This window comes from Strix uralensis, chromosome Z (genome assembly GCF_047716275.1).
Source record: "Strix uralensis isolate ZFMK-TIS-50842 chromosome Z, bStrUra1, whole genome shotgun sequence".
NCBI classification, from domain to species: domain Eukaryota; kingdom Metazoa; phylum Chordata; class Aves; order Strigiformes; family Strigidae; genus Strix; species Strix uralensis.
The window spans coordinates 52,270,875-52,415,053 of NC_134012.1; the positions used below are offsets into that span (position 1 = coordinate 52,270,875).

General features: G+C 39.6%; 1 protein-coding gene across 4 annotated transcripts; it reads left to right on the top strand.

Moving 5' to 3' along the window:
• Positions 1-9,223: 9,223 nt before the first annotated feature.
• Positions 9,224-99,796, top strand: SNCAIP (synuclein alpha interacting protein). Of its 4 annotated transcripts, none has more exons than XM_074856173.1 (12): positions 9,224-9,408; positions 44,682-44,784; positions 55,381-55,453; positions 68,300-69,150; positions 69,968-70,147; positions 73,191-73,304; positions 78,573-78,698; positions 82,674-82,843; positions 89,861-89,953; positions 92,464-93,526; positions 95,271-95,341; positions 99,232-99,796. In XM_074856173.1, the coding sequence occupies exons 2-12, from the start codon at positions 44,728-44,730 to the stop codon at positions 99,314-99,316; spliced, it is 2,883 nt and encodes a 960-aa protein (XP_074712274.1). In that variant the 5' UTR covers positions 9,224-9,408; positions 44,682-44,727; the 3' UTR covers positions 99,317-99,796. The 4 variants fall into 4 exon arrangements, with proteins under 4 accessions (XP_074712274.1, XP_074712276.1, XP_074712275.1 ...); XM_074856174.1 differs by lacking the exon at positions 9,224-9,408 and adding an exon at positions 9,926-9,935; XM_074856175.1 differs by lacking the exon at positions 95,271-95,341.
• Positions 99,797-144,179: the final 44,383 nt, after the last annotated feature.

The following is a 144,179-nucleotide window of genomic DNA, read 5'->3' on the forward strand; positions in this document are numbered from 1 at the left end:
TTATTGTGCCTTTCTTTTCTGCTTTCAGGATTCTCTTCACTTTCATGTTCCAATCTATGTTTGGAAAACTTTTGTGAAGTCAGTGTTTAATCTTGACAGGTGTTGAGACTGAAAACTCCCCTGCTTTCCTTAAATGGGGTGGCTTCAAAGGGAAATGCGGGGTTCTGGCAACTATCAATGTCAGATCACAATCACTCTTGTTTTGTCTATTTCATCCTTAAAATTCACAAATCCTTCTTAGTTAATTCACAATTACCTCCATGATCTCCAATGCTTGAACTTTCACTTATATTTTACTTTTCTTGATATCATCCTTAAGTGAAAGAAATGACTTCAGACTCTTAGGTCTGGTTCTCAACTTGGCCTTTTCATGCTTCAGCATTACTAGTTACCCCAAAAGCAATAGCTGGCAAAAGTACCTTTGTTTTTGTGGCTGGCCAGGAGACAGCCTGTTTTGGCAGATGGAGATTTGGCTAGGATGACCAATGAGCTTGTGAGCCTCCAGGCTTCATTGTTGCAATGTACCATATCTGGCCCAAAATAATTCCCACAGGCTGAAGGATGTGACAGACTATTGCTGTACAAATTCTGGTAGTACAGATACAGCATCTGATTCAGTAGGTTTCTGGGTTAAAGTCAAAATTCTGATGCAGATTCTCTGAGGAATTCAATTTGGACTTGGCAATCATATAAAGGGGTGGGTGGGGAGGAGGGCTGAATAGCTTGATCCTCGTGTTAGTCCAATGCCAGCTCCCAAACAGTTTAAAGTGACCAAAAGGCATTTCTAAACCTCACCACCTGCTAGCAGCTCCAGAGGAACCATCTGCCAGGTTAGCACATCCGAGTGCAGTCATGCCTCGATTATGCAACTTCCAGTTCTTGCACTAGGAGGACAAATTGTATGTAAGAAACCAGCTAAATGTTAACACAGGCCTCCTTGGAAATCAGGAGATCCTGTTCTGGTAGCTGACAAGTTTCAAGCCCCTTTGTAATCTTCTTGTATGGCAAAGAGACTACAAGAAGGAGAGAAGATACAATTTCACATCATCCTTTTCCAACCTCTGAACAGGCTAAGTATTCTGGAGTTGTCCTCATTATGCAGGCATACCACAATAACAACAAATATCTAGAACAATGGAGTTGTCACTAAGTTCAGAGGCTGGTACTTCCATGGTGGCCCATGGGTGGGGAACATGCTGCCAAGAGAGATTCAAATAAATCTGTTTTCTTCTTCAGAAAAAAGTTGGAACCTGTTGCTTTGCCAGTTCAAATAATAATAATATCTCAAAGGAAAAGACACAAAGAAAGAGGAGGATGCATCTGGAGAAAAGAGAAAAATAACTCTAGTGTAGTACACAATGTTAAGAGGACAAACACAAAATATGGATACTATGTAAGACCCATTATCACTGGCTACTATTATGATCCTTACTGACATATTGGAAGGAAGAAAATGAAAGATCAGAGCTGGAATCTCAATGGGTGTAAATCAGCATCGTTCTTCCTTGACTGCAAAAAGCTATGACAACTTAGAACAGCTGTTATTTGGCCCATATTGGGTTTTAGGTTTTTTATTTCTGGTTTCATTTTTGTAAATCACAGTGATGATCACGGGACAGAGGATGGATTGACAATATGAGCTGTGAATCCCATGGGACATGTCTGCTGTTTTGAGTTTTCAAAGTCCTTTAAATGTTTAATGCAATGCTATTTGAGTAACTAACAAAGTTTTCTTTGGCAGAAACCCTATTTAGTATCAGAACAACAAAATGATGACTTCAAATAACAATTACCAAGTTGTGTTACTGCTGGTTCATAATTGCATGTTTGAGTGTTGGGAAAGGGAGAAATTAAATTCCATATCATTGACCATGTCTGATATTCTGGTATTCTGAGTTCAGAGGGAATGAGTTTAGACTTCATTTCAGCTTTTGCTTTGAAAATATGCTTTCTTCCTTAGGGACAACTTTGTTACATGTTGTTTCTTAATTAAGTTTTGGTCTATTTTGCCCACAGTCCTTATCTGCTTGTCAAGGATATTTACAAAGAGTACCACAATCCAATAAGCCCTTATAATTGTGATTCTTTTACAAATGACTGATTGCAGGCACATAGGAGTACATATTACTTAGTAGCAATGGCAGAGTTGTAGAAAAAAGAACATAAATTGTTTCTTCTTTAGTTCACAGTACTTTAAATAGCTATGCGCTAGACATCAGAGATGGCAAACAGATAAATAATTACAACAGTGAAAGAAAACAACAGTGAAATACAACATAGCAGAGCCAAAGGAAAATGCTGTCTGAAATAAGCTTGTTTGTAACTGCTTTTGTACAAGGGAAGGAAAAAAGAGTCTTTCCCTATACAGTCATCAAGCAGTCAGGTTAAGTCAGTTTGAAGATTCACAAAACAATTCACTTTATCCACTACGAATGTATATCGTGTAAAAATCTTTAATTTGAAATGTTAATTATGGTAAATGAAAGCACTATTCCCCTGTGCTTTTCTTTGTTCACAATACTATTTCAGATCTTACACACAGAAGTTCAGGCAGGGAGGTGGATTTAGTAAGCTCTGGTGAACACAGATTTGCTAAATATGAAGTCATGTGAATGGAAATTTTTTTTCTTAATGTGAACGCTAATGTTCAGAAGCATCTTGTCAGCCACTGAGGAGGTGAAAACCCTCACCACCTGATCACAAAAAGAAGAGTACTTTTTCTCTGATGCTACAGGTGAACTGGCTGTTTTCCAGGACAAAGCAGCACCTTTAGTGAACGTGGCCATAGCCTCCTGTCAATTCTCATCCACAAAATGCTTGTACTCAACTTCTATGCAACTGCCATGTTCGTTTGCTATCATCCGTCTCAACATATTGAAACTCTGTTATTATTTTTACCCAAAGTAGTGGGTCGATCTTGACAGGAGTATTCTGAGAGGTTGTATAAGAAGGCATCACAATGAGAATGTTCTGTAACTGTGTGGTGTGGCCACTGTCAACACCCTTTCTTTTGTTAGAAGCAAAACATACCACTGTATACTTTCATTTATTGAGCCAACCTAACAGACGAATCTCTTCTAAGTGATTCACAGAGAACTGAGGGATAAAGAATTGGTGTTTACTTCTGAAAACTGGTTTTTAGGGCTACTTTTAGCTATCACTGTGACAAGTTTCTTTCATATAGATAGATATGCAGATAGATTTGTGTCTGTGTGCATCTGTGTGTCTGCATGTGTTGTCTGAGATCCAACAGGACAAGAAAACAGAAAACAGCCACCTTTCTAACTGCCTAGCAACTCCTTGTCTCATCTCTGCAGCCCCCAAGTTGCCTCCACTAAGAATTATTGCAGAACTCTTCATTTCAGCAGAGAAGTACCAGGCCTCAATATAGGCATTTGGTCAACTCCCGAAGTCTTCCACCCTAAATTTTAAATGAGAAATAGTCCTCCTCTCTCATGTAGAGATTTATTACAAGTAGTCTAGAAGTCTTACTTTGCCTTCCTTTCATGCCTTCATTACAAAGTCAGCTGGTTTCCAGAGTTTTCTCCAGTCTGTTTTTTTCCATATCATTATTTTAGCAATTTTTTAAAGATTGTTTGAAATGCCTTGCTTTGACCTCATTCAGGAGATGGAGCGTTCTGCCAAAAGATTGACAGGAAACATGGATATAAAATTTCTTAGAATAATGTTATTAATGGGGCCATCTTCAAAACAGTTGAATTAGTAGTGATGTATTGGTTATAGCTGTAAAGTTTTCACTAATTCATAGGGTTGCTGTGATTCGAATTCACTTCCAGCTCTCACAATAAGTTTATGATGGTAGAGATTTTGCTTAAGGCTCAAGTGAGACATAATATTTGGTCTTCATCCAATCTAATATGTTGCCCAGTCAGGATTTCCTCTAATGACTCATTCATACCCTTACTGAATTGAAAAGGATATGTGTAAATCGACATTGAACTTACTTAAACTCCAAGACTTTTGACTTTTTGCCTTATCTCTAAATTGGCGCCATGCAACATCTTTATATTCTAATCATATAAAAAAATAACTGTTCCCTTTTTCATTGTTTTTCTTGTCTAATGAGGTCACATCAAAGAAAGCAGGTCACACATAAAGGATGGGACAAAAGCGGAGTGTAATTCTGGACAGCCAACTACACATGTATTCCCAGTATGAAACAGTAGCCGAGTAATCCCACAAGCAAGCTATAATGCTGTAAACTAATGACGGAACCAGTGGGGTTCAGCTACCTTGTGGGATCTGCTTCACTGCATGCTCTCACCTTCTGATGCATGCAAGCTCACTTGCCCCTTGAGAAGAGCACATTCCCTTAGCAAGTGTTCTGTCTTCAGCACAGGAAGGAGAAGGAGCTACACCAGGGCAGTTATGGAGCAGAGGATGTAATCCACTACTTCAAAGTCCATCTCACCTTGTGGCAGCATGTTTATGTGGCCATATCCAAAGGTGGTCTTTGTACACAGAGCAGAGGAATAACAGAAAAAGAAGATGTATTACCATCTGTAATTTGTTTTGAGGACTGCACTTAAAAGCTTTCCAATTTGACAACATTAATTTTCAGAATGTAAATCTGTGATGTCAAATATTCATTAATTCAAAGTTGTAAGCTTGTATTATTATGAAAAACTCAGGGAACTCAAATAAATCCTTTATAATCTATCCAAAAAACTTTTGAGAGGCAGCTTGAAAATATACTGGAAATACATGGATGGTAAGAAAATCTATGAAAATGGAGAGCTTCTTATTTACAGCAGGCAAAGGCAAAACTAAAGCCAGTGTCACAGTTTCAAAATTCAAATGGCCAAATGTGAAGCTGGACCAAGCATACATAATTTAACAGTGAAGATAATTATCTATTACAAACATGTTGTTAGGAGCGTAGTGATCAGGATTGGATCATTTTCTGAAAGATATTATCTCGTTCAACCAGGAATTATGGGGCTTTATGCCAGAAGCTAGAGTAGCTGATTGTGGTAATTGTCCCTGACCTTTTGATCCAGTAATGCCATGTACTAGCTTTCCAAGCGTAGGTATTATGCTCAGTTCTTCTGCACAGTTGTGCTGAATGTGTGAGCAGGATCGTGGATGCCACATTGTGAAGTTATCAGTGTGATTCACCCAACAGAATAAATCAAATCAATAAGCGTTTAATAAAGGCCAGGTTTGAGACTCTTCTCCCCTCAGTAAATCGCCTCTTGAGACTGCAGAACATAACTTCCTGTACAATCCCAGAAACAAAGCTGTATGCACGGAAAGATGTTTTTGAACTAATTATGCAAGTTTTCATAATCCTGTCTCTTCTTATGGATGAGGATCCAGTCTGCATTCTTTTCAAGGCAACCTCTTGCTTTCTGACGTTTATTGGCAGCAGATTCCCCCATTGTGGGCTAACGAATCAGGTTCAGACATTACAAACACTGAAAACAATATAAAAACACAGCAGAAAAACAATTCATTTTTACTGCAGTTCCAGTCTCATGATTCCTTCAGATGTAGCAATTTTGTAAATCTAAGATGGTAGACTTATTCATCAGCATGTGTGGTACTGTTTGTCACAAAGGAAAACAGTAAATCAGTACTTCTAACAGCCTATGCAATGTTGTCATCGTTCTCTCAGTCTAACAAAATTATGCTATATTTTTACTATATTTGCTATATTTTTACATGCTTTTCAGAATTAAAATATTTTTCCAAATTGAGTAAAATATTTGATATATTGTTGGGCAAACTAAAGGTGGCATAAACTAAGAACGATGGTTTTTGAAAGTTAGATGCAAGGTTGACTTGATCTGTGTTCCATTTATCTCCACTCAGAATCTGAAGGTGAAACAATGCACCGGGTTTGGGCTCACTCTTGAAATAAGAACATAAATTCTGTCATGCTCTAAAATCGTAGTTATTCCTACTGGTCCTCAAAGCTGAATGGGATTTTTTTTTTTTTTTTTTTAAAGAGAACATCTAAGTGCCCTGATGACTACTTTGAATGACTGTGACTCACCATGAATTATCATATGACTAAGTTAAAGCTTGCTCTTTGTTATTTCAGGAGATACACATTCTCTGTAATTGCTAGGTTTTGCATAATATGATACTGTTGGTGATGTTCTCGGCTGCCTTTATATACGAAGTACTTTTAAAACCCTACGGTGTTATCAACTGTTTAAGTTACCTGTACAGCAAAACACTGATTCCCAACCTTGATGCTCTGAAAAAAAGTGGCAACATACTGCACCTTACTGCATTCATCTCTTCCGGGCTCCTACTGCCTCTTTTCTGTTCCCGCCCACCTTTTCCATTCCAGGACTGCTGCACACTTCGAGGAACAGGTATAGAGGCACCAGAGTTGGTCCTGCACAGGAACAGAAAAGCTCCTGCGGGACAGATCTCCATGGGCTTTGTGCCTTAACTAAGATGTGGTCATGTCTTCATAAGCAGTATCATCAAGCACCACAGTTTTAAACCTGTCTCAGGGTCATCTCTTAGAGGAGTTTCAAAAGTAATGGAGGGTTTTCTCTCGTATTCATTAACATCAATGGATGTGATCACTGATGGATGCTGTGATTGCTGCTGACTGCCATGGGCCCTTGATGGGGGCCACAGAATTCAGCTTTGCAACTGCTGCTAGCCCACAGAAGATATGTCTTTTCTCATCTGCATCCAACCATACACTGTGCCATTCTGGTGCAAATACCAGCCAGCCTCAGCTTCATCAAGTAGGAACACTAAGGTTCAACAAAACATTAAATGATCCTGGAGAAATGTACTAGGAAAACAATGTGCAAACACATTTTTGAACCACTTTATTGGGAATAGGATTACCAATGAGAAGTTGTTTCTATTTCAGCAGAATTTTGTATCTGTGCACACAGCAAGAAGAGAGCTAGTGTTCTGTGATTTTATTTTAGAAAAAAGAAAAAAATAGTTCCATGTAACTGTCAGTAAAAATTCATCCTGAAATTCTTACAAGACCTGAAGTTGTATATTAGAATTTAGTTTTTGTACAGCCATATAGCCTAATCATCACTTCTTATTCAAACAGTATTTTCAGCAGTGGATTCAGAAGTAGATATATAAACAGGGTTATCAGCTCTAATTGAGATACTATCATATATAACACATACAAAGACACTTGGCAAGCTTTTATCTTACAAGCTGTATTTGCATATGGATGGTATTTATAGCCTCTAAATTAAAATAAGATTTGTTTTGTTTTTTCATCAACGTTGCTCATCAAGCAGGCCATACTCCTATCTGACATTGTGTTCTGGAGCTGACCTGCATTCCTTTCAAACCATTTAATCACACACAGCTGACCAACATTCCTGTACAAAACCACCTAATCAAATGCATTACAAATACCCCAAATGGTTACTTAATTTCCATATATGTACAAGTGTGAAATGTGCAGTGTCCAAATACGCCCTTTCATAAAAGCAAATGACATAAAAGCAAAAGACGTTTCCAAAGTAAACCTTCCCCCCCCCTCCCCCCAATCAGCACAAACATTTTTAAGGTGGTTAAGACAGTATTTCCCCACGTAGCTGGCCTTGCACATGAAGATCAGAATTCACAGTAATTCATATTTAAGCTTGTTTTCAACACACCTTAAAAATACAATTTAAGAAGAAAGAAATATAACAGCTTTCCACTTTTGGGCAAGTATGTTAAATGAACTGCAAAATATTTGCAAATGCATGACACTGCAGCACCTAGCTAGCCATGCCATGGACGACTGTATTTCCTTTCATCTCCAGGTTGCTGGGTTCAGATGAAAAGCTTCTCAAGGTTGTTACCCTCTGGTGATTGTGTCTCAGGATTAAGCAGAATGAGATTTTTTTTTCCATGTCACTTTGATTAGCACTTTCAGTAGAAATCCCTGTAGGAAGGACAGAGACCCACTGAGCTGGAGACTGAACTGTTTTCCCCATTTCCAGAGATACTTGTCCAGCGCAGAGCTGCTACGTGCTGACTGATGTGGGCATACTTGCGGTACTGCTGAGTGTGCTCTATGTGTTCTGCTGGCAGTAGTTTTCCAAAATGCCAAACTAGCATAAATTCACTTTAATTTCCTACATGCATCTTTTGGGGTTTTGCACCATTTACTCATCAGAGAAAATGAAATGTAAGAAGCTCTGTGTTTGAAATGTAAAAATACGCAAAAGCAGGGGCAGATGGAAAGGTATGTAGAGGGATACATAGAGAGGATGAAAATTTGCCTACAAACAGCAAGGGGAAAAAAAAATCCCTGTTAATGCTGTGAAAGCATGGCACAGAACAGGCTAAATCACAAAGAAGAAAACCAGCCAAATGTTCCCTTTCCTGCTCTTCCGTTGCTATCAGGTGTCCCGGTGGCAGAGTGTTACACGGGCCCAGCTGTGAGAAGGACTGACCCTTTTCTCTGCGCAGCCCCCGCAGTGGCCGGTGGCGGTGGCAGGATTACGGAGCACTGGGGGCGGCTGGGTGCAAGCGCACCCTTCCCAGCTCCGCTGACCCTCAGCACTGGGAAACGAGAATTTTCGCCAAGGCAGGTGAGACCCACTCAATGGAAAGGTCTTTGAGGGTAACACCGGCTCCACCCGCGTGAACAACAGGGAAGCAGCGACGCTTTCCAGGTTTTACAAGAGACCAGAAAAAAAACAAAAACAAAAAAACCCAAACCCCCAAACCCCAACCCACCAAGTTTTTATTTTAAACAGATGTGAGCGGACTGAAGTCGCTATTTTCAGGTATTTTTAGTGCAGCACAGTGCCACGCGCTCAGCATTTGACACGACGGCGCAGCGTTTCCAGACGCCGAGGGCATTCATTGCCTTACACGTGCGTAAGACCCCGGCGGGTGCTGCCAGCAAGCCGCGGGGCGGGAGGAGGCGGCCGCTCGCCCGGGGCTCCCGGCGGGGCAGCGTTGCCTCCGCTCCGCGGCGCGGTGCCCCGGCTACGCCGCCGCCGCCCCCGCCCCCGCCGCTCGCAGAGCCTCGGCGGGGGCCTCTCCCCCCGCCCTCCCCACGCCGCCGGTCACGTGGCAGCGCCCCCCGCGCCCCGAGACCGCGGTGCGCGGCGGCATTGTGACGCAGCAGGCCTCCGCCGCGGCGGCGGGAGGAGGCGCGGCGCGGCGTGGCGGGCGAGTGCCGCCCCCGGGAGCGCGCCGCCGGGGGAGACGGGCGTGCGGCGGGGCCGCCCCCCTCCCTCCTCCCGGCCGCTGGCCGGTGGAAGGGCAGGGGCGGAGGGCGGGGCGGAGGGAGCCGGGCCACCGCCGGAGCCCTGCCTGCACCGGCGGGGAGTGGCGGGGGGCGGCAGCCGAGAGGCGGCACCTGGGTCCTTCCCCCGTCTCCATCACCCTGCGACTGCCGCGAAACGGCCGCGGACGAGCGGAGCGGAGCGGAGCGGAGGGGTGAGGCGAGGGGAGCGGGGCGGGCGGGGGGCTTTGTTGCCGCCGACAACGCTGTCCCCCCGGGGCGGCGGGAGGGGGGCACGGAGCCGGGCCCGGGGTCCCCCGCGGGGCTTGCGGGAGGTGCGGGTAGCGCTGGAGGCGCCCGGCGCGGCTGCGGGCTGCCCCCCCCGCCCCCCCCCCACGCCGGGCCGTCCCTGGGGGGCGCGGAGAGGGGGTGTCCGGGCGGCGGGTGAGGCGGCTGGGGGGTGGGGGCGAGCCCCGGTCCCCGCCAGCCCGCCCCGGGGAAGTGCTTTCCGCATGAAATCAAGGCTGAACGCGGGGGTTTTTATTGGGGCTGAGCACATACGTGATGTCAGCTCTGCGAAGTGCGGCTGCAACACCCCTTGTAGCGCAGCGAAACCCGCCGACACCCGAAGCCGACGCAAATCTGCTTCAGCTCTCCTCGGAGCCAGGCATCGCTAGCGGGGACGCAGCCTTCCACACCCTCTTGACCCACCGGGGCATGCCGAAATCTGGAGGAAAATCAAGTAGGAGATGCATGTTTGTAACAGTGGGGAAGCAAATGCAAAGTTGTCCAGTAGAAAAACTGCGCCTTGGTCAGTCCAAGATCGTGTTTTTGCAGCACCAGGGAGGGATCAAACCTTTTTCATACCCATATCAGTGAGCGTTTTTATGAGAGCAAATGCAGTTTATATGAAGAAGAGCTTGAGGATCAGGTCCTGATGGTACTGGATACAAACCAACCCATAAATAGTCTCAGTCCTCACTGTCAGTGTTATCACCTCATGGCACTTTCAATGGTTGGCTTAAAGCCACAGCTCTTAGAGAAATATTAATCAGCCGCAACTGCTTCTCAAAAAGCCCCCTCCCCCCAAAACTCACCAAAAAACCTCGTAGTGCCTATGGTTCCATAGAAAATCTTGGAAGCGTAGCCTTGTTCTACACCTCAGCGATCCAACCACAAAAAGTAACCAAAAAAGTTTTAAAAAAACTATTCTGAAGCAAATTGCTTGGTTGTTGGACCCGTTTAAGGTATTTAAACATTAGCTGAAGAAAGGGATACAATCATAGCATAGAAAAATCAAAATTGCAAATAGCTCTGATCCTGCTGCCAGGAATTATGTTGAATGATGTGCACATATTAAGCCTTGCACAGCGTGTTGTAGTGGACTTTCTTAGGGTCCTGCCCTTACTGAATTTAGTAGGTGTATGTACTTCATGTACTCCCGACAAGCCATAAATAATATCACCTCTTCCCTTACTACCACCCATAAACATGAGCTTTCTGACCCAAACATCCACTGCAACTAGCTGATGGGCTGCCCAGTGAACATCATAGGGCACTTCTCTCTTCATACTGCTAAGCCTACGAGTATGTCTGGAGCCATATTTTGAAGATTTTGCACCTAAGCTGGAAACCTGGTTTTGAGAGCAGGCTTGAGGGGTTGCTCAAGAGAGAGATCAAACACAGGAAGAAGGGGTTTGCATCTCAATAAAACAATTCAGATTTGACCTGCCCAGCTGTCAAGAAGAAACTTGCCTCAGCACTATAGTTATAGTTCCAAAACTGTATAGTAGCTTTTCCTCTGGGTATTCCTTCAGTTAACACAGAGGCATAATGCCCATGGCTGGTGTGAAAAGGGTTCCTTTGTAAGGTGTGGTATATTTCATTTCTGCATGTTTTTGTGTGTCAAAGACGGACTTAAGCAAAGTGACTGTTCCACTTCACCCAGTAACTAACAGTATCTTAAACCAGCAGTTCAGTTACATTTCAGATCTTTGTGATTTCTGGTCTGTGTCGAACTCAGTGTGCTGAAGAAAGCAAATGTGGCTTGTAGCTTGTTTAAAAAGTGGGTAAAATACAATCATATCAGAGGAAGGGGCCAGTGAAGTGTTATCTGCAAAGCCAAGGAGCCTGTAAGAGACCAGCCTTTAAAAAAAACTCCTTGTTTGAGTGAGTAGTCCAGTGTGAGCTACTCAAAATAACAGACAAGGAGGTGGGCAGTCTTTCAGGTAAGGAATTCCTGTAGAAGATAGTCAATGATATTGGATAGAAAGTGCTTCTCTTCTTAATGTTTCTTTTTTTCTAATGACAACGACGTGGTAAGCAAGTATGACGTGATTTCTTCGGGACCAGTTTCTGAGTTTACAAAGAGCTGCATGTAAGAGGTAGACGGTTTGGACAAGGTGACTGACTGGTACCTTTGGAGATGCAGTCCCTCCCCTGGCTACTGTGAATAAGTGATAGGTCACTTTGCATTTATTTTTTTCATGATTAGAAAACCATAATCCCAAATACCTACATATTTTGTAACATTTTTTAACAAGGCATCAGCAGAGCTTCAAGAAACTAGGAAGTGCCTCTTACTGTCCCTCTGCTTCTCATTTGTCCGGTCTTGCTGGGAGCCGAAACCTGTCCCCATGCGAACTCCAAAGGGGAAAGAAGTCTTCTTCTGAGGTGGAATACCACCTGCACTGATGCAGCTCTTCTTCTCACACAGTCCTCTTCCAGGACATCTCAGGCCCCTGTTGTCTCTACACCAACAGCAGCTCTGTCTTGCTTGGACACTTGCCTAATTAGAACCAGGAAGGGGAAGGTGTGGCAGCCTTGCTGTGGGGCTTTAGCTTCTGTCCTCTGAAATGGAGATATGCATGTAGTGCTGCTTCCACGCTGTGTTGAGATGCCAGCAAGAAAGGGGAGCACACAGCCAGATGCAGCCCAATGTAGGGGACTTGACCGTCATTGACAGCAGCACAAAATCACGTTGGCAATAGTGCAGGGATGCTGGTACTCACAGTTGTGGCATTGTTTGGTGTCATGTATGCATGGAGTGGTGATGCTGCACCTCACAAGCACAAAGACCAGTAGTTCCAGCAGCCTTTGTGGGATGCAGCATGTTACCTCCACTCACATGGTTTTTAAACATTACAGCTGACTAGATAGGATGTGCAGCAAAACTTTATTTCGAGCCCTGTCTGTCTCAGATTACCTTCGTGAAGCTCCAGAAGCAACCCATGAATCGCAAGCATGGTTATGGGAGCAAGAAAGGGAAGAAAAGGGAACAATTACCATTTTTATTCCAGTTTTATTGCATCTATTTCAGGTTACAGTTGAAGGTAAAATGCCAGAAGGTGAATATTCTCATCCTTTATGCAGCCATGTTAATCAATACTAAGTAAAATAAAGAAAAATTCCTGTTTTTCAGGTGAAAGTCTTTGTAAGGAGCCCGTTTGCCAATGCTTTACTGTGTATTGCTTAGAAAATACAGTGATTTTGTACGGTTGAAATGTATATGTTCATTGTCAAGATGAAAAATATGTTAAAAAATGTTGAGAAGTGTTGGATTTTGGAAGGGCAAGTAGTTGTTCTTTTCAACTGTTGTCAGAATAAGACCGTAACTAAACTAAAGGAAATAATGGTTAGAGAACTGGCAAGAGGACTTGGAGGAGTGTTGTGTCTGTGCTCTCTCTTTTTCTGGAAGATCTGTCTGTTTCTCAAAGGAGGCAGAGAAGAGAGGCTTACATGGAGCAGGTGCATAGAAAACACAAGGGTTTTTCCCTTTAAATGCAAATGTGGTTGTAGGATGGATTTATATGCACAGCGGAACCATTGGAAACAAGAAGATAAAACATGCGTCAGATACCTTATTGATTTAAGGTCCTAAGAGAGTTTTTAACCAAGGGGAAAAAAGTAACTGATTAATTATTGTGGTAGAAATACCACCTGATGTTTACCTGTCTAAGGTGGAACTGTAATTTCATCTTTTAAGATAAAGCTCTAAGTGATTCAGAGGTCTGAAGATCTTGGAGGTATCAAAGAGAAGTACAATTCAGCTATCATAGTTTGACAGTTATGCATATCATTCATTAGGTATATTTTCTTGTGTGTTAAGGAGCATTTACAAAAGCTTATTTTGAATATGAATGTGGTTGATTTGCACTTTATAAGGAGTTATTGAGTAACCCTTGAAAATGTATTTTTCTGCTTAAAACACAGCATTAGGTTTGCAAGGTTTGCTGTAAGCATTTCTTTTTCTGTTTCCTGCCCAGTTCTTGTTTGTAGTCAGACTACTGGCATTATTTTTCTTTGTTTATACTGGAGAAAAAGGCATTGTTTCACTTTTAAACTCAACACAGTGTATTACCATGACCCCTCCTTGTATATAAATCCTCCTTCCCTCCCCCCCACCCCCCATCTGCTTTATTGTTGCTGTATCAATCTAGGACTTATCATTTAAAATTAAATTCTAATCAGGAACTTAACATTCCCTTCAGACCCCCCCATTTTAGCAAACTTGTTTACATCTGTGAGTAAAAATAAGGCTGTGCTGCACAGCTTTCTCACACATGCATGACAGGGGTATGCACGGGAATATGATTTGAAGCTATACTGTTCCACTGGTTATTCATTCATGTAGTTCTTTTACAGGATCTAGTCATACTGACTGTCATTTTTCTTAAGAAATAGGAAATACTTTTAAATGTCCAGACTAACAACATATAACTGCTGGCATGTTTATACATGCATGTACATATCTCATGTTCTCTTTTACTAAAATACAACTGTAAATACTCTGCATTTTGAATGCTGTGCTGTCAGTTCCAGTTGAATCTCCGTAATAAATTTATGAAGAGCCCAAAATTGCTTTTGCATTGGCTCAAGATTTTAAATATTAAAGTTGTCAGCATGATGAGAGATTTATTTAAATGTTTGTAAATGCTGTGTCCAAGATGTTTTTAAAAGCAAAACCCAAGCAAACAAAATACAGCAAAATAAAATGGAAATATGCACCGAATGCACACCAAAGCAGAAGACTGCTAGTAAGGTCAATAAGCTACATGTCACATTTCCTGACCCGCACTTCTATTGTGCTCAGTCTAAGTATACTCATTTTTCCTCTTGTGCATTCAGAGTCTTAAGGTACGTATCCTAATTATGTTAAATATTTGGATATTATCATTTTGCAAGGTCATATGTTGAGCACTGGATAAAACACAATATTTGTGCTTGTTGCTAGAACATGGGAAAAAACTTACCTTGAGTTACCGAATAGAATCACCAGGAAAATGAGTTATACTTACATCATCAATTATTTGGTTTTCATTGACCTAAACCAGATTTTAAATTAGAGGTAAAGGAATTTATGGTGACTAAATGTAAGCAACTTTGAATAAATACTGTAATCTTGAACTCCGTCAATGCTTTTTACTTCATATCTGCAGAATTGTAGTTACCTGGGCCCCTTGACTAAGATTGTTCATGTTTAAGTTAGTGGTCATCCTTGCGGTAGATGTGAATGAAGTGAGACAATGAACCCATGCAACAAGCAACAGGTTAGAAAAAGGAGGATTCAGCTTTTCACTCTCCTTTTGAATATGATACATTCTACATCTTGATGCAATATTTGCTTAAAGCAATTTGATAGCATAATTTTCGGGAGGCTGAGTTTATTTGTATTCTTCTGTATACATCTTTGTATTAGTTATTTGCATATGGCATTTTAAGTTTTCCATAGGAAAAGGAAAACTACCTTTTAAAATGTAATTATGATAAGAGTAGTTGCTATGATTGAACAGGCTAGATCTTGGAAAAAATGCTGTAAAAACAATTCATTGCAAGTTAAGAGAACCAAATTTGTTATATACTGTTACAGAGCACATGGTGCAGTTCCAAAAATTAATGGATAGAGGTTTTGCATTTAGTTAAATATGTTTCCGTTAATGTTTGTTTGTGTCAGTGTACATGTAGCTTTTATAAATGCTAATGATGCTGCTTTTGGTGATAAGTTGACTCTTAATTCTAGATTCAGGAAATCTCTGTTTACAAACAGCTCAATACAACATTTCTTGGAACAGAGTTTCGGGAGCACCAATATCTGAGAGATTAATATAAAATCATTACTTATTGTTCAGCATTATGGATCTGCTACTGGTGACACAAATATGACCCAATTTAGCAATTATCTCAGCTGCTTGCTAGTGCTTTCAAAACCATAGATAGTGTCAGTCTAATGGGTAGGTTTTTCACACCATAACTGGCAACTTTAGCTGTTGTTCTCTAAGACTGATCAGAGAGCAATTAAACTCTCACCCACCTCCTTACAGTTGTTCGTGAGGGTCATAGATGAAGCACATTAGCAAACAGTGTAACGGAAACTGTATTTCTGCTCTTTGCTGTGATGTCCCCTATGGGGAGGAGTTAACCATTGCCTCTCTGCACTGCCTAGGAGAGCACTTCATGAATCGGGTCTGAGATGAAATGCCTGGAACAGCACTGCCTGATGTCTGGAGGTTTAGCTCTGATGAAGTGCTGAGGTGCCCAGGTCTGGACAGCTAAGTGGAGCATGACTGTGCACGTGCTCAGGGTTTCCCACAGAGAGAGTAAGCAGCATTGGATTTCTATCCCTGCTTCCCAAACTTTCAGTATTTCAATAGCTCGCTTCTGCCTATGGTAAACTGGCCCGTATGTAATCCCTGCTGCTGTGATCTGATTCCTACCAGAACTTTAATTGTCTGAGTCAACACTAGCTTGTGTGTCTTTATACTCTCCTCATAAGGCAGCTAAGCGTGCTGAAGAACTGCATTCCTTCTTAACTTGTCTTCTGGTTGTGATTTAGCAAAATGCACACAAAATCTCCCTGGAGTGAATCATTCATTACGCAGACAGTTTAAGAACATGCGTAAATCCCTTTGGTCACTTGTTGGACAAATGGTAGTAAGCTATCCTTGAGAGGATGTAGTGTCTGTAGTAGTTTGTAACTAACAGAGTATGTAGTGTTTCAGCTGTACAGCAAACCACTGTTAAAGAGAGGGAGGTCCTGAATTTGAAGGACTTTATTAGCTCCAGGGTTTCTGCATCACAGTAAGTTCTGCCCCTGGTAGCAGCAGCAGTGGATGAAGGCGTTGTTGGTATCTTGATGTTCTGCTGAAATAACTGTCCTTGAAACAGTAGATAACTAATGCACATGCTTGGGTTAGGGCTTCAGCATTCAGTGTTAGTACTTATGAAGAGGAACAAGTGCCATTCACATGTAACATGGTTGCCTCCAGCTCCCTGTAGAGTGTAACAGTGTCTCTGCATTAGATGGTAAAGCTGGGTGAGTCGCTCTACCTGAAGGATCAGGTTAATCTGGCCTGACTGTGTGAATCCACACAGGAAAGGCCAACCAGCACAGGTTACGGTGTCCTCCAGGAGTGCAATGGAAGCAGGTTGTGTAGGGGGAGGAATTATCCCATCTAATACAATTTAGCAAAATGGACGCTCTCTCCAGCATGTGTTCCTCGTCAGGTCCCATCTGCTTTACAGTATGTTCCCAGGCTTTACTCTCTGCAAATGCAGTTTTTAGATGAACATATCTACAGTAGCGCTATTTCTGGATGTGTCTACACTGCAGCTGAGTACTGTGATTGCAGAACATGCCAACAGATCTGTACTAGCTATGGTCTATATATGATGTGAAGACATGCCAGCCTAGACTTAAGATAGGGCTGTCCAAGCCTTCTGGACAGATTGTTAAGCCATGCTGAAGCCTGCTTTCATCTGTGTTTGCTGCTATTTTTAACTGTGCTATCTAGATTAGCACTACCATGGATACTCCTACACATGCTGACATAAATTCATGACTGCATGCCCACTGCACCCCTACAGTGTTGTTGGTGGATGCTCTGCATCTGGGCGTACGTCCCTTATCCTGAGACAGTCTAGTTTCTTTTCCACTGAGTTTAGTTGGTTATTTCACTATTTAATTCCCCTCTGTAAGGAATTATAGAAAGGGCAACAGAATGTAGGAGAGACTTCTGGCAATTTGCCACTACAAAAATTCATGTTATAGTCTCTATTCCAAGTTTAAGTTCAGCCTTAAAGAACCTCCAGATCCAGGCCACACATTTTTGCAAGTGTTAAAATCCAGATGAAAGACCACGTTGATGAAACAATATTAGAAAGTTAGCATTTTAAAATGTTCTTTATGAAATCATTGAATCTAGAGCACAATTATGTAAAAAAAAAATGTGGAATTATATGGAAAATATCAGCAATGACGGTAAGGTGGTTATCATGTATAAAACGCAGTCCAACTTTATTAAAAGGATTTGAATGTATTTTTAAGAGAAGTAATGTGTATGTATGTTTTTTGAATGTTTCAAGGAAGAGCCCTGCACTACTAAGAGTTTCATGTTGGTTTTGTCTGGTTTTTGTTTTTTGTTTTTTAATGGATGTCATAAAGGTTATTTCTGTTCTGTCGGTCAGATTAATTGTTAAGTTATTCCACAGGCTTGTAAATGAAATGTGCTTCTAATTAAGGTACTATGTTGTAAGAGTAAAGTTTGACAACAACAAGTATACTTGCACATCAGATTTTCATATTTTTTATTCAAAAATAGACTTTCCCTTCCTCATTAAAAAACAACCAATCAACAAAAATTGCAGAAAACAGCAAAACTTATCTTTATCTAAGGATGTAGTCTGAAAAGATCTGTCAAGTATCCCAATTCTTTTACTATGCAATTTTCATGCTATATAACAAAGACGGGGAGAAAACATGGCCTGAAAATTGAATTTAGGACATAAAAAGATAAATTCATGCAATTTTTTTCATGCCCCAAAAATATTTCACATAAAAGGGAGTACTGTCAAACAAAGAGGAATACAAAATAAACTCTAACAAGGCGTATGTTTTTGTGACATGAGACACGCTGTGGAGGAGTAAGGTGAAGTTGAGCTTTTCAGCCTGGTGCAATGTTGCAGCTTACTTATCTGCCAAGAAAATATCTTGTTTCTAGATAAATGATTGAACTGAAATAAATGAAATATTCCCTCAACTTTCCTTAAACAGTTCTTTTAAAAAAAAAGTGTTTCTTATGAGCGTCGTTGCCACCTTTCTGAGGAAAAAGAACAGCCTTGGCTCACCAAGTGGAGCACAAGAACGCAAGCACATACCAGCGAAGCCTGGTTCTAGCACCATGTGGTCTTGAGTAAATTATCTAACTCTTTTCACTTATCCACATGAAAAATGAGAATAAAATATTTTAGGGAACTGCAATAGCAGAATTGTCAATAGCAACATCTTTTTGTAATATGGAGATCTAACAGTGCTTAAGATTTTTCATTATGAAAAAGATTCATCCTTTTCCTGAACAGCTCCACCACCTTCACAGTTTGAAGGTGCTAGAGGCTGAGTGTATCTCCTGTGGTGTACCTAGTCTTCCTCAGTCCCCTCAGTGGTCCTACATAATGCTAGGGGAGCCCTCCCACAGGACTGTGCTCTACACAGATAGCTGGTCGTGTGCTGGAAACGGAGTACTTGACGTCTTATTTTGGTTGAAGCTCCTTGAAAAACAAAGCCATCGTTGGAAATTACATCAATAGTTAAAAGATTTGTCATGGTTACAAAGTCAGGTGATTTAAATTAAAAAATGGGAGAGCCACTTCATGCTGTCCTCACTCTTCCCTTTTTGGCAGGTTTCATGATGGTCAGGGATACTTAGCAGATATCCTTGGCTTATTTGCTAATGGAGCTGGGAGGCCCATAGGTAACTGGTTAAAGAAATGTCCTGTGTAACCAGGTCCCGGAAAAGCTGGAAGTACTGAATGCCTTCTTTGCCTCAGTCTTTACTAACAACGCTGACCTTAGAGGGGGGAAGGTTGGAGCAAGGAAGATGTACCCTTGGTGGAAGAGGATCAGGACAGGGAATACTTCAGCAAACTGAACATACATAAATCCATGGGCCCTGATGGGATACACCCATGAGTGCTGAGGGAGCTGGCAGATGTCACTGTGAGGCCACTCTCAACTTTCTTTTATCAATCTGGGTGGTGACTGGGAGAATTACCTGAAGACTGGAGGAAATCAAATGTCACCCCCATCTTCAAGAAGGGCAAGAAGGACCCAGGGAACTACAGGCCAGTCAGCTTCACCTCAATTCCTGGGAAGATGCTGGAGCAGCTAAACCTGGAAACTATTTCCAGGCACATGAAGGAAAAGAAAATCATCAGTAGTAGTCAGCATGGAGGGGAGATCATGCTTTACCAAATTGATAAACTTCTGTGATGAAATGTCTAGCCTAATAGATGGTGGGGAGAGCAGTGGATGGTGTCTACCTAGGTGCTCACGTAAGATGCTCATAAGAAGCTGTTTATGTATGGGCTGGATCAGCAGACAGTGAGGTGGATTGAAAATTGGCTGTATGGCCAGCTCCAGAGGGTTGTGACCAGTGGAACAAAGTCTACTTGGAGACCACTGACTAGCAGCGTACCCCAGGGGTCAAATCTGGGTCCAGTCCTGTTTAACATCATCATTAATCTGGATGATGGGGCAGAATGCACCCTCAGCAAGTTTGCAGGTGACACAAAACTGGGAGGAGCAGCTGATATGACAGAGGGTCATGCTGCCAACCAGAGGGACCTCAGCAGGCTGGAGAAGTGGGCTAGGAGTAACCTCAAGTTAGTGCACTGAAGTGCAGAGCCCTGCACCTGGGGAGGGACAACCCTACACACCAGTATATGCTGGGCGTCACCCAGCTGGAAAGAGACTTGGCAGAAAAGGATGCAGAGTTCTGAAGGACACCAGGTTGAATGTGAAGTGGCAATGTGCCCTTTTGGCAAAGATGGTAAATGGTATCCTGAACGGCATTGGACAGAGTATGTCCAGCATAATCTCAAGGTATGTCCAGATACACCTCAAGGGAGTTGATCCTTCCCCTCTACTCAGTGCTGGGTTGCCTGGTACAAGAGGGACATGGACATAATGGAGAGAGTCCAACAAAGGGCCACAAAAATGACTAAGAGATTGGAGCATTTTATACGAGAAAAGGCTGAGGTCTGTGGCTGTTCAGCCTGGAGAAGGAAGGCTCAGGCAGAGATCTCATCAATATGTATAAATAACTTCAGGGAGGGTGCAAGGGAGATGGAGCCAGGCTCTTTCCATTGGTGCCCAGGGACAGCAAAAGAGGCAACAGGCACAAACTGAGATACAGGAGGTTCCTTCTGAACATCAGGAAACACTTTTTGACTGTGAGGGTGACCAAGCATTGGCACATGTTGCCCAGAGAGGTGGAGGAGTCTTCATCCTTGGTGATATTCAAAAGCCACCTGGACACAGTCCTGGGCAACTGGCTCTAGCTGGTGCTGCTTGAGCATGGGGGTTGGGCCAGATGACCTTCAGAAGTCCTTTCCAACCTCAACTCTTCTGTGATTCTATGAAACACTGCAAAAAGAGACATTGTTATAATTAATATGGACAAGGCAACATTGACTAGCCTGTGTCTCTGCCTCTGTGATGGTGGCCTTGTATGGTGCTAAGCATGAAATACAAATCATTATATAGCAGGTAGCTACGAAAACTCTGTGCTTTAACGTTTAGGCTGTCTACATTGAGCCTTTTCATGTCTGGTGTGTAGGAGAAATGAACTGCAGTGAGAGCTGTCTCCCACTTCTGGTAGCAATCGATACAGTCTGGAGATATGGATAGATGTGCAGGTACTCCCATGTGCTGTTTCTGACCCTGGCCCTTCTACTCTGTTTTTCTGTGGTTTCCCGTAAGTCCCTTTGTCTCTGTTTCCAGTTTATGGATGGGGATAATAATGCTTTCTCATCTTGTAATGCAGATTGTGAATGAATTAATTAATGTTTGTGAAACACGTGGACAATACCAGTGAGCATCCTTAAAAAAGCAGTAAAGATATAAATGTTCTTTCATTCACTATAGGGCTTAGACAGACTAAAATAAATAAGATTTAGACTAGCTAAATGCTGAATAGGGGAAAACAAGAAATGGAAGTAGCCACCTGATATTTCTGGGTAGGTTTGGTTGTGCCCTGAATGAAGTAGGTATGCTTTTGTAAAACATTAAAGTGTGATACTTCAGTTAGACTCTATCAAAATCAGTACAAGCAAATGAATGTCCCATGCATAAATTTTGTAACATTGTAGTTTTTGATGTAGTGATGTACATTTCTTTAAAATATTTTCAAAAATGTAATTCAATTTTTGTGAAGGGCTTTAGTTAGGAATCTCTGGCAGAAGACACTACAAAATTACGGTTTAAAACAATATTACTACTTCTATAGGTATTTCTGCCATTATCTCATCCCACACTTTTGTTAAGAGCACTGATATCTGTACAACTGAGCACTAATATTGGGTTGTATCTGCTGGCCATATTAAACAAATAGTATTGAATAGCAGTACTCTATGTAGGATAACATTGTATAGTTGCAGAAGTGTACTTGCAGCCTATTTCTGATTTTGCAAATGAAAAAATACTGGCGGTTTCAGAAGACTGCATTCTGATCTCAGGGGCATAGATGTCTCTCAAGAATAATTTAGCTGTTCTTCACTGAATTTTCCAGTTTCCACCAAACTTTAACTGAAATAAAAAGTTCTTGTTTGACAGTGCCTAAATTTGCAGTAGTTTACACTGTTTAGCTTCTAAGAATTTTTGCAAAAAACATCATAGGCTATATCTAGGGAATAAGGTATGAAAAATTGTCAAGTTTTTGTCCTTCAATTTAATTTTTTCAAAATAAAGATATTTGAATAGTTGTTAATGGTCAATCATGCCAAATATGCTATTGATATTTATGAAAAAATATTTGCAGTAAAATTGTTCAATGCTTTTTAATAGTATTTGTTTGCTTTAAAAGTAAGTACCTGTGATATATGCATACAGTCAGATTTGTGTGATTCATCAAGTAGTCTCAAATGAAAGTGGTCTGGTCTGAGTGATAACGAGAGTGAACTCTTGTGAATGAGTTTCTGGTCAAGCTTTGTTTTTTTGGTCCATGGTCACAGTATGCTCAGATATATGCTCTGATGTGCCTTGCCTAAGGCTGAGTCACATACCAGTGGAAGTACAATGCTGGGTACCCACTGGTGCCCCAGATCCTGACCATGAGTAAAACCCACTTTGCATCAATGGGAAGTTTTACTTTGAAATTTGAAGTATTGCAGTTTGTTAAGATTTTAGCCATTGAATGTCCTAGTGAATTTCAGTGTGGAAAGGGTGGTACAGTAGAGTTGATTGTCCAAAAATTAAAAAAGAGAAAAAAAAGAGTGCAGATGGAGGACAGAATAGTCCCTTGTTGCGGAGAAGAGAGACTTCCCACACGTGAGCAGGGCAATGCATAGACTTCACACGAATGGTGGATACACTTGACATATTGTGACCCTTGAAGGGAATGTTACTTATATAGGAGTTTTCCCTTGAATTTATAATTAAAGCTCACATGAAGCAAAAAATCATCATGGGACTAAATGCAGTATATATATTTTGGCAGGCAAATGTAAATGAGGCAAGTTCTAAATTTCTGACTTCAAATACATCATTTAAATTTTACGAACTTAAGAGAGTACTGTTTGGCATTAGTTCTTTCCCAGGATATTTCTGAAAGTATTTGAACAGACCTCTATGGGACTACAAGGTGTTGAAATTCTAATGTATGATTATTGAATTTGGGTTGCGGAATTTAAATGAGAGAAGGAAAGATGCAGGGAAGTGTTTGAACAATGCCTTTTTCTCATCCTAAAAATAATAATTAAAAAACCAAAACCCAACATGACCTAACAGATGCTTTCAGCATTCGAAATATATTGAGCAAAGATATCTCAGATTACTTGGTTTATTGAAACAACAGTTATAAATGAAATGTGTTCTTCAATGAAAAAAGCAGCTTAGGAAGATTTATGGGAATGGTATACTGATTAGATTAAGTCTGCATTTTTCTATGATCAGTGCCACCACAGAAGATAAGGTGTTGCATGGCGTTAAGGAGACAGACAAAAGCCAGGATTTGAGCACTGCGTCACAAAACTGCAGTATCAGATACCATGGTTTAATTGAACTGATTGTACTGAGGGCAGAACCTTGTGAAGGATTGTTGCCTCAGCGCTACTGCCCTCAGTGCTGGTGCCACTGATTCAGTGGAAAAAGGAGAGACCTCAGTTGCTGACTTTAAATGAGAGTGCAGTGAGTCATATCTGCTTTATTAAAGACATTGACACAGAATTCCCCACCTCACCCCAAACGAACGCGTGGTTTGGAAAGGCTGAGCTCAGCTATGCTTGATTTCATTCTAACATAAGTGCTGGAGCCTACATTAGCAGTTGTAGTTGCCATAAGCCCTTTGCTTCTCTGACTGACTTTGGGGCCAGGTATCTAGTTCCTCATGGAGGTTGTTACTAGGGTGTGTTATTTTTGGATTTTTACACAAGAACTAGGCTACCAAAAGAAGGCATCTTTTTTATTTCTGTAGTTCATGAACTTGCAACAGCCCTGCAGATGTTGAATATTCATTACCTTTGCCAAAAGTCTTGAGAAGTTGTGAACACTTTTATGGCACAGTACTTTTCAAATTGTACCTGGAGTAAACTGTCGTTAAAGGAAAATATGCATATTTGTATGTATCACTTTCCTCTCAAGTTGATTTGGAATCATATGTAACCGTTAATTTCCTGAATGTTATGTTTAAGTCTCCTAAAAATGCATGTCTCTGAAGTCTTGCCTAAGTAAATGCAAGGACAGTGTGTACACACACACGTTTTCTCACGTGGTGTTTCTTTACTTTGGTAAAGGTTACGTTAATATGGAGTGGTTTTAGGCAACATGCGGGCTTTGTACTTTCAGCCACCATTTAAGATATAACAGTTGAATTTTCATTTTTTTTCGTGTTTTCCGTACAGAACAGGTTGTGGTGGTTGTCTTGACTAATGGCTTATGGTATGTAATAAGGCACGATAGAGAATGTAAAAATGGAAAGCAAGATGTTGTTAGTATTCAAATAGTTAATTCCTTCTTATTTGACAATGTTACTGAATAGCTGCACAAGGCTCTGCTCTTTCTTTGCTTACATTAGCGTTGTACTGCTTGTGTGAAATAAGGACTTCTGATCTCCCAATTGTCATTTAGTAGTTGCTTCCTGAATTAAAGAAAAGGAATAAGCACTGGCTTTGATGTGGAGTGCACTGTATTTCAGTTGCTAGTATTCTTTGAAATAATTAAGTAAACTGCAAGTAATCTTGACATGAAATAGCACAGCATTTTATGTCTCTCTTTCAATGTTCCAAGCAACCATGACTTGATCCATGTAAGTCTTTGGTTCAGTCTCAAATTGAAGTTTAATGGAGGATTTACAGAAATGTTAAACAGCACTAGTACTCGTACATGATTGATGCAGTGTTCTGTATATGTTTTACAGTTCTGCATTATACATTATTTGGTGTTTTAGTATTAAAAACAGATGACAATCTATAGCTTTAGTATGATGTAGGCATAGGAGATGGATATATACCCATATACTCTCTGTATTTGTGATTGTTGAATCTCTATACTATATTAAAATGTATTATTCATTTCTGCCAACAGTTATGAGTCAGTGGAAAATAATGGGCACAATCATTTGAAAAATGCGCATTCACAATTTCCTTGTATTCATCTCAAAGTTCAGACTGCAGATGTTTAACCATTCATTTTACTGTTCTCGGTGATGCGTGTAAGCCTCCTGAGGATTCACATTTATGAACTTCCTCCATTGCCATTGGTATTTAAAGTAGAACAGCTAGGTAACACGAAATAAAATCTATTTCTGCCATACAATTTACTGATAGGAGGTAGTTATTTAAAAAAATCAACACTCAACCTGACTGTGTTAGTTCAGCTGCTGTATTTTCACTTGTAAAGTCATAAATTCAATTTGCAGTGGGCTTTTCCTAGTAATTGCAAATATTGTATGTGCATTTTCTCCAAGGAGTCAAACTTTGGAGTAGAAGTGGATTTTTTTTCCTTTTTGCAGGAAGTAGAGAAAAAAGATGAGTGTCTTTTAAGCTTACTTTGTTAAGCAAGCTTTTCTGGTCAGATTTCACGTTTCTAAAATTACTGAAGAACAGAATTGTTAATTCCTGATCTTTCTGCTCAATCATAATTTTTCATGGAAAGTTATGTCATACACAATCTCCTGATCTATATGTGAATGTATTATTTTAACCTGGGTTTGGTGTTAGCATTAAATTACTGATACTCAAAACAAATGGATTTGAAGACTTCTTTGAGTAGCTCTGCTTAAGAAAATATTTTCAAAGCACAGAGGAGGTACAATGAAGTAGTTATTAGCTGTGCAATTTAAAGTTGAGCCTTTGTACATTCAGTGCTCCAAAATATATCAATGGCAGTTTTCCCACTATTGTGCATGTTCTGTTTTATTACTGATTGTTCCACATTGTGCTTCTGGTCTAATTTAATATTATTCATAGCTTGATAGGATATGTAATTTTTTTTTCCTTTGGTTCAGTTCTTTTTATTTTGTTTTAGTCCATTCATTGGTACTATATCCTTTATGTTTCTTCACCGTTTCGATAAGCAAAGGAAAAAGCCCTTTCATAGACTTTCTTAACAGAGCTGCTTTTTACATATTGCTGAGATCCTGCAATTCCAGAGGTTGTTTTAATTATGGGGATAGTGCAGTGTGATTAATCATAAATTTAATGTTGTTAGAACCTCCATAAGAAAATATTGCAGTATCAATCCATTGCTGTAATTTTGGCTCTTGAAACAGTTTGTAATCCAAATTAAGAAAAGCACTTTTTCTAATTTGAAAAAAAAATGTTAAGATTGATTTCTGTAATGGGGGAGGAAGTGAAAACGATGTTTTAACTACAAGTATAGTGTAATATAATGTTTCCTAAGCATATTTTAGATCTCCAACTGCAGTGTGAAAAATGCGAGTTTCACCATGACTGACACAAAGATTCTTTTCCCGTAAATGGAGTGGTTTAAACCAAACAGGATGCTTGAAAAAGTACAGCACTTACAGAATCTTTTAAAAATATTTGCGGATTACAGTTTTTCTAGACATGGGCCTCCAGGATGGCAACATAATAAATAATCTGCTTTAAGGGAAATTGCTTCCTTAAAACTGAGAAAGTAAAAAAATCACGAATGCGGTATTTACATCACCATAATTCCACATAGTGAAGGACGTCATTCTCTTTCTCACTTTGAAAACTAAATTTAGTGTGTATTTAGAAAGAGATAGTAATTTCTTTGCATCACTCACTCACACCCTATGGAGTACTCTATGGTGCCCTGTCCTGGCTGAGAGAGGTGGTGATTTGGAGCCAGTGCAGCTGATGCCAGAACTGTTATGTCATTCATTGGTGAAAACAGGAGGATAATCAGTGCTTGCTTTTTTCTGGACTCGAAGCTTTTCAGATTTCTGAACTGAAAAGTGCACATATGTCACAACTTCTGGGGGCTAAAGTACCTTCCTCTGAGTTCAGTTTTGGAGACTGGCCAATTTAACAGCTGTGGTTTTCAGGTGGGTAGGTGAATCTCAGTTACATTAGCAGCAAATCCTGTTTGTTGTTTAGCGTAAATCTGAATTTTAGGTTCTGTAGTAGAGCATGATATTCTGTAGAATTGCCTGTTATAGGAATTCTTGGTTTCCATTTATACACAAGTATACAACAGTATTTTCTGTCCTACTGAGACTGCCAACTGATCCTGAAAGATCTTACTTAGATGTGACTTAGATCCACTTTCCTTAGCATGGAAGTAACTGCTTAAAAGGTCTTGCTACATTTTTAGATAATTTGTACAAGCCTTAACTAACTTGCAGGCAAATGGAAAGTTGACTCATCTTTCAGGGAAGAATGTGGCTTCATAAGTATTTTAGTGATGGGCTCTTTGAATCTATAAATTAGAGATTATTGTCTTTACCACTTTTGATTCTACAGTTGTGCCTAATCTCTTGTCAAAACTTTTTAGGGCTCCGCTTAGTAGTTTCTTTGTATGACTGTCCAGCACTTCTTAGGGCTTTGCATGTGTTTCTGCAAATCCACAAAGAACAGTACTGCTACAAAACTCAGTTGCTCATCTGCACTTGTGACTGTATTGGATCTTCAGGTGTTTGAATAGCCAAAGTGGGTGAAATTCTTCATAAACTGTCAGAACTTCAAGAACTCAACTATGAGGATTCAAGACGCTGTCAGATCCAGGATTTCAGGCAGATTCAGAATTCACTTGCCCCTCTTACTCTTCCTTCTCTGAACTCAATATTGTTTTTAAGGTGGTAAAGTTGGAAAATTTATATGTCTGAATAACTGCCTGTCCAGCGCAGGCAGTATCTGCACTGTAGTTCACATAAGGTTTTACTATGATATTGCAGCTATTCACAAGAAAGAACTGCTGATGATGACATAGGGGATGTTTTCATATTTTACATGAACCTGAATCACCAGTTCGCAGAGGACTCTGACAGCTGCAGCCAATGCATTCTTTTCTTTGCCCAACCGGGATTCTTCTGGAATTGTGAGACATCATCTCATCTCCTGAGAGCATTTGTGAGAGTTACAAGTGACTTTTGAGGAACAAGAATATACTTCTTGGAAGATAGATTTGCTAGATAACGAGCAACCTAAGGTCATATTCGTCAGTACCAGCTAAGTGCTGAATTGACATTGCAATCCAGAGATCCTTTTCAGACTATACGGCTATGATAAAGATCAGTGAATCATCTGTATAATTGAAACACCATATGAGCATCCTGGACCACATTTTGACAGTATTCCACAATGCAAATTCTGGGATTGGCAGCACTTTCTTCTGTGTAGTAGGATATATGAACCAGGAAATCCTTGTTCCTCCCTGTTCACCAGATGTAATGCCCTTTTACCTTGAACAAGTGAATGGAAAAGATTGGAGCTGGTTTAAAAGGAATAATCTCCTTAAACAGTTGCAAACGGTGCTGATTTGTTCTGAACAATATTAATGCTGTCTTCTCTTCCTGGAACTGGGACAGATCCTACCTGGAGTGTTGTTGCTTGTGGCGGGGGTGGGCGTGGGGGTGGGGGGAAGAGGTTGTAGAAGAAATATTCCTTTGTTGAAAAAATGGAATAACAGTCTTACAACACTGCCTAGCTAAGTACATTTATTCCCAGTAAAGTGACTACACTTGTACCTTGGTCACATGCCAAGACTGATGATGTGCTTTATAGATGCAGAAAATTATGTTAATAAAACTACAAATTATAGTGCTACTATCCACAAGCACAAGCTTTTCTATTACAATATTGTTTACTTAAAAACTAAGCATTATAACATTGATGCTAACTTGTGCAGATTTTAAACCAAATCTAGCCAATCAGTGTTTCTGCTTACTTGTCAGTTGCAGATAACTAAATATTGGCTTGTGAAGCTAAACTGCTGCCAAATGTTCTCATTTTTTGTTTTGGTTTGGTTTTTTTTTCTCAGTATATAGATGTATTCCCAGTTTCTACTTTTATTCTTTTACACCCTCTTAGCACTAGGAATAGAAATGTTGGTTGTTACAATTTTTAGTGAAAAAACAAGAGATGGTGGTATTCGGCCATACATTCTTTCAATAATTCCTGTCAACAGACTGTACTATATGTAACAGCTGTTCCTGGTGGGCCCAATAGTCATTACTACAGGAGAGTTCAAGAGTGCAGTACATGCTGTCAGTGGAGGTGGAGGGGTTGGGGAAACTGAAAATGAAGATTATAGTTTAATGGTGAGAGCTCAGTCCTTCTCTTTGTATGATAGGCATCTTGGACATACAGTTTCTGTATCTTAAATTACAGTCCCTTTCAGAGGTCATCTAAGTGATATGGTTGCATAATTTCAGTTGTGAAGACTAGTGGCTAGGAATCAGAATTGGATATTCATTAATAGTTACCAGAGATTGGAACCATCTGGTTTTGGCTTTTGTCACCTTGAACAGAAATGTAGTTGGTGTGGAGCAAAAATTAAGCTACTGCTGAGTAAAAAGACTTACGTTACAAATCAGTCAAGATCTAAGTCCATCTCTTATCTCATTCACATCACCAGGCCCTATCTGATTGTCCTTAGCTATTAAACTTCATAGTTGTCACTGTCTAGCTCACTACACCGTTTGATAGCTTTATGAATGACTTCTTGTTCAGTGAAGTTTGAGTAGAATATATAAAAATATGTTTTTAAGAGTTTCAGTAGGCACATCATTTTTATCTTTTTGGTTTTCCATTACCTTTGAAACCTTGAGGTCATTGCCACAATTTTTCATTTGAGGCTGATTTTTGAATCATTCAGCTTCTTCATATGCTTGAACAAGAGGCGCTAGATTGTTTCTCTCAGCTGCAAACATTTCCTGTTATCCAGCTCCAAATTTTCCTACTGTTGTCACCCATGTCCATGTATTCTGGTGTTTTTCCAGACAACAAGGCTGCTTTTTGGCTCCCTCATTTCCTCTCCATGTGTCCTTAATTAACAGTGACACCCACAGAAGTAGCTGGAGTCCTTTAGGCAGAGCACTGAAAATCTTGGGCTTTAAGAAAGTCACATGTAATGGAGCAGGGGAGTCTGAATAGTTGTCTGGAGAGTAGAGTCCTGGATGGAAAGTAACAGAAATGCAAATGAAAAGTTTTTATGTTTGTTTTAGTAATTTATAGTGTGGAGTCAAACCCAAGAGATAGATTTAAACTTTAGCGGTAGGAGGTAGGACATCTGTGGTCTGGTTTCCAACTGTAGTAGCAAGTCATTGTGGCCAGCTGACATCCAAAAAGTTAAAAATATTATTACAATATTTTTGCATGTGGTGAAGGAAAGCACACTGGTTTAAAAACTAACCTTACCATCTGTAATACTTCAACTTGGAGGGCATTGGTTATAAATTTGTGTATGTTCACTAAAGGTCTGATTTTTTCTTTCTCCCTCCTGCTTTTTGTGCAGCTATTTTTACCAATACAGAGTAAGTGACAGTAAAATACTGGTAAATCAAAATGGAGGAGTTCTAAATCCACTTTTTACAATGTAGTAAATTACACGGGGCAGAAGTTCACCCACCCCTGTCCTCATCTGTGCTATCTTTTAAACATACAATTTAAACTTGCACAAATCATAAAGGTCAGTATTGCTCCAGTGAGTGGAAGACAATGAGGCATGCCTGTTCATCTGTCTGGTAAACAATTCTGGAAAAAATAGCAGTTGAGAGAGGAGATGATGCATGCTTTCAGAGACAACATACACAGTAGTCCTGGCAGAGTTCTGACTGCTACTGGTTCTGGTTTTGGTAAAAATAGATAATTACAGTAGGTGATACTGGATCACAGAGCTCTTCAGGAAGACTAATGGCTAGGTGTCTGATTTGGAATATGAAAGAACTATGTTTAGAATAAAAAGTTCAAGATATTTCTTGCATTTTTCTTTGGTTGCATTCTGTATATTTCCATGACTAGTGTGATCTTGTTTTCTGAATTGCCTCATTTGATGCAGGAGGATGAAAACTCAGAAAAGAACTAGTGAAGAAAAAATAGCTGAGGAAATCATGCTGTCCATTTTAGATTGTAAAGAGTGATCAACATTTTTCAAGTGGTGAAGTTTTTTAAAATTTTCATCAATGTTAGTGTTCCCCATCCAGAAATTTGTGACTTTTATATGTCCCTAATGGCTTATAGATATTTAGCTGAATGACAATTAGTAAGGGAGCTGTGTTGATCTGTTTGTGTTCTTTTTGACATATCAGTCAATAGTAATAAAAAAACTGTAAGATCAATTTCTAAACCTCTTAGCAACCACATAAAAAATAACAACTGTATTGATTTCGCTGATAATTGTCCTGGAAGAATGGTAGGAGCTTAATGGTATGAATGTAATGAAATGCATTTATCAATAGACGATGTGTTGGATATACTGTGTTAGAAGCCCACAGTAAGATGCTGTCAGTGGGGCATCTAGGTATAAACTTTCACGGGCTCTTTCACAGATTGATGAAAATGCAGAAATAATGAAAATAGGAGAGAAAACAAGAATTGCAGAATACCTGTAGCAAAATGCAGACATTTGAAAGGAAATGCAAGAGTAATGTCCTCTTCATTAATCTAGCAAGTTCCTTAACAGGACATGAAATGTAGTCTGTCATACATATGTTCTAGATTTTATAGAAGAGACTTTGTGAGAAATATTTTCAGAGCCTGCTGAGATATAGTCAGGATTATGGCAATTTCCCATAAGAACATGTGTTTACCAGCTCCAGCTTCCTTTTGAAACACTGTAAAGAATTGCTTTCATGAATAGTGTTTTGTTTTGTTTTTTCTTCTGTTTGAACAGGCAGAACAAACAGGATATCTTGGACGTAATGAGTGGCATAATGAAATGATAAGTACATCCTAATTGCAGCTTGTTTATATCATGTTTACAGAAACAATTATTTTGATAGGTATTTCTGTTTCTACACACCCTAAAAAGTCTTTAAATAGTATTGTCTCTTGTTTGTTCTTTTCTCTGTTAAATACTTCAATATATAAGAAGGTCACTAAAATGAAAAAATATTGAAACCATGCCAACCTGTAAAAACATATATAAAATGCAAAATTAGTCTTCATCTCTGCCTTGGATTTAGTTCTCAGTGTTGGATATCCTACATTGCTAGTATTATGACAACCAGTGTTTGAAATGTAAACTTCCTTTTATTTAATTTCACAGAAATTTATAGGCTAGCATAATAGAAAATAAATGCTTAGAGAAAGAAGTCATTGTTAACATAACAGCCCCTAGTACTAACTAGTCCATACATCTCTTCAGAGATCTGCTTGGAAGAATCCCATGGGTTACAGGAATTAAGGGACAGGAGCCTCTTTGCTATGAACAGAAGCTGAGAGAGCTAGGAATGTTGAACCTGGAGAAGAGAAGTCTCAGGAGAAACTTACCCATGTGTATAAATGCCTGATGGGATAGAGTGAAGTAGAGGGAGCAAGACTTTTCTCTGTGGTGCCCACTGACAGGACAAGAGGCAATGGGCACAAAGTGAAAGATGTGAAATTCCATCTGAACACAAGAAAACACTTTTTTTACTGGGAGGCTGGCCAAACACTGGCACAGGTTGCCCAGAGACATTGTGGAGGCTCCATCTGTGGAGATACTCAGGATTTGACTGGACACAGTCCTGGTCTTAACCTGTTCTAGCTGACCCTGCATGAGTAGAGAGGTTGGACTAAATGATCCTGGAAGAGATAGACCCAGCCTAAGATTCTGTGCTTTAACCTCAAGAACTCTGTGCTATTTTGGGGGATAATGTGATCTATCTGTGAGTTATTTTTGAGGATATATAAAGCTGTTAAAAAATGTCTTTGCTCATTTTTTCACTTTTTGCTTTGAGAAAATGGATTTTCCATTGAGAACATGAATTTTCCTTTTCTGAAAATTGTTTTTTGTTAATGGAAAATATTTTTTAATTTCAGTCTTTGCTGTTAAAATTTCTGCTTGTAGGTGCACTGTTTGCCTCAAGCGTCCATTTTTTTGAAACCATTGGAGCATTTAATATGAGAAAATCAAGTATATTTCATGAGGAAGATGCTGATCTTTATTGTGAGTGGAAAAAGTGGCCCTTTCATGCTGGAATGATAAGAACATCATACTTTAAGTAGCTTGGCAACTATTTCATATACCTCTAGATGACTGGTTTTTAAATTTACAAGTAGATAATTTCGAAGGGACATTAGTATTTCTCCTGTAACAGATTTGAGTATCATTATTCCCTACATTAAGCAGAAACACTTCATCATTTTAGAGTCAGGCTGTCACAAAATGTTTAGTGGGAAAACTAAACAAATTTGTTTTGAGAACTAGCGGTAACTGAAGATAATGTGAGGTTAAATACATAGTCATAGAACAGTTTAAAGGAAGAAGCAGAAGTTTTTTACCATTTAAAGACCCTTTTTAAACAAATGAAGGGAGCAGCCATCATACCCAAATAGGGTCAGCAGCTGTCAGGAAGTAGTACTCCACAGTTTAGGTAAGTGGATGAAAGTAACAGTAGAAGTAAGTAGAGCTACAGGATGTTTTCCACACTTGACTAGTTTAATGCCCTTTAACAAAAAATGGCTGAGAAGAATGAACAGTGCATTGTTTCATTTTATCTTCCCTCACAGGTAAAATCTCTTTTTATATGGAAAATTACTAAATAAGAAATGAGCTTATAGAAATTAATGGTTAAAGTCTGTGGTCCCTGTGTGCAAGAAGTATAACAGGATGTCACAGTGGAGAGGAAATGATGCTGCTGCAGTGCACTCAGTCAGTAGAAACTGTTCCTCTGTGCATGGTACTTGAGTTAAAGCATTGCTTTTCTTACTGGCATTAGTTGTCAAGTGGGTAAGTGACAGACCCAGACCAGGTTCCACTTCTAATGCAAAAGTTAAGATGTTAGAAGTTGGAGTAAATGCCACCACCTGCTTTTCTTACATGCGGATTGCATCCAAGATGGCAACTGTATGTTCCACTCCAAATACACACAGGGCGTCCAGTACAGCAACTATCCTCTGGCCTCTGTTGTCACTAGCTCACTAAAAATTGTGGCATTATAGAAATAAGTTATGGTAATGGAACAGCATGGATTCTTACTGTGTGTTCTGGTGAGGTTTCTGTCCAGTCCGTCCCTCCATTTATGTACATATGTCATTTGCAGGTGAGACTTGTTTGATCTGGTTTTGATCTGTGTGTTGGTGAGTCTTAAAGCCCATAGGAAGTGTTAGCTGGTGTGAAATAACTGAAACAGTTGCCATATAAGCTGGAGTACAATGAAGTAAGCATATTAATTTTGCATGAATGAAGGGTATTTCATATTAAGAGCAAATAGCCTTGTAGTAGTTCAAAAGGAATAAAAACATAAATAATAAATACAGCCAATGAAATATCTCTTTTACAACAGATCGGTTGACCTCTTACTTGTTTTGATCCTGTCATTAAAGTTAAGTCGACAGTTCATTAGCTTGTATACAGTGCTTGAATCATGTATGCTGTTTCAGTTTTAAAATAACAGCTATTAATTTCCAACTCCAAAGGTTTCTCCTTCAAGGCTAATTGAAACAAACAAGTTTATTTTTCTAGGCCTCACTCCAGAATGCTTAAGTACATATATTCTGGCTGAATGCTTGGAGTCCAGTTTTCTTTATGCTTGAATCTTGAATGACATATAAAACCGTGGGTTGGAAAGGATGGTTTTATTATGAGAAATCTGGGGTAGTTTGTAGTGAGCTGATGACTTTCAAGTTGTGTTACGGTAAAAACAACTCTTCAGTTATTCAGATCACCCAGTAGCCTGAATATTGATTTCTTTTTTGTTAGGTTGCTTTTGTTTTCTTTTGGGAATGAATAAGTAGAATCACTCTCTTTTGGTATTAAATGTAATAGTTATTCATGAGAGCATTAAATGGAGTAGTGTTTAGAAAAGCAAGAAGGAAGTACTTCCTAACAGCCAAAGAGACACTCCTTGCCTTAAGGTGGGTGACGTCTTTGTCACACAGATATTAATGGCAAAGCTTGTACTTTACTGAAGCTCAGTGTCATCCTTGGAGTAACAATTTCCTTTTGCAGTAAGTTATGTGGGGTACTATTCAGTGTGCTAAAAAAAACCCAACAGACATGAGGAACTGTGTCTTAAAAAATATATTTTATCTCCACTCTGCGCATCCTGACATATATATTACTTACAGACTACATAGCATCAGTCATTGTAATTGTTAAAAATACTTCATGTTAAAATGCCTCAAGTTGTGATGAATTTTCCATGCAATTCATGGGGGTAGAGATAGACTAGGTGAACCATACACTGTTACGTATCTCCACATGACTTCTTTGAAATCATAGAATCATAGTTTGAGTTGGAAGGGACCTTTAAAGGTTATCTAGTCCAAACCCCTTCACTGAACAGGGACATCTTCAACTACATCAGGTTGCTCAGAGTCCCATTCAGCCTGACCTTGAATGTTTCAGGGGATGGGCATCTATCACCTCTCTGGGCAAACTGTTGCAGTGTTTAACCACCCTCATTGTAAAAAATTTCTTCCTTATATCTCATCTAAATCAACCCTCTTTTAGTTTGAAGTGGTTACCCCTTGTCCTATTGCAACAGGCCCTACTAAAAAGTCTGTCCCCATCTTTATTGTAAGCCCTCTTTAAGTATTGAAGGGCTGCAATAACATCTCCCCAGAGCCTCCTCTTCTTCTCCAGACTGAAGAAGCCCAACTCTCTCAGTCATTCTTCATGGAAGAGGTGTTCTAGCCCTCTGATCATTTTTGTGGTCCTTCTCTGGACCTGCTCTAAAAGGTCCATGTCTTTCTCACAGAATCACACAGAATCATCTAGGTTGGAAGGGACCTTGAAGATCATCTAGTCCAACCATTAACCTAGCACTGACAAATCCCAACTACACCATATCCCTAAGTGCTATGTCAACCCACCTCTTGAACACCTCCAGGGATGGGGACTCCACTACCTCCCTGGGCAGCCCATTCCAACGCCGAACAACCCATTCTGTAAAGAAATACTTCCTAATATCTAGTCTAAACTTTCCCTGGCACAACTTGAGGCCATTACCTCTTGTTCTGTCACTTATTGTTTGGTTAAAGAGGCTCATCCCCAGCTCTCTGCAACCTCCTTTCAGGTAGTTGTAGAGGGCGATGAGTTCTTCCCTCAGCCTCCTCTTCTCCAGACTAAACAACCCCAGTTCCCTCAGCCACTCCTCGTACGACCTGTGCTCCAGACCGTTCACCAGCTTCGTTGCCCTTCTCTGGACACGCTCGAGTAATTCAATGTCCTTTTTGTAGTGAGGGGCCCAAAACTGATCACAGTAATCGAGGTGCGGCCTCACCAGTGCCAAGTACAGGGGCAAGATCCCTTCCCTGTCCCTGTTGGCCACGCTATTGCTGATCCAAGCCAGGATGCCATTGGCCTTCTTGGCCACCTGGGCACACTGCTGGCTCCTGTTCAGCTGGCTGTCAATCAACACCCCCAGGTCCCTCTCTGACTGGCAGCTCTCCAGCCACTCCTCCCCAAGCCTGTAGCGCTGCTGGGGGTTGTTGTGGCCCAAGTGCAGCACCCGGCATTTGGCCTTATTGAAACTCCTACAGTTGGCCTTAGCCCATCGCTCCAGCCTGTCCAGATCTCTCTGCAGAGCCTCCCTACCCTCGAGCAGATCAACACTCCCACCCAACTTGGTGTCATCTGCAAACTTACTGAGGGTGCACTCGATCCCCTCGTCTAGATCATCAATAAAGATGTTAAACAGGAGTGGCCCCAAAACCGAGCCCTGGGGGACACCACTCGTGACCGGCCGCCAACCGTATTTAACTCCATTCACCACAACTCTCTGGGCCCGGCCATCCAGCCAGCTTTTTACCCAGTAAAGCGTGCGATCATCCAAGCCACGAGCAGCCAGTTTTGCCAGGAGAATGCTGTGGGAAACGGTGTCAAATGCCTTCCTAAAGTCAAGGTAAACTACATCCACAGCCTTTCTTTCCCTCATCCAATAAGCAGGTTGCCACGTGGTAGAAGGAGATTAGGTTTGTCAACCTTTCATAAACCCATGCTGACTGGGCCTGATCATCTGGTTGTCCCACATGTGTTGTGTGATGGTACTCAGGATGAGCTGCTCCATCAGCTTCCTGGGCACTGAAGTCAAGCTGACAGGCCTGTAATTTCCCGGATCATCCTTCCAACCCTTCTTATGGATGGGCGTCACGTTGGCCAATTTCTAATCTGTTGGGACCTCCCCGGTGAGCCAGGACTGCTGGTAAATGATGGAAAGCGGCTTGGCGAGCACCCCAGCCAGCTCCTTCAGCACCCTTGGGTATATCCCATCTGGTCCCATAGACTTGTGTATGTCTATGTGATGCAGTAGGTCACTGACTGTCTCCTGTACTTCCTGACTTCTCATACTGAGGACCCCAGAGCTGGACACAGGACCGCAGGTGGGTTCTCACCAGAGCAGAGTAGAGGGGCAGAATCACCTCCCTCCACTTTCTGACCATGCTTTTCTTGATGCAGCCCAGGCTACTGTTGGCCTTTTGAGCTGCGGGCACCCATTGCTGTCTCACCACCCTTAAGACTCCATAGGATTGCTTTATTCCAAGCAATCATCCAGGCAATGTGGATGAATATGTTATCTTGAGTTCTAGGTAGATGTCTAGGAGGAGTTCAATTATGTTTGGCCAGAGAGAAATAAATTTGTTCTTATCTAAATTCAGTGCTGAATATGCATTGACTTCATTGGAAACAGAACTGGGCTCAGTATTTTGCCTGTTCAGGGCTGCAGGTGGATTGTTTCTGCATGTTTGGAATGCAGTTTTTCTGAAGTTAAATTTTAAAAATAGCACCTTTTGGTCTTGGAAAATTGTTGTGCTTTGCTGCATTCCTTCTTCCTGTCCTGTCAGTGTAACTTGTGCACTGATCGTACTTGCATGGTGATTAAAAGCAGTGCTTTTATTTTGACTTGCTTTAGAAGTATCATACTATTATGAATTGCTGCTGTGAACTTTTAAACTCAAGAAAACTTCTGAATAAATGCGATAAGGAATAAGGTAGTCCTGGTTTTAGAATTCATTTCTTCACTCAAAAAATCACATAATTTTGAAGACTCACTATTAACTTTTCTGGTTTTTTTTTTACAATAAATTATTTAAAATTCATCTTTACTCTTTAAAATCTCCCTCTGCTCCTATTGAGCCTTCCCTTTATATTTTTATATTTTAAATTTGACTGGACAGATAATTTCTTTTGCATGATAGATTTTTCTTGGCTTACACAAAAGGAAGAAAAGTAAAACAAACTAGTACAAGAGAGGTGCTCAGTCAGTAATAGACAATCCAGACACTGAGCATGACAAGTAATTGAAAAAATGTTATTTCATGTAATTAGAAAAAAATACTTTGAAAGCCCTAAAAGGTAGTAAAAATTGGTTGCACAATGCACTTCAAGATGGCATTGTAATATCACAAACCCTTATATGACTTAGAAGTGTCAATATAGTCTAACCATATGTCAGGTTGTCATTTTATTTGAATGCATGAAGCTATGCTCTTGAAAAGCTCTATTTGAGCTGCAGTGTTGCTCTTTACATTCTCAAAGTCATGCACTTGAATATTTATTGGTTATATCCACATAATTTTCCCCTTAGAAATAATGAAGAGAATGTAAATATGAATGAGAAGCTATGTTGTTAGCCCAGACTAGGTTTGCTAGGACACAGTGACCAAGCTTTCTTGCCTTCATTCAATAGTCCAGCTCTCATATTCCCTAATTATGGTAGCGCTCCTGAATATACTATAGTGCTTTCCTTATACTGTGTAGTAAATAGGGTTACAAGGCCAAATTAATTTTTGGTAGAACTTCACTGTTACAGTGGAATACAAGGATGGAAGAATTGAATTCAAAGTTCTAGATATTTCTTACTGCTGACAGATGATGTGCCTTCCTGAACTGTAGATTTTAATCGGGTGCTGGGCTTTTCACTGCATGCTAAATAGGTTTAACATAATGTAACATTACACTGTTCTGTTTGTTTGAAAGTGAAGAAAGTCGGTTTTATGCTTTTGCTATTTCTTAGTGTTAGGGAGTAAAATTCAGACGCTTACCAGATTTCAAGCATTACTTGAAACACATACTGTGTACTTAAATTAAAGATACAAAGTCTTTCCTTTCTGTCCATGAATCTTGTTCATCTTGAGCTACTAGAGCCTCTGATGCTTAGGAAAGGGCAATATGTTTATTTTGTTATATTAGACCTATAATTGTAAAATGTAACCTTATCCCCTAATTAAAAAGCAACTATCATAGCATTCTGGCATTTAAAACCTAAATCTTTAATATTAACTGTGCTTAAGGAAGCAGCCTTTTGCCAACCACTACAGAAGTATTTACATCTGATTTACTTTATATTTGATTGAAAGTTTAAGTAAATCCCCAAATATTTTGGTATAGTAGTTCTGAGATGTGGAAAATAAAATCCCATGTGACATTTAGCAGTATTTCTTAGAGTTACCACTTAAGTAGACATTTAATTGACAGCAGATCTTTTTATTGTTATTTGTTCTTATTTATGTATCCATAAATAATTAAAGTGATGCATTCTCAATTAGTTGTTTTGCTTTGGCTCAATAAAAAACATTTTCCCTATGCTCCCTCTTGGATTTGTTCTTTCACATACAGCAGTGAGACTGTTTTTTTGCTGAGATACTGGATCAGATTCCTTTCAAAGCTACTGATTTCACTACAACCTTGTTGCAAAGGGGTCGCTACAAATCAGTTATGCATTTTTAGTCCACAGTTTTGAGCAAACAGAACAAAGAAACTGAACCTGATGCTTTCTTACTTTCTGCCTGCCGTACCAGTCTCTTCATTCACTCAGTTAATTGACAGAGAGCAAATGCTCACCTGTATGGCCTTGTTCTTGCCTGATATGCATTAGTATGGATAAGGCAATGGCCACTGGTTTCACCATACAAAGTCGGTGGCAGGACTGGCTTTTAAAACATTCCTGCCCTTCCCACTTTGAGTCCATCTTCATCCTCAAAAGCCCCTAGGGATTGTTGTTGGTGTGACTTTTTTGAGACTTTTGTGGTGAGGCAAATCCAAGGCTTGATCTACCTTAAAAAAGAAATCTGTGAACAATGTAAGCATTTCACCTGTAGGTAAGCATGCCATCAGTCTAAAGTAGAGTTTTAGTGTTTGCAGAAATTGATGGATTTGTTCCTTGTACCTAACACTTCGTTGCTTTTTTTTTTTTTTTAATTGGGAATTGCTTTCTTTGCACCTTTTTTTCCTCATTCACGTAATGTTATTGAACATTTGTCAGTAACAGGATTTCAGTTCAGACAACTAGTTCTAGCTGAGGACAGCAGCAGAGAAAATCTGTTTTGGAAAAACAATAGGGATTGTTGATGTTGTTTGAAAAGGATGATTTTTTTTTTTCTCTATTTTACAACCTAATCATTGTTTAGTATCTGTTCTAGTGCAACATATGAAGCATGTTATTATACTGGTATTACTATTACCATATTTCTGTGTGATAATTTTTAGTGGGGTGATTTCTCCTGGTGGAACTGTTTCATGAAACTAAAAAACACTCTTGAGTACATGTGGGTGATGCTTATGCTTTTTTCTTTTAGCTGTGAGTTCGGAGAGGAGACAGGATTTCTTTTACCTGTATAAAATGTGTATGTGTGTGTATGTCTCTCTGCCAGGCAAATTGTCAGACAAGAAATGCCCTTTTTTGGGTTAAAATTTTGTGGAATATTTAATGACTAGCTTCCAAAATACAGTTGGGAAAATTGATCAGTTAAATGTCAGACATTTCTGCTGGCAAGCTAGAGACAGTCATCTGTATTGCTTTGGTGTTGATGCTGAGAATATATTATTCATCTCGTCACCATTGCTGGCAGTTGCAATTTTGTTTGCAATTATTTTTACCTTGGATTTGACCAGTTGTGCTTATGATCTGCTTGTGAATGCTATTCAGATTATTTATACTTCTGATGTGCTGGATTCAACCTTTGCAAGTCTCAAAATAGTCACAACTCTGAGTACTGTCCTTACCGTATGGTTTGCATTATACATGATGTAGTCCTACTATGTTAAATTGTATCAAAAAAGTGCACTTCTTGAATAAGACTCCAAGTATAGTCATGGGAAGTCTTACTTGGTCATAGTATTTGTCCTGAGTTGCTGTCCAGTTTTACCTCATTGAGAAAAAAATTAAAATCTTAGAGCGAATAGAATTCATGAGTCTCTTGCCCTAGTGTTCTAGCTGAACACTATCTTCAGAAAGATAAGTTCTCCATAGAGAAAGTGTGTTTGGTTTGGTTACCAACTTTCTCATCAGCCTTTGTATATTTCATACTCTTTGTTTCTTGAGAAGACAGAAAGTAGTATTTTGGGGAAGTAATATTGCAAGACTGTGGACTGACATGATGAGTTTTGTATATTGCTAGGTGAAATGCAGTCTTTTCGTCAGCCGTAGATGGATGCAGCATTTTTTTGCCTCAGTAGCTTCTTGCAATTTAGAACTAAAAAGTAAGTTTGAAATGTTGTGAACTTTTTGTTCTAAAATCTGGAGATATGTGGTAATGAGGAACAGTAGTTCTTTTATTAAATCTATGGAGTTTTTTTACCTGAATAAATCAGTTTTAATTCCAAAATAAAAATTTTCAGTCACTTCTTGATTCTGGCTTATTATGTGGCATGTTTAAAGTAGCTTTATTTATCTCTTTCATTGATTTTTAAACATACTGAGTGGGTTGTTTTTTTTAAAATCCATTTAACTGAAACTTAGTGAAGCTTTGGTTTGTTTGTAGGGTATTTGTATGTGATATGGTCCATATATGCCTTTAACCTTTAAATTTTTAATTTTAGTTCTCATTCTTACTTGACACATGTATCACCTTACAGAATGGTATTGGGTAGATTCTACAATCCTGCAATTTGTGTAGGACAGTATGTATACACTTGGCATTTATTCTGCCTCTAAAACTGACTTAATGTTTTGGTTTGAGCTGTCAGTTTATCACTGAGTCACAGTGATAAACTGACAGCTGATCTTTACCTCTGTGGAGGGACTGGAGGGATATTGTGATGGGTTGACCTTGGCTGGCTGGCAGATGCCTACCCAGCTGCTCTCTCATTCCACCTCCTGAACAGGACAAGGGAGAAAATAAGATTAAAAAGTTCAGGGTTTGAGATCAAGACAGGGAGGTTGCTCACCAGTTACCATCTCAGGCAAAACAGACTTAACTTGAGGAAAATTAATTTAATTTATTGCCAATTAAAAATAGAGTAGAATAGTGAGAAATGAACACAAAATCTAAAACACATTCCCCCAACCCCTCCTTTCGAGATTCAACTTCTTTCCTTTGTTCCTGACTCCTCTACATCCTCCTCCCCAAGCTGTGCAGGGGGACGAGGAATGCAGGTTGCATTCAGTTCATCACACGTCGTCTCTGCTGCTCCTTCCTCCTCACGCTCTTCACCTGCTCCAGCGTGGTCCCTTCCATGGGGTGCAGTCCTTCAGGAACAGACTGCTCCAACATGAATCCCCCCACAAGGTCACAAATCCTGCCAGCAAATGTGCTCCAGCATGGCCACAGGTCCTGCCAGGGGCCTGCTCCAGTGCGAGCTTCCCACAGGGTCACAACCTCCTTCAGTCGCAGCCATCTGCTCCAGCGTGAGGTCCCCCACGGGCTGCAGGTGGAGATCTGCTCCATTGGTGACCTCCATGGGCTTCAGGGGACAGCCTGCCTCACCATGGTCTTCACCACTGGCTGCAGGGGAACCTCTGCTCCAGTGTCTGGAACACCTCCTCCCTCTCCTTCTTCACTGACCTTGGTGTCTGCAGAGTTGTGTCTCTCACATTTTTTCACTGCTCTCTCACAGCTGCTGTTGCACAGCAGTCTTTTCCTCTTCTTAAATGTTAACACAGAGGCACTACCACCGTCACTGATGGGCTCAGCTTTGGCCTGCAGTGTGTCCATCTTGGAGCTGGCTGGTGTTGGCTCTATCAGACATGGGGACAGCTTCTAGCATCTTCTCACAGAAGCCATGCCTGTAAACCCCCCTGCTACAAAAACCTTGCCACCCAAACCCAATACAGTGACAATGCAGTTTGCCAGAAGTAAGCTGTAATGTCACCCAAATGCAACACATTAAAGCCTAAACCTTAAAAAAATATACTGAAATTCTCTGTTTCTGTTAAGAAAGCAAAATCTGTAATGTGGAAAAGAGTCTGTAGACTTGAATGTATCACACCTTTTCACAACAGCAAATTCCTTTCATTGCAAGGATTTGTCTGATTTTAGTGTTTCCCTCCAAGAATAAACTTAGCATTTGGGAATTGTGCAAAATGGAAAGCTTCCGGTTAGTTTCACATTATAGCCATTTCTGTTTCCTCATATCAAGTTGGACTGAAGGCTTTATACTGCTTTTACCTTTTCATAGCCATCTCCTTTCCACAGTGAGAGCCAATAATAAGGTAGCTGAGGTTATTCTTACACGCTGCCTTCCTCCCCAGTTTTTCATCCCCAGGAATTACTTCTCATATTGCAAGGAGCAGAAATATCCTAATACATTAAAGAAAACCTAGGCTTTTTTTTTTTTTGCCTTTTTTTTCCTTTTTCATTTAAAGAGAAAATGCTCCTGAATAGTCCTTTACCTTCAGTAATTTGGTGAGAAATAAAAATTTGCTTTTCCAGCTCTTTCAGTTTAAAACTGTAGATTTGCCTCTTGGTTCTTCTAATAACTTTTCAAGAACAGGTGTCTTAAGGTCAGCTTTGTGCTTGGGAGGGGTGTTGTGGAGGAGACTGAGGTTTTGTTTGCCAATAAGTGTAACACATACAGAAAAGCATTTTCTTCAAACGCCTTATCCTAGGATATTCTTAACTGCATTATGAATGTTTCACACAGTGATTTTATTTAGATCTGTACAGCTGACTTCATTATTCATAAACATATTTCTTGTCAGTTGTGATAAGAATAAACTGGGCTTGTATTATTTTTTTCCTTCAGGCTTTTCCTTTTGTTATGTACAAGTACTAGAAGGATTTGTTTCCACAATAATACTTAACACTTACATAGTGCCTCACATTATTTAAAAATGCATTATGCTTTTCTTTTTCAGCTTCCTTTAAAATAGCTTTCTTTTCCACTTTTACTTCTGATGTACTTGTCTGTAGTGGTAATGCACACCTTCATTCTAGTTAGGATTAAGAAAGGATTGAGGGTTTTGTTGTCTTTCATCTTCTGGTCAACTCCAATTTATTAAGAATTACATATTGATTTTTCCAGTCAAATTTCTTGCTTTGTAAGAGAGTTTTTTATTATTTTTCCTTTGCTGTGAGGAAATGGTTAAGGTCCCTGATAACGAGTGCACATTGATATAATTCTGGCTTTGCCTTGGTTACTGTTTTGGGGGACGGACACTTGCAGGCTGTGGGGAGATGAATCATCCATCTGTACAGCACTGACTACATTGTGTGTTAGTCTGCTTGTTAAGTGGAGATAAGGTGTGATACGATTTTGTTTTCTGTGCACAGCATGATTCTCAGATTTTTTCTGTCTTCTTGAGCAGAGAAAAACTATAGTAACAGAAGTTGCTGTGTTCAGGCCAGTAAAGTAATAGTATCCTTAAGAAGATACGTCATTAGTGCAGCTATGGTTGCAGGGTCATGAGGGTGCTCAACAGCTTAAGTCTTTACACCTGTATTGAACTTCTGGAAGGACCAAGTGATGCTGAATCAAGTATTTTTGACTTCCAGTTCAAGTACCACTTAGTTATTCTCCCTGAAAATTGGAATGGCTTCTTCATGATATGCAGAGTAGAGATGGAAAATCATATTTAACTTTTAGAATTAAGTTATGAAAGACTTTACTATACAAGTTGTTTTCAATAATCTAGCAACTATATTAAACCATTTCTGTGTGGGTTTGACTCTTCAGTAGACAATCCATTTCTTTTTTCTTAATTAGGTCTTTACTACTGTGCTGACTCACCCAAAATGTCCATAGAAGAATAATGGAAGCCCCTGAATACCTTGATTTGGATGAAATAGATTTTAGTGATGATATATCGGTAAGTACAAGTCTTATTTGTTCAAGTTGAGACAATCTTCGATATCTCAATCCTGATATAACAAACAACGCTATTGTTAGAAGCCACACTTCTTTTTACCTTATGTATAGGAATGTTTCAATAGGTTGAATCTAGAATAAAATAAGGTATTTTATAAGGGAAATCTCTAATGAGCTTGGAAGGAAATCTTGATTCCTTCAGTTAGTAAAAATGACATGTAAATCAAATTAAGAAATGAGTTTTATTTCTGGGTAGCTTATCTATTATTTTGAATGAGTTATATGCGCTCTAATGCTAGCCTCAGGCACCAAAATTATAAGTTTACCTTTTTTTTAATAGAATGTATTTCAGTTGTAAAAAAATTCCTGCCTCTCTCACCTCTGAAAGGCTCCTTTTTCATGTAAGTTGTTCCTCTGCCCTTTCCACCAGTAGCCATCTCCAAATACAGTAAGGTTTTATGAGTAGGTGTGATGTAGCTACCTGTGACATGCTAGAGTACAGAAAGAGGCTGAATGACTTCCAGGGATTCATAGACAGCACTGATCCTTAGTGTCACAACTAAAACAACTGCAGCTGTATTTGCAAGCAAAAATACTGTTAATCTACATTGTTAGTGGTTCTTATAGTTAACACTTTTACAGTATATTCTGTTATTCATAACAATACTCCTACTGCCAGTGTTTCTGCTTTTTGTGTAATAGAGTTGCTAATATGTTGAATGTCTGATTATAATGGACTTGAATACATAAATTAAATCCACTGTAATACAATTTATTAATTCAGTTTCCAGATCAAAGAAAGTGTGCCACCATCTCCTTCCATGTTTTTCATAATTTTATAGTTTTTTTTTTTTTTTTTACAAAGGGCCTGGTTTTCCCTTTAACATTTGGCACTCTTGATTCATTTTGAAACATTCCAGATGCTCTGTTCACAGAGAGATTCCTTTTGGAGAGGACTTTTTTTTAAACCTATTGTAACATTGAATTTTTATTAAAGAGGAATATGGCAAATGCCCAAAGTATTACAAGACAATGAGCCAATCTTGAGCGAATACCTTATTCTGGGCAACTTTCTTTTTATTACTGTTATATGCTAGATCATGTCCTGGTATCTGTTTCTATACTCTGTTTTGTAAAACTGTAAAACATAATAGATGTAACCTCTCCATGTCTCTCCCATTGTGGCTGTTGCTGCGTACTGGTGGGTTAGGTTACTCACTTTTCCGCTGAACAGCTCTGGCTGCCTGTTTTAATAGGCTGTTCTTTCACTGGATGCTGAACCTTGAATAAAAAATCAGCGCAAATTATAGAGGTAGCAATTTTACTCCCTGCTTTAGCAGGTAAGAGAAGGGATTTGTTGCCAGAATCTGGATTAACAAGAGAATTCATGGTTATTCTAGTCCTCTACTCATATCTCATCATACACAATTTAGAGATACCTGACCTTCACACTTTATCATTAGCCTGCTGCACAGCATCAGTGTTAGCGATTTATATTTTTTCTGTTAGCCCTCTGGTTCTAATCCACTCCAGAAGAGTACTGACTAAAAATAATGACAGCAAGAAGGCTGTTAAAATGATGCATTTATAAATGTACCTGAGTTAGAAAGCCACTGTGTATAGTCCAGACCCTTGTAGATCATTCCAGTCAGAATGACCAAAATGTGGTAGACATAAAAAAAAGACTGAAATTTGTTTTAAAAGGCAAATAGATATGTAAGTGGGTTTGGTTTCTTTTTTTTTTGGTTTGCGTTGCATTTGTATATAAGAAAGTAAAACTGTATATTTCTCCAATATCATTGAATCTTAGAATGGTTTTGGTTGGAAGGGACCTTCAAAGGTCATCTAGTTCCAACCACCCTGCCTTGGACAGGGATATCTTTCACTAGATCAAGTTGCTTAAAGCCCTGTTGTGGTGGGTTGACGTTGGCTGGCCACTAGGTGCCCACCAAGCTGCTCTATCACTCCCCCTCCATCAACAAGATGGGAAGAAAAATACAACAAAAAGCTTGTAGGTCAAGGACAGGGACATCACTCACCAATTACTGCCATTGGCAGAAAAGGCTTGACTTGGGGATATTAATTTAATTCATTGCCAATCAATCAGCATATGATAATGAGAAGCAAATCTAAAAACACCTTCCCCCCACCCCTCCCTTCTTCCCAGGCTCAACTTCACTCCTGACTTCTATACCTCCCCTCCCCCATAAGCGCAGGGGAACAGGGGAAATGGGGGTTATGTTCAGTTCATCACTTGTCTCTGCTGCTCCCTCCTCCTCACACTCTTCACCTGCTCCACCTCAGGTTCCCACCCACAGGAGACAGTCCTCTATGAACTTCTCCAATGTGGGTCCTTCCCACAGGCTGCAGTTCTTTGTGAACTGCTCCAGCATGGGTCCCTTCCCTGGTGTGCAGTCCAGGAACAGATTGCTCCAATGGGGGTCCCCCATGGTGTCACAAGTCCTGCCAGCAAACCTGCTCCACTGTGGGCTTCTCTCTGCCCAGCTCCACAGGTCCTGCCAGGAGCATCTCCTCCCCCTCCTCCTCACTGACCTTGGTGTCTGCACAGTTGTTTCTCTCACATTTTGTCACTCCTCTCTCCCAGCTGATGTTGTGTGCTGTTTTTTACCCTTTCTTAAATGTTATCTCAGAGGTGCTACCAACATCACTGATGGGCTCAGCCCAGCAGTGGATCTGTCTTGGAGCCAGCTGAAACTGGCTCTGCCCCACATGGGGGCAGCCCCTGGTGTCTTCTCACAGAAGCCACCCCTGCAGCACCCCCTGCTAGTTTGCCACATAAACTCAATACAGCCATCAATGATGGGCATCCACAACTTTTCTGGGAAACTTGTTCCAGTGTCTCATCACCCTCATTGTAAAAAATTTCTTCCTTATATTCAATCTAAATTGTCCCCCTTTCAGTTGCTCCTTGTCCTGTTACTACAGGCCCTGGTAAAAATTATCCATATTTCTTATAAGCTCCCTTTATATATTGAAAGGCCATAAGAAGGTCTCCCTGCAGTTTTCTCTTCTCCAGGCTGTACAACCCCAACTCTCTCAGCCATTCTTCACAGGAGAGGTGTTCTAGCCCTCTGACCATTTTCATGGCTGTCCTCTGGTCCCACTCAACAGGTCCATGTCTTCACAGAATCATAGAATTGTCTAGGTTGGAAAAGACCTTGAAGATCATCTAGTCCAACCATCAACCCAACATTAACAGTTCTCAACTACACCGTATCCCTCAGTGCTAAGTCGACCCTACTCTTACACCTGCAGGAATGGGGACTCCACCACCTCCCTGGGCAGCCCATTCCAACGCCGAACAACCCATTCTGTAAAGAAATGCTTCCTAATATCTAGTCTAAACCTTCCCTGGCACAACTTGAGGCCATTACCTCTTGTTCTGTCACTTATTATTTGGTTAAAGAGGCTCATCCCCAGCTCTCTGCAACCTCCTTTCAGGTAGTTGTAGAGGGCGATGAGTTCTTCCCTCAGCCTCCTCTTCTCCAGACTAAACCACCCCAGTTCCCTCAGCCGCTCCTTGTACAACATGTGCTCCAGACCCTTCACCAGCTTCATTGCCCTTCTTTGGACACGCTCGAGTAGTTTAATGTCCTTTTTGTAGTGAGGGGCCCAAAACTGATCACAGTAATCGAGGTGCGGCCTCACCAGTGCCAAGTACAGGGGCAAGATCCCTTCCCTGTCCCTGCTGGCCATGCTATTGCTGATCCAAGTCAGGATGCCATTGGCCTTCTTGGCCACCTGGGCACACTGCTGGCTCCTGTTCAGCCGGCTGTCAATCAACACCCCCAGGTCCCTCTCTGACTGGCAGCTCTTCAGCCACTCCTTCCCAAGCCTGTAGCGCTGCTGGGGGTTGTTGTGGCCCAAGTGCAGCACCCGGCATTTGGCCTTATTGAAACTCCTACAGTTGGCCTTAGCCCATCGCTCCAGCCTGTCCAGATCTCTCTGCAGAGCCTCCCTACCCTCGAGCAGATCAACACTCCCACCCAACTTGGTGTCATCTGTAAACTTACTGAGGGTGCACTCGATCCCCTCGTCTAGATCATCAATAAAGATGTTAAACAGGAGTGGCCCCAAAACCGAGCCCTGGGGGACACCACTCGTGACCAGCTGCCAACCAGATTTAACTCCGTTCACCACAACTCTTTGGGCCCGGCCATCCAGCCAGTTTTTTTACCCAGTAAAGCGTGTGCCCATCCAAGCCTCGAGCAGCCAGTTTTGCCAGGAGAATGCTGTGGGAAACGGTGTCAAATGCCTTCCTAAAGTCAAGGTAAACTACATCCACAGCCTTTCTTTCCCTCATCCAATAAGCAGGTTGCCATGTGGTAGAAGGAGATCAGGTTTGTCAAGCAGGACCTGCCTTTCATAAACCCATGCTGACTGGGCCTGATCATCTGGTTGTCCCACATGTGTTGTGTGATGGTACTCAGGATGAGCTGCTCCATCAGCTTCCTGGGCACTGAAGTCAAGCTGACAGGCCTGTAATTTCCCGGATCATCCTTCTGACCCTTCTTACATATGGGCATCACATTGGCCATTCCTTGTACTGGGGGCCCCAGAGCTGGGTGCAGTAATCCAGGTGAGGTCTCTTGAGAGTAGAATAGAAGGGGAGAATCACCTACCTCGACCCTGCCAGCCGCCCTTCGTTTTGTGCAGCCCAGGATACGGTTGGCTTTTTGGTCTGAAAGTGCACTTTGCCAGCTTATGCCCAGTTTTTTATCCACCAGTATTCCCAAGTCCTTCTCAGAAGGCCTGCACTCAATCCCCCAGTCTGTATTGATACTGGTGGTTACCCTGACCCAGATGCATGACCTTGCACTTGGCGTTGTTGAACTTCATGAGGTTTTCATGGGCCCACTCCTCAAGCCTGTTGAGGGCCCTCTGGATGGCATCCCTTTCCTCAAGCAAATCAACTGCACCACTTGGCTTGGCATCATGTGAAAACTTTCTGAGGGTGCACTCAATCCCACTTTCTATGTTATTGATGAAGATGTTAAATAGTGTTGCTTCCAGTACGCACCCTTGAAGGATGCCACTCATTACTGGTTTCCACCTGGAGACTGAGCCATTGACTGTAACTCATTGGACTTGGCCAATTCCAATTCCTTATCTATCCATCAAACCCATATCTCCAAACTAGAGGCAAGGATGTTGTATAGGACTGTTCCAAAGGCCTTATGGAGGTTGAGGTAGATGACATCCGCAGCTTTTGTCACTCCATCGTAGAAGGCCACTAGATTAGTTAGGCACAATTTGCCCTTTGTGAAGCCATGTTGGCTGTCTCTAATCATCTCTCTGTCATCCATATGTTTCAACATAACTTCCCGGAGGATCTGTTCCATAATCTTACTGGGCACTGAGGTAAGGTTGACTGGCTGGTAGTTTCCAGGGTCCTCCTTTTTACCTCTGTTAAAAATGGATGTGATATTCACTTTTTTCCAGTCACTGGAGACTTGATCTGACAGCCATGACTTTTCAAATATGATTGTGAGTGACTTAGCAACTACATCTACCAATTCCCTCAGAGCCCCAGAATGCAAATATGATGCTTATTTTACAAACCAAGATTGTACCATTCCAGATTCATCTGATATAGTATATGTGAGCATAGTTTAGACAGCAGAATAGGTTTCTGGGACTCTTGTTTACATTAAACAAAAATAATAGCTCTGTCTGTGATGATGTTAAGCAACCAAGCTGAACATTTTCATTTATTGCTTCATGAATAAGTACTCACAGAAAGGAAAAAAAAAAAAATACAGCCTTTAAGTTGCATTAAATGATAGACACACTATTAAAAATATGTTTTAAACTTCCCCCTTTTTCCCATTAGTAGTTTTGATTTTGCCCATAAATTTATTCCTTCTTATAAGTTGTATGCTATCGTTATGGTTACCTGAAGGTTTCCTAATCCTTTAATTAAAATGCAGGTTTTCGATTGCACTGGCAAATTGTGCAAATTGATACTATTTTACTTCTTGGTTTACAGAAATAATACCAAATGACCTAGTCATAACCAGAGCTCCTGATGCTCAATATTAGTAAACTGTTTGGGGTTGAATGTATCGATTATTGCTCTGATCATTCAAATAGCTCTGTATGAATAAAAGCCTGGCTCAGTGCTAGTGCAGAAATGGGCCTAATTTGAAAGTCTGTGAAATGTGAGTGCAGTAAGTGAATGCAAACATAATTAAGCAGCTGTTGAATTGTCAGGTATTTTGAAACAGCTTAAAAAACTTCTTCATGTCAATCCACACCTGGCAGAGCAGGTGTAAACTACGTATGGTCAGTAGTATGGCCAGTCTCCTGGCCTCCCATTTACTTGGCACAGGGCACCTCCTGATCCTGCTGTCACCCTTCCTTGGCCATGGAAAGAGCTGGGTCACCTCTGGCTCACACAGGTGTACGGGTGACACACAGCCAGACTTTGCCTACCCAGCAACTAGAACTTCACGACTCAGCTTGGAGGGTCCTACATAGCTATGCAGGCACAGTCACTAACTGCAGCAGGTTGATTTATTTCCCATCCGGCTGATGAACTAATTTATCTTTTTTCTATTCCTCTCTTCCTTTTCAGAATGAAACAAAATTAAGATGGCAACTAAAATGTTCATAGAAGGTGTTAGATTCAGACAGACATTTTGCACCTTTACGAGTGTTAGTGTCTATATAGGTCTCCTTTAAAGTTAAAGGGAAGAATAACATATGAAGAGTCTATATAAGATGCTATAAACAATACATAGCACGAATAACCTAACCAGTACTCCAAAGATGTTGATCACAACCATTAAGTAAGTTTATTTTTGGAAAGGTGTTATTTCTCATCTCTTTCCACCACTTTTTTGATCTGGAGCTACTTAAAATGATACTACTATTGAGAAGAATCTTTCTGCAACCTCAAGTCAAGTATTGTTGCTTTACTTGTTCTTGATGTAGCTTGCTATTCTCAAATAAATGTCTAGGAAAAAGGGAGGTGTTGCACAGTTATGAATTGTTAAGCAAATGTAATATAAAGGTATTAATTTAATGGGATTTGAATATTAATGAATCTGTTTATTTTCTACTATAACAAATAAACTGAAATGAGACTGTTAAATGGCTTACAATAATAATAGCACCTGGAAACAAATTAGCTATAATGAAGGAAGTTGTCGGTTTTCTCTATCTAAATGAAAACAAGGAGCTGTGCATTTAAGAGCAGGAGACAGTCACTGATGTCTTGATCCAGTGGAGGTGAATTTGTTGAATTCTGATACCAACTTCAGTTGGAGCAGAACATGGTCCTTAGTGTTTTGAGGGTGCCATGAGTCTGATGATGTGGTCTGAAAGTCATGCTATGTGTCCAGCTTTGCCCTTTGACTCCATTCCAGGAGACATTAAAGGTATTCTCCACAACAGAATGTTAAAAAATAACCTTTTTAATTTACATTTTTTTACCATTTTGTATATAAATTTCTATGCTACAACTCGTGATCCAGTATTTCTTCTTTCTGATACTTCACAGACACAAGTGAGTCTGCAGATGGCAGACAAGTGGCACAGCACAGAACAGCCTTACTAGATTGTTTTTCTCATGTGTTGGATTTAAAATTCATTGCATTAAAATTTGAGAAACCATGTGAAACTTAAAAGGTTAACATTTGCATTAATTCAAATTCTGTAGTGCAGTTTTACATAATGAACAAATGTTTTGTATAAGGGAGGTTCCCTTTTCCCCTGAATTAATAGTGTCTGTTGAAGAAAATTGGGAGTATGTTGCATTTGCATGGAATACTTTTTAGTGCTTCTTGTCTCTTGTTTGCTGTTGATGCTGTTCTTCCATCTTACAAAGTTCTTAAGGGGTTTATTGAAATTCACTGTTTCATGTTGCACATAGGCATGCCTTAAATGCAGAAAAATAACCCAAACCTCAAGCAGCAATCAAAAATGCCATTACATGCATTATCTTGGGAAGAAGCCCTTAGTTTGGTTACCGAATTGCACCGTCAACCACAACACACATTGATTAAATACCTAAAGAAGCAACATGACATGCTTAGCTCTCACTGTCTTTGGGCACAGCCCTCAACTCTGGTTGAATTGGTTACTCTAATGGTGAAATGTCAGAAATGGTATTTAATTTTGAACGTAAAACAATTTTGGAGTGAAAGAAATTATTTGAATGTAAAAAAACTGTTGACTGAAAAGTGAGAAATAATTATTTTTTAATGCCATTGAATAAGCATTAAGTCTAAAATTCTGTTGCAGGTAAGGGTTACAATCTAAACCTCTTTTGCTGTCCCTCTGTGAGACTGCTAGTAACCTTGAAAGTTTTGGTTGAAGAAAAGCTAACAGACATTACTGATGATCAGAGCTGGAGCTAGAGTATGAGAGAAACTAGTTCTAGAGGGAAGAGCTGGCAATGGTTTGTCCATATGGTTGGGAAAGGTCCACTTTAAAGAGTAATTTTAATTGCTTCCTGGATCAAAAGCCAGTTCTCCACATCTTGACCACAAAATACAGATGGCAAAAATGTAAATGTGCAGAAGTCTTTTTGGGGACAGAGGTGAGTGGGAGGAAATCTGTTAATGAAATCAAACCAATGTGATTAAAATGCATAATCAAATTTATAACATTTAGTATGTTTTTGGTGGTGGGAGGTGGTAACTGAATACATTTTAGTGCAATGCTGAAACAGAAAGAAAATATGTTCTTCCAGGAAAGAACAGGAAAAAAGACAAAAAGAAAAACGGCTGTCTGTTTTTGAGGTTGCTTGACAAAACACATAGCAATGGAATACAAAAGGCCTCATTCTAATTGAATTACAAACTGTGTAATAGTTTAAACTGCACCAGCTGGTCTTATGAAGCTACCATATTCCTTGGAGACATGTTCCTTGGATTGCCTTAAGAATCCTACTAGACCAACATTGCCTTCTGAGTCTTTGTGCTGAAATAGCAAGATGTATAGCTTAACGGCTCAATCTTTATTAAACAATAACTACAGTGAAGCACAGCACATGGTGTTTGTGCGTGTGTGTGTTTAAATTGTATTAATTTGTATTTAGTATCATCTTTCTCCCTGTTCTGCTCTTCTGCTCTTTGTTGCTTTAGGCTGTCACATCCTGAAGCAGTCACAGTCTTAAAGACAATCCCTTGTTTAATGGGCATTGGTGTCACTAGGTAGTTTTGTGGAGTGCTGCTACACATTTTAATTAATAGATTTGGTGTTGATCCTGGGTATACTTATGAGAAATTCTTGTTGTAGTTGAGGTTTCTCAATACATCCCTGATTCAGGTCAGCAAGGGAAAAAGTAAGGCATGGGAGGATTTTGAGGCTTAATAAAGTAATTACAATCGAGCAACAGTCTTAAACTTGCACCAGAGGAGTAAATTACTTCTGCAACTGGTCACTTGAAGTCGACTTTAGATTATTTTGAAGTAGATTGCCAGCTGTGCTTTAGAACATCAAACTGGGAATGGTGAACTGTCAGCAAAAACCAGGACAATGTATGACCATTTCTTTTTTGTGTGTGTTGAAAAAAAAAGCTCGTGGTTTTATATGTAGTTGTTTTGCTTCATTTGTCAATAGCACACAAGCTAAAAATGTCTGTTTCTTTGAAAACATATGGTGTTTATGTATTCTTTAAAAATTTTGAGTTGTTTTAATCCTAAATGCTTTTTTCTGTTTTAGTTTTCAAAATACTGTTTTTAATCATTTATTTATATGAGCAAAGCCATTGATCTTTAACAGACATGATGATTTTCATTTGTTTAAGTGAAGATTCCTGTAACATTTAAGCATTTGATTAAGGAAGGCTTGCTATTAAGTAACTTAATTTCTCTATGTCAGAATGTGTAGTTTTATAACACTGGATCATGTGTCTTACCAGGGGTATTCCACAAGTTTATAAGAAAAAGATTTCTGTTTAGTAAGATATGTATGTCATCCCTGTTTTTTTCCTTTTTAATGCTGAATTTAGAGAATAACATACTGATAATATTATCCTGTTGCATCAAAGTAATAATGCAAGTTTGCTTTAATAAAGCCTAGGTTAGAGAAATGAATCTCTAGTCTGATATGTGTATGTACATGCATCCCTCTCTGAAATCAGATCTCTGTGGTGCAAATATTCTGCATTACTTTCACATATTGGTTTGTGAAAGCTTTAATTCTAATTCTTTAAGCATGAAGTATCTTGCAGTATAATCACCATAATAGATGCCCAGATGGTCAAAGTGAGACCCTTGACGCTTACTGTGAGGGCTAAATCTATTCTCAACTTTGATCCCGTGGAAAGGATGTATATATAAAGTGTATTTGTGACTTGAATAATGGTGATCTGCAGGAAGAAGAAATCTGAGGTGCGGAGACGCTTTGCTGTAGCTTTGAAAGTCTGTTTAATATCCCTCAAGGTGAGATACACAAGCAGATGCCATATGCTTGTCTCATGCAACCTGAGAAGACCATCAGACTGACAGAAGTACCCTTGGGTTGATAGATTTAGGCTGTGTCCATGACATCAGGACTTCTTGAAAGTCTTACTTTTTATCTTTTTAAATGAATTATTTCATATAATTTTTTTCCTTTTTTACAGTATTCTGTAACTTCTCTCAAGACCATCCCAGAATTATGTAGAAGGTGTGATTCACAAAATGAAGACAGGTCAGGTATGATGCCACTTTTATCCACCCATCATTTTCTAGGCTGCTTTTTATGATGTACAACTTGGCAACAATAGCTTCTTGGCAGTGTTCTGTTGTTTTGTTTTTTCTCATTTTTGTACAGCTTTCTGGACACATGACTTCTTTTTTTTTTTCAACAGATGTTAGTTCATTAGAAGGAAAAAAAGTTCCAAAAAAGGATTTGGCTGTATACAGATAAATGTAGGGCTTCATCTCAGCAGCTCCAAACCACAGTATATGCAACAATTTAGTTGAAAACCCGAGAAACCATTGGTGACAAGACGTAATAATGTAGGCGCCAATGAAAAAATGTTGGATACATTTACTACCCATATGGCCACAACCAGTTTGAGGGATGATGTTTTGCCAGAGTCTGAAACTGTATCAAGGATGCTATATGATAGAATCTACTCTAAGGCATACTGTAATAGTTAAGATTAAAGCCGAGTTTTTTAGTTTAATAGTGTAAACTAAATGAAGAATCATGGCATATAGATGAGAACCAGCTGGAGACCTTCCCCCTGCCTCCCTGACAAAACGTGCATTCAGTGTTGTTTTTCACTCTGTAAATCAGATTAATCCGCTTTTGTTTTTCTCTTCCTGATGGAGGAGAAATTAATTGGTGAGAGGAGCATGTTTGTTGAGCTATGAAAAGTTTCTGATGTTTTAATTGAACTTTTGTTAGTGTTTCATCAAATACTTTTATAATAGAAATGGGAGACCTGGAATTTGTGGGATGATAGAAGGCTTTAAGAACTGTGCTATACTTTAGCAGCTTTTATTTCTGTTTTTCCTTTCAGAGAGTTGTAAATTTCTGAGGTGTGTAACTAAGTCAAAACTTTCTGAGAGCTACTTCTTCTACCAGAGTCATTAAAAGCCAGGTCATCACAGCCATATGCCACTGCCCTTGGCAATAAAGGAAAGCAAAGCTCTCCTTACCATACCTGCTTGCCATGTTACTGCCCGCACAGGGCACAGCAGTGATTGCACACACGGTATTACCTGCTGCAAGCAGAGACGGGGAAGAAGTGGAAAGGGAGAAGACCCCTGATTCACCCCCCTCAATTTGCCCTATCTCATTCTATCCCAGTCTTCCCCCTGCCCTCCCCCATCTTCCACCATCCTCCCCTCCATATTCCCCTCATCTTCCCCATCCTCCCCCATTACACTCTTTCATCCTCGTGCTGCCTCACCCCTATCCCTTTTCTTCTCTCTTCTTCCTACCTTTTTGCTCCTTCTTCCCCTTTCCTCATTCTTTTCTCCCCCTTTTGTCCTCTCTCCTTCCCCCTTTCCCCCTCTCCTTCCCTCCATATTACCTGTTCTTACCCCCATTCATCCCTCATTCCTCCTTCTTCTTTCCCTCCTCCTTTCCTCTTTCTTCCCCACTTCTTACCCCCTTCTACTCCTTATTCTTCCCTACCATTCTCCTTACCATTCCTCTCCTGATTCCTCCCCACATTCCTCCCACCATTCTTTCCCATGTTCCTCCTCCCATTCTTCTTTCCCCAGTATCCCCACCATTCTCCCCACTGTTTTCCCACCTGTTCTCCCTACCATTCCTCCCCAACATTCTTCATCCCCATTCTCTCCAATGTTCACTCCACCATTCTTTCTCCCCAGAGCTTACCTTTTTTTCCCCCATTGTCTCCCAGTTTTTCCCACCATTCTTCCCCATGAGTCTTTTCTGTTTTTCCCAAGTCTTCCCCAGTCTTTCCACCAAGTCTTTCCCAATATTCTTCCCACCATTCTTCTAGACCCTTCTTCTTCCTGTTCTTCTAGACCCTTCTTCCTCCTATTCTCACTATTCTCCTCCCCACCATTTACTGCCCCTCATTGTCACCCCCTTGATGCCCCACACAGTACCACCCTCATTTCATCCACATACCCCTCCCCCACGATTTTCTTCCTACTGCCATTTCCCCCCATCTGTCTGCCTATCAGTATTAGCAGCTGATCATGTGGCAGCAGGGCATTATCTTGTCGTGTCATAGAAGGAGAAAGCCACTCATTCACTCAGCTGCTCCAAGAGCAAGGTAAGCCAGAGGAAAACAAGAATAGCCCCTAAGACATATTATACTGGGTGATCTGTTCATGAGGACTGCTCAGCCACAGTAGCATCATCAGTATCTGTTTTCAGGAAGAAGAGTATTTTTAAAATTCAGATAGTAGTCTTAAAGTAAAATGTAGACCAATAGCAATGATGAAGCACTGGTTACGAGCTCTTCCTTAAGACCATAAAATATTGACAACTTATTGTGTAGCTCTGTTGTTTCATGGTCGCCTCTGCAGTCGGACATTTTTCAGTGATGATTTTAATTACATCTGCACTCATCTGTTGCCTTGAAAAGGGGTTGACAGATGCAAGTACAGGCATTGCTGGAAGACAGTAGTAGCACTGGGGAGTCTGCCAGTGGAAGTTAATTCACAGCTTTGTTTAAAAGTCTTGAGTCAAAAAGGAGGTCTTTAGCACTGTATTTAGTATTGGCAAACTGGAAACAGTACTAAAACCTATTTTTTTCTCTACTTATCACTTATGAGTTTTGGTGAATTGGAAATAGCACTAAGATCTATTTTATTTTTACTCTGCTTAATCACTGAGTAAACATAGTGCTGAACAGGAAGGTATCACTTTACATCTCTGTACATCCTTCAGTATCTGAAGTATCTTGTAATATCAACAGAGCTGTATCAGTCAACATTGTCTAAGGCCCCATCTGTAGATTTTTCATAGTTGCTTTTGAAGCAGTCTCTTGCCTTCCTCATATTGTAGACCATTAAAGAAACATTCCCCAAATTATTGTTGCTATGTGCTTTTTTTGATGAAGATAGATTATATCATAAATCTTTATTATGCATGATATTCATGCTATGTGATATCTATATTCAATTGGCAATTTAAGTAGTTACACATAGAAAAACTCAGAGGTTTTACAAAGAGCTGATCCAAGTTTCTACCTCATACTGACTTCTGCTTAGTTAGAGGTTGCATTTCTTCTTTAAAACTGGGAAAAATGTGGAAGTAGAACTATCCAAGAATTATTTTTTAAAAGAACTAGAAGTTAAGCATAAGTTAGCTGTAGGATTAGATATGTCAGGACCCTAATAATCTAAAAAAGAATTCTCTGTCAGCTTTGTCTCAGAAGAATATTTAGTTCACTGAGACAGTGAAGAGAAAATTACAGAGAAAATAAGATTCAACTGCAGGTAACCATTTTCACCAACAAGATTGTTAGAACAGATTTAAACCAGACAGTTCCTTTTTGTGAAATTAAATTTTTTAATTATATTTATATAATATGGCTGATATTATGGAAGTCTTACTGTTCGTTGTTTGCAGATAAGTTTAGTAAATAGCCCTGTAAATCCCATTTTCTTTCCCCATTTTGTGTAAACATTTAATAATATGTTAGTAACATATGAAAGTGTTTGGTTACATTGTTTTCAAATTACTCTAAGCACTTATAATCCTAGGCAAACATACCAGTGTTTACCAGTCAGTGTACTTTCTCAAACATTTCACATAGACCTTTCAACAGATTTGGGGATTTTTTTTTAACTGTTTCTGCCTGCCTGTAACTTTTGCTCAAATTACGTTCTCTTTTAGACAAGGATAGATTAGAAAGTCTGAGAAAGTATATCCCTACGTGTAGTTTTTCCTTCCTGAACTCCCAGTGTCACCTCCCTTTATTGGACAGCACTGGCCAGGGACCTGTACCAGTAAGAAGGTCCTGTGGTTCCTTCCTCCCCCTTTTGCAAGATGTGCGTGAAAGTCATGCAGTCAGTACAGTCTCAGTCTTGACTCTTCTGTGTCCTTCCCTGGATTTAGGGAATTGTGGCTCAGGAAAATTCCAAGGGATCCTTGGAGCCAAAGTCGGTGCCAGTACCCACAGATTATAAGGTAAAAGATATATGAGATTGGAGAAAAGGTGTAGGGCAAATCCTGGTATATCCACAATAAAGCATGATTAAGGGTAATTGTTTACCATCATGCTTCAAGAGTATGATCTTTATAGTTAGCATAAGAACCACTAAGATAAGCATTTTTCTTCTTCAAAGATAGAAAATTAAAGAGTGTAGTTTAAAAATGGGTCTAGCTAACTCATTTTTCTGAAATGAAGTGTTAGCCAGCCTGCCCACTGATTTTCGGCATTGTCTAATGTAGACTGATGAATTGAAACAGAAATCAGTCCTTTATGCTTTTGTTACTAAGCATGAAATTCATTGCTTTCATTCTGGGCAGATTTTGTAAGGCCATTTGAGCAAATGGTTCAAGACATCTGTGTTCAACAAGCTTCACTGAGCCATATCATTGTTGAAGTATATTCTGTCAGCTATGATGACTTTTGGTTGTCATTAAATGTATGTGTCAAATGAGGGCAATGTCCTATTCTAGATCTTTATTCACAGGTTGATAAAAGCAACTTCGTCTTTAATTTCCAGCAGTTATCCTTCTGCACTGTGTTACTCATTTTCAAAGTAACTGTCATTCACAGAATTATTCAGATTAGTTTCCTATTTGAGAAAAAGAAATAAATCAGTGAACATAAAATTGCAAACAACTTCTGTCTAAAGCTCTTGGTAGTTTTTTAGGTATAAGAGAAATTAAAGTAAAATTTTATTTGGAGGCGATGTTATATGACATTAATTTCAGAGTCTGTTGTGTTCCAAATACCTCCCAGGTAAATATGTCTGAAACAATGCAATATTGATTGGATAATTCCTTGGTACAATGCTGAAGAATTTTCTCAGGAAAACCAATAATTAGTATGCAGTGACACTTCTGATAGCTATATATATGCTCTTTTCCTACCTCATTTTCACATCCTCCCTCTTCCTGTTTTACACATTTTGTGACAGAATGACATCTTTTGATTTTTCAGTAGAACTTTACTTGCCATCTCCTTTTTACAGGATCAGTATGGACAAATGTAAACCCTATTTATTAATTTTGAAATTTTCTTTGCCTCTTCTGTATTCTTTACTTTAGAAATTACAGCTTTTTTAGTGTTCTCCCTCAAGCCAAGATAAGAAAAGTTATTCATTCGCTGAGGCTCATATTAATGTTTAAATTACCTATAAAAGATGCATTGTTATTTAAAAGGATGAATTATTATTTACTCTGTTTACCCTTTTTTTCTTCTTTAGAGTGGCTTCAAATTCCACTTAAATGGGAACAAACCCTCTCTGTTCTTAACTGTGAAGGGTTATTATTTAATTCAGGTTCTCATGCTATAGAGCTTATATTAAGGAACCCTAAAATGCACTCTTAGAAGTTATTAATATATTAAAACTGTAAAACAGTGCCATCTTCAGTTAAAATTGTTGAATATTATTTCAGTGATATTAATAAAACAGTAAATAGATATTCAGAACTGGTTTTGATTATCCATCAATATGTAAGGGACATCCCTTCCTTCTTCTCTTGAAGCCCCAATATTGCTGCCAGTGTTGGAGATAAATTGGTGTTAATAAAAATGAGGAATTTTCTAAAAGTTTCCCTAGTGTGAACAGCACCTCAGTGTCTGTATACAGAGGCAGAATCACAGTACTCTAAATAGACCTGGAATAAGTACAATAGACCTGGAATGAGTACAAGTCTTAACTGATTCAAGAGTCTCTGTTGAAGTCATATCACAAGGAAGAAGCTCAGGCATTTCTTTCAAAGGACAGTAAAGCTCCAAACGTGAAACTTTGTATATACTTACTGCAGGCCTCCAAATGATTATGTAGTACATGAGCAATATGGTGAAATACTGCATTTAAAAAAATATTTAATAGGTATTAGCAGTTATAGGTGCTAATCCCAGGCTTCCTTAATGATAATGATGGAAAGTGAAGTATATTCCACAGTAAGTGAATTTTTAAAGGAAGAAGGAAGAGTTTCAGATCAAGGAAAGTAATGCATTCATCCTTGGGTAGCAACAGAGTCAACATAACAGAGTTTGTTCTTATTTATAGAATCATAGAGTCCTAGAATGCTTTGGGTCGGAAAGGACCTTCAAAGACATCTAGTCCCCCTTTCATGGTCAGAACTATCTTTCACTAGATCAGGTTGCTCAAAGCCCCATCTAGCTTGACCTTTGAACACTTTCAGGGATGGCGCATCCTGTTACAATGTCACACCACCCTCATTGTAAGGGTGCAAGACCTTGCACTTGGTCTTGTTGAACTTCATAAGGTTCACATGGGCCCAGTCTTCAAGTCTGGTCAAGGTCCCTCTGGATAGCATCACTTTTCTCAAGCTAACCAGCTGCACCACTCAACATGGTGTCATCAACAAATTTGCTGAGGGTGCACTGAATCCCACTCTCCATGTTGTTAATAAAGATATTGAACAGTACCAGTCCCAATACAAACCTAACATGGTTTGAGCCCAGAGGGCAACTGAGCACCACACAGCCGCTCGATCACTCCTTTCCCCTCAGGGATAGGGAAGAGAAAATAAAACAAAAGGCTTGGGGATTGAGACAAAGGACAGGGAGGGATGACACACCAGTTATGGTCATGGGCAAAAGACAGATTCAGTTGAGGAAAAAAAAGAACATCAGCTCACTTTGAAGACCACCAATACTAATTTACCAATCAAACAGAGTAGGTCAGTGGAAAATACAACCACATCTTAAAGACACCTTCCTCCCACCCCTCCTTTCTTCCCAGGCTCCTGATTTCTCTACCTCCTCCCCCTAAGCAGCACAGGGGGGCAGGGGATGGGGGTTGCGGTCAGTTCATCACCCGTTGTCTCTGCTGCTCCTTCCTCCTCAGGGGGAGGACTCCTCACGCTCTTCCCCTGCTCCAGCATGGGGTCCCTCTCCCAGGAGACAGTCCTCCACAAACTTCCTCCAACACGAGTCCTTCCCATGGACTGCAGCTCTTCACAAACTGCTCCAGCGTTGGTCCCTCCCATGGGCTGCAGTTCTTCATGAACTGCTTCAGTGTGGGTCCCTTCCACGGGCTGCAGTCCTCCCAGCAACAGACTGCTCCAGCACAGGCTTCCCTCAGAGTCCTGGCCTTCTTTGGGCACAGCCACCTGCTCTGGCGTGGGGTCCTCCACAGGCTGCACGTGGGCATCTGCTCCACCAGTGACCTCCATGGGCTGCAGGGGCACAACCTGCCCTCTCACCATGGGCTGCAGGGGAGTCCCTGCTCCATTGCACCTCCCCCCCACCCTTTCCTCCTTTCTTCAAACTGACCTTGATGTTTGCATAGGTATTTCCCTCACAACTTGTCCTCCTCCTCCCAGGTTCCCCTTCTTAAATATGTTATCACACAGGCATGGCCACCATCACCTTGGCCAGAGGCAGGTCTGACTTGGAGCCAGGGGAGCTTCAAGAAGCTTCTCACAGTAGCCACCCCTGTAGCACCCTCCCCCGCTACCAAGAACCTGCAACACACAAACCCAACATAAAACCCCTGAGAAACACCACTCATTACTAATCTCCATTTGGACACTGAACTGTTGACTGCACCTCTTTGGACATGGACATCCAGCCAATTCCTTTTGCATCAAATAGTCCATCAAACCTATCTCTCTAAATTAGGAGCAGGAATGTTGTGGGGGACCATGTCAAAGGCCTTACAGAAGTCAAGGTAGATGGCATCAGTAGTTCTTCCGTTGTCCACTGATGCAGTCACTCCGTCTTAGAAAGCCACTAAGATTTGTCGGACATGATTTACCCTCTTGGTGAAGCCTTGTTGGCTGTTTCTACTCACCTCTCTGTCATCCATATGCTTTCACATAGCTTCCAGGAGGATCTCTTTCATGATTTTCAAAGGCACAGAAGTGAGGCTGACTGGTCAGTAGTTCCCAAAGTCCTGCTCTTTACCCTTTTTAGAGGGTAATAAATTGAAGCCTAAATGGTAAAGAAGCTACTTCTTGTATTGTCAGCAACGGTAGAGAGTACCTCCCGGTATTGTGTACTGGGAGTTTCCAAGTACATGCTGACAAGATCTTGAGGTAAAAGCTTCCAGTCTTCTGTCAGTTTTACACTTTGTTTCCAGTCTTGCTACTTCCTGCAGGCAAGCGGCATTCTTTCAGGGTGGTTACATCCTCATCATAGCATAACTGAAGTCAGAAAGCACCTCTGAAAGCCATCTTGTCCATCTCCCTGTGCTCAGGGCAGTTCCAATTACAACAAATTGCTCAAGGACCTATTCTCCAAATGAATGCTTCAATAAAGAACATTGCAACCAAGATACTTTGGGGAAGTGTTATTAAGGAAGCAACCATAATGCTCTCACGTCTTCGTCAGCAAGGAACAACTGATTCAACCTCAGAGGCTGATCTGTTAGACATGATAAAATCAGATGGTCTTACCATAGGCCAGGACTCAGCTCCAGGGCCCAGGTAGCATGTTGATCTCCATTATTCACAGTTTTACTGTGGTTTATGCCTACACAGATACGGAGTTCATGGAAAACAAAGGTTGAAATACAGAGGATTTAAGAGTTAGCACAGTCTGGATGCAGGTCAGGTCATTAGGAGGAAGCATTAATCCCATTGATGACTGATAACTGTTTGAATAAAGGGAAGTCATCCAGTTTTTCTCCTGGACAGTGGCTCAACACAGTTGACTATAAAATATTGCTCTCCATCATGAGAAGGAATAGAGATAGCAAACTGAAAAGGTTCAGGGATTTCATTGAGAGATGTAGCATAGTAATGGGGATCACTGGTTGCCACCTGCGGAAGAACAGAAGTGAATTGATACTCTTGTTCGTTCCTGTTAAAACCAATATGTAGGTGTCAGGTGACCTAGTAGAACAACATGGACTCAGTTGCTAACTGATCTGCAAATGACTGAGATCTTTACATCCATTTTCCTGTTTGCCTGCACCACTGCCTGTTGAACGTCCCAGCTGTTCAACAGCAGCATTCATGACTACAGAACATTGGTCAAAGCATAAAACTAAATGACTCCGTGGTGATGATGACAGAAACACACTGTTAGGAGTTTGACCGTTTCCTCAGTCAGTCAGTCCTCTTTGAATGTGAGTCATTCTGGGTTCATGAAGATCTGGCATAGCAAGATCTACAAATACCACTCTGGAGTATGTTCAGTTCATTTTGTAATGGTACTGGTGTGATACACATCCTTTTGCCCCCTCCTATTTGTGTCAGCAGTGCTGTAAACTTCATGAAGCTATCATCATTTAAAGAATGTTAATGTACCCTTATGCCAGGGAGACAGGCATACCAACAATGAATTTCGGTAGTAGTTTCTTTATAGAGGTGAAGTAAAAGCTGAGTCCTTTGTTTTTTTCATTATACTAAGGACAGTTTAAAGGTATTCTGATGTTTGGCATTAGATTGTATCACAGAAACTGCCTATCACAAGGGTAAAGTTTCATCTGTGCATGAGGTGGTCTTGATGATTGGATAAAACTCGTATAGTTACTCTATAATTCTACAGATGCACGTATGCCTGATAAAACTCCTCCTCTCACCACCCCATGCCCTAGATACAGAGATGAGTTTAAAAAATGCTCTGAAGTCAACAGGTACTTCCAATTGGAAACATAAGGATCTTTTTTAGAAAGTTCAAGATAAATTTTGATTCCTACAGTAAAATCTGATGAAGTGATTACATTGCAAGAGAAGTCCCCTTTTCTGATTATTGGCCCCCAGTAGTTCTAGGACACCTATAAATATATAAATAAATAAGTGAATAAATAAAACTATAAATAAGCCTATAGGCCTCTTTATTCACATTTTGCATTTTCTCTTCCTCAAGAAAAGCATAGAGCACAACATATGGTTAAGAACTACTTTTGCAAATTTAACCGTGTGGATTTTCATCAGATACTATTTTCTTTAGTGCCAAGAAAATACTTTGGCACCTCAGGTCTATCCAGGAGCACGACAGTTCTTTGTTGAGTTCTTTGTTGTGAATGAAGTCTCCCTAGTTCTTGTGTTCCTCTCTTTTTGCTTTAGCAACACAACAATGTTATCATCCAAATGTCTCATATTAATGAATAAAAGTTAAAGAAATAATTTTGACAATAGTTGGGAAAAAAAACCTGTTGTCACCTTTTTACATTTGAGATACTGGTGCACAGAAGAGATATGACTTATCCAAGATTATACCAGAATTATTTGTTGGATTCTGGAATCAAGCTAGCTGTTCAACATTCTAATCCCCTACCTTAAACTCAGATCATCCTTTACTGTTGTTTATAAAATAATCAAACAGTATTTATTTAACCCAGTTTTTAAATGGCCTCTGCCTGAGTTCGTAATTATGAAGAGATGAGCAAGAAGAGGCTTTTTCCCTGGAGCATCGGTTGAAGACCACTTACATAACTCCTGCTGTGCTGGTGCTTTGGAGGACAGAGGCAGCACTTGCTTTTGCTTCTTCAGGGAACAAGCATCTGAAAACAGAATGGAACAGATTCAAGCCATGCACTGGTCCACTCTGGCCTGTGGTTTCAGCGTTGTGCAGGGGGAAACCATGCTGTAACTGCCTAAGCACTGAAGCAGTCTGTAAAGCACCCAAGTATAAAATAGCACAAAGAAGGACTGTGTCTACCAGTCTGACTTGCTTTCTTCCCTACTACTATGTGGTTAAATGCTATATTCTAATCCTTTATTAAATGCAGTCTAAATTCATCATCCCAGTTCAGTCAAGAATATGTTTGTAAATCTGTAAAAATATTGCTAGCTGTTCTCAGTGTTCCAGTTTGTTTTCTGGAAAACCGGTGTTTGTAAAGAGATGCTGCGAAGAAAAACAATGAAAAAATGGAAGTACCTCACTCTGCTCTAACTATAATGAAAGAAAAGAGAAATACATGACTTCACAGTGATTCAAGACAGACTTGTAACAAAGGTCATTCCTGCTTCACAGTGTCCAATTTTACAATTTTTTCATCAGTGGTTTATGTAAATGCGTGTTATTAAGCTTAGAAAGTGGAGAAAGCCAAGCAACAAAAGAAATGTAAGTTTAAATAAAGTGACGACAAACAAAATGTTGATGCCTTTTCCTCTGTCTAGACCCCTGTGTTGAAAGCAGTGTTTTCATAAAACTCAGACAGAATTCATTTCCATACTGAGTGCTTAATAGTTCCTGTCAGAACAAAACAGCTGGGAAACATATGGTATCCATTTCCCTGTATCACTTGGAAAAAATTTCACATGTAAATAAAACCAACATAAAAGTGTAGGCCTTTGAACCTAGAATCTTACACAATACATAAATAAGTCAGTACAGTGCGTTCTTTGTATTGGCCCACTAAGTTACATGCCTTTTGATTATTATTATTTTTATTTCTTCTTCGGAAATGTATTCTTAAGCACTTCCAAAAGTATTAAGGTGATTTTCAGATGTCCGTAACTACTAAGTCATACTAACCTTTCACTTCAGACATTAACGTTGCACTGAAAGTGTATATATATGTTTCCTTAGGAAGGTGTTCATGGCAAATTGTGTGTTTTGACCACAAATTAGATCCCAGTGATACGCAGTTAGCACATGTAATAAATCTACTTGTTTAAACAGTATTCTTGACTTTCAGAATGCATTAACTCTTAGTGTACATTGAAAAGGCCATAGAAACTGCCTAAAGGCTTTAGTGGCTTTAGTGCTGTCCCTCAACTGAAAATAACAAAATAAGGAAAACTTTTTGCCAGAGTTCCACTGATTATGGAGATCATAAATACCACCAGCTAGGACTGTGTGAAAGAGTGCAAGTTCAGTAGGGTTGATTTCAATTTCAGTAGGATTAAGACTTCAGGTGCCTTGAGCTCCCTTTCTTCTCTGCAAGTCAAATTCACTGGGCAAACTCTGTATCCAGCAGTGCACTGTAACAGTCTGGAAGGTCCAGATCTATATATACACATATGTTCATGTGTGTGTGTATATACAGGTTATATATATAGGGGGCGGAAAGTTTGACAGAGCCCAACCTAGAGAGGAGAAGTGGAAAAGGAAACACCATACCTGAATTTTCAGGTCAGAGAATCACAAAATCATTTAGACTAGTGAGGACCACTTGAGATCATCTAGTCCATTGGCCCTGGTTAATCAGGGTCAACTAGGTTAAGACCAGAACTGTGTCCAGTCAGATTTTGAGTATCTCCACAGATGGAGACTTTGCAGTTTCTCTGGGCAACCTGTGGCAGTGTTTGATCAGCCTCACAGTAAAAAAGTGTTTCCTTGTGTTCAGATAGAATTTCATGTTTCACTGTGTGCCTGTTGCCTCTTGTCCTGTCAGTGGGCATCACAAAGAAGAGCCTTGCTCCCTCTTCTTCATTGCTTCCCATCATGTAATTATACATAAGGATAAGATTCCTCCTTACCCTTCTCTTCTCCAGGCTGAACAGTCTCACCTCTCGGTCACTGTTCATATGAATTTCCAGTTCTTGTATGAAAAATACATCTCCCAGAGATAACAGGCCTTAAAAATTAAATTGTTGTTACTGTTGTTAAATCCATTAAAAAGTTTTGACTAACCCTTTTGTTGACCCTCCCAGAAAATCAGCCTTGGCTTATGATGCATCTCCATACAATAAAAAAAAAAAAACTGCAAACAGCATAGTTGGACAAGACCACGGTAAATTACACTAGGGTCTTACTGATGTCCATTACTTGATTAAAACTACTTTATTTGTAATTGATTACAGTATATGTCCTGTTTGAGGAAAGCTTCTTTTCTGGAGTGTCAAATTTTTCAGCTGTCTTGATAGACATGCCATTAAATCTGCTTAAATATGTGTGTGGCATGTTGTCATGTAACTCTTGCTTCTGGTGTTTGGCCACGTATATCTTTAAAGCATGCTGTATCATGTCACATGTCTGGTAGTAGTCACTTCTACATCACAATTCTCTACGTCTCTAGTTTCCAGCAGCAGCTGGAACTGTGGAGTCTCAACTCTTATCGGAAGTGCACAGAAACCAACAGGAATTGCAGATGTGTGCAATAAATTCAGACCAGTGAAGAGGGTTTCCCCATTAAAGCACCAGCCAGAAAGTTCTGAGAACAATGAAAGTGATGACCAGAAGAATGAGAAGGGAGAATACCAGAAAGGCAGCGATTCTCAGTCTGCACCTCCAAATGATGACCAGAGTCCAGGAGAAGGAGAGAGTCTTAAAAGCAAAAACATCGAGCCTGCTGTTCTGCTTGGGGAGCTGGAGCACTATGACCTGGATATGGATGAAATTTTGGATGTGCCTTATATTAAATCAAGCCAGCAAGTTGTTCCTTTTACAAAGGTAGCTCCCGAGAAAAAATGTTCAACAGTGAATGGTCTTAGTGGCAAGGCCTGCTCTGCAGGAAACACAGAGAGCTCATCTGCCAGCAGGATGCAGTTCTGTGTGCTGTCTCCTGTAAAAGGCTCTCAGCTGAGAAAAACACAGCCCATTGTCCTTGATCAGCACAAGCATTTAACAGAAGAATTAGAGCTTTCCCAGCCTTTAGTTAAGTGTAGCTCAGTCCATGAATCTGAAGCCCAGGGCAAAGACTTCCTCAGCAGGACATTTGTTGATCCTCATGCTCACAAAACTGAGAAGACTATGCCAAACTGCCACCTGAGGACTTTCCACCTGCAGACTGTAGTGGCAGAAAGCAAGCAGCTAGAGGAACTGAGTATGAACTGGAGCAGTGCAGGGGGGCCAGAAGAGAGGAGCGAAGAGGTGAAAAAAATTAAGAGCATCTTAAACATTGTAAAGGAAGGCCAAATATCTTTACTGGTAAGTATAACCTTTTTCGTAAAACACATTGAATAAGGGCAATCTGTGAATTGGTTTATTAAGTCAGCAAAGCTGATGAAGTGTGTATTTTGAACCGCTGCCCTTTTTATTATGTATGCTCCTTAGAAATTGAGCATATCGGCTTCCAAAGGGAAAGTTTCAAGCTTTAAATCAAATAACGTAGCAAAACCAAGATACTAGTTTTATGCAAACATGGCCAAGATTGCTAGTTTATGCAGTACACTGAAATCATATAAAAGGCAGGCATTTTAACTATTGAGATCACTTAAATATCGAATTTAAATCTTAATTGAATTTTGCCTTTCACAGCATTTGTGGGTTGCTTTGTTCGGTTATTGCTGATTTACCTCAGTTAATTAGAGGCTGATGATGGGAACAGAGGGGCTTCTGTTGTATCCTGATTATTATTCAGGAGTGTTTACGCTGTCTTGTTGCAGCAGTATTCTCAGGCAGGAGCTTTGTCTAAAGCCTTGTTGGCCTCTGAGCCATATGAGGTTTTTTGGTAAATTCTAGCACTGCGATCAGGCACTATCAATGATGGTTTCCAAAGTAACTAGATGCAAGTTAACACAATGATGCAGAGCATGTGATGCCAGTGAGCATCCCACCTCTATCTATTTGGTAATAGTAGCCAGGTTCTGTATAGTGAAGTGAAAAGCTCCTGGTTTTGAGTTATAAAAGAATAGGACTATGGGGAAACATCTTTGTATTTGGCTTGTTTCTTGGGCTGTGAGGCTTAATGTTCTGTGTATTTTCTTATCCTTAGTTGTAACTAACATAATGCTTTTTTTAACAGCCACATTTGGCAGCAGATAATCTGGATAAGATCCATGATGAATGTGACAACAATCTGTTGCATGTAGCAGCATCAAAGGGACATGCAGAATGCCTGCAGCATCTCACTTCTTTGATGGGTGAAGACTGTTTGAATGAACGAAACATTGAGCAGCTAACTCCAGCTGGATTAGCAATAAAGGTAATTTAGTCTCTGTCTCTACTGTAACGTGACATAAAGGTTTCTTTTTCATTTAGTTTCTTTCTGTGATGGCAGTAATACATCCAGCAGGATGTTATTTTTTCAAGCATTTTGTTAAGTGAGAGCAAAAAGAGCTGTTGGCTGGTACCACATAAGCAAATAAAAATGGATTACTGTGCAGTCACCTGTATATATCAGTTGTATAACATTGACATTTTATATGTTGTTGTCAATGCATATACATTCATTTTTAAATTAGTTAACTGACTCTAAAAAGAATTGTTGTATTTTAAGGAACTTTCATTTAACTCAGTCTCAGTTGTTTCTTTGGAGAGCATAACAGTTTCTTGGTTTTTTACAGATACAGATCTAATCTTGTATAACAAGTGTGAGAACATGTTTACGAAGCAAAACAAACCTCTGATCTGCATCAGGAGGTGAAACTTCTTAGTTGTCTAGAACAATTGCATCAGAGTTAAAATGTACATGTTACAGAACAATCTGTTAGAAACTGCAGAAATTAATGTCAAAGCTTACAGGAAAACCTATTATGTAGGAAACTGAAAATCATTGGTGTTGCTGCACTGAAGTAAAATATCGCGGTGCGGGAAGGCTGGTAATTTAACCATACTGATTCTGGTTCTTTAGTAAGTGAGACTGAATGGTTGAATGCCATTCCTTTTAGCCACTAAGTACCTTAAGAAGAAGCAAGGAAAGGGGTGAAATATAATACAACAGTTTCTGTTTCTTTTGGGGTTTTATTGTTATTTGCTTCTTGGGAAAACTTTAGAAACTGACAGAGGGACTGGTGGATTCCAACCTGCACGTTTGCATCTTTGAGACATGATTTCAGTGACCTAGGGCCCTGGTGCACATTTCAGGGTTGTTTTTTTTTGATTTTTCTGGTACAAGCCATATGAATATAATGAAACCAATATCTAGTTGTACTAATGAAATGCTGTTGTAAAAGCAAGGTACTTACCTTCAATACCTTGACCAGTGTCCAAATTGAATAGTTAACATCTGCTAATTTAAAGTCTTATGGTTTTAGTTGGAAATAATTTTCTTTCTTGTTTTTTCAACCTAGGTATATTATATGTTTATAAGCCAATAAAACCTTTTGTCTTTTTCTCCAGAACAATTGGATTTTTTAACAATTGATTCGTCTAGTTTCTATAATACTTGAGCATGCTTTGACACTCACAGAAGAGTGTGTAAATGTAATGGAGCTCTTCATGTAAGTGAGGGTGCTGAGACGCAAGTGTTTCTAACAATGACCTGCCTGGCCAGGCTTGTCCTGGATCATTGTGAAGTTTTGTGAGATCCTTAAAGTAATCTGGCTTAACTAAACTTTGTAGACCCTTACTCCCTTGATCCTTACTCCCAAAGTATTTTTGCACACTGATAGAATGGACTTTATTCTTCTCACTTTATATCACTGTAACTCCCATAACCATGTAAGGTGTGCACCTGTGTTCCACAATATAATGCCTATCAAAACAGAAGAAAACTTGTATAGCAGGAACATTAATTTCCATGGAATTTAGTGATGATGCATAACATTTCCCAGTAACAAATTACTTAAATAAACTAATTCTTTTGATTCAAGACCTCTTTCTGACCTTGAGCTATGAACTAGAGCGTGAAAATAGAGTGGTATGTTATGGTCAGTCACACTGTCATATTGATAGTTTATTTTAACTAACTGGAGAAATCCTTTCCACATTATCAAAATTATCTTATTTAGCAGATACTTAATTTTATTAATTCTTTACCTTAATTTTAAAAATACAAAAGTATTTTACTCAGTTGTGAAAAAAGGAAAACTACATAAAAAATTATTAGTCATGCTTACTAATATCTGAACCTAAATATGATGAGGAGGATTCTTCTAGCATAATGAAAAGTAATTTCATTGTTTTACTTCATTACTGAAATTGAGACAAATAGAGGAAATTACATAAAGTAAAATGGTATACATTTTTGTGTTTATATACATACATTAAATATGGAAGGAATAAGACAAATATCAAATTAATTTTATTCCAATTTTTTTCTCTCATATAATTTTAAATGGGTTAATATTCATTATATTCTTTTCCTTGTTTTTATAAAAACAAAGCTGAAACTCAAAATGGATATTTCTGTCCTCATGATAGCTTTTTCCATTTTATGCACACAAACAGCTTTTTATGTTATGTATGTTGACCTCTGTGAGGTTTTGACTGAGTAATTGAAATACTTGCTTCAGCTATAAAGAATATAATAGCCTTTATGAACATGAGAGTTGAAAAATGAAGAGCAGGCTGAAATGTAGGTCATGCCAAACTGCATTTACCAAGCTACTATCACTGAAAAGGGACTGCAGCAAGAGAAGCTGCTAAAAACTCTTGCCTTTACACAAGCATGCTCTGAAGAAAATGTTAATCTGTTTCCACAGCATCTACATTGCACTTCATAGTAACCTGCAAACTACCAGGAATGTGCATAGCAGCTTGGGAATCTTGAGACTAGGCTGTAAAAGGTGTTCAGGGCAAGAACCATCTCCTCATTTGTGTTGGTATAATATCTATTACAGATAGGTCCTAATCCTTGAGGATTAGGTGTTCAGATACTACATACTTAATAATTTAGGAAGCATGCATTTAAGTAGTCATCAACAAACACTTGAGTTTGTAGGGAGACTGTTCACTCTGCTCCAGCAAATGATCTCATTTAGTCATTGGGCCTTGCTGTATAAGTGATGGAAACAGAACTATGGTTTTGCTCTGAACAATCTGAGAGTAGAGACCGGATTGTGTATGTAATACTGTTTGACTGCCACTTTCACATTGCCACTTTCGCTATAATCAATAGCCAAACTATAATTGATCCAGGACAGCAAGATAAACAAGTGCATTATGTGACAGCAGATAAAAGAACACATTTTCAAACAAACTGGAATTTCATAACATTTTAACAATTCTGGTAAGCTTTTCCCTGTTTAGTAGATGTGTTTAGAACTGAAACAGCTGAAATTTAACTTCTCTTTTTATTTGTTTAGAATGGTCAGCTGGAGTGCGTTCGATGGATGGTGAGCGAAACAGAAGCTATTGCAGAATTGAGTTGCTCAAAAGACCACCCAAGCCTTATTCATTATGCAGGTTGCTATGGCCAGGTATGACTTTCACTTACTTTTTCAAATAGATTATTTAGATGCTCATACGAGAATTTCAATTTAAAGCATATTTATCATTTTGTGGCTTTTAATTACAGGTGTTCTCAGTTAGTTCAAATATAGCAAAATCTTTTCCCACTTAATCTGTGTATTTTTTTCAGTATTTTCCCTCTGATTTTTTTTTTTTTAAAGCTTTAAGTAATGGCTAGGAGAAGATCAGTTCTCCCAAGAACGTCTAGGGAAATTAGCTGTTATGATCCCTAGAGAACTCTGAGGACACATCAGAAAATCATCAAACATTTTGGGATAGTTCACATTCTCTTTCTAGCAGAGACATCTCAAAAAATTTTGGCAAATTGTGACAATTTAGGAATTCAATATATTGGCAGTGAAGTGTGGTGAAATTTGAATATCTGTCTAGCTCTAGCCACTTTTATTGAGAATTACATATAAAAATATGTTGTAAATCATTCCTGTTCTACACCTAGCTTATCTATAAATTTAATTATGAGAAACCACAGAAATATAGCATTTCAGTACTTTGCTAATGTCTGGGGGAAACATATACCACTTAATTGCACCACATTCTCTTGCCACAAAGTCTGCTTTTCCTAAACAGACCTTGCAATAACCCCTCTTCTGAGGACCTTCTCGAGGATCTACTATGCAAGGAGTAGTGATTGGTTATTCTTCTCTAATCTCTTTGTCAGAGGGTCCACTTTATCATGTAGTTTCTTCAACAGACATTAAGGATAAATGCAGAAAACCCACTGTGTTTGTGCTAATACTTTTTTTCTCTTCCTTGTTAAGGGAGAACAAGCAAAATGTAACCACTAAGAAAATTATCTTTTTGTTTCCTGTACAAGTGTGGTTGGCTCATTCAATGCCATACAATTATTGTGGCGTATTTCTGCTGTTAACTGATCCTGTCCAAGCATGAATTTATCGGAGGTGGAAGAAAAGAGAGGGGGCAGGTTTGGAAGGCTATGGAGCTGGAATTCTATCCTTTCTTCTGCTGTTTCCATAGGCACAGAGACACCTACTATGCAGATGTTACTGGTGCAGGTTAGGACCCTGCTTACTGATTGACTGTGTCCTGCTTTCCGCAGCAAGTTTGGCCTGTAAACCTAGCACTGAATACAGGGAGGCTGAAAGCCAGATCAGAACTGGATGCCAGAAAGCCGTGTTTGCTACTGGGAAGAAAAAGTTCGGAAGAGAAAGTTTCATGTGAACCTACATTCCTATCTTCAATTGATTAGCCTAATTTTGTCCTCATCTGTAAAGATATTTACACAAACTAAATCCAGTGAAGCTTTGTTTTTTTTAAGTAAGTTATGCTGTCTGGTGCCAGAAACAGATCTGGCACACTTTATCTAGATTCTTTTCAGAGCAGGACGGAAGCTCTACCAGTTAAGAAACACCAGCTACAATCAGCCATCCATGAAATTTAAAAAAGTGATACATAAATTGCTGGCAAATTTTCTTAACTGAATGCCAAAGGAAGTTCACATGTAATGTCAGTTATCCTTTTTTTTATAATCCATAAACATCTTGCAAACATGAGGGAATGTTGAGACTGAAGGGATGCCAGAGTATCTTACCCAACTGTGTTAAGAAAAAAAAACCTGAGAAATTCAAATGTGTAGTTGGCACTATCCTCGAAGACTTAATTTATTTTACCATTACTTACACGGGAGATAATCCATGTAAACACTGGTTTTGGCAGAATTACAAGAGTAATATTTTTACAAGGAAGACCTGCTATTGAATCATTTTCTAAAAGAGTCAGTCCATCCCTCATTTCCTCAGGCATTAGACATGTGCACCATATTTTTCTTCAATAAATATTATTTAGAATGGGCAGCAAAAGGGAGTTCTTAACAAAGCTCCTATGTTAAAGGTCATCAAACCACAGTCATGGCCTGACTCCAAAAACATCCCGACAATATTGTATTTTTCCAATGAGAGGGGGACCACATAAGTTCATCTGATGGAAGAGGAGAAGAGGTTAAAGTCAACCTGTAGCCTGGTCAGCATACCTTCTAGCAAGGGCTTCTTTAAGCATGGCACTGTGCAAGAAACAACCATCATTATTGGCAGGCCTACCCACGTCACGCATAAGTCATGGGTATATGGCAGATTGTGTACCAGCTGTGTCTGACACAGTCACCATGTGACAGGAGGGAGATGGTGGTACAGCCCTAGGTGCACATAGTAGGTCTTGACTAAGAGCTTCACAGGGCTGTAATTTCTTTCCAACACAAACGCTGTGGTAGCATGGACTGCATAGGTGAGGGGCAGAGGATGGGGAATGCCAAGCATTTGTTGCCTCTGAGCTCCAGAGAGTCTAGGGGGACTTTGGGGAACCAGAGCTACAGCGTGACTGAGGACCTAGAAGGGGTTCTGTGCACCACATGGTGATGGTGTAGTGCTGGAGACAGCAGTGGGGAGGAGTGTGTAACATTCAGATATGCGAATGCCTAACAACTCACCTTGTTTGCACTTCAGGATGTTTGCCTTCCTGTCTAATGTAATTTCTGCAAGGATAATGTGTTGTTTTCACTCACTCCTGCTCCTCTACTGTGAAGGGATACTGGGAAGGGCAGCTTATTTAATTAATATCGAGTGATGGGGCTAGGATTAGCTGTAGAGTCAGTACTCCTCACCATGCTAATCCTTCCATTTGTAGTCCATTTAATGATTTAAATGGTCTTTGTTAGTTGTTCTTTCTGCTCCAAAAGATGGATGATGGAGCCAAAGTCTGCAGTCTGTCCCAAAACAGAAATTATGTATTATGACATTTTCCCAGAATTCTTTTTTAGAGAGGTGTGAATTATTGTAGGTTTAGAATATGCCAGAGGGATGTTAACCACTACTACAATATAAGACCATTGTAGGTCTTAAAATTATCAGATATACTGAAAATTAATCAGTATTTATCAGTTTCTGTTACATAATGAATATGTGATTGTTTTTCATTATCTTAATCTCATTAATTTTCTTATTATCCTTCATTTTGTCTGAATAAATGGGATTGATGGCTATAAACATATTCCTAAGAGCACTTTTCTTCAAATACATAATGTGAGTGTTACTAAAGTGATATATTTTGATATACGACGTTTTCATTTTCCCTAGATGTAAGAAAATAGTAATTTTCTTTGTTTTTGTCTAGGATACATTTGTTAAAAAGCATTGTCATTTGAGAGAAACACAAACTGTTTGAGCAGGCCTCTGACTTTGTGCCTGTGATCAGCTAATGTACAGACAGTCTTAAACACAGATGATAGCATTTAGCCATTCAGGCACTTGATTTCCATGTTGATAAGATAAATGACTAGAAGGCATCGTTTGCTCCATGCTGCTTGTGATCATAAAATTACAGAACATGCCTAATAGTCTTATTCCTTTTATGTTCCAAAGAAATATATAATTTCAAAGCTATAGTTGTCTTCCAATTCTACAGAGGAGTTTTGCTAAAATATTTTTCTTTTAATTATTAAAGCATAAGGGTAATTCATAGGAGTAGTGTAATGCTTCTTCACTGATGGCCAACACCACAGGCATCTCAAGAAATTGCTCAAAAGTATTTTAAAAGAGATATGTGTTCTGAAGTCATCTCTCCATGCTGGCTGTCAACTGTATTGGGCATTCAGCCAAGGAGAAGTAAAAATACCTATCCCTTCACCCTGTAATAAAAACAGAACTGCTATTAAAGTGGAAATATGAAGAAGATAAGTTCCAGACAGACTAGGCCTCTGAAGCAGTAAGCAGAGATCCAGGTGCTTGAAAGGACAGAATCATTTGGTGGAGACCTAAAAGAGTCTGATGACCCATCTCCGTTTTCTTGACATTAAAATTTCTGTGGTGCTTTTATGCAAAAAAAGAGATTTATACCCAAGGTTCCTAGCTAGAATTTCCTTTCCTCATTTTTATTCTTTCTCTTTCTTACCTGATTACTGCTCAGAATCCTAGACATGCTTTCAGTACTGCTTTATTTAGGTACACTTCACTCTTACAGACCACGTATCTAACTGTGGGCGATTATGTACTTATGTATCACTGAAGCTACTGAAGTGCTGCAAGTTAAGTCTGTGCACTGGTGTTTGCCCCACCAACACTAGAATCTACAAAGCCCTTTTGAACTAGAGCTCCTAGCCAGTATAAGACATGATAGATGCCCATAGAAGATAATAAAAAATACATGTTTAACTAAAAAAGTTTTAAGCTAGAAAGTAATTTATTCTTTTCAGTTATTCAGATGCAAAAACTGGAAGTACAGCTGTACTCAGTTATCCTTTAATGGACCTCACTTTTTAATGTAATCTGTAGATTTATTCTAGGTTTTCAATATGTATCACATTCAGCAGGGCACAATCAAATGTAATCTGGAGTGACATAGAAAGTTCCTAGAGAGAAAAAGATTTTTCCTTAAATAAACCCGATAGGGAAAATAAGAAATAAAATAAGGTTAGTGCATATATATAAACTCTCCATTGTTAGAGAAGAATACCCATATAAATGTGTATTACACCTGCGTACACACACAAAAAGCGATTTTAGAAAGAATTAAGAGGGCACCTCAGTTTTGGCTTCCAGACTTTCACTGGCAAGATTTGCGGTCCAAGTCTCCCCATCCTTCCCGACATGCAGGCACATACAAATGGTCCATTAGACAATACACTGAGAAGTCAGGATAGAGAGATTTCCTCAGTTTAGTTGTGTTGCTTCTACTCTTGCACAACAGCCCAGAGCTGGGTCTTGATGATAGATTTGAAGAATCTAATTGCTCAGCAATGTGATCTGCATGAACTCCTGTTTTAGTTTTCCAAAGAAACTTGTGAAGTTTCACCAAATTTCACAAGCTGATTTTCAGATTGACACACAGGCTGTTCTGCCTCAGGTTTCCTCTCCAACATACAGAAATGCATGCTTTTTAATGTACAATTTCTCAAAATGTGTACAGTACTCATATTTTTCCTATTCCTTTTTTTTATAAAACAAAGTATTTCAGCTTATTTCCATGGGGGAAAAAAAAGAAAAGCAAAAACAAACACCAAAAACAAAACAAAACAAAAAAAAACCCCCACAAAAAAAACCCAAAACAGAGGCAGACCCATGCTACACTAAGTCCTACAAAGTTAAGAGAGACTGAAAACAAGGAATTATTGGGCAGTATTAATACAGGTGACAGAACGAGTATTCTTCTAGTACATTTAGCTTTTCATTATTTCTTATCTTTTGTGACACCTCTTTCTCCATCCCTAGGAGAAAATCCTTCTGTGGCTTCTCCAGTTTATGCAAGAACAAGGGATTTCACTGGATGAGGTTGACCAGGATGGAAATACTGCTGTTCACATAGCTGCTCAACATGGCTATCTAGGATGCATACAGGTAGAGTGATAGCTATATCAGAAGCCTCTTTACATCAAACTTGAATGACAATAACCTTTAAAATTATTAAAGGAGATCTTACAAGTGGGAATAATTATTGATACATTAAAATATACTAGAAGGAAGAACTTTAAACTAGTAGGACTCAGACTGAAATACCAAAAAGCTCTGGTTTTTGGATCTATTCTCAATTATACTATTGTTACCCTAAAGTAACTGTTGTATTGCAAGAAGAAAGCATGATTATATTGTTTATACATAAGTAGCTAATGTGTATGTTTTTATGTTACAAAAGGGCAGCCAGTATAGATATGCATACTCTTCTTACTGTTCTGATATTTTCCTTCTGTTTCTTTTTCCAATGAATACTTGTAGCTCTCTGGCTTAGGGGAAGACTTAACAGATAAGTTTCTTCTGTATTGAAGGATTTCCACCTTGAGTAAACCATTCTTTCCAGACTTGTAATTTTTCAATGTATCTATGCTAAACAATGCAACATGATGTTGATTTCTCACTAATTCTCAATGAATCAGCTTGGCCACAGAAAGCAATATAGTTCTGTTGTACAGAGCTGCTGAAAAGGTTAATTTGTCCTGCTGAGAAGGTTTACACAGCTACAGTACTTTTGGGAGCCAGATTTGAATAAACCAGTTTGGATACCTCTGTGCAGTACCAGGGTTCAATGCAAATATACCAAAAAAGCTTTAGGATTGAACTGTATGGTTGGGTGAAGGGTCTCAACTTTGTACTGAATTGCACATGTACCCTCTGTCCATCAGAGTTACTAGAACCACCATTAGTCACATGAGTACATTTCAGTATTTGCTGTTGGCACTTTTGAGTGAAAGCTGTTTGAACAAGAGATAATAATTATTCCAGGAAATTACAGAAAGGTATTTGAGAAACAATTAGTCATTGGAGAAAAATAGATAAAAGAATAAATAACCACATGGCAGAAAGGCAAGAAATAGATGTCAAAGTGATCAAGTCAAATAGGGGAGGAAAATGTGTCTAAGAAGGAGTAGTAATTCTTGGAGTCTAAGGATTCATATATATTTAGTAGACATGTTAATCCTGTTACCACACATGAACTGATCCACAACACCTCTTAGGCCACTGCAAAGACAGAAGATTTGTATTAGTTCAGCCCTAAAAGAAATACAGCTACTCAATTATCACTAGCTAACCTCTTCAGAGAGCTAAATATATTTATGCATACTGTTATGTTGAATCTACAGATGCATAGCTGCTTCTTATTATAGCAGTTTATTTATATATCTGGACACAGAGAATACATAATTCCATAAAATCCAGTTTGAGATTCTCACACAGTAAAAAAAGAAAAACAGGTAACAGTTAAGCTGAATGAATAGACTTGAAAAGAACACATTCAAATAGATTTGGAGGACATGACCATCTCTGCATTTTCTCATTGATGGGACATGTCTTTCTTTTAAAGATGTCAGGACTGAACCCTGTACAAACTCTTAATGAGAATATAATAAACAAATCATTACATCTGTGCTAAATCTAGTGTTTTTATTATTGTATTGTAGACAATTACTATGATCAGTTGGAAAAAGTGGATAGAATAACTGTTTATGATTTACTAGCGAGGACACTGTTGTGGTAGGGTGTGTGCTTAGGATTGCTAACTCAACAGTGCCTGATCAAGATAAACAATGCATTTGAAAGAGAAATGACAGTAGATGATTTTGAACAGAGTGGTGACATCTGCAGGCTGTTTTCATGGATAAAATAAACCAAAAAGAGAAAAGCCCTGCTTTCCCTGTGAAGAATGAACCTTAATAAATGGCTTAGAATTCTCAAGATTATTTTATTGTGGATAAATATACAAATCAAGTGTTTTGTGTTGAAGTGAAGCCATGAGAAATAAATCATGAAAATATCTAATGACAGCAAAAATATACATTAGTAATATCACTTCATTAGCATCTCACAGTATTAAGTGTAGTTGATGTTTTGTTGTGCTGTGCAACAAAATAAGCCCTCTGCCCAGTAAGCTTATAGTCTGATTTAAAAGAATGTACAGTGAATGATCTGGTAAAAAGAAGTGAAAAAGGAAGCAGGGAGATTATAAATAGCAGTACAAAAGATGGAGGGTCACAGGCTGTCAGTGATTCCCCAGCCCTCTCATTCACTGTGTTTATGAGCAGGTGACACTCCTATCATGTTCCAAACTATAGGATTGCTTTCTGCAGGGTCATAACTCTCTCTTCTTTATTTTCTTTATTGGCAAATTAAACCAACTTTATTGACATGAGATGCAGTGCAAGACTGTTCTTAAGTTTCCTTTCTCTTTAGATTTAGCAGACCAGGCAGACCACCATTCCTCTTTTTTCCCAGCAGATGTAGAGGTCTCTCTGCCTGCTATTCTGAGTCAACAAGGCCACTCCAATCCTTGATGCTCAGTGTCTTACCAGCTCTGCTTGGATAAGTCAACCAAGAGCTCAGCCATGCAATTTCTCTTCTGTGTGTGTATGTGCAATGTTAATGATGCTGTAGTTTTTGGATGCATTATGATTTTGTTCAGAATTTTTTCCAAAGTGCTATGAACAATGTGTGTCTGAACATTGCTGAGAATATTTAGGTCCTATTCTAGGCTCTCCAGTAAAGTAAATAGTGTAAGACACTGTTTCTCACAAACAGATCAGAAAGAGTGAAGGTTTAGTTGCAATTCTTGCTTCAGTTATTGGATGTCTTGAGGTCAGACTGACGGAACTTCTTTTGCCCTTACAACAGTCTGGATTCAAGTCCCAGAGGTAACTCAAATGTCAGGCTCACAACCTGGACAGTTCTCCAGCAACAAGCTAGGGTTCTCCACTAGTACTGTGAGTAACACAGGGGTATACATCAGAGTATAAGCCATTATTTTTCTTAAAGACTAAAAGCTGACACATATTTGAGTATGTCTTTGAAAGAAAATAGGGGGTAACCAAGCAAGTGCAAAGCAATGAGACTTCTTTCAGCATTAAAAAAAAACCAAAACAAAAAACAAAAAAATAAAACACACACACACACCCCCAAACAGAAACAAAAAAACCCAACCGTACAGATTTCTTTCTGCAAAAAGAAATTTGTGTCTGTCTGACCTAAAGTTGTTGGAAAGTATCTGCCATACCTTTCATATATAAACATTACTTGGCTAAGGAATCGACATTGAGACTACTGTGTTGAGTGTTTTAAACTTAGGGATTCTGCTGTGGTAGGAAATTGAGAGCTAAACCACAAAAGGAGTCAGCAAATATTGTAGCAAAGACATTCCTAAAATGAGAATCTAAGAGCATGTTGCAATGCCTTGCAGTGCAGAGATCCCAAGAATAGCAGGTACCAGACCTGATAAGCCATTACAGCTCATCACCACCCTCTATAAACTGTCTAGTAATGTGTTCATGCTGCCCCGGACCCTTATGTTATCTAGCATAGATGTCCTTTGAATTGCACTTGCCTGTGTCTTCTTTTCTAGGTCTACCATGTGCAAAGTTAGCACAAGGTTCAGTAATGCATAGAGAGGTGCATCTGAAAAATTTTATTACTGTGGCTCAGGAGAGAATCAATAGGTTCCTAAATGTAAGTCTTCTGTTTTCATTTAGTGGTCCCATTCACTATATGAATGCTACAAATTGTGCTATGTTGTACAAACAAATGAACAGAAAAAAAATTAATTGAACAGAACTTCAAGAGAAGAGGAAGGAAGAATATAGTCTTTTTACAGTTCTTCTGAACCACCACTCACTCTTCTGTGTTATCCTTGCACTTGAGTGATAGATTTTAGCGTTATGAGTTCAGACTACATACAGACTTGTCAGTGACTGATTTTTAAAAATGGTTGGCTTAGACCAACATTTTCAAGCATTTTATTCAGGAGTGCTTTGCATTCAGCTGTTCTTGTGGTTGACCAGAAGTCACAGCAGAGACTTACAAGTGTCAATGTTTCCTTTTCTGTTTTTGCAGACGTTGGTTGAATATGGAGCAAATGTCACCATGCAAAACCACATGGGAGAGAAACCGTCACAAAGTGCTGAGCGACATGGGCACACCATGTGTTCCCGCTACTTAGTAGTTGTGGAGACATGTATGTCATTGGCCTCTCAGGTTGTCAAGCTAACTAAGCAGCTGAAGGAGTAAGTGTTGCATTGTTATCAGAGGCGTTATTTTTAAAACAATACCTTACTTTGTCTTCAATTTATTAGCAGTGTCTGTTTTCTGCTTCTTATATATGTTATTTTCAAGTCATATTTCTACCTTATTTCTCCACTATTTCCTGCTCTGAAGTATTTGCCCCTTCACCTTTAGCAGTTCAGTTTTTCAGCTGTTCTCTTTGTGGCAGTTTGCTGTGAATATAGATGACAGGAGTGGGAGTGGAAAAGGGTATGTATGTAGCGATCTGGTCCCATTTCCCTTTGCATACCTTGGGATCACATCATTGCTGATTGTAATTTCTCTTTGCATAGCATGCTTTTATATACAGTGAGTGGCTCTTCCCAATTACAGTGCTGGGTGTTGATGTTGGAATAATGGAAATAGTAGTTGGAGGGGGGTTTTTGGACTTGGAAGGTCACCAAAACCCACAGTCACTGCTCAGGAAATATGTTCTGTTTTTTCTTCATAGGAGCTGGTTTTAATATTTTAGTGTGGTTTTTAATAAACATCTGTAAAGAGCCTGTTATTTTGAAACATGAGTTTATGCAATTGCTGCTTTTATTGTAGGTTCAGTTATTGGGACATAGCATGTCAATAGTCTCATAAGATAAAACTTAGAAACCATCAGCACTGACCTAACATTGTTTCAACTTAGATATATGATCAAGAGCTTGGCAGCTGCCACAAGCCATGAAAATGGCTTCTGACAATCCCGTGTTTAGAGGAGACCATATCGTTTTATGCAAGCAGCATGTGGGTAATTGCACTGGGTATAGATTACAAGATTGTTAGCAGGGGAGCTGCAGAGGTGGCCTCTGAGAAAAGGTGAGGGCGTGTCCTTTGCTGGACAAAACCAGTTCCAACTGGCTCTGCAGTAGACCCACTGCAGGACACAACAACCCATCAACCAAGTTGGTGGCACGTCTATGAAAACATATCTCAGAAAGGGCAAAAAATTCCAGAGAGGAGGAGGGAACAGAAGAGCGACAGAGGGAACAGCAAGGTCAAAGAAGCAGAAGTTGCACCATGGTGGAGCAGACACACCCCCAAAGGGACTGTGGCCCATGGAGTACCCATGCTAGAACAGGTACACCCTTTGAAAAGACTGCAGCCCATGGATAAGCCCACACCAGAGCCAGTGCTTCTCTGCATGGACTACAGCCTGTAAAGGACCCACATGAGAGCACAGGAAAACATGAGAGGGAAGGAGCAGCAGAGAGGAACTGCTGCACATGAACCCTGACCTGTGCTGCTTGTTGCCTCACTGAAAAGGCTGGGTGTAACCTGTAGCAATGACAAGAGAGGAAGAGAGGTGTCTGGAGTGAAGCCTGAGAATGGGGGAGAAGAGTGGCTTGAAGTGCAGATGAATCTGGTATGGAAGTTCAAGCCTGGAAGAGGGGAGGATAGGTGTTCTAATTGTCTGTCTTTTTTTGTTTCCCAATAGCTGAATCAATAATGAAATATTTATGCTAATTGGCAATGAATTAAGTTAAATTCCCCAAGTTGAGTCTCTTTTGCCCATCACACTAATTGGTAAATGATATCCCTGTCTTTATCTTGACCAATGAGCTTTTTTGCCTCTGTTCTCCCTATTTTCTGCCCCCATCCCACTGAGGGATAGGGGCAGTGAGAGACCAGCTGTGTGGGTGCTTGGCTGCCAGCTGGGGTGAACCCATTACAGTGATACAATTTTTAGAATCAAAGTGGGTGTCTTGAAAATAAGGGTAAAAAATATCTGTATTGTTAATTCACCCTTTTGGTAATAATCAAGTATCTATTTTGTACTGTTTTTACAACAAAAGGAGTGTGTAGTAACAGTCCTCTCTGTTATTACAAAATACCTTTCTGCATTTGAAGTATGCTTATTTTTATGTTTATACCTCTGTTTTATATTATAAAGGCATTTTGTCTTCATGATATCTTAACTCTTCTTTTACATTTGTACTCTCATAAATACAGTGAACTAAGGATTATTACAATTTTCACAGTTTTCATAATTTTACAGTCTGACATTGTTCACTGGACATTTCAAAGTACCAGGTGTTTTGTAGTTGGTTCATTTGCTGAGAAATACTAAAATATACAAATCAGCTGATATAAAGGAAAAAAAAAAATGAACATAGGGTATTTTTTGAGTAGCCTGTATTAACATCTGACTCATCTCAATATATAATGAAATTTATTTTCCCCATAACTCAGCAGAAAAAAATGCACACACCAGGAAGTAGAAATGGCAACCACAGATTCTCCATGTTTCAGTTCTCTTCAGTGCTCACCCAGTACTTGATACAAATGTTGCCTCTCATATTGAAAAGAAAGACTTGTTATGTCAGTCAGCAGGCTGTTTACCCCCATAGAAATAACCTAGTTCTGACTTTCCTGACAAAAGCATTAACATTTTTCCAAGTATCCGCCCTGTCACCTCACAGACTTCATGCCTAGGGAGTCATTTAAATGATTCTTATCTGACTCCTGATGGATTCCTTTGTTTGTTTCAGCTGGAGTTAAATCTGCTTGCCTTCAGCAGTCTTTTTCCCTGCTTCAGATTTAGTTCCAGTAAGTGCAGCAGCAGCCTTTTCTTCCTCTTCTACAAAGAGATGTGAGTCTTTTGTGCAACCCTGTTGCAGTTTACTGAGGCAGTGAAATATTCTATTTTCTGCCTGAAAGAACAGCTTCTGCATGGCTATTTGGGCTTCAGGCCTTGAGGTCATGAGTGTCTCTGATAGAAGCAATGGACCATGTTCAGAGGCTCTTGCTCAGACGCCAGAGGGGATGATGGAAGAAGACTCTTGCCCTGTTTTGCAGCCTCATCCTGCATAAAAATCCAAGGATGGTACAAAGTACCTGCCTGGGACAGCTTCTCAAGGGGCCTTACCTCTAGCATAGGAAGGGAATTCATTGGCTACAGCACTTTTGAAGATCCTGATAGCATCAGATGACAACAGATGGAAGTCCAGTTTACAGTCTGTCACTTCAGACTACTGTTACATAGAAAAGCTTCAACTTCAGCAACTGAGCTGGCTTTCCTGTGTTTTCTCCACCTACTTCTGTTGGTGTTAATAGACATTGTTCTAGAGACTTAGAAGAGTTATGATTGTATCATGATGGATTACTTGAATGGTCCATATCAACACAGAAAGCCCTTAAGTGCTTCCCAGCCTCCCCTCAGCTGCTGTAAACATGATTGATCATGCAATCTTCTTTTATTCTGGGTGCCATATGAGCCAGGGAGAAGAGCCTCTATCTGATAACACTGTGTGTTCCCAACAACAGGAAGACTGGAATGGTTGATATTGTGTAACAAGAACAGCATCACAGAAACTGTCTTAGACCAGCACCTAGCAAGACCTATCTCCAGAGGTCCTAAACCAAAGAAGGAAGTACTGTCTTTCATTCTCTATGAGCTCTTCTAGTCATCAAGGCAACACAGATAAGTTCTACAGAGACGTTATCCCAATCCCACTCTTTGGAGCCATTGCTGAAAAGAGCGCACAAAACCAAAACATTAAAATCACATTTTGCCAGTCTTCATATCTTTCAGCTCTTTGATCCAAAGCGGCTCAGATGACAAATACAGGAGTATAGCAAAACCTTTTGAGTTGGGTATAAGTCTCCATTCAAGAAGAAAAGACTTTACATTTGAAAGAAGGAAATAAGTGGTAACTACAAATGTTCCATCAGATCTTCACAGGAGGATTAACTGAGACTTTTCCCCAAAAGAGGCAAGGAACCAAGCAATTCTTTCCATAAGTAAAAAGGAAAGTGGCAGACAAAAACTGCTGCTACTGGCTTCAAAATAAAAGCTTTGCTTTGCATTTCTTTCAAATTATAGAAGTTTAGTGAATCCAATAGGATTTTCTGAATTTAACAAAATGTTTAGGACAGTCACAGAAGTTTTTCACAGAGTCTGTACAAAATATTGGTTTGCATTTTACTTCCTGAGGTCTCCATGGGTCTTACAGTCTTAGTTATTCCCTCACTGATTTCATCTGCCTAAAAAAACCTTAGTTGCCAGTGTAGAAGATTCCTGCCTAGCACTGACGACATTAGCAGTAATGGCTTATATTGCTTGAGCTTTTCTGGCCTGAAGAGACCAATTCTGAACTAACAGCATAAAATTAATGCTTCAAAATTAATGCTTCCCTAGACTTCTTTTACAATGCTGCTTGATGACAGAGCATTCTACCTGCATTCCCAAAGGGTTGCACTGTCCTACATTTATGGACCTGGATGTGCAAAGCAATTAATGAATGAGATACTTGATCGTTTTGATACACTATCAAGCCAAAATCTCTAGCAAGGCAAAGATCAAAGCAAACCATGAGTCAAAAGATGAAGATGAGAAAGTGATTTATCACTTTAATGGAGAAGTAAGGCAACGTACTATGAAAGGTACTTCAGTAGAGCCCAGTGCCTCAGCCTGTTCCCTGTTCAGTTACTGAGCTCCCTGGTTTCATTAGGAGGTAGCTGAGTTCCACGATTGACTTAAGTAAACACAGAAGGGTCCTTACATATTACTTACTGGGAACATTGTCCAAACTAAGACCCTGAGAATTTGGGCATTAAATACTATAAAGTAAGTAGACCCTCTTACCCCTGAAGCTACAGTGATCTTGCATCCTAAATCAGTCTGGTTTTAATATTTAGCAATATTGCTGTTCCAAGAAATTGTGATCCCTTGTTTTCAATGTTATCTTAGGTATATATGTGTGTGTTACATATCTTTAGGGATAGTGCTGGCAAGATGTGTGGGTTTCTGTGAGCTATTTGGTAACTAGTTAAACTGTTAAAATAGGGGGAACTTTAATTCTTTTAGCACAATAAAATGTTTAAGTGGAATGAGAACATTAACTCAGCAGAAGAGGTGTCAGAGATTTCCATTAAAGCTGAAAGCATAAGAAGCTATTAGCTACATTATTTGGATATTTAGAAATGGAAATTGAAGGAAGCATAAAAGGCAAATAAAACAGATGAATTGCATCACAGTCTAATCTCAAATGAAAATTTCCCTAGCTCTTAAAAGAGAGTATCTGGGGAGTTGCAATATAAGCCAATGTTGACAGATGGTAGGAGTAATTTTAAAATAGTCTAAGGAAGTGTGTAGGCAAGAGGAAGGAAGATGGAAAATTAAGGGAAGAAAGGATCTACATAAAGCGTAGTTGTATTGTAAAATGTGATGGCAAGGCAGTATGTCAAGATCCCACCTTTATTTCTGTAGCACTGTTTAGATCCACTCTGATATGTTAAAAGTAAAATGTTTGTTTTCTACCAGCCCTGTGAGTACAACCTCTAGTCTAAAATGTCGTCTGGATTCTTTCTGGCTTTGACATTGCCAGTTATAAAGACTGCATTTGGAACTCAGCTAGTTCTTCTGCTTATGGTATGTGAGCTAGGAAAGAGTCCAGCTCACTGGTGGAGAACTGTATTAGTTCTGCAGATCCAAAAAGAATAAAAGTACTAAAAACATATTACTTCTACAGCAGCAGGAGCAGAGCCTGGGGGAAGCAGATAAAAAGTCATTTTCACATGGTCATTTGATCAGGGCCGGGGAATAAAACCAAAGGTACCAATTGTATTCCAGGTGAAAGATAGCATATGTGCAGTAACAAAAAGCTGCAAGTCTCTTGTTTGCTAGTAGTCTCCCAGTAATTCTTTCTATGCAGTGTTTAGAGGCAATGGAACTTACAGGTCACTAAACAAGATTGAATGTTATCTGTGGTGGTTGGCAAGCTAAGGAGATGTTTTGATGTTAGAATGGAAGGTTTAAATTGGATGGGAGCAGGGAGAGGGAGAAGAACTTTTTTGTGGCAAATTGATCTATTCCTTCTTTTTTGTAGAACTACTTGAAGATTTGCAGGCTATCTGGTTCAACTCAGTCCTTCCTATGGAAATAAGTATGTGGCAGGACAACAGAGATTGTAATTACAGTTCCATGGTAAATGGAGTTTCTAGTATAGATGTCATAGAATCACAGAATCATAGAATGGATTGGGTTGGAAGGGACTTTAAAGATCATCTAGTTACAACCCCCCCCTGCAGCAGAAAGTGATGAACTGCAGTAGGTATAGCACTACTGAGTATGAGGTGGGTGCAGAGCACAGGTAGGACCTTTGGTAAGGTAGGGCAGCAAGCAGATGTGTTTTTTACTTCTCCCCTGAATACACAGAGGACATGCTTAGCTCCATCCTGCAGCTGAAGAAGATTGGACCAGGCCTTACCACTGGTCAAAAGCTCCTCTTTGTGTTCATTTGCAGATAGGAAAGGAGAGAGCAGTTGTCTGAGCTATTGTTTAGCTGAGTAAAAGCCATCCACCAACTTTGGAAGTGACTTCTTAATCTGTCAGAGGGAATGGCTTTAAACTCCAACAGGGGAGGTTCAGACTGCACATTAGGAAAAAGTTTTTCAAAGAAAGAGTGGTCAGACAGTGGAATGGGCTGCCCAGGGAGGTGGTGGAGTCACCATCCCTGGATGTGTTTAAGGGTCGTTTAGATGAGATATTGGGGGATATGGTGTAGGGGAGAACTTTGTAGAGTGAGGCTGGTGGTTGGCCTCGATGATCCCAAGGATCTTTTCCAACCTGAATGATACTGTGATTCTTCCTGTACACAAACAGGAAAGAACAAAGTGGCTCTAAGTTTGCTCTGCCATATCTTTGTTTCTGGACGACTATTTAATGTGAGTCACTCAGTTCCAATGAACAGCTGCTTATGATCCCACACTTGTCCTTATATGAAGTATAATAAGTAGTCTCTGACAAGTAAACATCTCTCAGTTGGTCTTGTACAGTGATCACAGTGTCCACAGGGATTCAGAGACAAGTACAAACTCTTTGTTTATGTTATTATTTATAATTTCTCTTTTTATTTACTATGTTAAGTATAGTTGAAGAGGACTTCTTTTTTGAATAGAAAGTTGAATGGGTAGTATCAGTTACCCTGTAGCTTACTAACGCTGACAGTTTTACAATTCAAGGTAAACAGTTTTACATTTTCTTGCAGGCAGACAGTGGAACGTGTGACATTACAGAACCAACTCCAGCAGCTTTTAGAAGCCCAGCGGTCAGAGGGCAAGTCACTACCCACATCCCCAAGGTAAAGTGACTGGAATTGTGCTGCAGTCTGGATTTGCACAGTTTTGTGGTACACCGGTTATCAGGAGAAGCTGTGACCTGTCTAAATAGTAGATGTATTCTGTAAAGTAAATCTCTTTCCTTACTTCATGGACTTGAAGCTGAGCTTGCTAGAATTTGACAGTGTGTAATGTTTTATATGTACTGGAAATTTTGAGTATGAAGTGAATAGTCCCTATTTCCCAACAGAGTGAAAATCAGATTTACAGTGGAATAGAATATATTTTGTATTAGGTGAATAGCAGAGGATCCTAGAAACCCTTAGGAAAGTTGTAAAGTTTGACCTTCTGGTGGTTCACTGTACATTACTGCCAGCAGTAACTCATAAAGCCAGTAACCAACAAAACCTCCTTTCAGATTAATAAGACTCCTTACTCTCATTAAATCTTTTGCCTGCAGTAGCTTTTATAAAAAGTCAAAACTCCAGAAATTTTATGTATTGTTTACATATCCTGTCAGAAGTCCCAGAAATAGACACAAACTGAGTTACATTAAAGAGGAGGAAAGTAAAGGCAGAGGACTGGATCTGGAGTCTGCTAACATATCTCTCTGACTTCTGCCATAGACTTCCAGTGTGATGCATGGAAGTCAAACAAGCACACAATTTCTCTCTGATAACACTCTAAAGAAGACTTTGAAAGGAATTAAGTAACTCACATGCAAATAGGACTCGGTTTATCATTGCCTTCTCATTCAGTTTCCTCTCTGGAGGACACATATTCTTCTCTTTGTTTAAGGGTTCTTAGGGAGCTACCTGTATGTTAAAGTATGAAGCCAGCATAAAAGCTTCTGCAGGTGTTGATGGTCAGAGCTTTGGGTCATCAAGTTTGAACTCATAGGATCAGTAATTGCTTTTCTTCCATTCTCACAGAATCTCAAGTGCTTTTCTGGACAACAGCTCCATGTCCCTGAATTTCATGTGTCAATGTTTCAGACAAGTGCAGATAGTTACAGAAGTAGATGACAAAGACACTGGAATTGGAGATCCATTTGTGTAAAGTAACCAGCTAGGAAATGGCTGTAAACTCTGAATTCCCACTGAAGTAGAAAACCACACTGAAAAGAGCTGTTTTGTCCTTCTTTTTTGAATCATGGTCTTTGTCGTCCCTGTCTGCCAGCTCAGCAGGAACAATGGGACCAAACTCTGTCTTCTAGCTCATTTGGTTTCTTTGATTTTTGCTGACTGGTCTTTCCAAGTGGTCTCACATCTGAGTACTGGTGAGCACCAGGACTGTTTCAGTATCAGATACGATCAGGTGAGAGGAGATCTCTCATGATTCATTATTCCTGTAAAAGGAATAGTAGGAATGTAGGTTTCAACATCTTTTTAGATAAGTGAGCAAGTCTGAAAATGATACTCTATTATTTAAAATTTTATTTCATAGTTGGCTACTACTTTTCCTTCCAGCTAGAACTCACTTGTGGATGTTACCATCATCCAAGGAGCCTGCAGTGGATGTAAGAGAACCTATCCCTTTTACTGGGAATGTCTATTGTAGATACATGCATATTCTTCAGTGCTTGTTTCAGTTTGCCACAGGAAAAAAAGCAGAAAATTAATTGAAATCGAGGTGACTAGTATAGGCATGTGAATTTTGCACGCTGTGAAAACTACGGACTCATCAGAGTAGAAGCTGCTTGCAAAAAAGAAATTAAATTTGTGAATTCACTGCCTTGCACTAACTTTAATTTTGTCACCCTTGCTTAGAGGAAAAGTGGTTTAAAATAAGAACATGGAGTATTATGAGCTCTGGCATGTGTCACAGGGAAAGAAATGTTCTCTAATTTATGTCCTTTGCAAATCAGACTTACTTGTGATTGCTGGTTCCTTGCTCTGTAACATTTGGCATTTTAAATTTAATTTATTATTCTAATAGTATTGAAATCAATTCATGTTACCTTTCTCATGCTTTTCAGTATTTCATATCTGAAGAGGTTTTGAGTGCAAATGGCCCTGACGTTTTATGAGGTCTTATATGGCTATTATTAATACCAGATGAAGTTTAGATTTATGAAATCATTGCTATGCAGAGAGCTGGTACATTCACAGTATTTAGAATAAGCTACTTTTATATTATGGTATGACTTGGATAGTAGGCATTTGGCCTTGTGGGGTTTTTTTACCTTCTAGAACATGTCAACTCCCACAAACAGGAAACAGTATTTTCTCTAAAGTTTTCCTCAGAAAGTCATCTTTGGCATTGAAACAACCGTTCTAAGTTTTGATTTTAAGGAGTTTTCTTTGTAAGAGAAAGTGAAGAGACTCAAATCCTAATTAGGAGTGGAAGCAGGGTTACATCCTTCTCTGTGTAATCTTTGCTGTGGCATCGTAGTAATGAATTCCATGTGAATAGCAATGAAGAGGATAAGTAACAATAAGCTGAGACAGACACATACACTGGAAATGGCAGTTTCACATTTTATATGTGCATTAATTTGGCTGTGGTATTTCCTCCTCTTTTTTTCTTTAAGCTTGCCATCATCTCCTGCTTCTGGCAAACCCCAGTGGAAACCATCTGAAGCAGATGAATTGTCTCCACCAAAAAGTAAATTGAACACCCAAGATGGGATTCAGATTCTTGGCAGCTTGGGAACTTCTAGTCGCACTCGAGCCAAGATAAAAGATGAGGACTCAGATAAAATCTTGCGCCAGTTGCTGGGGAAGGAAATCTCTGAAAATGTCTGTATGCAGGAGAAGCTGACTTTGGAATTTCAGGATGCTCATGCATCCTCCAAGAACGTGAAGAAGATTTTGCCAGAGAAAAGGGAGCTGAAGTTAGCCAGACTGAGGCAACTGATGCAGAGGTCACTCAGCGAGTCAGACACAGACTCAGCTATTTCTGAGGACCACAAGAACACCCCTGTGAAAAGAACTGACAAACCAAGGCCTCAGCCCATAGTGGAGAATGTTGAGAGCCCAGAGAGTTTGCACCTAATGATTAAGAAACACACTTCTGCAGCAGGACGCCGCTTCCCTTTTGGTATCAGGGTCTCTAAGTCTGTGGATGGCCACAGTCCTTCCCCAACTTCAGAGAGCAGCGATCCAGATAATGAAGCCCTGTATCAGTCTGGTACTGTACCTCAGACCCAGTTTTGTGGAGACAACTCTCCATCCAGCACAGATAGTGCCACTGCTCAAAAGGTTGCCACCAGCCCTAAGAGTGCTCTCAAGTCTCCATCTTCAAAGCGCAGAACCTCCCAAAATTTGAAACTCCGAGTAACTTTTGAGGAGCCTGTGGTGCAGATGGAGCTAGCAGAGTCAGAATTAAATGAGGAAAAGGATAAAGACCGGGGCAAAGGACTCATGCGGGTTCCATCCGGTTCTGGGGAGCCAGCAGGGGACCAGCTGAAAAGGCCTTTTGGAACCTTTCGGTCCATAATGGAGACGCTGAGTGGCAACCAAAATAACAACAACAACTGTCAAACAGCAAACCTGATCAAAACCTCATCCACGCTGCCTTTTACCTCATTAGGAAGGAAGACAGCAGACAGCAAGGGAAATCCAGCAGCTCTCACAAAAGGAAGAAACAAGCCAGTGAGTGCACTAAAAGGAGGAAGGATCTTTTTTTTTCTCTTGTCTCTTTAAGTAATGAATAAGTTTGACAACTTCTTCTTCCTGCCTTTCTATAGCAAATGGATGCACACAACTACTTTACTGTATTTGTCCTGTAGAAAGCCATCCACCGTTTTAATTTTGGAAGGCTTTTCCAAGGAGTGGCAGGTATTGCTTGTGTACAGAGTCCATACTCTTAGTGCACGTGGTTCACATGTTCTGTGTTGAACACAGAGACGTGATTCACGTGGAAATGATGTTTGACGTTGCTGTGAGTGGCAGGTCATACAATGAGAATGTCATGCTTGAATCCATGGGATTTCTGAGGAGTAAATAACTGAAGGACTAGCCCTGTCGTGTCCTATAGCTGACTGATGAGGCCAACAGGATAAGAAAAAGAGATAGAATATAAAGAGGAAAAATAGCAGAAATGGTCCTTCCTGCTTCTGTGGGAGCTACAGCCATCCCCTAGGTGTTGAAGCTGTCAGTACCCAGTCTTCTTTGCCTACCCTCTCCTCATAGTACAGTCTTCTTGTGGCAGAGTATATGTATTGGATCCATATCATCCCCTCTTTGTGGTCAACAGAGTGCCCTTTCTCGGATCCCAACAGAAAGAGGGGTGTCTCCAGGTAGGAGGCTGACTCTTATGTTCAAAAGAAAGGAGAAGATACTTTGAACAAATGTATCTTCCAAGAGAAAGGAAGAGGTATTGAATAAAAGAGATAGAGGTAGGAAATACTGTGAGTGCAGTGTGTTTGTGGAGCAAAGCAGAGAAGAGTGAGCATCTAGAGATACAATAAAGAGTTGAGTGAAAGGGAATGGTAGATGATTTAATCCCCTGTGAAAGACAGGGTGGGAAGGAAGGAGTGGATGGAAAGACATGAGATGAAAGAATAATTTCAAGATGAAAAAAAGAACATAAAGCAGGCCAAGAGGAGGAATAGTGAATTATATGCTGTAAAATTATGACAAGGTAATGGGAGAGAAACTCAGGGAAATCTTGGGCATAAAGGAGGAAAAATGTGTATGGAAAAGAAACTGTGGAAAGAGAGAGCTGGGAAATAGTGAGCAATCCATATTAGTGGGTACTGCTAGAACAGCAGTGCTGTAGCAGAATGTGAAATTAAATGAAAAATTCAAAGGAGACCTAATAGGCTAAATTGAAGTGGAACTGCATTTATTAAAGTTTACTCAGAATCACAGTATGAACTACTGCTTTGAGCCTTTAAAGACATGCACCATCTAGTCAAACATCCCATTTAACATAGAATTATTTTTATAACACAATAGCAATTTTTTTCAAAAGAGTGATTGAGATTTTATAGTGACAGAAGAAAAGACAGTCTGTCTTCAAAGGTGTTCTGATAGATGACAAGGTCATGAGCAGTTTTCATAGTTCCCTAAGAAATTTGAGGAGTTGAATGAGGTAATTCTAACAGTATTGATGCTTGCACTGTAAAACGCATGTTTTCTGTGAAAAGGCCATGTTTGCATGTCATTGTTGCCAACATCAAAACTGTGGAAAGAATACATTTTCATACCAACCCAAAGGACCACAGCACACATGTCAAAGAGGTAACAGATTCAGCCTCATTTACTAACTTAAAAAGAAATCTGTTAAAATGTTATTGTTGCAATTTGACTGCATGTTTTGGGAGACTTCCATGTTATGCATGTGGTAAGCTCAGTGCATGTTTTTAACTGATATGATGTTGTACTTTCTTAGGGTCCTTACTTCAGCTACACCAGTCTTTCCTCTAGCATGCTGAATGAAGAACTTCTGTGTAACTATGCTTGGTATGTGCTTATGCATGGTGATGTTTAGCATCTCTGTTGCTTTGTTTTCTCAAGTTGCATGTGTTTGCTAACATTATTCATAACTGAAATACTGAAGTTGATTGATACACAAGAAAGGAAATAGATGAACAGGTGAACATCTAAATTCATAGAAAAGCAGAATTTTATGATGGATTTCTGCTGATGTCACCATTGAACTGACTACAGGATTTCAGTTCCAAGCAAGTATAGAAAGTATTCATACTCGTAAATCCACCAGGGAGTACAGCACACTTTGGCTGAGTATTCAGCCTTTGTTGAATGAAAGTCAAGTACCAGATGAGAATGGAAATTAAATTTCCTCTCATGAGGAGAGCAAAAAGACCACAGTTCATCTCTAAATGGAGAGTACAGAGAACATGAGGCAGAATGCTCTACTTTAAATCTAATGCTCTCCTATTTTCACATATTTTTCTTACTCTCCCTCAGACTTTGAAGTTAAATGTGTTTTTTAAAAGTCTGATAACTTTGACTGTGTTCAAACTCCTTAATTTAGGCATGTTCCATCAGGACTATTCAGGCAGATAGAGACCAGTCCCTCAAAGTCCATAAAGACATGTCGGAAAAAACATCATTTGACAAAGTGTGGTTTATTTTATAAGCAAATGCTTTGTAAAAATTGTCTGTCGTTTTTATTCAACTATTATCACTCAAATTCTTGTGATTTTTTTTTTTTTTTTCTGTTAAACTGAGATGTAAAATCCTTTCATTAGGCCTGGAAATGACTGCTGTTCACACCAAAATTATGCATTTTAGGATACTTCTGGGAAAATTATAAATTAGTCATTCTGCAGTTCGGGAGCCTAAATTACTTTCAAGTTACTCTTTTCTAAATGTTTAATAATATTTTTTGTTCACTTGTTTTTTAATGCCAGGACCTTCCTATACTCAAAAACTCAATTTCTGTAATGGAAATGGGAGTCTTGTTCTGAAGTCATTGGCACAGTATATGTGAAACTAGAAACAGAACTGTAAGGTTTCCAACAGTTTTAATTCTCTCCTGAAAACAGAGGGAAATTCCAGTGCAGAAAATTGACTGCACAGCAGCAGTTTGAAGGAGCATCAGTGGGCAGCCTCGTCAAAACACCCAGCTGCCTGTCCAGTCTGTGGAGTAATACAAAACCATTAATCTCATCCTTATGTTAGAGCTGTCTCCTGGAAGTAACCCGTTGTTGTAATTCAGTATTGCCATGTGTAAATGCTCTTGTGTGAGAAATCCCTGGCAGCACAGCATTTCCCCAGAAGCAGTGAGAGACAGGGAAGGTCTGGCTGCAGCTGCAGAGCTGCAAAGTCACCTGCTGGGAGGGTTAAAGTTGGATCTGAACTCCTGGCTATCCCTCTGGGCACTGCTGATCCAGACACCATGTCCCGAAGCTGTCCTCATGGTGGTGGGCACTGGAAAACCAGGGAGTAGGAAACAAGGAGCAGAGTGCACTAAGGGCACAGCTTGAGGAGGCTGTTATTGTACACACAGATTAGGATTTAGATCGGAAATTTCAGATGTGCAGGCTGGGTTGGGATATTTTTCACCTTTTGGAAGGATTGGCTAGTTTCTTGTGTATTATGACTCCAAGCAAATGCTTGTAGTTTTTTCTGTCTTACATGTATGCCAGTGAATGATTCTTTCCCACGCTTTAAATCATCTGAGATCTGCAGTACCTTAAAGTAAGCACTAATTCACCATTTCAATACAAATCCTGTACTAGCTGCAGCTATCAATAGCAAAAATTGCTTCATACATCAAGGCAATCAGCAGCATCTACCAACAGGTTTCTGTCAGGTAGTAAACTGGACATGCTTCTAAAATAGTAAGTGGATCTAACCTAACAGATATCTCCCTGCCAGACCTAGTGCTGGATAAATTACAACTTCAAATATATGCTCTGGAAAAGGATGCTTATCTGTATGTCTAATAAAATAGTTACAATTCAAACTAATATAGTATAAAATCAATATGAAAGTAATTTATGCGTTGTCCCAGACAATTTACAGTTGTTCTGTTGTGAACCGTTTTGATCATGCATCAGTGCCCATTGCACGAGGGGATGTTTAGTATTTCTGTGACACAGGCACCGGAAGAGATTAGAAATTTGGTTAGTAATTAGTAATATTGGTAATACGTTTCTTTCAGGTCAGCAGGCACCATTGTAAAAGACATATCTGTTCAGCATTGTCACGTAGAGACATTTGCATTAGCTAAAAATGATCCTCTTCAAGATCATAGTGCAACTGTAGAGCTGTGAAATGGAGTCTTTAGAGTGCTTAGTGAGCCACCGCATGGGGGACTTACCCACAGGGTCTTTCAGCACTGCAAGTCTAAGCCAGTGTAGTAGTAATTTGATGCAAATTGTCTTAGCCTTATAAAGCATCCATAAATAAAGCTCCGTGGTTAACACTAAACATACTGTTGATATCAGCAATGCATGTTAAGTGCCAAAAAGTAGTTATGGCAAAAAGTTAAGTGCTCCTCTTTTACCTCCTCAAACTCAGTCCTATGAATTCTACTTCCCCTATCTCAATTCTGTCTTTTGCTCTTGCTTTGGGCATGTGACAACAGTAATTTAGATGAATGAAGGGAATTTTAAAATAAAATGATTCCTCATGCCCTCTTACTAGGACCCACAACTGTGGTCCCTGAGAACATCAGCTTCTGTTAAATCCTGATGTGACCACAAGGTTATCTAAGAATCCTAAGTATCAGTCTCTCAAGGATTTTTGGCTCTTTGTGGTGATTGTAGACTGGAATAAAGCTATTCTGGTTTGTAAGAATCAGGCTCACAAATATGTGAGTTTAAGGCAAACTTTTTATACACATACTCTTGCCCTTTGCAGTGGGTTTTTAACCTCCCACTAGTATCTGTCCTTTGCAGGAACAAACCAGCTGGTCATGATTGTATTGTAGGAGTTTTACTGTTCAGAAGTAATAACTAAAAATGAACCTTTTAGCCTGTTTAAAAGCTGATGTGGGCTGGATGCTTAATCAAAAATCCTTCAGCTGGAAGGTTAATTGAGAAGAGGGGGAACATACCAGGGGTACAGAACAAGGACATATGAAAGAAGGTGAAGACACTGAGTGTTACAAATATTTAGTGTTTAATTTTTCTACTTTAATTGGCAAGCTCAAAATCATTTGAGTCTCATACACAACAGATAGATTTTTAAATTATTTTTTTAAATCTAATTTTACCTAGTATGGAAATGAAGACACACTATAGCAAAATTATCCTTATCTGTGTATCTAATAAAATCTTAATGATTTGAATTGAGATTTTACCTAAATTACAATATTAAAAGAGTTATAGGCCCTGTGTCAGAAAAAGAATTACTGCTTGCCATTTTTCCTATGGCCTTTGCCACCATCTCCTACTTAAGCAGACACATAAAGTAAGTCAAATGAATCACTTTTTGAAAGTTTATTTCTCTCTGGTGATTGTTCATGGGGACTAGATGACTCTCTTACAGGTAGAGTCAGAAACAAACAGGGTATATTTAATGTTTGTTGTAGTGCATCTTTTTATCACTATAGTACTTTTCCTTAAAGGATGAGGAGGTTTTGGACATTCTGTTGATTATTATCAGAATATTATGACAGTGTACTAATTAATGCTGTGCCTTAAAAAGCTCCTTATCATTCCATTGTTTTCCATTTTTGATTTCAGAATAGGAGCTACAAGAAAGTCAGTATTAAAAAGTATTTTGTGTAGTACATGTCCAGAGAAATAAGCCCAGAGAAAAAGATTAATTCAGAGTTCAATACTTGCAAATGGAATAAAACAGAGTAAACAAACACAGGGCAAACCCCTCTATATTGTTAGTGTTACCATGAGTAATTTTATTCTTTTTCTCTCCAGGCATGATGACATCAATAGGAAAAGCTGGAAATGTGACAGTCAAAAGAGTACTGAAGAGCCAGAGCTGCAGGAGTTCTTCCTCTAAATCACATCTCGTGATGTCTCATTTCGAAATACCTGAAATATATCCTTTTGAAACACTAATATGAGACATACCCTTCACCAGCAAAACAGCAGCTGTTAGGATGCCTTAATTTGTAGCAGTTAGACCATATACAAAACTTTTTTATGATATATGTGTATATGTAACTTGTTTGTAAGATGTGCTGTGTAAAGGCATGGGTGAGCAAAAGTAACAATTTGAAAATTGTTATGACACAGGCAACCTCCAAAATGTTTGTTGGGCCACAGAACACATTTTGTACTTTGTGTCTTGCATGGATATATTGTCATATATCTTTATTTCCTTTGTCAATGGCATATACTGTCAAAAAGTTTCAGCCAGGACTCTGCCTGCTCAGCTCCTCAGTGAGACCAAGGCAAAAGCATTGATTTTTTTGAGTATGTTTTGTCTGTTGTTATTTCTATTTTTTGTAAAAAGGAAATAAAGACAGTGTTAATAGGACACACTGAGTGCAGATACTTCTCATACTTCATTATTTCATCTTTTGAGCTTTAAGTGTTTTATTGGTCTTTTTGTTGTTCATTTGATAATGAGGTAATGTCCAATACCAGGATTTCAGTTCAGTCAGTTGGTTGAATCAAGAATTGATTTAATGTTTAGTGGTCCCTTTTCATCTTTGAAATGCGTAGAAATAAAAAGAAAGCATAAATGCAATTTTAAATTACCATTTATTGTTACGTGCCAAACACTGGCAATGTCCTTAGCTCAAGTCAAATTACCAAGTAATCTGCTAAGACCTAGTCCATATTCTCTCAAAGCTGTCATTATCCTTTTATTGTGTGTTCTTTGAACCTTTCAAGAGAAAATGCAATCTCTTACTGAATTCACTTCATTTGGGGTAAACTCTAAGTACATTCTGCAAAGTTGTCGTACAACACAACATCCAAAAGCAGACTACTAGGTAATCTTTACTTGACACATTTATTTATATCAAATATCTGGGTATATATTTGCTTTATTTTGATTATATTGATCTATTTCCATTTGAAGACTGCTACAGTTTGTTGAGAAAGATCCAAAGACATAAGGATTTGTTTTACTGACTGTTCTAATAGAACATAGGGAAGTCATAGGAAGTTTGCCAAAGAAATTTATCACAAAGTCGGTCATAGAATCATAGAATGGTTTGGGTTGGAAGGGACCTTTAAAGACCATCTAGTTTCAACCTTACTGCAGTGGGCAGGGACATAAAAAAATTATGAGATTATGCAAATTAAATTCCTGCAACTGCAGAACTAATTAATTAATGTGGACACTCAAGAGGATTTTTATTAAGTACAATGGAGTTTCTTTCTATGCAGTTTCTCTTGCCTATTTTTTGCTGTGTTCATCTTGACTATTGGGCTTCCTTTCTGGTCAGTGAGAAGAGAGAGTAACTTCCTGCATGAGATTCATCCTACCTATTACAGGTTTCTCATTTACAGAAGTACCAGTCCCTTCCTGCTTACTACAGGGGAAGCTGAGGTAGTAGAGGTCTTGGAAGAGTTATTTAGTATTTGAATGCCTTTAATTAAGTGAGATAAATGTCTTTCTCTGGGTCACTCTTCAGAATGATGTCATGTTTGGCCATACAGCCACCATGGACCAAGATGACTGAATGCCCCAGACACTCTGCTTATAGGCTTTGGATAAGCACAGAGTACTACTGGATAAAGTGGAGCCAACTGAGAGATCAGCAAAAAACCCCACAAATAAAAATAATAAAAGTGTTCACTTACAGAAATGAAATTCTGACTTTCTTTCCACAGTTCTTATCTGTCACTTGGCAACACTTTGATTTTTGAGCTAAAGTAATAAACCTAGCACTCTAGCTGACCTGAGCTGTGCTGTTTAAAGAAACAACCAAATCTCCAAAAACATCTTTCAGCCAGGAACAGTAATGCCTCTAACTGGGCCTCCTGTCTTCTGAGTGCATATGAAAAATCTGAATGCAAAGTGAGAAGACACATGTGCTGCAATTGCCAGAGTGCTGAAAGAGAGCATAGGAAAGAGAGATCTTGTGTCTGGTAGATGGGCTTAAAACAAATGGACAGTTGGCATTTTTGTGAGTGTGAAGAGTGTTGACTGTGGTCATGTGAATGGCAGAAACAGCAATCCTGCTGAGTGATCCTGACTGACTGGAGATGTGTAAAGTCTGCCATAGCTATCTGTAGTATCTAGCTGAAGCAGGGGATAAAACAGCTTCTATGAAAGGTTTTGAAATAGTCCAAGGTGTAAGTATTGTCAAATCCTGAAAGAAAGAAATTGCCTATTCTGAAGACAGGATTTAAAAGTCACCTGCCCTCTGCGGGGTAGCAATTTCTACAGAATAATTCACAATATAGCACATGGTAAATCAAATTATGCAAGTATCATAGGGCTATAGATGTTACTAAATGAGATAGGATTGGGATGCCAGAAGATGTTCAGTGTCTGTGGTTAACGATACCTGCTAGGTAATTGATCTCTCAAAGACTCCCATCCCAGATAACTGGATAACTGAATACAGCTGGGGAGGGCTGTGTGTTTCCAGTGAAAGCTACACATGCTGTTCATATGGCTATCCACAGTTCCTGAGCACATTGGGGCAGAAAGCAGTTTCAGGTCTAACTAGTGCAGAAGAGAGGCCAACTTGATGTAAGCACGAAAAGTAGTGTCTGGAGGGTTTTATCTCTGGAGAAGGTGAACTCATGTTGTATAAACTGCTGATTTTATTGTTCCTAATTTGTAGTTTCTTTCCTACTTAGGGCCCCAAAGCCTACATGTGGTACACTGATGTCATGCCTATTAGAGAAATGCTGATTCTGTGATCTTCAGCTGGCTGAAGCCTGTGCTCTGCATATTTGTATCCTTAGTAGCTATAGAATCCAGGTGCCATAACTCCTTCTGTTTGGTTTATAATCCTCCAGGCAGATCCCTCCTGGCATGAGTCTAGGTCAGACTTCTGTCAGCAAAGCATAAGCATTTCCCAGAGGCAGAAGAGCCAATCAGGGATTTTCCAGCAAACATCTTCAGAAAATATCAGTTATCCAAAGCTTTTTAACAGGACCACAAACCCCCTTTGATTACAACCCTTGACAGAAAAGGTCCTCTCCTATCCACTCAGAAATTTCTGATCAGAAGAAGGTAATGAAGTCATTTGCAAGTGAACCAATGTGTGTCCTAGTAAAACTATATCTGTGAACACCACAAAGAATGGCTTTTCATATTCTGTTACCACCAAAGATGTCAGAATAAGACCTCTGTGTTTGTCCTGTAGTTCTGTACCAAAGGTGATAAATAATGTGTTGGAGAGCAGTAGTCAGTTCCCAATTCCATGTAATCTCTGGCTCTCATCTTTTGAAGAAGGACAATCATTTACTAGGAGCCTTTGTTTGTTTCAGGTATTTGAGATAGGCAGCATATGGATACATGCAGTATCAAAACTGCAAGTATGGTGCTTTTTTTCATGAGCAGAATGGTGGGTTCTACTTTGCCCTGCATCAGTAGAGCAGCATTTTAGTAATAATTACTATTTGGTTTTGCCCTTCAATCTCTATATTAGAGGGCAAATACATTGGTTTACTAGGTTACTAATGAATAACTATAGTCAGCATAGTTGGTGTATGAAGGCAATGAAGGAGACAAGTTAGACAAACAGTTTAGATTTAATATTCATTTCACTGTAACTGTAATTCTGAAACCTTTTCATAACATCAAGCTAACATAAGATAAATGGCATAACAAAATGTGATTGACAGCATAACGGTAAAAATAATACTCCAACGTCCACTTATTTAAGTGTCTCAGAAACATATTCTCTGAGAGCTGATTTGTTGCATGTTTCATTGCCTGCCATTACAGCAATGTCAGAATATGGCCATGCAATACAGACAAAAGTAAAAATGTCAGCATATCATATGCCAGGTATGAATTAATGGATTGGTGAATGTATCTCGTGGTGAGACAACTTTTGTCTGCATGTAGACTAAGATTCAGCTCCCAGTATCCTTGAAATATTTCTTAGCCTTTTACAAACCTACTTGATGAAAATTTGACTGAAAGGTCTGTGAAAAATGTAGTCCCTGCATTTGTAGCATCAAACTGCAAGGCTTAATTGTCTGTCATGTAATGGTTTCACAATGACATGATAGGAATAATTTCTGAAATTATATTGCATTTCCTATGGTAAGTTCAGAAATGTCTTTCTAATTGTACATCAACTGTACCCAAGTATAGCCTGTTACATATTTATCTTTTGTATAATCCTGTTTCTCTGTAAATGCATTTTGAGGTTGCAAGTAAGTACACAATTGTTCATGAGATGTAAGTACAGCACATGTCTTTTAACCGAAATGTCTGTCAAACACAGAGCTATGTTGAGTATAGATTGCCCAAATGAAAAAGCCCAAGCACTAACCTGCAGTTCATCCTCTGCCTCTGCACAACATCATTGCCATATCACATTCTTGCATAGACCAGACACACTGCCCACTATTTGTGCCTGTCTTTTCTTCATTATATTGACCAGTCAATATGTAACTTTGACCCAAGTATCAGAGACTGCAGCCAGGAGAAATAAGGTTGGTTCTTAATATGCCACACAACCTCTTCCAAATAAAGGGGTACTACATACACAGCATCCAGCATCCATCCTTGCACACGTTTAATAATGCATCACCAGTTTCCAGATGCTCCCGCTTTTGTAACATGGACTGCTTTTGTATCACATATATGGACAGCTATAAATACTAGCTCAAGCCATCTGTTTCCTGAAGAAAATGTTACTCTTTGTCTTTGACGTCTGCACAGCCACTTCCTTTCCCAGTCTAACTGCTAGGTTTTTTGCCAGTGTGATTACTGGCAAGCAGTATACAGGAGGAAGGAAGATAGTTATTCTGGGTATATTTGGGAAACTGATAAGAAATCCTGAGGCTGTTAGAACACAGAGCTAACTTTTACATATCTCTTTTGTCAGTCAGCAATACTGCTCCAAGAAATTACAAAAAAAAATCATGTGGGTCTAGAAGGTAAGAGGCCTGAAAGGAGTTTACCCTCCTTCCTGTATAGATGTGAATATAAATTCACGTGTAGATGATGTACAGATATCTGTAGAACCTTGAAAAACTGCAGAATAGGGACCAACTCAGGAGATTTGCAATGCAAAAAACTGTGGCCCGACCGTATACATATGTGTCTGTGTATGCATGCAGATAAGATTTCTGTATGGGCATGCAGTAGAAGGAAGACTTTGCTTTGAGAAACCTGGCCTACTGGAGGCTGATGGGGTCCCTCTGTCAGAGAAGGGGAAGAGCATCTTCGGTCATAGGCTTGCCAAGCTGGCCAAGAGGGCTTTAAACTAAAGTTGCTCGGGGAGGGGAACCTCAGTCTATCCCACTCCTATCAACTTGGTGCTAGTGCCAGCAAGAGATGCCCAGAGCCTGGAGAGGGATCACAGATCAGCAGGAGAGCACCTCAAGAGCAGCACACAGGAGTTCCCGCGAGAGAGTCAGCTCCATTGGGGGCCCAACTTAAATGCCTCTATGCAAATACGTGTAGCATGGGAAATAAACAAGAAGAGCTAGAGACATGTTCACGCCTGCAGGGCTATGATCTTACTGGCATTACATAGACATGGTGTGGTGACTCTTATGACTGGAGTGTTGCCTTGGAAGGATACAGGCTCTTTAGAAAGGAAAGGCAGGGAAGATGAGAAGCAGGAGTCACCCTCTATGTCAATGACCAGCTGGAGCGTGTGAAGCCCTGCCTGGGGATGGATGAGGAGCTGACTGAGAGCTTATCGGTCAGGATTAAAGGGAAGGCAGGGACAGGAGGTGTATAGTGGGGGGCTGCTACAGACGACTCCACCAGGAAGACCGAGCAGACGAGGGCCTCTATAGACAGATGGGAGCAGCCTCACATTCACAGGTCCTCATGGGGGACTTCAACCCCCCTGATATCTGTGGGAGGAACAAAACTGCAGCACATAAGCAGTCCAGGAGGTTCCTGGAAAGCATTGATGGTAACTTCCTTCTCCAAGTGATAGAGGAGCCAACAAGGAGAGGTGCTACATTGAACCTTGTTCTCAGAAACAAGAAGGGGCTGGTGGGGAATGTGAAGCTCAAGGACAGCCTTGGCTGCAATGACCATGAAATGGTAGAGTTCAAGATCCTTAGGGCAGCAAGGAGGGCATGCAGCAAACTCCCTGCCTTGCTACCCTGGACTTAAAGAGAGCAGACTTTGGCCTCTTCAGGGATCTGCTTGGCAGGGTAACATGGGATAAGGCCCTAGAGGGAAGAGGAACCTAAGAAAACTGGTTAATATTCAAGCATCAGCTCTCCCAAGCTTGGAAGCAATGCATCCCAACAAAAGAAAGTCAGGTAAGACCACCAGGAGTTCTGCATGGATGAACAAGGGGCTCCTGGACAAGGTCAAGCATAAAAAGGCGGTCTACAGGGGGTGGAAGCAAGGACAGAGAGCTTGGGAGGAATACAGAGAAACTGTCCAAGTAGCCAGGGATCAGGTTAGGAAGGTCAAAGCCCTGGTAGAATTAAATCTGGCCAGGGACATGACAGGTAACAAAAAAAGCTTATACAGCTTCGTTGGTGATAAGAGGAGAAGTAAAGCAAGCGTGGGCCCTCTCCAGGAGGAAAAGGAAGACTTGGTCACCCAGAATATGGAGAAGGCTGAGGTACTTAATGACTTTTTTGCCTCAATGTAAGGATATTTTGCCCCCAATATAAGAAGGACATAGATCTGCTTGAGTGGGTCCATAGGAGGGCCATGAAGATGGTAGGGGGCCTGGAGCACCTCACTTATGAGGACAGAGTGAGAGAGTTGGGGTTGTTCAACCTAGAGAGGAAAAAGCTCTGGGAAGACTTTATAGCAGCCTTCCAGTACTTAAAGGAGGCTACAGGAAAGATGGGGAGGGACTCTTTATCCGGGAGTGTAAGAATAGGATGAGGAGTAATGGTTTTAAGCTGAAAGAGGGTAGGTTTAGAATAGATGTAAGGAAGAAATTCTTTACTGTGAGAGTGGTGAGAGGTTGTGGATGTCTTCTCCCTGGAATTGTTCAAGGTCAGGTTGGACGAGTTTTTGAGCAACCAGATCTAGTGGAAGGTATCTGTGCCCATGTAGGAGGGTTGGAACTAGAGGAACTTTAAGCTCCCTTGCAATCCAAGCCATTCTATGATTTTATTAAGACAATTTTTACATTTTTCTTTTCAGCTGTGAATATGGACAACAAACCAAGGAATATATTAAAGAATGAAACACAAAAGTGCACAAATGCAAAGCCATAAGGAAATGCTGAAAAGGAGTCACTTACCAAAAAAAAGACAACTCCCTTCCCATATACAAGTAAAATGGGGGGGTGGAAATAAGTGCCCCTCCTTGTTGTTGTGCACATTGTCTACTGTGGGTAGAACAAGAAGCAGTGAATATAGAACTGTATCAAAGGGGATAAAGGTTATGCGTTAGCAAAACTTTCCACAAGTAATGATTGCATTGGAATCAATAGTCTGCTGGAAGATGTAAGAGAGTCATAATTGGAGGATTTTAAGAACAGGTGGGAGATACAAATGTCAGAAACGACATGCCAGCAACAACCATCAGAAATGCCATGGGGCAGGTGGTTGAATTTGGATGACCGTCTGAGATCCCCTTCAGGCTGCTCTCTTTTAATGGGTCTGTGATTCAATTGTGGCAGAACCAGCTTAAGAGAGAAAGCTGTTGAGGTCTTTACAACTCATGGTTTCTATAGCACTGTCAAGACCACTAACAGTTCTGTCAGATGTCTGTGATATGGCATTTATTATCTGAGAACATTGATCAAATAATATCCACATAGAGGCTTGCAAAGGAATCAAATATGTGACATAACTTTAGGCTTCCTGAAAATGTGTACTGGAGTTGTGGCAGCTTCTAAAGTGTGTTTCTGGTCCATTTAGAAAACAGAGAATATCCTTTTGCTCAGATCAAGGCCAGTTTTCACAAGGCGCCAGATTTCTGAGCTGTAAGAAACATTCTTTTAGAGGATCCTCGGATTTCACAGGAGGGGAGGGGAGGGCTCTTGAAAGCCAGACTTGCTCCTGCTGCTGCCAGGTTCTGTTAGGAAAAGAGGACAGGAGAGTTTCATCTTTAGCAATACTTCCTCTTCAGCAATAGCTGGTGCCAAAAGTACTCCCACTTCTCACTTATCGATAGCCACTATTGTTTCCACTGCCTGGACACCTGCAAAGTGCCAGCAGTGCTGGTGCCCTACACAACGTCCTGCTTTACCATTAATGGAGGCAAGGCCTGTGCAGAAAATAAGAGCTGCACTGAGAGAGCACATGTGTAAAACCGGCTGTTGGTGAGCCTTTTCCTCTTTTTCAGAGGGAAATGTTTGTAAGATGCCATTGGGTAAATCTGTTACAGGTACTGCTAGCTCTCCTGGGTACCTTGGTCTGCAGAACACTTGCTGCTCTGCTCACTGTTTACTGCTGGTGTCAGGGGCTTATTCTCTAATGTTGCTCAAGAAGGTCTCACTTGGCAATACACAATAAGATGCTTGTTGTATCTGTGTTGCTCCAGGTCCTTTATTTACCTGGGCAGGACCAGGTAAATAAATCAGACAAGTTCTCCTAGAGGAGACAATAAACTTTATCTTAAAGTGAAGATTTACACCTCAAAACAGTGGCTGAGGCAGCTGCATTTGTATGAATTACTTTCTGAGACACTTGGTAATGAGAATACCCTTTAAAGCACTCCTTATAGTTCATAAATGTACTTTGACTTCATAAAATCTTAACAGGAGAAAGAAATATCCTGAAAATCTATAGTCTATAATTTCTGATCTCCTGGGAACGTATTTTCAAGAAATAATTTTAAATAACTTTCTTTTAAACAAAGTACAAGCAGTGCTGTGTGCAAAGTGCTAACTGTTCTCTCCTAAAAGTCACTTGGATGTCTCACTGGCTTGAAAGTGTCTGACTGATATGTTCCTGGGCATCCTCTCCTAAGCTGCTTTTCTGAAGTTATTTTCCCTCTATAGCATGAATGAGTATTCATGAGCATCTCTAATTCTGTGAAGGAAAATTGCCATCCAGTGACATCCAGTGTCTGCACTGGAGAAAATTTTTGCCGGTTTTCAGTAGAGTTGTGCTGTGTCTTCACAAACCTGCCGGTGCTGAATGTAAGTGCTTTGGAGAGTACTTCAAAGCATGAAAAGACACTGTGTACAAAGATTACTCATGAAGAAATCCCGGTGTAGGTATCCACACTGAGAGCTCTTCTGTCTTCATATGAATAAGCTACGCAAATGCTGCAACAGAGTCCACAGTAAAAGAAACAAGAAGAAAATCCTTTTTATTCTGTAGCAATAAAAAAAACAGGCATTCTCCTCCTTTGTTTTTTATTATTCTTCTACAACCTAAATAAAATATGCACGTATTCTGTTAGGCAGTGTTAAACAGACAAAACATCCATATGGGAATCAAATACCTATGTATGTTCCAATTTATTTTGAGGTTTTATTTATAAAAGTCCACTACTGGAAAAGTAGAGACTCTCACTCTTTTTGAATTTCTGGTTTCCTTGGGTAAAGAAATTTGCTACATAAAACATAGTAGGCATTGTTAGGGAGCTGTTATTCATCCATTTTCAGTCTTTTTCAATAGAAAGAGAGGAGATATTTGTATTTCAGCATAAATAGGCCAGAAACTTGGTGTGTTTAACAGGTCTGTTATCTGTTTTGAACAGCCTTTAAAACAAGGACCAAGCCATATCCAGCTGAGACTAAGGGGAATAGAGTTTGCTGTTGATTAAAACCAAAGAATCTAAGCCACTTAGAGATCTCCATTGCAGTCTCTTAGAGAAGTGCTTGGCAGTCAAGAGACCACTTCATGATTCTCCTGTAAGTACACCTTTTGAAGCTGTTGGAAGTCACCATCTCTTGGACTGTTAAGTCAGATACTGGAATAGAATGAATTTATTCTGAAAGCAAAGAGAACACAGGGGTCCAGAAACAGGAGAAATCAATTTCTAAGAGAATGATTTTTCACTTTTACCCTTGTCTTCTAGGTGGATGGATGGATGGATGGATGGATGGATGGATGGATGGATGGATGGATGGATGGACAGATGGATGGACAGATGGGAGGGGAGAGAGAGGGAGAGATTCTTTTACATGTATGTGTAAATGTGTATATTATATATATATATATATGAAGAATTTAAGGTGTCACATAGGTATAAGATATAACTTGGCAGCTACTTGTTAAACTAACAGGTTTTCTCTGGCATTTTGTGCTCCTTGCTTGCATTTATGTAGCAGTCAGTCAAACACTGCTTGTTCAAAATAATGATAACTTCAAAGCAGTGAAAGCATGCTGTGCAAGGCACCAAGGAGCTGTTTAAGAAATATTTCACATTAAAGCTTTTTTTGGAGCCAAAATTTTCCTAATTATGTATTTAAAACTTGATTCAACATAAGTTTGGAAAGATTTTACGTACAAACCTTTTAGAAGTGAAGTTCAAACTGTGTGCATTGAAACTATATTCGAAACCCAAAAAAATCGTAAGTGGTATGATCATCCAGTTAACGACTATCCACAGAGTACTAGTTTTTGTATTCCAGATTCTTTTTTTGTGCCACTTCAAGTGCAGCATGCTCCAGGTTTTAGACCATAGCTCTTTAATGTGGTCTCAAGCTTCTAGCACTAAAGTATTACAGGAATATAACTCAGCAAACTGCTGACAAAATTATTATTGCAGGGACCAAGCTGTAAAAAATAAGTTTTGCAGGGAAGAATTCAAACATTGCTTGCATACAGTCATTTGGGTCTTAAGTGGAAAACGAACAGTATCATGTGTGTAGAACACAAGTGACAGAGAAACTACAATGAGAGACAAACCAGGGCTCACTGCCATGTGGCCTCGTTGATCACCAGAGGGAGACAGAGCGTGTAACATTTCAGGATAGCTCTGAAAGTGACAAGCAACGCTTAGGGTCAAGGTAGCTCAAGATTATGCAAAACAGTGGTAGATACGCATAATAATGAGACCGCTGCTTTGCTCTGTTTTCCTTAGGTTGGGTGTGCATATGACAATAGAGAGAAGAGTAACTTCATATCAGCTGAGGACAAAATATTCCTGAATAAAAGCAGACTCACTAGTAATAATTTTGTTTTATTCTAAGTTAATGCAATACTCATGCAAACATGAATGGTTTGACCAAATCAAAATAGAAGCACGTGTGTATATGCTTTTTTGGGGTGCAGCCTTGTTGAGAGACAACTAAAAGGGTGTTTGAGACCTCATCTTCAAACCAGAGGAAACCTGTTGTTATTAAAAAGGGCATGTCTACATTGATATTTAATTATTTCAAAACTTTTTAATAATAATGTAAATTTTGGTGGCCAAAATATTTGGGGGAAAAGTTCATTCTCTTCTATAACCACAGTGCTTGTAATTAGCCTGTGTTACAATATGGCTGAAAAGACAGCATAGATCATCTCTGCCAGGGTGCCAGGGCCTGGACACCTGCGGAAAGTGAGATCAGCCTGTGGATGATGAATTCAAGCCTTCCAGGTTTCGTCAGCCAAAATAATGATTTAGAAGTCTACAGTGGCTGTAGCAATGACTGCTGGAAAAAAAATAAAAGATCTGGCAGCCAGAAATCATGGTCCTGCTCCAGACAATAGACCTGCAGATCTCAGAGGCATCATAATTACCTGAATGAGATGGCTTCTCACAGCTACCACAGCTAAACTACATCCTTTGATCTCAAGAAGTTGGATTTGCCTATCTGGAACTGCCTATCTGGCTAAATGTCTTCGTTCTGCTTTCTATCTTATCTTATTGATAGGAACAAAAAAATTGGCAACTTAATGATTTGCAAGTAGTTGGGCTGTCAGACAGTTTTTCACTGGAAGACCATTAGGTGTCATTTCCCTGATGTGTCTCAGAGCAGAACTGTCCTGTAATGATCAGGATAATACGGACTCTCAAATACTCTGTACTCCAAAACACATGCAGAAAATCTATCATTTCTTCTGTGTACGACCCGTGATTGCAGGAGCAATGGTTCGCTTACACAGCACTCACTTTACAATACCAAGTACACTACAACTTTAATCTATTCAGACACAGTGACATGAAGAGTTATTTAAAGTATAGGAGAAAAAAAAAAAAAAAAAAAAAAAGATACAGCAGCTTCCACAGCATGGAAAGGGAAAAAAAAATCTGTTAATCAGATAGCTGTTCAGAATAGTGCTTTCATATATGGCTCTGGACTTGATTAATTCTGGCTATTACAACTGTTTCAAATTTAGTTTGGAAGAAGTGTCCCATATGCCAGTTTTATGAAACATTTCTTTTGTATCACAAAAATAATGACGTTTCCAAGTTGGTCAGATTACCTGTTTATTAATTGCTTGGGTTTGACTTTATTGAAAGTTTTTCCCATTTAAGAATAACCTTAAACAGATAAGCAGACACATACTGTTCTTCTCTTATTTCCTCTCAGATTTGCCAAGTTTCCGCTAGTTCTCACATGAATTCTACACAATGGGTAAAGAAAGGAAGCCATATATCATTTTACAGGTAGTATATGCATTCATCTGAATATTACCTGAACTGGAAGTTTCTGTGCTAGTGTAGCATGGTTTGATTCAGGAAATGTCTCTGTTAGTGCAAACAGAAACTTAAACAGGACAAAATGTTTTTCAAGAAGGCAAAAACCTAACATTATATCTATTTTGAACATCCATTTTAAGATCACTTTAGAAAATATGCATTACTACTCTTTCTATTTCATTGTTTCTTTTCCTCTTTTATTCAGTCATTTACACTGTATCAATCATGATAAAATTTAGCCATCTGTACTATGTCATATGAACCAAATATTCCTTCTAATGAAGTTCCTTGAGAATCTTGTCATTAATTTTCAGCTATACTGGGAATTTATCCCAGTATTTACAATTTAGTAATATCTTTCATCTCCAGAGGTCCTCAGAGGTTCTCACATGCTGTGGACCTGCCTTCAGTCATTCTTAGTTCTTCAAAGAATTTGTCTTCAATGATGGGATTTAGGTTTAAATTCAGCACATGCACTGTTGGATGTGTATATATAATGTTTATACATCAAAAGAAAACACAGTTTTGTGTGAGCACTTCAGTCTGTACATGCACAAAACCAGGTTGCGTCTTTTAAAGAATCATTGTTTCATTTACTGGCAGAGCTGGAGAGGCTGACAGGAGGCAACAGAGATATTAACTATTTTGGTTTGGGAGTCAGGAAGATAGTTGAGATCTAAAGAAGTAATTTGATGCTTTCTCACCATCTGCAAAACGATTTTCTTAGCTGGTTGGTACAGGCTGCTATGGACCGTGACTGAGCTCATGCCTGTGTCCGTCTCATAGAGCTTCCTGCTGCAGTCACTGGAAAGCCCATTTTCTCTCTCTGCAGTTTCAGGCAACTTTGCTAAGAAAAGACCATGACAGCATGAAAGTGGAACACACAAGCCCTTCCCATGAGAGGCCAACTTCTGAGAATTACTTTTATTGCTTTTATTTGGTCTTTTGATTTAAAAAATGTTACAATTAGATAGTAATAGGAAAATGCTAATAACCTTTCTTCAATTTCCATGGTTCTTGTTGGAATCTAAACTGCATTGGCCACTAATTGCTGCTCAAATTCTTCTTTACCTTCATGTGTGTTCTTTCTCCTTTCCTGTCCTTCTGGATGAAAGGGGTTAAGTCCATGTCCTCACAGAGGAGTAATAGTTCTTCCCAAAAGACAAGTCACAAGAAAACTATTTAATTGTAAACGTCTCACTGAAGTATTAGTACACGAATGAGACATGACTTCATCCTTTAAGCCACATGCTTCACTGATCTAGGGAACCCTGGTGGGTTTGGCCCATTTTAGTCATAGTTGTCATGGGAGATCCTTAATGACTTAGTAAGGTAGCTTAAAAAATCTCCATACAGAATCCAGCATATGGTATATTTATTGGCAAATGTTAATCCCCCTAGGAACAAGTTCTGTAGTAACAAATGATGAATTATGTGGCTTCATAAGCACTCATGTCATCAAATACACCATTGACCTTTTTACATTTTCAGGGGGATTTTCTGCTGTGTGCAGTTTCTCTGGTTTGGAAGTGAAGCAGTTTAACATGTCCTGAAGGAAACAGGTAATCAATAATTTCAGTTTTGGTTACTGTAAAAAGTAAATGAGACCCATATATTTGTTGGGCAAGTAAGCAATCCAGGATTTAGTAAAGCTTAAGCAGGAGCAAACAAAGAACATGAACACTCACAGTACAGGGACACAAAGTAGAATTCCTTGACAGCAGGGAAGAAGTAAGAGTAGGTCAAATAGCTCTTACAGTGCTAGAGGAGAAAAATGTTCATTTAAAGCATGCTTTTTTAGGGCAAGAAGCAAAACTGCAAAAATACCTCACTCCAGTGAATAAGTCTGTCATGAATTTCAGCAGAAGATGCTCATAAGGTAGACTGCAGTTAGCAACCAAGAGGATGGATCCCCATTGAGGTTAATCTGAGAGATGATCTAAATCTCTTGCCTGGATGCTGTGATCATAATTTTAGTCTCGGGCTTGTTAGGACATAGAAACTCTGGGAACCATACTGAGAACTGGAGGAGGGCTGCCTGAAGTGACCAGATTGAGAAATGGAGCAGAGAAGATCAAGATACATGTCTGGCTGTCCTCATAGCTCAAGACTAATCTGCCCACAAGAACAGCATCTGAACCATCAGTTCAGCAAAATAAAACTGCTGCTGGAACCAGAGCACCATTTCCAGCAGAATGGTTTTCCAAAACTAACATTTTAAGATCTGATAGAAAGAATCAGCTATTACTACATGTATATAACACATACAGCTCTGTGTGTGCATATACAGTCTGTGCTCCACATGGGTACCCGCTGACTGCAGTATAGGCAGAGCTGGGACAAAGAATGTTTTCTTTTTCTCATTGACCATAGTCCATGTTAAATTCAAAACTATACCCTGTGTTGAGCAAGCCGATGGATTTGAGCTCTTCAGTCCTTGCCTTAATCACAGTCTGCTGCATCCAGAACTATTTCTAAAAGCTGGGTGCTAGAGCTGCTATCAGGTCAGGCAGCCCACGTGGGAGAAATTGAACCTATGCTTCACAAGATGCATCTGCTGCCAAGTAAAACCAAGGATTCCATAGCTATGGTGGTAATGTTATTTTTGGTCCTGGTCTCTCCCTGTGCTCTGCACAACAGCCGAGATGAACTAACGTAACACAGTGTTGCTATGCACGTATGTGCTCCCAAGATGTAGGCAGACAGATAGCTGTTGGAAACACCTTTTTGCCTTGTGGCTGAATCCATAGAAGTCATGTAAGTAAACATGTAAAGTTATCTTTATTGTAACTCACTTAAGTGGTAGATGACAACACAATTCTGAGGAACAGTTAATACTAATTTACCACACATTGCACTGCCACACTACATGCCCCTAAAATCAGTGCTAGGAATTGTTCAGTGATTAGTCAGAGGGAAAGGGTGAGCTGTTGGCTTGACCACTACCAGTGCTTTTTGTTTTAATGTATTTCCTATGGGGCTTTTCTCCATGGCTTGACTGGGCTGGACCATCCTTCACTGTAGAAGCTGAGCAGGGTTGCAGATGAAGTTGAACTAGAAGTGTCACCTTCATTACTTTTGTGAAGACCCCCATAACCACAGTGTGGGTGTGGGAAGCTGGGCACTTGTGCAGTTCCTCTCCTATCATACACCTCAGGCTGCCCATCCACATCCACAGGGACTGTTCACCAGAGACCTGTCAACCACCTCCTCTATCCCCGCTACTCACCCTCAGGACCCAAGGTAAGGTAGATGACTTGTCAGCATCACAGAAAAAATTCTCAAGGTCCCACTCACCCCAGAAGTATGAGGCAAACCACACTAGACCAGCACAGGCACAGTGGAAAACAGAGTAATTTAAGCAGACTGAATTGCTTGGAGCTTGGGCTGCCAAGAGAATTTTTGTGCCCTGAGAACATTTATACACCCTGGGCCTGAGCTGCCTTCTCTGTCCTATCATGACTAATGGTCCTAATTGATTGGAGCTGCCAAGCCCGACTGCCAAGCAGAATATTTTTACAAACCCAGTTCTATTTATGCATTGATAAATACAAAACTCGGTGTCAGAAAAGAAAGTGTGAAGCAGAACTTCAGGAAAAAGAACAAATTGGCAGAGAGGACTGTTAAACAATGAATGACAAGGCACTGAGGGGTGTTACTACATGTGAATGCCTGTGCCTGGTGCAAGTGAGTGCTGAGAGAACTTCTAGAAACAACTCTATACAGGTCTCTGAAACAGCATTTGGCACATATTTTGAGAAGTTTTTTTATTTTGAAATATCCGCTGGCCTCTGCTGGAGATGCACTTCCTTTTCTGCTTTCTGTTTTTTTCAGGGACAAATGCCACCCAAATTTCTCACCTTTATCAGAGCACTTTAAAACATAGAACCAAACCTGTTACAAAATGACAGCCACAAAGGATCTCAGTAGGAGCAGATTGATTTTATTGTCTATGACAGAGAAAATCCATTCTTTGGAAAAGACCATTCCCCTCTCAGGCAACACTGCAGCTTTTTCAGCCAGGCAGAGGAAAAGGTGGTGTTCTGGTTTGATTTGTTCTGCTTGCCAGTAAAATCAGTGCATGTCCACCTGCTGCAGAGGAACCATCTTGGAAGAGTATGGTATCCTTAGGCTGATTTTCATGCTAGCACATTTACCACAGCTTAGTCAATCTAAAAAAGACACAGAAATAGTAACAACTTCTCTCATAACAGCTCCTCAGCTCTACTGCTGCTTCTGCACTGACTGCAAGCCTTCACAAGCCTGTTTGGCTTACCTTTATTCAGATGAGACTGTCCCTTCAGTCACAATTACTGTAGTTTTACAAAAGCATCAAGCTTAAATTAAACACTCGGAAAAAGACAGCAAACATCTTGAGTAGACCCTAGGGAGCAGGAAGGTGAGGGTAGTCTGTAAGGTGATGATTTTTACTTTATCTGAGTTTGGATTCTCTTGGCCTTTGCACTTTTACTATTTGGTATTATGGACTTCTGTTTCCTGTTGGTCTCTGAGCCCAGCCCTTCCTACAGCAGTGGCTGTCTGCAACTGCTCATCAGGCTGGTAAAATCAAAGAGTAAAAGTGAGAAGCAGATGCATTGTCATTACTTGGTAAGAGCTTATCTGAACTCATATTTTTCTTTTGGTTTCTCGACTGTAGCAATGAGCAATGAGATGCTCAGGCAGAGACTGCAAGCAGATAAGCTTGTCTAAGGACAGTATCAAAGCAAGAAGGTTCAGTAAGAAACTGTGTTACTCGGTAAGTAAATACAGCTGTAATCACAACAGGGGAGGCAGACTGGCCCAGAATTGCCTTACTGTGGTAAGATCAGTGCCTGTTCTCATACATGAAGCAGATGACCTGATCTTTTATGTGATCCACCAGGAGTGTTTTATAAGCAGAAATGCCACACAGTCATTTGTCACTGTAGAGCTGGATGACTGCTGAGTTTTGTCCTTCTGTCTGCCTCTAGATATGAAAATTGATTGTGTATTGATCGTATGGTGTATTGGCTTACTGATAACATCATAAATAAGAGCTGTAAATCTGTTCACTTTTTCACAGCACTGCCTAAGATAAAGGACTGCCTACACAGGATGAGTGTTTTCCCATCCAGGCATTGGCAGCAGCAAGGGGGAGAAAAATGATCAGTTATCTCATGTGACATAACATGAGATTGTAGCACGGCTAGGTAGCAATGGGCAAGTTGGAGAAAAACGCTTGTGAAGTGACCTCATAACCTCTTTCCTCCCACACAGTCTTGCTGGAAAAAAAAGAGATGCCAAAACTTCCTTTCGGCATCCCTCCAGCAGGAGAGATGCTAGGCTTTAATATTCACTCTAAAACAACACCGCGGTGCCCAAGAGCGCTGGCGCCGACAGAAAAAGCGTTTTCTCTGGAAACTCATTTCCTCGAGGAAGGCAGTAGAGGGGGCCCTTGCCCCGCAGTGAGGCCGCGGACTGCCGCCTCCTGCGCTTCCCCTCGGGCCCTGAGGTGCGGTGGGGTACCACCCCACACCGGCGGCTGGCGGCGATGTCTCCGTTCGCCGGGAAGGGCACCGAGCCCCCTGGGGCGCAGGAGGTGTCAGGAGCCGGAGGAAACCCTGCCGCCCCCCGCCCAGCCCGCAGCGGCGGCGGGGACCCGCTCCGGCCCCGGCGCTGCCCCGTGTCCTTCCCAGTCGCCGCCTCGTTCTGTCGCCTGCGAGTGGGGAGGGAGCGAAGAGGAGGAAGGAAAGAACAATTTGCCAGGTGCTGCCCCCGAGTTAAAGGATGCGCTGAAACGTTTCTGTGGCATGGGAGACAGTGCTCGCCGGGCTCCGGTCTGCGTTGCCCTTTGTAAAACTAGAATTTTCTCCCTTTACTAATGCACAGTTCGGTCTTGCGCGTTTTTTGAATGGGCAGCTCTCAAAAAGAAGAGAAATCCAGTGAGATTTAATTGCTTCCTCTATATTCAGAAAATTTAGCCACAAAGGATGTCATGCTCTCGATCCTGTTTGATTTTCCAGGAAAGTAATTTAGAAAGGCATGTGTTTGCATCCATGGTGAGTCAAGAACATGAAATTGGAACTTTCCAGAATATTTGACCTTTGCATATCAAGTGCATTGGATGAAACTGATAAAAACTACAGAATGAGATTTTACTAACAAGGCAGTATATTTTAAATCACAATAGAATTAAAGAATAGGTAGTGAAAAATTGATTTAGCACTCATCACCAGAATTCATCTTATCTCTCGGCTTGATTCAACAGCACAGCATTAATGCCAACAGGATAGTGCACAGAAGTATTCAAGAGGGAACCTCTTTGTAAGACCCTGTCATAAAGTACAATCATTATTACAGCTATCACTGCACAAGGTTTGTTTTAGTAATTATTATTTCCTGAGTTTTCATGTTCTCTATAGGAAAAAAAAAGAGTGAAGAGTTGTCATGTATAATTCACACTTACTCCATTTGTGTTTATTAAGCAAGAAATAGCATAAAAGGCATCAATCCCTGATGCAACAGCCTGCAATTCAGACACAAGACCGAGACAGAAAGGAAAGGAATAGTGAATGGCAACAAAAGCTATTTTTATTTACTTATGAAGTTTCCCCTTTCCTTGGGATTCTACCTTGTACATGTATTTCACTTCTTGGGGCGTTCTGTCTTCAGGTGCAATGTTCGATTATGTTTGATTCCTCAAATGGGCCAAAAATTTTCATTATGACCTGGAAAAGAATTTGTGCAGAAATTGTAAAGTACTTCCTTAATACTCTTTTTCAGTGTCTGGACAACAGATAGACTGAGAGGGGAAAGAGGAGATAAAAGCACCAGACTTCATAATCCTATTTTAATACCAGTTTACAGGTTTTATACATAAAGGAGATCATAATTTTCTTTTTCATAGTTTTAAAGTAGCCATCTGATTATTAAAAGGTACAATTAGCATGCATTTCTGAGCAAATTTTTCTCTAGAGGAAAATTCAGAAGAAATGTCAAACTTATTGCGCAATTGATCTTAATGAAGTGTAAGGGAAATAGCTGTATTTTTTTTAAAAGGAAATGTTTGTGATTAATTTTGTCGTGTTGGTCTTTTGGGGATCAGGAAGGTTTTGTTTCTTTGCCAAACACACAGAGGAGAGAGAAAGATGTTGAGCATGGTATAATGATTCAGATGGAGTCCTTGAACTGTCAGCACTGTTCGTCTGTCAGGACAACCTGCTTTGGATAAAGTGAGAAGCCAGCAGCAAGATACTAGTTTTAATGACTGCTAGGGAGGAAAAGCGAGGGAAAAGTGTGTGAAACCAGAAGACAAATCAAGGATTTGAGATGAAAGCTGCATATCTTCTCCAGAGTTGTGCAGCAAGTCCATCTCTGGGAAGGCATCACAAGGTAGCATCAAGCTGAACTTGCTTAGGACCAGCTGGAGCATCAGTCTTCTCCACCTCACAGCACAGCATGGGTATACCCTGTGCATAGCCCTCATGTGCCCACACAACAAGGAACATAAACTCCACAGAGGTTAAGAGCTGGAACTGGGTTTGCGGCCCCTTGCAGCTCAGGAACCTTTGCAGGTCCCTGGGTTTTGCATGTTTCTCATCTGCCCAAGCTACCGTCAGCTCCCTTCTTCTGTAAGCATGTTTGTCTGCCTTCCTCTCCTTCAGCAGAAAGTGTCTGAGCAGTTGTGGCAGAAGTGGAGTCACAGAAAGGAGGAGCAGCTCACCAGGAGGGAAAGGGGTGCTTTTGGGAGGGCCACACAGCAGGCTGCAAACCTGGGTGAAGCAAGAAGGGGTAGAGAGAGAGAACAGGTGGAAGTAAGGAAAAGCCAGAAATGTAGATCATTTGCTTGCACCTGTGTGCCTCTGTGACCTTTTTGCCACTTCATGCCACCCCATCTCTCAGCCTAGAGCCTTGGAGCTATTTGATGTGCCCATGTGTCAGTGGGTAGCCAAAAAGCACATGGAGGCTGGGACTCAGTCTGGCAATTATCACCCAGTGATGCTGTAGTACTGAACACATTTTTAGTGACCTTGGTGCTCAGACTTTCACTGAAGCTAGTCAATGTTTCCAATGCTTCTCTGAGTTGGGTAAGAAAGCACTGTTCTCTGAGTTTTCTGGTGAAAGAGCAGATTAGGTATGTGACTCTCATAGCCTTGAAACATCACATCAGCGATATTCCTCCTCTCAGCTCTGTGCTCAGCACTGTATCAGCGTGTCCCTTCAGCCACTTTCCCATGGGACCACACGCTAGAGACACTACGGCTCTGTTACATTGCACATCTACCTGGAAAGAGCTAAATCCTTGTTGATACTTAGCATGTCATCAACATAATTGTACATTAGAGTTTTTGCTTTTCAATGGAACATGTGTTTCACAATAGGTCCTGTGGAAAAAAAAAAAAAAAGAATAGAATGGAATAATAAATGAGCATAAATACTGTGCAGTAATGACCTGGGATCTGGTCTTTCGTAATATCCAGGAAAATCATCCTTTACTGACTTGCATTATGCTGCTGAGGTGCTGCTGCTAACCTGATACGACTTCTTGTCCATCTTGACTAAAAAGGTAGCGTTTGATTTGGAAACAGTACATTTTTTATTTTAAATGGAATAGAAAAAAATTGATTTTAAGCCCTAATTGCATACATGTCAAATAACATGTCACATTTAAAGGCTGTCATGGGAGCCAACCAATGTAATTGTATATGGACAGTGTTATCTAATTTACCCTGGTTTGTATGATTTACTGGTATGTTTTGCTGTGGGTTGCATTATTTAGTTGTTTGATAATCTCTTTTCTTTCTGTTATGATTTATGAGATGGCATTTCTGCTTGTTTTATACCAGGGTGTTATTTTGTCAATCAAAATCTCTTTGTGTAACAGTGATATACAAAAAAGATAGTGGAGAACAACCCATAGAGTGTATCTAATGTTTGCTTTAAACAGATTATTTATGGGGAAATATATCGGAGGAACCAATTTGCAAAGCAACGGTTGGTTATATGTAAAGAACAAATGCTGCAATCAGCACTCTGTGGGTTTGCTTGCATATGTTTTGTGGATCTGTACAGTTGTCTAAATGATTAATGAGAACAAAATGAAAATTCTTTTTTTCCTTTTGAGCCTTTGTACTATTCCCTTCTCTCTCCTGATGGTGGAGTCATATCCTCTGTCTTTGCTGCATCACATTTCGTTCTCACCCTTCTTGCCTTATCTGGGACCAAGCACAGAAATGGTACAGGGCCTGGCTATTGCCTTTCCCTATGACACAGGCTACTGCTGCAGGCTGGGGACGTTTAGAGGTTTTTGTCTGATTTGATGCTTTTGTGTCCCTGAGTCGCAGCTGATGAGAGAAAGGGGTTGGAATACGTACTAAACATTCAAGGTCCTGCGTTCAGGTGTCTATGTATGCATGCAAAGGAAAGCTGGAGGAAAAAAAAGTTAATTATGGTCCTTAATCTCTCCTAGTGAGTTGAGAGTGCACATGCTTCATTAGATCTCTTTCTACATGGGCATCAAATTTTTCATTTCATAACACATAATTTTACAAGCTCTTTCAATGATCACTTAGCAAGTTTTTTATTTATAAAAACCACCAAAACCCAAGAAATTACTGAAATGAAATAAAATACACTTTAGACCTGTGTTTACTATGAACTACTGTCCATGAAATATGGCAATGCAGTGACAGTGATGCCAGTACTATTATACAAAGTAGAAAGAACAGTCTTGTAAAGGTATCCAATGCCTAAAAGAAAAATTCATATCAAATGTTTTCCATTTTATTCAAACCAATTCTGTTAAGACAAGCACCCATTCAGATAATCAACTTCAGTCCCAAGCAGTTGAATGATGATGTGTAGTACAGGCAGGCAGCCTTCTTAGATCACTATAGAGCACATAAACAGAGTATTAAATTGGTGCTGTTCAGTTTTGTACCTGTATGAATTCATGGCCCTGTTTCTGGCAATAGCAAAAATTAAATTGGCTTCTGCAGGGACTCAAATTCACCCATGATATTAATTTATCAGTTAAAGCAACGAATCTCTGATTATGACCTCAGTTATTTACTGTACATATGATTCAGATGTCAGCATGATATAATCAGGACTTTGGATGGTTATAAGGAAAAGAAAGAAAACAAAAATAAAATTACCTCTATTGACAAGGAGCAAATACATGTGTCTGAAATAACTTAGGAAGCTGGAGCCTCTTTGTTTATTTCTAAGAGCTTTGGAGGGAATGTAAAACACTTAGTACAATATTGCATGAGGTGTGTTTATACCTTTAATACATCTTACATATTTGTCAGGAAGAAAAAGTGAATCTATATTTAGAAACGAACTTTGTCAAAGAAAAGGGAGCATGAGAAAGTGCAGTTCCCACCCAAGCTGCCAACTGGTATTTCCGGGTTAAGAGACCAAGGCTTGATGGCCCTACTCAGAATTACAGGTTTACATGCTTTCTTTCTCCATCCTTATCTCTGCATTCACAAGCTCAATGGATGTTAGTTATTTAACCAAAAGATGACAATTTATTCCCTTGAAACCAGAAAACTTCACAATTCCATGTGGCTTTAAAATTTACAGCACAAACAAAAGCAAGACAAAAAGAAACTAACAAAATTCTTTAGCATCAAAGCTGCTGCTAAGAGAAATTCAAGAGTAGCCTTATTTTTATAAAATATCTACTGAACCAAAGAGCATTTTCTAAGGGAATGAGAAGACAAGCAAAGTGCTGGTTTAGATGGAGGAAATAAACAGGTACGGTATTTTGTTATCTTTCTGACAAAATGTAAAAATGTAAAAAATTAACTGCGGAGGCAGTGTTCAGAGCATATATAAACCAAAGGCTTTCCTTTAATCCTTTACTAATCCCTTACTTATCTCTCCTACTGTACTTGCATTGTTAACAAAGATACAAATGGAGCAGAGACACACAGGCACTCTAAAGGAGTTAAATTCCAATATTTCAAGTACAAAATGCAGAATACCCTCCACTGGAAAAGTCTTTGTACTGACCACAACATATTTAATTTTTAAGATTTGTAAAACTTTTTTATAGCAGTTAGTAGCTCACATATGTGTATTTCTGGATTACTGAATCTGATTTTTTAAAATTATGATAGATATAGGAGATTTTTAAAGATAAGTATCACCTTTGAATTATACCAATGCACTAAATTCTCATTATATTATAGGAATAAATAATAAGAATGTAATTAAACATCTATATTTTAATGTATATTTTATGAGATAAATTGAGTTAAAATATTTATCTTTTGCTAGAAAAATGCTTCTAGTAGAGGAAAAACAGAAGTTGGTTCCCTAAGTGATATTGCAGTCCTTTTCTGAAATTTAGTTTAAGATGAAGGTTGGTGGAAATAATGTAAATTATTGACAGTGAATGCACTGCTTCTATTTGAAGAGGAGAACATTTGTGGTGATAATGAATTTGGCATTTGAATGTTCCAGACACTTGCAAGGTTTTGTTAAAGGATATAATGCAACTGGAATTTTCAATCTGCCTTATTTCAGACAATTTGAAAGAGACATGGCTACAAAATTAAAGCACAACTTTGTTTAGTTTAATCTTGGTTTTGTTTTATTTTTGAAGTTATTTCTATCATTTTGATAAAATTGCAGTGAAGGTGATAACCTTTGCAGACAGAACTTGTATAATCAAATGTTGTTGATTCCACATCCTTTAGTGCATATTTTAATGGCTAAATATAAAGTATTATGAAGTCTTCGAGTGTGGAGGTGTCTGTGACTATATTACTTAATGGTAGATATTTTTATGAAAAACCTACACCACTGTTCATTGTGTGTATGATGCTGCTGCTGGGGGAGGTATGAAGCAAAGTTACAAACAAAATAGACTAAAAAAAACCCCCAACTCTTTAGAGGCTGGATAAATAGTAAGAAGCATGTTTAATACAACTAATTTATAGATGAATGTGGTGCCAAGCCAGAATACATTAACAAGGTAAGGCTGCAGGGTCTCTAGGTAAGATAATATATTGCTTTCATTAAAAAGCAATCTGCATGGACCATATCCACTAACACTGGAAACTCTGCAGCTGTCACCTTTATCAGGGGAACAAGAGCAAGCCACTACATTTTAATCACTGGAGTTTGTCAGGAACGAAAAACAGCCAGCTTCCCACAAATCAACAGACATGTATCCTGATAAGGATAGTGAATTGGGAAAGGACAGCTACACCCTGCACTACACCACCTATTCTGGAGTGATCAAAGTACTGTAATTGTAGCAGATAAATCTACTGAATTAGGCTCTGGGATGAAACACCCGTCTTTTCACAAAACAAACACGTGCTTACTTGAGTCATCCATGACATATTTCACTTTTTAGTTTGAGTATTCCCAGTAGTTCACAAAGACAGCAGGAGAGAAAAATAGAATGCTTGTATCCAGTGGCGTTTTTTCCAAAATCTTTCCTGATTATTACACAGTAATATCTACACTGCAGTTACTAAGCTATTCTTTTGAGTTGCTCTGCCAATAAAAGTAAACATAATTATTGGTGATACTCCTAGTCTTTGAATTTGTCATATCTGATATTCACAAGAGTAGATTCTATTTTTCTATGGTAGATAATTATTCTTCAAAGAGATGGTACTAAGGGATTGAGAGGGGCAATGCTCGTGAAAAGAACTTGAAGATTCTTACAGAATGGGTATTATGAGAGCCAAATTTTAACCTCTAGTGCAACCATAGTTATATGATAGCTATATGGTATGCAAGGATAGCAGATATGACCCCTATAACAGATAATATAACAAGGATTTCCTGTAAAGAAAGAAGTATTAACTATAAAACTGTCATGGAAAATTATTTTGTCCAAGGGAAATATAGAAATATTTGCTTGCTTGTGGAGGGATGATTTTAACTTTTTTTTAAGGCAGGAAGGGACTGATAGTCAAGATTCTTTTTTTTTATGAACTAGCACAGTAAAAGAAAATTAGGTTTTGCAGAGAGGTGTTTTCATTTTCAAGAGTTTTGAAGTACTGATTAAAATCAGTGTAATGTAACAGAGAGGTCTTTCAAAAAAGAAGCAATTCTAATACTCTGTATACAAAGCTTGGAGGGAATGAGATACAGTGGCTTCACAGGATTTACAGTTCTGAACTCCCCACTAATGTATTAAATTGGCTAGGATTAGCCCATTTCTGTGAGCTGGTACAATCCTTGCTGGCAGTCCAGGTGAGAGCACTTAGCTAAACAGCTTATTACCATTTGCACCAGCAGTTTGGGTTCTTAATCAGCAGTGAGAGGGGAATGAAATAACTATTACCTCACAAGGTAACAGTATTAATCTTGAGAAATACAACACAGCAAGGATCATTACTGTGATCTGTTATTTGCTGCTCATTAGACGATCAAATTTAGATGGTACATGCCTTCTTATTTATAGGATTTCAAAACTTTCTACCATTCAGAAAATATTTCAAATAAATCAATTAAATATATGTTATTGGAACGCTTCAAGGTAGTATTGTGTGTGAGATCCCTTCTCCTGTTGCTTATTTACATACACTTAATCATCAAATGTCAAAGCTACAGGTGGCAGAAATTAATCTGAGGTAACAACTGGAAAAGTTATTGTTAAGCTGTCCTGAGAGCTAAGCCTCAGAGAAATTATCCTGTGGTGTAGTCTACATGAGGACAAGAATCCCATCTACAGCAATTAAAAAGGCATGTGGAGGCAGGCACCAACAGATACAGACAGGTCACCGCAGAGACTCAGTAAGCGCCTGAGCAGTTGTGCAGGACATGCATTTAAGCCTCCATCAGGAGTCTCGGACATCTTGAGTTGGACATTTCCGCAGGCACTCTTACAAGCATATGAGATCTGTAGCTGTGTGGCTGCTTCTCCCTGTGCTGCTTTACCAGGCTTACAAGCTTATGCCAGTGCAATAAACCAGAGTTCACAGGACTATCTGCCATATCTTTTTGATGATGTAGGCCTGGCCAGCTATCCATGAGAACAGTGCGAGGCGATTACAGTGCTTCCATGCTAGAGCAGGTAGCTAAGCAAACCAGCCCCTGTCACTTTCCCCACTGTGTCTTTGTTGTTGCTAAAAGCTGTGATATCCAGGCATCACCCCCCAGTGCTCATACACACAAGGAGAAATATGTGCATGAACTCTGTTCCCACGTGCTCAGCCACACTGTAGAACAAATCCACAAATACATGATTTTCCCTGGTTTCACTGAACGATTTTATCTTACTTTTTTATTTTTAATATCACAGTGGTTCTATGTCTTAACTGCTCAGAGGTACGGACGTCAGGATTTATTCTGATGGGTGTAGGAAGCTCACTAGACAGCAAAGAAGACCTACCTACCTCTGTTTTTAGGCTCTGTTTAATTCTACACTTGATCTCAACATATAAAGGAAAGATGTTGCTAAACTCTTCTGGAAAAAACAGGGAATTGTGTTTGCATTTTCCAAATTCTCAAAATATTTATCTATGAGGGAACCCCAGGCTAGATCTTATCATATGCTTGAAACCTGTTGGTTAGCTGAAGGCCAGAAAACCAAACATGAAATCAGTTTCTTCTTATGATTCACCACTCAGAATCAATTATTTTTAGTTCTTCTTCATTTCAACAGTCCTTTTAAGGGTAAAATAATATCCAGAATGGCATGAGAATCAAAGATTTCTTTTTGGTTATCATCTTCTTCTGGAATAAAAATTCATATAATCCATCATCTGGAGAGCTACTGAAATAAAATCACCAATACTCTGTCAACACTATGAAGAAAGTCCCATTGTCTTTCTGTTTTCTTGTACCTTACAAGAGAAGATCTGAGTATTTCATGTTGATTGCTTGATTGGCTGCACTGGGACTCTTTAAAAATACTAAAAAAATCAACAGTCTGGTACAAATCAAACACAAGCTTCTATCAATCATGAGCCTGGGGTATTATCTGAGGTTTTTATCCAGAAAGATGTCATTAAAAGTTGCAGAAATTAATTGGTGCCATTGGCTGTAATGGCCTTTCCTGACACAGTTTCTCAAATGTAAAGAAAAATTATGGATAAGGCAAATTCCTCATGGGATTTTTATAGATGTCTGCTTTGTTCTGTGATTGTTTATTGCAAATGTTATTACTGTGATCTATTGCCCCATCATGCTTTGTCTATACTGCTTATGCCATTTCACAGCCCGCAACAACTGAGGGCTTCCGTCACTGACCAAAATAGCATTTATTTTTAAATTCTATGTTTTATATATTCCTATAACAATCTCTAGGTGTTAATTTTGTGTGTTTAAAATTTCATACTCAAACAGATTTTGTTCTGGTTGATTAAATGTTGCAAACGATCTTCCTAGAACAATTGTGAATCTTCTCTCAGTATGTACATCTTCTTCTACAGTTAGTTTAATTGCTGGTGCAGTAGTTTATTTCAATTGTTCTGTTCTGCATATCTATGAAAAAGGTCTGTTATAAGACTGTTCTCACCCCCTTCTTTTTAAAATTTATTACTTATAGGACTATCTTCTTAATTACAAGTTAGATTATCCTGAGAGCTAACCTCCCAGGAAGATAAATCTTTTAGGAACAGAAAACTACAAAACACAGCCTATGCCCTACAGCAGTGCAAAAATAGTAGTAAATGAATCCCCCAAAATTAGATTTGAGATTCACAAAAGGTTTTGTATTTAATACCATCAGGTCTTCCTAATACCGTCACTGAAATCAGATTATGTAATTATATTGCATTGCATTTTCCATTCTGGGGCTTGAAAGATCCGCTTAAAGGCATTTGGGACCATAAGTCTTGCTTTAAGAAACTGCTGTGAATTAAACTTTAAAGCATACTTTTCTTCATTAAACCTCCTCAGAATACGCTGTGTATAATTTATTGGGCCTTTAGGTTAACCTGTTCAGTGTTTTCTGTAAAATGCAATAGATCGAGTGTGATATGCTCTGGCAATATAACCAAAACCCAAGAAACATGGCAAAGTGCAAAGCTTATTGGTATATAATAATTTCAGCATGTGGGTGTGTTTTCTTTTTTTTCCCCTAGGCTTCAGGCTCATCATACACATGTGTGAAGCAGAATAAAAAGATCAAGTCTTTAACCATCTGCCCAGCCTTCAGTCTGTAAAACAGTGATGGTTAGCTTGTCATCTTTCAGTTTAAATCTTCTTCTGCTGTGTGCATCAGTAATCTGTCTTCTGCCCATACATTTTAACTCTGTCTGGTGATGCAATGCCACTACCCTATCTAGTTCTGGTAACTTCAGTGTACAGCTTTTAAACACACACACATTAACTCTTTGTGACCGTTGGTTTGGTCTTGTTCGGATAGTTTCAGAGCTGAGCTTCCGTATTCAAATTGATTATCCCATACTAAAGTTGTAAATCCTTGTAGAGCCCCAGCAAGTGTTCACTGAAAACAGGAACAATGGGCATGAAGGATCAGTAACAGAAACACAGATTTTCTTTCATATGGATTTTTTTGTTGTGCTCATTCCCTCGCCACCAATAGTTTTATTCTAGGGTAGGTCTTTGGTGCCCTATTTTACATGGCATTATGGTCACATCCTGGTTGTGATAGTCAAACATCTTCATAGAAAATGTACAACTGTTATTATTTAGACTTTTGCTGTTGCTCTCAGGAAAAAATGTCTGCATTTTAATAACTCTAAAGGTTGAACATGGCCTTTCTCATAAAGGCAGTTCCTGAAGGGCACCATTGTTAGACAGGAGATGTTGACAAGTCCCGTCCTGTGAGTCTCAGATCAATGGAAAAGGGCTTTCTTTGCTCTTTCTTGGTGATTTCCAAGACCACTACTCTGCCATCTTTCTTTCACATTTATTGTGACTTTCATCCTTATCTCTCAATTATGGATCAGACATCCCATATCATTTAATGGCTCTCACTGAGGGTATTACGGAACTGCTGAGAATACCTGTATGGTTAGTGTCCCATTGTGTCTTCAGGCAACCCCATCAAAGTGGTGCAAATCTAAGCTGGAACTCCCAGTGACATTGTTCCCATCTGGAATTGTTACTTTCAGGACCTCAGACACCACCATCCATATAGCTAGGCACTTGTGGGACCACATTGTTTACCATTAAAGTAGCCAGGGTAATGTATTTCTGCAATGCCTGAACTTAAAGCAGTGTTTAAGGCTAGGGTCTTGCCTCCCCTTGCCTGCTCATCTCCCAGTTCCATATGATTTTTCAGGTGCTCATTATGAGTATGATGCTGAAGCCATTCAGTGAAGGTGTGACCCATCATGTCAAGTGGCATTTACACCAAAAGCTGTAAGTAGCCAGATACACTTTTTAAAATCAACTAAACCAGCTGTTCATCATATGATTTAGATTATTCATTATTTTCTAAAGTTGTGATCTGTTCTTAAGCATCTCACAAAAAGGCTACATTTGCCAGGCGATTTTCCACACCCAGTTCAATCATCTGCAATTTACACCTAGAAAGCTAAAGTGACATGTCTGAAGTCTCATAGTCACTGTGTGCCCTTGTTTGTACTGAAAATGGAGACTGGGCTGCATGTCAAGTGCCTTGCTCGTATTCGTTTAATTTCATGGGAAGAGTAACTTTTGGGTGGTATTCTGTTTCTTTCTCATTCAGATAAACTTGTACAAAGGTACTCAGAAACAATTTGTTCCATCAGAAAGTTCCTGGATACCCACGTGAACCACCTGTACCTAGAGGACTCACTTGGCTGCCATCACACTGAGGACATGCAAGGAACATCTCCAGAGAGGGTGGGCAGTTACCTGCTACAGTCATTTCTAACATGCAGTATTATCTTTGAGGTGCCTTACAGTGTAAGGAGGCAGGCTGCCCTTGCTCACCTTTAATTTCCCCCTGAGGCTGGTCAAAGGATACATGAGATGAATGCAAGGACACCAACTTGCTGAAGCTCAACCACTTGCTCCGCTTTCTACCAGGTTGCAGCAGAAGCAACCAACAGGTCTCAGAGTGTTATTTCCTAACTATACTCTATTTATTGCTCTTCTGACAGACATCCTTACAAAGGAGCTATAAAACTCAGTCTGCCAGCATGCTCTGGGAGTGGAGTTTGGTTTTCTTAGAGGATATTGTTCTGATTTATTGAACCTGCTGATCACTTGACAAAGTTAACAGAGAGAAACCTTTATTTTTACCAGGTCAGGCTACGAGCCTCTGTGTAAAGACTCTGCAAGACACACACAAAAAAACCAGGCCTGTTGTGCTTCCACAGAATCACAGAATCATCTAGGTTTGAAAGGACCTTGATCATCTAGTCCAACCAGTGCCAAGTACAGGGGTAAGATCCCTTCCCTGTCCCTGCTGGCCACACTATTGCTGATCCAAGCCAGGATGCCATTGGCCTTCTTGGCCACCTGGGCACACTGCTGGCTCCTGTTCAGCTGGCTGTCAATCAACACCCCCAGGTCCCTCTCTGACTGGCAGCTCTCCAGCCACTCCTCCCCAAGCCTGTAGCGCTGCTGGGGGTTGTTGTGGCCCAAGTGCAGCACCCGGCATTTGGCCTTATTGAAACTCCTACAGTTGGCCTTAGCCCATTGCTCCAGCCTGTCCAGGTCTCTCTGCAGAGCCTCCCTACCCTCAAGCAGATCAACACTCCCACCCAACTTGGTGTCATCTGCAAACTTACTGAGGGTGCACTCGATCCGCTAGTGTTGAGGCAGTGTGAAGAGGGCCTGCTTCTGATTTCTTACTGATGTAGTTTTGCTGTTCCCAGGGGTGCAGAGACAATGCATAAGAGTGCAGTCAGGTCCTTTCAAAGCCCTGGAACAACGGGATGCAGACCAGACCAACTTTTTTTCAGTAATTAGACTGGGCTTGAACCTCAGCTTGTGTAAACTGGCACAGCTGCAATTAGCTTTAGTAGGGAACTGTGGCAATTTAAAACATTTGGGAGGCTTGATCCCCAGGCAGAGCAATGAGAAATGTAAGACAGCCAAAAAGAGACATAAACTGTTAAAAATATGTTGATAATAGAGATTTTTTTATATATATAGCAGGGTTGTCTTTAATCTTTAAAGTTTTAATCTTTTGCTGTCTACGAGACAGAACATGATATATTTTTGATATGTTTTCAAAGGTCAGGCCCAAAGTCATGCTCCTTTAGAGGTCTTATGGCTGTTTGTGCTTTTTTGATGTTTGTACCATCATGCAGACCTGATAAGTAGATGAATGACCATGATAAATGTGCATAATGAGAAAGTGATAAGAATTGCAGTATCTGACATGAGTTATGTCTCTGTTGTCCAGAAATGGAGATGCTCCACTTTTATCTTTACTCTCTAATTTCTTAATTAGAAAGAAAGCATATTTTCCACCCAGTGTATATGTATTTGGCAAGCATGCTGTCTAATAACAAGATATCTCAGCCAATGACCTTATTATAGATACTGCTGTAATTTTTTGTTTAAAAATGTTTCTCCTCCCTGTAGAGCATGAGCCACAGGACCAAGCTTTATGCAGTGATATATAACAAAAATTGCTAGACACAAAATCTGATGGTATCCTGATGATTTGCAAAAAAAAAAAAAAAAGAAAGAAAAAAAAAAAAAGAATTAGGGCTCAATGCGGCAACCTTTTGGAAATACACGCTCATTTTCTCACATATATGGTCTGATTCAAGTTGCTGGGATTAGTTATATTACTAATGTCACACACATGTATTCCGAAAATCTAGCTATTGAGATCAGATTCTAATCTGAGATGCCCAGAAAGTCTGGATCCTTATAAGGCCAAAATTCCCTTTAATGAGATTTCTCCCATCGATAGGACTCTTGCTTCAGAAAGACAACAAAAGTGTAGCCATTGAAATAGTCCTCTAAAAATGATCCACTGCATGCTGTTGGAGAATTAGAGCTGTGGATTCTTTTAGAAAACGCAGTCTGCATTCAGGGACCTTAACTTTCTAGAAATCAAATGAATGGTCTGAATTAATTTGTACCAGGGATGTTTTCAATCCAGTGAGCGTTCATTGTCTTATGCCTCTACTCTGCAAAGATTCACACACTTGCATGCTTTTTCATGCCAAGCACTTCTGCTGAAAAAGGATATACATTTGTGGAAGCAGAGCTTAATGGATTGAACGTACTTCTCTCAAAGTGAGTGGCAAAACTGTTCACTTGAGTGAGAGGAAGATAAGATTAACAGCAATAAAGCTATGCCAAGTTAAGAAATTCTGCATGCTGTGGGCAGCAAAACTGTATTGGCTTCAAAATCATAGAAAGAGCAATTAAATTTAATCTCTTGATCAGATACTGCAGAACTGTTGTAATACAGTATTTTATTCTGCCATTTAATTATTTGCATTACTTTTCTGTAATAATACAAAATTATTTGTGTTTAACAGCTATCATGAATAGCTGAAAGCAACTACCCTAGATAACTGCAAAAGCACATTGTACATGTGTTTTTGTTTCGCCTGCATCAAAAAGCAAAGTTTATAATACATCAGCAATAATACGTGTAGCAAAGATGAGAGAAACATTTTGTGGATTGTGTTTATTTAGATTTTCTTGCTTTTCTTTCAAACTAAGATTTGTTTACTAGAGGCATTACAATTTAGTGAGACAAATTAGGCTAAACTTTTTATCTCTGGTGGTTTGCACATGCACTGATTGAACTAGTATTTCTTCTAAAGATTGCCTAGGAAGATAAATGAACAAGAGGAGCAATTAGAGTAAGGAAAAACTAAAGATTGGCTGACATGATTTAAGTTTACCTCTAAGGCAGTTTGTCATTTTGTCTCTATAATCTCTATCAGAATTGACTAAAACCGTAAACATAAATCATTATACTAATTTATTTCACCACACTGTGGTCTGGGAGAAGAAGATTTCATTTTTTTTAACAGACTTTGGGGGATTCAAGCATTTGCAGAACTTTTTTAATACAGTAAAAAACCAAGCCAGCCTAAAGAATCATTGATTACTATTTCAGCTTCTTTAAAATCTGATTTTTTTGGTGTTAAGCCGAGAAATGTTCCTGTTACTATTGCTAAAATATCTATTAAGAATTCAGAATAAATGGGTATGGATTTGATTTTTTAAGTGACTGTATAAAGCTTAATGCATGGCAAAATGTAATCCAAGGCCATCAGTTAATACTTCACACTAGACCAGTTAATAAGCAGCTTTCTCTCCTGAGATGCATCAGAACAAAGTCTGTAGGACTGTGGAATACCTTTGTGGGAGGCAAACCAGTAGATATCTGAGGACATCCTGTAGTATAAATCTCCATGGGCTGTCACAAGGCCTGTTATAGACTCTCCAAAAATAGAGCTCTGTATATCTTCATTAGGAACTGTACTAACAACACTGGCTGCCTGCAATTTTATTCAGACACCACAGTAAAGCAAGGATTATATTATGTTGCTCTTGTCAAGTGAAATATTCCTTATCAGGGACTTTAAAGGACGGATTTTCCAATACCTTTTAGACATCTATGTCCTGCTGACTTGCCTATTTGTGAATGGTCTCATTTGGTTCATGGAGCTCCTCATATATGCCAGTGGCAGCAGGATTGCTTTTGTTCCCCAAAGGAACACCATCAGAGACTGCGTCCCTCGTGCCTGCACTCCCACAGACCTCTTATGGTGCAGGCTGCATGTTGCCTAGTTTCATCACCAGCCAACTCTACCAAAACCAAAACAAATGAAGGTTAGTTCTGGTAGCTAGATCCAATGAAAGGGAGAAGAAAGAATGTGTCTCCAGGTCTTGGGGGGGCAGCCTGCAGTTAAATCTAGTTAAGCATATTGTGAATATTGAGTGTGTTTCTAAACCTGGGCTAGGGGTAGTGCTTTCTTACAAAACCCTTACTTAAAAATAGGTAATTTGAAGATAACCAGAACTTTAGAAACCTGATCTCCTATGGATTTGTGTCTTCTGGCTGAAGAAGCAGACTGTCTGGCATAGCCATTTCCCCTGTCAGATTATTTATAGGTCTCTGTGCCTTGCCTTGGCACCTGTTTTCATGAAACCTTAAGGAGTTTAACTTTCTTTCAGACCACTCTCCCTGCTTCTCCCATAACTCTATGTAATCAAGGGTTCAAATAGTGTTATAAGGGAATACACAGATTAACATTACAATACATACAGAGCATGATTCCATACGCCATAGGAAAATACGATAAACCAGGATCCATCAGCAAGTATTTTTAAGCAGAAAGCTTTAGGGTCTTCAGAAGCCTAGCTTGCCTTGATAAATGTTTCAGTTATCAGTCTTCCGTGTCTGTACTCTACTTAATTTACACTAAATTCAGCACAAGGAAAATATGTCAGGAAAATGTTTAATTTCATTACTTTACTGTTGCTTAACCTAACACACACCAGACGTGCCCATCTCACTGAGAAATGTACAGGACTTCGTGTTCCATTGATTTCACTGGCACATCCACTATGAGTAGCAAGCAGTTCATCCTCTGGCCCATAGTGATCCCTTGTAGTCCCTGCAAACCACAGAAATAGCCTATGGGCTTGAGCACAAGCACTGGGATCAACACTGCTACCTGTATTTTCCTTTTCTTCCACTTTATGCTTTTTTTTCCCTCTTTCACTGAAAAGGATGAGTAACTGAAATCCCACTCTCTTGAATTTCTACTTCTAGACCAGAGTTTTTACCAATTAAGTTGTTTGAGCAGCTTTGAACACAAATAAACACCTGTGGCTCTAAACAGTCAAATTCCCACAGAATACAATATAACTGCAGGCGGTCTTACGTTTTTCCCAGCTTGATTTCCTATACTTTTTCATTAAAAGTATGCTGCAAAAAGTTAGTTGAGTTTCTTATCTTTTTTTATTCCCCCCTGTGATAGCTGGGACTGGCTATTAGGGCTGGAACAGTAATTTCCATAATTAGTGGAAATGTGTAGGAACAAGAAATCGCTGATGCCCAAAAGTGCCAAAGACTTCTAAATTTCTGTGAAATAGTTCTAAAGTCAAGATAAACATTCGTGATGTAATGAACCAAGATTAGCTCCACTGCTTGCTTGGTCTTAAAGCAAAAGATGCAATGTCAAGGAGCAAATATTTCAGTGCTCTCTATACAGGTCGGTCAGGCTTAGTGAAAGCTGGAAAATATTCCTGCTTAGTTGTAAACTCACTCAACAGAGGGTAAAGAGGCAAATAATGCCAAGTCTCTCTGAGCAAGAAAGACATTGTGTTGAGAAAACGCTCATCCCAGCTTTGAACTCCAGATGGCAATAGTCCACAGCACGATAGGTATGTAGGCATTCATTTGCAATAGCTTTCTTGATACTATCAGCAGGATGGGGGTCATGCCAATAGACATATAACAATGATGGGTGCAGAACATACAGCCAGGGTTGCTAGAAGCACAGCTGGTAACAGAGGATGAGGCTAATTGGAAAAAAAAGTGCTGGTTTACCTCTGAAAAGAGTCAAATGGGAGTTCAGTAGCATACTCAGGAAAAGCAGGGTAGGACACAAGTGAGGAGAAGATATGTTGTAGAAGCAGGTCAGAAGAATCATATAATTTGGATAAGTCCTTAAGTGTGCTAACTAATAGCTTTAAGCTGAGTGTGACAGGTGTATAAAAATTTATGAATATTTATTCTGATTTTACTTTAAAAATCACACTTTTCACATGTTAGGAGCACAGGAATTCTTGCAAGCGTCATCCAAGCTGCAAACACTCTTGCACAGCTTTGTTAATGCAACACACCATTTGACTCTGATTAATCAGGAAAAAAAAAATCTTAATGCTACTGAATTGTTTAATATTATAATTGGTTTTTTGAAAGGTGCACTAGATAGGACCTGTGTTTTTCAAGTAAACCGCTCCCACTCTGGCTTTGTCACTGGTAATACCAGTAAGCCCTATCAAGAGTCTCACAGAAGGTCACTGCTATGATGGATTTTGGTACTACTTGGAGTCTATGAATTGTTTTAATCCCTCACCAAGATGCCTGCTCCCCTCCTTGTCACTGCTGGCACTGTGCCTCTTCTCCCATCATGCAGAGGAGTTTTCTTTGCCCTGTTCCAGATCTGAACAGCGGTAACCTCACCTGGGCATCATTATAAGTTTAATCACAGGCTCAGCAAAGCAAAACAGGCTCCAAATAAAACTTGAATAGATGGTAGGCAGATAGAAAAAAAGAAAAAAAAAAAGAAACAGAAAAGTTTTATTTTTGCATGTCATTGCTTGGTGCTTCCATGAGTCATGTTTTTCAGATAAAGACTTTGCACTGTTTGCTGTTGCATGCTAGCATCACGTCTCTCCCTGAGACCAAGGAAGAGCTACACCTGCCTGCCAAGGCTCTGCTAGGGAAAAAAGTTTGTCAGCCATCCATATAGGATTCAGAGAGATGAGGGATGAAAAACTACTTTGCTGTACTAGGTACTTCTGAATATCTTTTTTTTAAATCCCAAATTGATATTATAGTCAGATACTCCTCTTCCTGTAGCTATTTGTTTATGTTGTAGAAATAACTGGCTATTTGGCCTTATTATTTTTAGGTTTTCTGGGGTTTGCCTTCGCACACTAGTTTTCAGAACAGATACTGCACAACTGCATTTTGTTGTAGTTTTACAAGGGCAGCATGCGTATAAGCTCTATTACCCACCTTTAACGTAAATAGCACCATGGCTCACTGAGTAATTGGAAGCGGTGTCTGGTTCAGGCTGAGTACAAGTAAATTTGAGATAAATCTAGGTTTGGTGTTTTTTTGGGGGGTTTATTTTTGCATTCTTTTTAAAACACCTAAGTTTAAGGGTGTCTTCTCTTGAACCATTAACTGGAGCAGCAGCACAGGTTCATTTACAGTTCCACAAAGCTGTTGCATGCTCACATACTTGTAGAGGCAATACCTATTATGTCAGCACATTTCTACCTATCCTGTTAATCCCAGAAATGGGCACAATAATTACAGATTTGTTATCCCTGGGTGTGACTCATATTTTTAAAACTGGAATAACTGCATGGGGCTTAATATTGCCATGCTTGCCTCTAACTAAATCTAGAATATGTTCTATCACTGCCTTCAGACTGAAAGCACTACATTTGCCTGATTTAGATACCCTAGGGTCATATTTCCTTCTGCAGAGATAACCTCTTGTGGCAGTTACATTCCAATGTATCCAGGAAACTATTGTGCAGTGAAACTAAAGAGGATCTTGGTTTTTCTTCTTATTCCTCCTTATTAATAAGAACAAAAATTAGCATGGAAGTATTGACACAATACAAAGGGACATTGAGTGAGGGAATTATATCCAAGATAAAAGTAAAACTCAAATTTACAGTTAACTCTTTGAGTTCAATTTGAGTTTAAAATAGATGGAGCAAATAATCTTTGACAATTGTGAAAGCTCTGACATACAAATTCACAAGTCAAGCAGTAAGGGTTTATAAGAAAACTGTGATACCACAATCAACTTTACAGGTTCAGAATTAGCAGTTTGTAGCTAAGGGAAAACAAGCGATCCAAGCAATTTACTCTTCCAAGGTTTGATACCATTCTTTGGTAATTGATTTTGCAGAGAAGGTGAAACAAAGCTACCTGTACTTCTGATACCATTACTGTACTATCTGTACCATACCTGTACTATCTGATACCATTTAACATGGAAAATCATCAGTTAAGGTAGATATTAACATTAGAACTGTGATGTTGGTGGGAATTGACTAAAAATGATGTGGCAGCAGTTTTTTTGAGCAGGAGATTAAACACCTGCTCTAGGGTTACAGGCTAAGTTTCTGAGAGGTTGCCATGGGCATGATATTACTTAGCAATCTTTTCACAGAAAGTTATGACAGTTGCCCAAGGTGCAGAGCCGAGAGGAACCATCAACAGAAGGGGATATGAGTGTCCTGCAGGAACAACCAAATAATGACAAGGGTTAACGTAATAAAAACAAAAGGGAACTCAATCATAAAAACTTCCAGATTAATAATGTAGGTTCTGGTAAAAATCTTTGCTACAAGTGTTTTGTACTTGAAAATGGGAGAGAGAGAGAAACAGCAGTGATCATAGATCACAGTATAGTCCTCAATCATGTACAAGAAGAAAAAACAGTGATGATATAGGAGACAGAAATATTGTACAGCAACATTGTACAAAGACTTGTTGAGATTTCAGAGGGATGTATGTGGCATGTAAAGTTCTAGTGTCTGCTAAAGATTAATGAAGTCTGCAGGTTGTTGAGAAAGATGTTCAGGGAAGACGAGTAGATTACAAAGTCATTCCCTTCTACTCGTGTCCCTCTGATGAGTCTTTAAGGTGAAGAGAGTTCCTGTACTCTTGACTCACTCTGATATTACAGAAGATGGCTCTTTATATGTGGATTTGTAATTGTCTGTTTCTTCTTGCTCTGTTTGTAAACTTAGAGTCTAAAATGTTTCCTATGTGCCATGTTAGTATGGTATAACGAACTTCAACGTTAAATTAAGGTTCTAAAGTTATGAGAGAACAGTTCCAGGTTTGGAGTAGGAGTTGCAGGTATCTTTGGATATATTTGGATCAAAACAGAGGCAGGCAAGTTAAGAAAATTACACAGAAAAGATATTAATCCACATCCTATGGTATGACCAGCACAGAGTGTAGTGTGTGTGTTTTTTTATTTCACATGCAAAAAAGATCTTTTCTGTAGATTTCAAATCCTGTATTGGGTAGGATACATTAACAAAAATTTTTTGCATTGAAGCAGCAGCTCACATAAGAATGTCTATGCCTCACTGAGCAGCTTGGCATCTATATTTAAAAAAATAAAAACCTAAAAGTAACATTTCGATATTACTCAAATATGCAATTAAAGCTGCCCCATGTTACCAGAATTTTCATTACTACTGATGTATATTAATCTTGATATATGTGAAAGCAATAGTTTTGTTCCTAGCACAAGCTTTGTCTGTAATGAAAGCTTACTATAACTTTTAATGTGAAAGAAGTACTACTTTTCTGTAACATAAGTTTACATTCACTAATTCTATGTTGTCTTTTCTACCCCTGCTTTTCCACATCTCTTCATTCCATCTACTTCCTTTCCAGGACACATAAAAATTAGGTTAAGTATATTATATGGCAGAACAACTAGTTTTGAGTCATAAATATTTTGCATGCTGTTTTTCTTGAGGCACAGTTTTTCTTCCTATGTATTTTAATAATTGTCTCCTAAATTTATATCCTATCTTTCTGACTTTATGGGTCTGTGCCTGTCTGATACTTCCAGAGTGGTGGTGGTGTGCCACAACCCTAACCTGCAGCTTGTTTCTTGAAGAGTGTATCCTCTGCCAGAGCATCTCCTATGCTGGCCACAGACCTCCTGCATATCCAACACTTAAAAAAGCGCTGTAAGTCAGTTTCCACTGTTTCCACGCAGGGTCAAAGTAAAAGGATTGCAGGAAATGTAACGAAGGGCTGTGTTTTAAGGTGTAATCAAACCCTCCCATATCAAAACCAGCACTGAGCTGTGTTTAATTATTTTTATATGTTTTTGTAGGAATGGTTTATTAAGGTACCATAGTACGCAAGTCCGTACCGCTCAAGTATATTTTATTCAAACACATTTTTCAAAAGGGGAGAAAAGGTATGACAGACAAAACATGTGATTGCTAACAAGAGCTCATACAACTTTCAAAATGCGACGTGGCAGGCATCTCTTCACACTCTGGGCAAATGGCACACGGTACCAGGAGACATTAGGTTTTTAGAAGTGAAGTTAAACTGATAAATTAGACCTCATTTATTGAACAACAGTTACAGCCAATTGCCCAGGGAGTCATTTGACACCTTTGAAGACCCTGCTAACTTAATTGGTGATAGTTTGGGGGCTGAAGGAAACATTTAAGCCTGTAGCAGCAGGGCACTGTGCAGCATGAAAATGGAGAAGACAGGCATTCTCACTGACAAGGGGAGTCATATATAGATTTTTGTGTCCATTGTTTTCGCTTATTTGTGTGTGTGCTTTAGTCAGTCAATCAAATATAATTGACACCACTGGGTTCTGTTGTTTTGTGGATGACAGGAGCTAATGCAAGGGAAAAAAGCTGGAAGTAAACTTCCCCCTGAAAGGCTGTGTAAAGGTTTTTCCACTGGGCTTGTGACATTTTTTACTCAATTGTATTAATTGATGTAGTGACAAGGCAGTTGGAAAGATGATGGATACTGATGACTACACTTTTCTTTTTTTTTTTTTTTTTTGAGGTATCTGCACATTAACATAAACTCTGCTTTTGTGTAAGTGGTACAAATGCAGCCAGTAAGAACGTAAAATGAAGGTTTAAGCACCTACAGACCATGTTTATGGGCCTCAACAGTCACAGCTGGTGATTACTACAGAATGAGCAAGGAATGTTGCCTTGGGACAGACTTTTGCTCAGAGCACTCATGTCTCCACCTCGACTTTTCTGTTCCATTTTTTCTCGTTGTTTTGGAGCCCTCCAGATGTACCAGTTCCTTGCATCAGCTCAAAGGGTATATTTAATTAAAGTTAATGTGGCTCTTCCCTAGATTTTAAGTATCTCCAAATTCAGGTTGGAAACATAATTGCCTGAATGAGGTCATAGAGGAGGTCACTAGATTTGGTTCCTACAGGTAGTTACCACAGGTGGCTGACTTCCAGCTCTGCAAAGTACAAATGTGAATGATCCTTGGATTCAGGGTACGATGCACTAACTACCCTGTCCCTTTGTGCGAGGATGCTGACAAAATCATACACATACATTTATTACTCTGCCTCACAGTTTCACAGCTTTCCACAGAGGACACCATAGTCCCAGCACAAAGGAAATGTCCCCATGTGCAAGTGACCAAGAGCAGAGACAGTGGGAATGTGGTAACACTAGCATAGCTTTACCTTTGAATGCTTGATCTCAGCTAACACAGACATCAGTCAGTCAGTTTCTTAAAGGACATAATCTCTGGAGTTGGCACCGTATCTAAATTGCATAATCATAACCTTAGTTTTTCTGAAAAGACATCAATGTCAGTTCCTTGTTTCTGGACTTCATTCACAGGAGGTGGCTAACAAGGGAGTTAGTAAGAGTCCAGACTTCTAAAGGAGAGACTCTGAGGCCATGGCACAAAAATGTAAGTACACCTGTGAATCAACGTTAGGGGGAGCATAGGTATCATCTGTGAACACACAGGTTGAATAAATATTGAACCAGTCATACTCTTCTATTTACTCATTGCCCGTGGCTCTGCTTATTAGGCTGGGATGAAATGTGTTAATCTCCTAATCAGAAACTTGGCTTTAAATGTCCCACCATCTTCTTCTGAATTCTATTGCTGGCTTAAGACCTACAAGTAAGAGGGGGCATTATCTAGAGAAAGCAGTCCCCAAAAATCTCATCCAGATACAATGTTTCTTGAAGAAAACAGGCAAATTCAAAAAGCCAAGGCATTTTTTTTCCATAAATAATATTCCCTTGGCTGGCTCTATTCCATAAATATGTGCTTTAGTAACTTGAAATAGAAGTTACGCTCACAGTTTAAGTGATGTGCATTCACTTCCTCCTCTACCACTGACATTGTGTATCACAGAATCATCTAGGTTGGAAAGGACCTTGAAGATCATCTAGTCCAACCGTTAACCTAGCACTGACAGTTCCCAACTACACCATAGCCTTAAGTGCTATGTCAACCTGACTCTTGAACACCTCCAGGAATGGGGACTCCACCACCTCCCTGGGCAGCCCATTCCAACGCCTGACTACCCGTTCTGTAAAGAAATGCTTCCTAATATCTAGTCTAAACCTTCCCTGGTACAACTTGAGGCCACTCCCTCTTGTCCTATCGCTTGTTACTTGGTTAAAGAGGCTCATCCCCAGCTCTCTGCAACCTCCTTTCAGGTAGTTAAATCAGTGTATGATGCTGGCAATTTAGGGTGAGAGCCACAAAAGAACTTAATAACTTTCTCCTTCTGGAATTCCTCAGTAAAAAGTAAAGCACTATTTTCCTCCCACAATGCAGAAAGCCACATAAGAATAGGATATCCACAAAAAGGCAAACTGGGTAGGAGTCCAAGTTAATCAAAAGGAAATATGTGGAAGGGAGAGACTCAGCTCTGGTCTTCTCTGTGAGTCAGGGAAAGGGGGACACCTCTTTTAGACAAAACTACAGCTAGGTACAACCTCCTTTCTCTAGATTTCTAACCCAGTTCTTCTCACAGAACATGTTTCAGTGGTACATTGGCTCACAAGAAACAGTGCCTAGTCATGGGTTCACTGTCCTCCTTTTTCTGATGTGGAGCAATGTGTTTTATACCTGGACTTGGAGAAGCATCATGACCCCAAGTCTGTAGGACACCAGCTGGAGGGTGTCCCATTGGCTTTTGCTGCAGCTGTTTCAGGAGGGTGGATCTGACCAGCATGGAGCCTGACTTTTGCTGGTGGTAGCTGTGGGAAGTCATTCTCCTCTCTGAGCAGTGAACAGGTTGGTGCCAGGTCTTGTCATCTTGTACAGCAACAAAAGCGAGTTAAGAGTTTTACTGGTGAACATGTGAGAGTCTGGAGACTGTCTCTTTCTGTGTTTACAGACTGAAAAATTATGTTACCTGTATTTCCACAAGTCCTCAGGAAAAGTGCAACAAAGAGAATCCATTGTTTCCCTCTGATTTCAAGCTTCACAGATTTTTCCCTTTGGATGCCTTGGTGTGTCTGATGATAATCCATAGTGTGCAATATCTGAAACAGTTGGGCCTCCTGGAAGGGCAAATATCTCTAGAAAAAAGGTGGAAACATTTGCAGATTAAGTGGTAGATAAACAAAAGCAGATGCTAAAACAAATTAAACAATGTCAGTGTAGAATTATCTTAATAGCTCAATCAAAGCATAAGAAATTATTATTATTTCTTTGGTACCTATTGATGTTGTTTGCCCATTTGGAACATGGAGATCCATCAACACAAACCTGCAGTCACTTCAAAGTGTTTGACTGTTTTAATTTCTGGTTTCTGTCAAAAGCCAGTAGTAAGCTGCATACAATTATATTGTATAGATGTTTGTATTGTGTACTTTTGGTGTACAAGCTGATGGTAAACAAAGACCCAGAGATGCACTCCTGTTTGAAGAATGACAAGTAGCTCTCAGAGGGAGAGCCATGAGTTTCACACTTCATTGAAGGATAAGGTTGTCTACCAACGAGTGCAGACTCCTGGTATAAAAATTGATATATTTGTATACCTATAGAAAGGAAAACCTTTGATTTTATTAGGAGGACTAAGGTCAAGTAAGAGGTTTAGAGACATCATGTTTCAGCAGGTAAGGAAGGGAGGAGGGAGGGAACAGCAGGTCATCTGAATGAGGGGATGCTCTTTTGATGTAACGTTAGTGTAAGCAGATGAATTGCTGGTTTTGTTGATTCTTCAGCTTTGTCTTTGTATGTGTAAGCATTCTGCCTGGTTTTAGATTTTATGGACAAATACTGTACTTAGCCTGCTTCGATTAGTGGCTAAAGGGAACTGGAAATGTGCCTCACCCAAGAATGTGGTGAGGCTATGAAGTGGAGCTCAGGGACACCTGAAACGTTTTAGGTCCTCAGAACATCCTCCACATTTTAGTCAAAGGATATCAGACATCTATTTGGGCTACATGGGCCATGGGAGAGTGGGCATCATAGGGATCAAAGGAGGTAGAATTTTCCCAGTGACTGTTGATGACACTGAAGGCTCTCTGCATCCAATAAAATACTGGGCTATAAGCTTGAGCTTGAAGGTTCACAGAAGGAGATGTGTCACATTTGGAGATTTTCTTGCTCATGTAGGAACTCATAAAATTATGAGGAAGCCAAAACTCAGTATCTTGAAGGAAGACATAAAAGTTAAAATATTCACCTGATTAAACAGAAACTGCCTGATGAAACTTCCAATTCTGATATCAACTTCATCTAAAGGATTTGAATTCCATTAATTTCAGTAAACTTTCAGTCACACCCCTGTAATGTTTAAGAATATGCAACATATCCTCCACATTCAGATGGAGTATGACCCAGAGAGGTGATTTCCCTGGGACAACATACACAGCAAACTGCTGAATCAAATCTGGAACTCACTTCTTCTGGAACCAGTGTAAAGTCTTGTGCTTTGAAATGTACTGTCACCTCAAGTGGCTGATGCTACTAGGGAATCAGTATGTTACTGTCCTTGTAATTTAGCAGATAACTTCTAAAATGTGTAAAGAGAACCAGCCATTTTCTGCTGCCAGGGAAAGCATCACATAGCTGGAATTGTGGATTTCTTGCAAGGTGCCATGAAACTGGTAACACATGCTGTGAAGTCCC

Bases quoted from the DNA above. Each gene is read 5' to 3' on its own strand.
- SNCAIP (XM_074856173.1), top strand. From the start codon at position 44,728: ATGGAAGCCCCTGAATACCTTGATTTGGATGAAATAGATTTTAGTGAT. The intron at 44,785-55,380 runs GTAAGTACAAGT...CCTTTTTTACAG, and splicing joins ATTTTAGTGATGATATATCG to TATTCTGTAACTTCTCTCAA. The intron at 89,954-92,463 runs GTAAAGTGACTG...TTTTTCTTTAAG, and splicing joins TCACTACCCACATCCCCAAG to CTTGCCATCATCTCCTGCTT.